The sequence below is a fragment of the Oncorhynchus mykiss genome, chromosome 1, assembly GCF_013265735.2.
Source record: "Oncorhynchus mykiss isolate Arlee chromosome 1, USDA_OmykA_1.1, whole genome shotgun sequence".
Classification (NCBI taxonomy): domain Eukaryota; kingdom Metazoa; phylum Chordata; class Actinopteri; order Salmoniformes; family Salmonidae; genus Oncorhynchus; species Oncorhynchus mykiss.
The window spans coordinates 27357755-27500694 of record NC_048565.1 but is presented as its reverse complement, the minus strand read 5'-3'; the positions used below and the strand labels follow the sequence as shown (position 1 = coordinate 27500694).

General features: G+C 42.7%; 6 protein-coding genes, 1 long non-coding RNA gene and 1 pseudogene across 20 annotated transcripts; 6 read left to right on the top strand and 2 right to left on the bottom strand.

The window, feature by feature from the left end:
• The first annotated feature begins 2639 nt into the window (after positions 1 to 2639).
• On the top strand, positions 2640 to 10151 carry LOC110520206 (homocysteine-responsive endoplasmic reticulum-resident ubiquitin-like domain member 1 protein). Its single transcript, XM_021597364.2, has 8 exons — positions 2640 to 3030; positions 3271 to 3348; positions 3944 to 4021; positions 5637 to 5806; positions 5983 to 6093; positions 7845 to 8183; positions 9087 to 9195; positions 9360 to 10151. The coding sequence occupies exons 1-8, from the start codon at positions 2875 to 2877 to the stop codon at positions 9534 to 9536; spliced, it is 1218 nt and encodes a 405-aa protein (XP_021453039.2). The 5' UTR covers positions 2640 to 2874; the 3' UTR covers positions 9537 to 10151.
• A 3662-nt stretch (positions 10152 to 13813) lies between these two features.
• LOC110520201 lies at positions 13814 to 15210 on the top strand. The gene is made up of 3 exons (XR_002472956.2): positions 13814 to 14138; positions 14298 to 14441; positions 14673 to 15210. It is a non-coding gene; the product is annotated as an uncharacterized LOC110520201 (long non-coding RNA).
• Positions 15211 to 33243: 18033 nt separating this feature from the next.
• On the top strand, positions 33244 to 53651 carry LOC110520192 (annotated as a pseudogene).
• A 1674-nt stretch (positions 53652 to 55325) lies between these two features.
• Positions 55326 to 95636, top strand: LOC110520152 (copine-2). 3 transcript variants are annotated; one of them, XM_021597260.2, is made up of 16 exons: positions 55326 to 55525; positions 58698 to 58900; positions 60608 to 60787; positions 60922 to 60996; positions 61214 to 61285; positions 61629 to 61712; positions 61905 to 61994; positions 62139 to 62237; positions 62716 to 62802; positions 63313 to 63372; positions 70967 to 71100; positions 71804 to 71858; positions 72482 to 72533; positions 72750 to 72883; positions 94429 to 94665; positions 95121 to 95636. In XM_021597260.2, the coding sequence occupies exons 2-16, from the start codon at positions 58727 to 58729 to the stop codon at positions 95226 to 95228; spliced, it is 1641 nt and encodes a 546-aa protein (XP_021452935.1). In that variant the 5' UTR covers positions 55326 to 55525; positions 58698 to 58726; the 3' UTR covers positions 95229 to 95636. The 3 variants fall into 3 exon arrangements, 2 of the variants coding, with proteins under 2 accessions (XP_021452935.1, XP_036830633.1); XR_005050752.1 differs by lacking the exons at positions 55326 to 55525; positions 94429 to 94665; positions 95121 to 95636 and adding exons at positions 57619 to 57706; positions 73123 to 73403; positions 73956 to 74943; XM_036974738.1 differs by lacking the exon at positions 55326 to 55525 and adding an exon at positions 57622 to 57706.
• Positions 95637 to 95949: 313 nt separating this feature from the next.
• On the bottom strand, positions 95950 to 108171 carry LOC110520156 (PSME3-interacting protein). 10 transcript variants are annotated; one of them, XM_021597317.2, is made up of 9 exons: positions 107672 to 107781; positions 106587 to 106638; positions 106279 to 106412; positions 106035 to 106133; positions 102877 to 102998; positions 100027 to 100160; positions 96979 to 97052; positions 96686 to 96841; positions 95950 to 96377 (listed from the first exon to the last, which is right to left on the bottom strand). In XM_021597317.2, the coding sequence occupies exons 3-9, from the start codon at positions 106403 to 106405 to the stop codon at positions 96373 to 96375; spliced, it is 717 nt and encodes a 238-aa protein (XP_021452992.1). In that variant the 5' UTR covers positions 106406 to 106412; positions 106587 to 106638; positions 107672 to 107781; the 3' UTR covers positions 95950 to 96372. The 10 variants fall into 10 exon arrangements, 8 of the variants coding, with proteins under 8 accessions (XP_021452992.1, XP_036830688.1, XP_021453000.1 ...); XM_036974793.1 differs by lacking the exon at positions 107672 to 107781 and adding an exon at positions 107056 to 107487; XM_021597325.2 differs by lacking the exon at positions 107672 to 107781 and adding an exon at positions 107052 to 107473.
• LOC110520144 (RING finger and SPRY domain-containing protein 1) lies at positions 108114 to 124855 on the top strand. Of its 2 annotated transcripts, none has more exons than XM_036974750.1 (15): positions 108114 to 108439; positions 109216 to 109664; positions 111559 to 111611; positions 112968 to 113080; positions 118094 to 118220; positions 119016 to 119074; positions 119207 to 119273; positions 119381 to 119476; positions 119711 to 119826; positions 122277 to 122420; positions 122503 to 122614; positions 122772 to 122874; positions 123034 to 123186; positions 123307 to 123411; positions 123516 to 124855. In XM_036974750.1, exons 2-15 carry the CDS (start codon positions 109303 to 109305, stop codon positions 123610 to 123612), a joined length of 1707 nt encoding a protein of 568 aa, XP_036830645.1. In that variant the 5' UTR covers positions 108114 to 108439; positions 109216 to 109302; the 3' UTR covers positions 123613 to 124855. The 2 variants fall into 2 exon arrangements, with proteins under 2 accessions (XP_036830645.1, XP_021452923.1); XM_021597248.2 differs by having other exon boundaries at positions 119345 to 119476.
• Positions 124856 to 125241: 386 nt separating this feature from the next.
• Positions 125242 to 127433, top strand: LOC110520135 (ADP-ribosylation factor-like protein 2-binding protein). 2 transcript variants are annotated; one of them, XM_021597226.2, is made up of 7 exons: positions 125242 to 125401; positions 125542 to 125611; positions 125746 to 125807; positions 125917 to 126023; positions 126149 to 126234; positions 126515 to 126611; positions 126739 to 127433. In XM_021597226.2, exons 1-7 carry the CDS (start codon positions 125383 to 125385, stop codon positions 126868 to 126870), a joined length of 573 nt encoding a protein of 190 aa, XP_021452901.2. In that variant the 5' UTR covers positions 125242 to 125382; the 3' UTR covers positions 126871 to 127433. The 2 variants fall into 2 exon arrangements, with proteins under 2 accessions (XP_021452901.2, XP_021452911.2); XM_021597236.2 differs by having other exon boundaries at positions 125323 to 125401; positions 126763 to 127433.
• A 1543-nt stretch (positions 127434 to 128976) lies between these two features.
• Positions 128977 to 138848, bottom strand: LOC110520128 (plasmolipin). Its single transcript, XM_021597215.2, has 4 exons — positions 138537 to 138848; positions 137258 to 137428; positions 132968 to 133084; positions 128977 to 130048 (listed from the first exon to the last, which is right to left on the bottom strand). The coding sequence occupies exons 1-4, from the start codon at positions 138678 to 138680 to the stop codon at positions 129941 to 129943; spliced, it is 540 nt and encodes a 179-aa protein (XP_021452890.2). The 5' UTR covers positions 138681 to 138848; the 3' UTR covers positions 128977 to 129940.
• Positions 138849 to 142940: the final 4092 nt, after the last annotated feature.

Below are 142940 nucleotides of genomic sequence, written 5' to 3'. Positions count from 1 at the left end.
GTGTTTCAGTCCAAGCACAGTATGAAAATCAAAATACCATTGATGTGTACTGGCTGTTCGATGATGGAGGTGTGTTTATTGTTGTGAATCGGATTATGCCCATGCACATAGGAGACATCCTAGCGAAGGGAGGAGCAAAGGAAAGAGTGAGTGTAGCATGTTTAGGGTCATACTGGGCGGTAGAGACATTATGTAATGTTGTCAGAAAAGCCCCTTGCCTTTCCCCTCCTTTGAATAGTTAAACTGAGCATGTCCTTTGTGTCCCATTTATAGTCATTGCCCTCATCGCCAAGTTCTGCCTTGGTTTCCATGACGTCAAAGTGCTGCCTGATATCAATGGACGACCACAACATGAACAGTATGTTCCCTGTCACTCACTCTATGATTGTGTCTTATTCAGCACTGTATTGTCTCGTTCTTATGTAAGGGTTCAGTTGAACATCTTGGCCATGTTCTGTTAATCTCCACCCAGCACAGCCGGAAGAGGACTGGCTACCCCTCATAGCCTGGTTCCTCTATAGGTTTCTTCCTAGGTTCTGGCCTTTCTAGGGAGTTTTTCCTAGCCATGTGCTTCTACACCTGCATTGCTTGCTGTTTGGGGTTTTAGGCTGGGTTTCTGTACAGCACTTTGAGATATCATCTGATGTAAGAAGGGCTTTATAAATACATTTGATTGAGTTGCACAGTGATTAAACCCTATGAATTTCATCTTCATCAATTTAAATTGTAAATCTACATCAATTTACAATTTATGATAATGGATAATAGGATAATGGAGTGATAACTGAGCTATGTTCTCTTATTGACAGAGCTATAAAAATAGAGTCGCACACTCCATATATAAACTCCCAGTAATTTATTGGGTAAAACACCAACGTTTCCGTGTGACTTCTTCAAGGTGCCTTCTTCAGGTAAAGTCATGAATGCTTGAACCAGGTTATGTAGACAAACAGTGCAATTAGTGCAACCAATGACAATAGTGAGTGGTGTGTCATAATGATTAAGTTAATAAGAATGAATTGAGTGAAACTGTTTTAAAAAATGTGTTTATAGCATGTTGAATATATTAGGCTATTGTTATCATATGGAAACATAATTAAATATTGTACATTATAATAGCATCAACATACATTATTGTTTAATTCAATTTCACATATATATTTAATTGTTTCCTATTTCATTAAAACATTTTGTTACATGTAATTTTTTGGTTCAACCATAATGCATAATAAGCGTCATCAACAGGGGGAACATATTAGGTGTATGCTGATAAACTGTAGAAAGAATATATACATTTATAAGACTGGTTCATTAAAGAGAAAATTGTTCATAAGAAGGAAATGAGATCAAAGTCAATATTCAGACCACAAGGGGACAATGTTTTTAGACAGGATATCCAGTAAGCCTCCCTTTGTAGTAGTAGGATCTCCATGTTACCTCTCCTTGATAGAGCAACATGCTCAATGCCTATTTATTTTAGGGAGGAGATAGGATGGTTAGCTTCAACAAAGTGAGTTGCTAATGGATAATCAATGTTCTTACATGTGATTGAGCCGTGGTGTTCAGCTATGCGTTGTTTTAATTATCTTATTGTTTGTCCTACATATACTTTCTCACATGAACAGGTGATGAGATTGATTACTCTCTTGGTCTTGCATGAGATGATACCCCTAACTGGGATTTTTCAACCTGTATGCAGGTGTCTGAAGAAGAATGTTTTTATAATGCTGTTGCACTCTGCGCATGAGCCACATTTGTAGTTCCCATTTGGAATGGGTGTCAAGAGTGGGCTTATTGACAGAACCATGCCCGTGGGAAGGAGAGGGCAATATCCCAGTGCTCTGTGCATGGCTTGGCTGGAAACTTGTGACTTGCCCCCCCCCTCCCACTTAATGGTGAGGGGAAACCAAGAGCATATGCTCACCTTCTAATGTCAGTGATCTCTGTTCTAACTATGTTTAATGAAATCACCCAATAACCAAGGAAAATAGTATTGTCATAGCCCTGGTGATAATAAATCAGATTTTCTCTGGTCATGACAATTCACTTATTTCATTATCATCAGCAGACTCCTCAGCCATCTGTGAAATATGTGATTACATTTAACGTCATCATCAGTAGCAGAATCATTGTTGTCATTATCATCACTATGCAGTAGAATATAACATTTTGTTGATGGTATGCTTGACGAAAGACTGTTTTGAAGTGTAACACAGGTGTGTATTTGTGATTGTCAGTAAAAAAAAATCCTGTGCTTTTATAAAAATGTTTGACTTGTAAACAAAGATTAAAGTGATAACTAGGCTTCTTGTATTGTGTAATCCCTTGAACACCAATATCATAATGCTCGTTTCAATGTTCATTCTAAGAAGCCTAACTTTCAAAATAAAGTTATTTTTGGTTCAACCGGAACCCACAAAATGTTTGTTTGATAAGTATAGTATAGAGCACAATTATCTATTGAAATGTTTATGTCTTTTGCATGTGGAAAATAATTTGGACAATCTTAAAATATGACTGATGTAACTTGGTGAACTGTAACTTCGAAGCTGGTATCATTATCTTTGCACAGCATGCGCAGTACAGCATGCTCCACGAGCCTCCACGTTTGATCACGAGCCTGGTTAGCCAATCACGTCAAGCCACAATGTGTTTCCAAACAACCCTCCTTTTCACTCGACAGGCTGCGTCAACCACTTCCTCATTTCAACTAAAAAGTTTTCAGGTGAAGAAATTGATTGCTACTTTGTATCTGACATTTCGGATGATCATATACTGTAGTTACTCACTCCGTTGATATTATTACTTGATAGCTAAGAGGCTACATTGTAGCTACTACTTAATCGCGTTGGGAGAGGTCACAAGAAAATAAACATGGACAATACTGGTTTTCCTAGACAAAAAACAATCAAGCTTGTGATAAAAACACCTAATCAAGCCCACGGGGATCAAACGATTGAAGGAGTTGACATGGACTGGTCAGTGAAAGAGTTGAAGACACATTTGTCGAGAATGTACCCAAACAACCCGGTGAGTGAATGTAATAGTTAACTTAGCTAGCTAACGTTACCAGAGCAAGCTAGCAAGTCCTTGCCAAGTTATATAGGTCAAGGAAGCTTGTCAGCGAATGTGACGCTAGCTACTGTCAATAACAATCATTCAAGCCAAACAGCTAAGTTAGCTAGCTAGGCTATGCATAGTTGTGTTTATTAATCGTGGTTGCTGTCAGTGTGTGTCTTGTGTTGACATCTGTCCCACTTTCCCCCACAGGCTGAAAGTGATCAGAGACTAATTTACTCTGGCAAGCTGCTCCCAGACCACCTGCATGTAAGAGATATTTTCAGAAAGGTAGGTGTGTGTGCTTGTTCACCTATCTAACAATTAGACATATTCTCAGAACGCTATCTATATACTGAGTTATGTTTCAAGCATCTGGTCAGATTGCAGGCATCATCTGTCAAAAATATAATGTTACTGATTCAACATAATGTGCCTAGATCAGGGATTCAGTCAGCCCACACAAATACCTTAACTCCGGTAATTGCGAAACATGTCTTAGTTGTTTTAGTATTACTGCCGTGACTTTAAACTGTGCAGAACAGTTTGTATATTTCATATTTTTGGTCAATTAATCACAATACTAGAATAATTATTGTTGAACAAAACCCAGACTGAAAGCTGGACTTTGACAACCCTGGAGTTCAAGCCTATTATAAGCCCCTCATAACCCCTTTTCTAAACTTCAGATCAGATGTTGATCACTCAGTTCACTACTTTTCTTACAGGATTTTTCAATAGCCATTTTTGGTTCATTTTGTTATTTAAAAGGTTAAATGGGTGTCCCTCTATGTCCAGTGCCAAGAAGCCAAGAATGGATGTCATGTATATTACTGTGGTTTATGTTGTCTGGTGTATCTTATCATGTATGTATATGTCTTCACAGACGGACCTAACACCCACTGTGCACCTGGTGTGTGCAGTAAGGACTCAGCCTATAGGTCCACTAGGAGCAAGACCAAAGGTAAAGTACCCCATATGGAACCCTATCTGAAACTGTGACACTGGATTCTATGTGAAGGTTATGATGTAGTCCTAGGTGAAGCTATTTTAAATCTACTCATTAAATAGCACCAGTCAACAATGTCTCAGTTGTTGCTCCCCAAGATATTGTGCCAAACCATGATGAAACTTTTTAGTTCTGCTGTGCCAGTGATTCCCTCATGTTCTGCTTTAGAAACCATGCACACCACATGAATATTAACTAGTAGCAATAATTGGGAGCTCCCAGAGCTGACAAAGGACAGTCAAAGCCAGAAATGCAGCTTAGGAAAAAGCCACCTCACACAGTTGATAGGGCGTTTTGGCTTATCAAATGACTCCTTATCAGCCAAAATCGTCTCAATTATACCCCCATTCAGTGGTTGAGAATGTGTCAGTGGAGTCTGTTCTGTTCTCTGGAAAGAGGAGTCCCAGCTCAGTGGGTAGCAGGAGACAGGTGCACAAATGCTCTCATTAGGATTCTCTGGAGACCATAACTTTGCATCTCTGAAACTTTACTGCAGCTTATAGCTATGCAGCTAGATCTAAAGATAGCTAGGTTGGGGGTTTCACATAACTTTAAAAAAAACATTGTGTGAGTATATTCCTGGATGTTAGTGCCAAATGGGTCTAGACATGTCTGTGAGGGATTGTAAAAAGCTTTTTTTTTCAGATTGGGAATGGTATGCAAATAATCATACAATACATATTCAAGTGCAGTTTAAGGAACCAGGACCAAGTACCTTTCACGTTAGAACAATTGAAAACAAAGGACAAGCAAGATACTGTCCAAAAATGTTATTTTGAATCCTCTAGTCTACTGTGATAGTTTCTGTTGTCACTTTGTCAGTATCGTTTAAGATGAGGGAAGACGGTATTTTTTTTAATGAGCATGGCCTTATTTCAGCATATTGGATGACTGTCATTCATTTTCTGTCATTCATATTCCATTCACCAAGCTTAATGTAATATCGATAGCTTTAGACTACTACATCATACTTAAATTTTCCCTACACCCATCATGAAGTTGCTACAACCTATCCTATGAATGAAGGTTAAGAATGTAGGTGCACACAGGTCAAGAGAAATGTTTGAGTAGTCAAGGTGACACTCAGTGACACATTTAATACCACCTTGCACACACTTGCCTGCATCTAGCTTTTCTAGGGTGTAATCATTAGTCCAACAGTTGCAAACAAGAGTTTATTTTGGACAAATTCAGATATGTTTATCACCGTTACGTTTGCTTCCGTTTAAGGTTTTCATCAGAATTGGTGTAAAGAAAACACCCCTGATCACACGCAAACACAGTTCACTTTCATAGTAGCCACATACCAACAGCATGATGACTTTGCTCGTTATATTCCTTCTCGCATCAACACACTCTCCTCCTCTCACCTTTTCCCTTCGCTTGTGGACTTAAGTGCACAACACATCAGCTGTCTGTGAACAGAGGAAAAAATCTTTCCTTGCCAACATTTTTTTTTTTAATTAATAGTTTTTATTTTTCAGAAATTCACTGAGGATGGTCCTCCTCTGAGGAGCATCCACTGATGTCCACACCTGTGGTGTAACACCATTTCTCACTTTTGAATCAGGTCAGGGAATCAGAGCAGCAAGAGGCACAAACATCGGCCATGCCTACCGGTCAGAACCCAGAGGGTGCCTCCCGAGCCCCATCTGTGCCCACTGATCTAGAACCGAGACTGCGCAGGCCCCCTGCCCCCTCTCACACCCCACCAGCAGCTGCATGGCCTGGCGCTACAGCGTGAGTTAACAAGACTGGTGCATTCTTTGCATAAGGCTGGTGGTATTAGTACTGTATCTATTACTTGTGTTGCTTTATGAAGAGTTATATTGCTTGGAGATTATTTGCAATACATTGGTCTATCCTTCAGTCTGACATGACATGTCATTCACATTGCTATTATCCTGTGTTTCTAGGCTAGTGGCAGCAGAGATGACAAACCCAACCTTCCCCACTTACTCCCTCTACAGCCCTCAACAGCTTCTCTGGCTGCAGCACATGTATGCTCGCCAGTACTACATGCAGTAGTAAGTATTCAATCACAAGCATTTTATCACATTTAGTTATGTTACTTCCTACTGTTCTGCCATAGCATATTATTAACCCTCTAGAGCAGGGTTCCCAAACTTGCGGGCCGAATTTGGCCCGTGGGTGGTTTTATTTGGTCCCACAAGTTTTCTGATCCAAAAATAAATAAATAATAAGCTAACATATGAAAGTGTTTTAAGATGGTCATACCAAGGATTATTTAGCTGTTTGATTTTGAATTTTAAGACCCATTAAGTTATTAAAACATATATACAAAAATGATTCGATGGAACATTGAATTTGGCATTACTGCTATTAGCCAATAGAAACGCATTGAAAAACAGATTCCTACATGGAATAACAGTCCCCCAAAAAATGTAAAAGGAAGTTTGTTTTGAACTGTCTGTCCTATATCTGAGAGATATAAGAAAGATGTATCCCCATATTTTAGGTACTAAACTATGTACAGTACCAGTTAAAAGTTTGGACACACCTACACATTCCAGGGTTTTTAATTATTATTAACAATTGTCTACATTGTAGAATAATAGTGAAGACATCAAAACTATGAAATAACATATATGGAATCATGTAGTAACCTAAAGTGTTAAACAAATCTAAATATATTTGAGATTCTTCAAAGTAGTTACCCTTTGCCTTGATTACGGCAGGTAGGTAGCCTACTGGTTAGAGTGTTGGACTAGTAACCGAAAGATCGAATCCCCGAGCACTCCCATCTGGTTTGCGCTTAGTGGGACAATAATTTGTTTTTCAACAGGACAATGACCCCACACACCTCCAGGCTGTGTAAGGGCTATTTGACCAAGAAGGAGAGTGATGGAGTGCTGCATCAGATGACCTGGCCTCCACAATCACCCAACCTCAACCCAATTGAGATGGTTTTGTATGAGTTAGACCACAGAGTGAAGGAAAAGCCAACAAGTGCTCAGCATATGTGGGAACTCCTTCAAGACTGTTGGTAAATCATTCATCATGAAGCTGGCTGAGAGAATGCCAAGCTGTCATCAAGGCAAAGGATGGCTGCTTTGAAGAATATATAAAATATATTTAGATTTGTTGAACATCTGATTCCATATGTGTTCATGGTTTTGATACCTTCACTATTATTCTACAATGTAGAAAATATAAAAAATCAAGAAAAACCCTTGAATGAGTAGGTGTGTCCAAACTTTTGACTGATACTTATATTAATTTTTCAAAACTGGTACCGGGGACCTTCAGGCAAGTCTTGTGATACTTGTGGGCGTCCTAGAGCAAAACGCAGAACACCATCGTGTTCGTAGGAGTCAGCTTTCCACTGAGATGTCATATTAGTGTGTAGCCCAAACCGTTTGGAGGCTACAGACAGAAGTTGGCAGAAGAGGCTGTACCAACTTCAGATGAGTCTTGTGAAGCTGTCTTTAGAACTGTCGTTTTCGTGAGAGTATCATCTTTCAATAGAATAGTTTGTAGGCCAAACTGTGCTGATGCTACGGACATTTTCTTGAGAAGAACGATTTTCAGGATGTGTCATGGTCTGACAAATACCAGTCTAGGGTGATATCGGCAGATGGAGTGGATTGAGAAGCAGCCCATGCAAAAAAAAACATCTCTAGCTTAGACACATTTTCTTGGGGATTTTTGCGTTAATTAGATTTTTGCGGGGGCACGGAAATTGTAGGCAAGGGTTAAGCAGGGAAAATACTTGAAGTGTGTTTTGCTTAGACTGTGTCTGTCTTTTGTCCCAAAGCCATGCAGCCTACGCAGCAGCAGCAGCCTCTGCCCCCTTTGCCCCAGCCGCCGGCCCATCCCTGCCTGTCGCACCCCACCAAGCCGCTATCCCAGCAGCCCTGCCAGCCAATCAGAATGCACAGGACGCCGCCTTCATCAACCCGGGAGCAGCCAATCAGAACCTGCGGATGAACGCCCAGGGCGGACCTGTGATGGAGGATGAGGAGGATATCAATCGGGATTGGCTTGACTGGGTGTACACGGCTGCACGTCTGGGTGTCTTCCTCAGCATCGTCTACTTCTACTCCAGCCTGAGCCGCTTCGTCCTGGTCATGAGCAGCCTCCTCCTTATGTACCTGTGAGTTTGCTGTTTTTGTGGCTGTTTGTTTGTTCTTACACTACCGTTTAAAAGTTTGGGGTCACTTAGAAATGTCCTTGTTTTTGAAAGAAAATATTATTTTTTTTGTACATTTAAAATAACATCAAATTGATCAGAAATACAGTGTAGACATTGTCAATGTTGTAAATTACTATTGTAGCTGGAAACGGCTGATTTTTATGGAAAATCTACATTGGCGTACAGAGGCCCATTATCAGCAACCATCACTCCTGTGTTCCAGCGGCAAGTTGTTAGCTAATCCAAGTTTATCATTTTAAAAGGCTAATTGATCATTAGAAAACCCTTTTGCAAATATGTTAGTACAGCTGAAAACTGTTGTTCTGATTTAAAGAAGCAATAAAACTGTCCTTCTTTAGACTAGTTGAGTATCTGGAGCATCCGCATTTGTGGGTTCGATTACAGGCTCAAAATGGCCAGAAACAAATAACTTTCTTCTGAAACTTGTCAGTCTATTCTTGTTCTGAGAAATTATGGCTATTCCATGCGACAAATTGCCAAGAAACTGAAGATCTTGTACAACGCTGTGTACTACTCCCTTCACAGATCAGCGCAAACTGGCCCTAACCAGAATAGAAAAAAGGATGAGAAGAAAATGTTCATTATCTGTTAGTTGTACTGGTCCTGGGAATGTAAACAGAGTTTCCATTATTATCATATCAGTGAGTTGGTACCGCCTCTTTTTTTGCACTTCCTGTTCTTAACCATTAATAACATGAAATTCACCACCACGTGAATAAGATCTACTCACAAATAACATGTATCCTGTGTACTTTGACTGTATGCTATGACTGTGTAATAAACACACAGTTTAAGAAAAATCATGCAGATCTACTTTATTAATCCCTGTTGTCTTCCTCTCAGGCACACAGCAGGCTGGTTCCCCTTCAGGAGAAGGCCCCTGGTCAGAGGTCCCAACAACCAGGTCCCCGAGGTCATCCAGAACCACCAGGACAGGAACCCAGTTCCACCTGTAAGTCACGTTTTCTCTGGCGGTGGAAAACAGAGATGGCTTTATAACAATGTAGTAACATTCCTCACACAGCATGTAGCGTTTCAGTAACAGTGTTGAATAAATACAGTCTGTTTATATCTTAACTCTGGCGGTGGGGCTAACAGTTTCTCCTCTTCTCTCAGATGGAGGACCCTGCAGGAGAAGAGGGGGCCGGGGCGGAGGCTGAGGTTGATGAACCACACCCCCTGACTGCAGTGCTGGTGCCTCCACACAGGGTGTCCATCGTTTGGACTGCCTGGATCTTTTTCAAAGCCTTCTTTGCCTCTCTCGTCCCAGAGGCCCTAGCAGTGGCTAACTGAATTATCAACTTTTCCAGCAGGGGGCACACTGGTGCTGAATTTACCCTGAGAATTAGACTTGCCTCTGTCACGGGAAGTCCTCCCTCTTTGGACCTCTGGATAGTAGATGCCTGGACTATTTGTGAGAAATCCTGAATGATTTAGGGATTCAATGCATACAAATCCCTGCCTGTAGTCTGTTGTGTGTGTTTAGGGATATGGTGGTTCATTCGGCACTTCCTGCCTTATGATAGTGACCAAATGGTTGTATATGCAGTATATTACATACACTTCTCGCTGCCAAATGGTTGTATATACTGTAAATGAGTATTGGAACTAAAAATGTAAATATTATTCTATTGTCTGTGTAACAGGGTTGGTTATGTTTCCACTTGACACTGCAGAAACCTGTATTTTGATTGTGTATTCCTATTGGTTGGTTAAATGTACATATCAGTAAGTTGTTATGCCATTGGTCATGCTTGCAGATAGGGAGAGATCGCAAACTTCAATTCTTTCCAGTCTGATATTGACATTCAGGTGGTAGGCCACGTTCTGAAATTACTGTATTCTATTTTCATATTTACAATGTGTAGGAGTTCACTATGTACAGTACCTGTCAAAAGGTGAGGCACACCTACTCATACAAGGGTTTTTTATTTTTGATATTTTCTACATTGTAGAATAATAGTGAAGACATCAAAATTATGAAATAACACATGGAAACATTTAGTGACCAAAAAAGTGTAAAACAAATCAAAACATATTTTATGTGAGATTCTTCAAAGTAGCCACCCTTTGCCTTGATGATAGCTTTGCATGCTCTTGGCATTCTTTCAACCAGCTTCATGAGGTAGTCACTGGGAATGCATTTCAATTCATTTGCCTTGTTAATTTCTAGAATTTCTTATTTTAATGCGTTTGAGCCAAGCAGTTGTGTTGTGACAAGGTAGGGGGGTTATACAGAAGATAGCCCTATTTGGTAAAAGAGCAAGTCCATATTAGGGCAAGAACAGCTCAAATAAGTGAAGAGAAATGACAGTCCATCATTACTTTAAGACATGAAGGTCAGTCAATCTGGAAAATTAAGAACTTTGAAAGTTTCTTCAAGTGCAGCTGCAAAAACCAGCAAGCACTATAATGAAACTAGCTCTCATGAGGACTGCCACAGGAAGAGAAGACCCAGAGTTACCTCTGCTGCAGAGTATAAGTTCATATAGAGTTAACAGCCTCAGAAATGGGCAATTAACTGCCCCTCAGATTGCACCTCACAGAGTCTACGTAACAGACATCTCAACATCGACTGTTGAGAGGAGACTGCGTGAATCAGGCCTTCACGGTCGAATTGCTGCAAAGAACCACTACTAAAGAACACCAATAATAAAAGACTTGCTTGGGCCAAGAAACATGAGCAATGGACATTAGACTGGTGGAAATCTGATGAGTCCAAATTTGAGTTTTTTGATTACAACTGCCGAGTCTTTGTGAGACATGGAGTAGGTGAACAGATGATCTCCGCATGTGTGGTTCCCACCGTGAAGCATGGAGGGGGATGTGTGATGTTGTGGTGGTGCTTTGCTGGTGACACTGTCAGTGATTTATTTAGAATTCAAGGCACGCTCAACCAGCATGGCTACCACAGCATTCTGCAGGAATACACCCTCTCATCTGGTTTGCGTTTAGTGGGGCTATCATTTGTTTTTCAAGAGGACAATGACCCTAAACACACCTCCAGGCTGTGTAAGGGCTATTTGACCAAGAAGGAGAGTAATGGAGTGCTGTATCAGAAGACCTGGCCTCCACAATCACCAGACCTCAACCCAATTGAGATGGTTTGGGATGAGTTGGACTGCAGAGTGCAGGAAAAGCAGCCACAAGTGCTCAGCATATGTGGGAACTCCTTCAAGACTGTTGGGAAAGCATTTCAGGTGAAGCTGGTTGATAGAAGGCCAAGAATGTGCAAAACTGTCAAAGGCAAAGGGTGGCTACTTCGAAGAATCTCAAATATAAAATAAATGTAGAATTGTTTTACACTTTTTTGGTTACATGATTCCATATGTGTTATTTCATAGTTTTGATGTCTTCACTATTATTCTACAATGTAGAACATAGTCAAAATAAAGGAATACCCAAACTTGACTGGTACTGTATGTGTACGCTACCTGTTAGATATTGGTCATGTTATTGCTGTAAGAGCGAGTTAGTTAGTTAGTTTCCACATGCTCTAATTTTAATGGTCGCTTTAGCTCCCTGCTATTTTCAGACGAGTCACGAATCTACAGCCATCAACATACATCTTACACATCTAACGTGCTTCCTTGTTTCTATCGTCAGGTACCGTCACATTTATTGTATTTTGTACTGTTTTTGTCATTGTAAAGATGTTTGATAAAAAAAATATACCCAGTCTGATATTAAAATGCAAGCGATCAATCACGAATCTGCAGCCATCAACCTATAGTGGTCCTGCACACCGCTGGCTGGCCATTCCTTTCTTTAAAAAAATATAACAATGCAAGAGTTACCAAGTACGATCACATCTGCACACTTTACAAAACATATCTTATTATGCAAGCTTGCTTTCATCTGGGTTTAATTCTGGGATGCCCATAGTGCTATATGACTAACAAGTTTGTATTGCTCTTGCTCAGAGATGGATGTGCTATACAGGGTTGTGTGTGAGTATTGCATGCTTTTCTGGTTGTCTCAGATGTGAAATAGAAAGCAATGTCAACATAGTGTGGTTTTGATTCATTAGAAAGGTGAAAGAACTGAAAGCTGAATTATGGTAAACACAGGAACATACAGTTGTCTGGGGCTTAGGCCAGGCTTAGGCTGTATCTGTCTAAAAACTAAATTGAATCATGCATAGCGAACTTGCTCCCTTGTTATACAGATGACAAAAATATGTATTCAGACCCTTTGACTTTTTCCACATTTTGTTACAGATTATTCTAAAATTGATTAAATTGTCACCCCCCCCCCCCCCCCCCCATCAATCTACACACAATACCAAATAATGACAAAGCAAAAACAGGTTTAGAAATGTTTGCTAATTTATTAAGAATAAAAACTGATTACAGTCACGTAAGTATTTAGACCCTTTACTCAGTACTTTGTTGCAGCACCTTTGGCAGTACAGCCTCGAGTCTTCTTGGGTATGACGCTACAAGCAGGGCACACCTGTATTTGGGGAGTTTCTCACATTCTGCTCTGCAGATCCTCTCAAGCTCTGTCAGGTTGGATGGGGAGCGTTGCTGCACAGCTATTTTCAGGAGTCTCCAGAGATGTTCGATCGGGTTCAAGTTGGGGCTCTGGCTGGGGCACTCAAAGACATTCAGAGACTTGTCCCGAAGCTGCTCCTGCGTTGTCTTGGCTGTGTGCTTAGGGTCTTCGTCCTGTTGGAAGGTGAACCTTCGCCCCAGTCTGAGGTCCTGAGTGCTCTGGAGCAGATTTTCATCAAGGAAATCTCTGTACTTTGCACCGTTCATCTTTCCCTCAATCTTGACTAGTCTCCCAGTTCCCAATAAGGCTGTAACATAGCAAAATGTGGAAAAAGGCAGGGGGTCTGAATACTTTACGAATGCACTGTATACACTAATTGTAATTTCCCTCTAGTAAGTTCCCAATTTGATTTGTCTTTTTGTTTTTATTTTGGTAAAACAGCTGTTTAGGGGATGCTACTGTATTGTAAATATTTTGTGGAGACTTGCATTAATAGATGCAATTAATGTACTTATTTAAAAGGATTGCCTCTTAAGAAACAATAATTTACTAGTAAACTAACAGAACAAATACTATATCACATCTACAGTACTCAATAACACAAGCTTGTTTCAGATAAATATGTTTTTCATTTTCATAGCATATCTCATGCAAATGTTTTAAGTTCACAGGGGTAACCCTCCTTTACTCCAACTCTACAGCTTTTGCAATCCAAAGTTAATTGACCTGTTGGAGAAATGTGGGGTTTGCAAACTGCATTCTGTGTTTACTGTGTGGGGTTGTAGTACATTTCACTCCTTTTCCCCATTGCTTCCTCTGAGTTGTCCAGGCAGGCTAGAGAATTCAGCTAGTACTTCTGGTCCATAGAGTCTTGCTCCCTCTGACCCAGTCCACTCTGGGGGTACATCTCTGTTATGTACTGTCCTATAATAACCCTACCTCACAGAAGTAGCTGCCTGGGGACAGAAAGACCACGCAACAAAAAACACCCCCAAATCCTCGGACTTCAACTCTGGCCTGGTTGAGGCCCAATTATAGCCTACTGGGGCAGTTTTGTGATGTTTAGTTTATCAAAGGTTAGCCTCAATCCATCCCCCATCTCCCTGGAGGTGTTTTCTGTTCCCTCCCTCTTCCTCCGCTTGTCTGTTCGGCTCAACACAGCCTGGATCAGTGGCAGGTTTCTGAGGAGACACTACACAGCTCTGGGATCCAGTTTGATCCAGTTTGAAGTCAGTATTAATTTAGCTTCTTGTGTGATGGATAAGTGTTTGATGACACTCCCAGTCCTGCTGCTGTTCCTGGGCCTGGTTGGGATATCCCGCTCCTGTCTGAATCCTGTCTCTGCACACAGATTCACTGGGGCTGTCTGTAGGCTGACCTACTCTGCAGCAGTGGTCTGTGAGTATGACTACTCTATTCCCGTCTCTCTCTCTCTCTCTCTCTATGGTGTTCTCTAGGATCTCTCTCAGCTGATGCTGAAAGTGCTTTATAGCTTCCTTATTGCATAGTTTTTTTTAAATAAAAACATTCGATTTTACTGACTTATTTTGTCTTCAGTAAATGAGAAGACCACCAAGGTGATCCAGGCTGCATTCCAGCATGAACAGCGAGAAGTCTATTCTCTTTGTTGGAAAGGTTAAATATGGGCTTACCATGTGAGTGGACCTCTCTCCTTCCACAGTCAGCACACCAGCACCACATGTACGTGCATTTCCTTTCATTCTCCTACATTTCCTCACTTGCAATCATTCAGTCCTACATTCGCTAATCATAGATAGGTGAACTATATCGCACATGTTTGGATGAATGCATAAGCACTTATTTTTAAATCACAAACAGATTGAACGTCAACTCTGTTGCCAGTGCTTTATTGATTGGCTCTTTTAAGGAGCAACCAATAATATTGTCCTCTCCTGATCTTTGCCCTCTCAGTCTGGAGATCCATAACCTGTCGATTGGGCAGAGTGAGTTTGAGCTGAAGCCAGGTAAAGGCACTGAGATTGCTATCTCCAAAGTGTCTGCTGTTTCCAAGGGAACCATCCAGTATGAAAATGGCAGCTGGCTGTGAGTCCTTCCATCAATCACTGTAACCGGGGAGGATGACACTGAGCGGGAAAAAGATGGAACTAGTGTTGATCAGTTTATGTTCAGATTTTTAATATACATTTCTGTGAGTTTTAATGTTATGTTGTATTTTAACCAAATATCCTGGTATGTAGGCTACTACTAAGGCTTGTATGTTGACCTTAGATAACTGTGTGCTGGTGACACTGCCATGTGTCACTGTTTGCAGTGTCAACGTGGGACATTCAGTAGATTTTGAAATTGAGTCACATATTGATCTCGGCATTAATCCCAAACTTTGTAAGTACATTTTTCTGTCCATTGTTTTTGTAGTTTTCAATGTTCACTCTCATTCTCATTCTCCTCAAGAGTTGAAAGGAATCTTATAAACAGAGTTTTATTGTGATATGTTGTAATGTATTTCTTGGCACTGACCAGTCTTTCTATGTCTCAGATTGTGGAAAAGAGAATGTTGCCGCAGACACCTCAGTCTGTGAAGTGCGCATGTGCAATAACTCAATTAACCTTTTCACTCCTTCTAAACAAAACAATTTTTTAAGACTTTGGCAAAGGATAAAGTCTACAAAACGTAGTCCACTCTGCTCACAACAGACTAGTTTTGGGAACATAAAACTGTATTGAGATCAAATGTTTAATCGATGAGAACATTTGCAGAATGTCTGTCAAAAATCCAACTCCTTCCATCTTCTCCCACTGCCGTCCACTGGGCTTCCTCTCACTATCATATTTGGTAGTGAGTGGAAACGCCAAGCGGATGCTTCACATTTATAAATCCAGTGAAATATCTGTGTCATTGTTCTATCTGTGGTATATGTCTCATTGGCCTTTACTCAATTAGATTTGCTCAACTCCTGCATCCTCTCTCCTCCGCCCTCTCTCACCTCCTATTGAAAAAGGTCAAAGGTAATCGAGGAGAGGCAGCGAGGAGAGTGAATGTGGGCAAAGATGTGCTTGTATGAAATTAAAAGGCTTAGGGATTCAAGCTTAGGTTGATTTTAAATGGAATTTTAATAATAAATATGTTGGATTCACATCTCCATCTCAACCAAAAATAAAAGTTAAAGAATAGGATTAAATCAAATCAAACTGTATTTAAAGTATATTTTAAGTTTAATTTGATTTAGTCCTTTTCTTTAACTTAGATTTTTGGTTGAAATTGAGATGTGAATACAACATATCAATTATTAATTTGTAGACAAACTGGAATTAAAGCCAGACTCAGTGGCACAGATGGAGTTATCCAAGCAGAAGATATATCTCCTTAAAAAGTTGATATTTGGATGACTTAACAACCAAACACAATTCTATATCACTTTTGCAAAACGATAAATAGCCTATTAACTTGTCGACAAGTTAATACAGTGCCTTGCGAAAGTATTCGGCCCCCTTGAACTTTGCGACCTTTTGCCACATTTCAGGCTTCAAACATAAAGATATAAAACTGTACTTGTGAAGAATCAACAACAAGTGGGACACAATCATGAAGTGGAACGACATTTATTGGATATTTCAAACTTTTTTAACAAATCAAAAACTGAAAAATTGGCCGTGCAAAATGATTCAGCCCCCTTAAGTTAATACTTTGTAGTGCCACCTTTTGCTGCGATTACAGCTGTAAGTCGCTTGGGGTATGTCTCTATCAGTTTTGCACATCGAGAGACTGACATTTTTTCCCATTCCCCCTTGCAAAACAGCTCGAGCTCAGTGAGGTTGGATGGAGAGCATTTGTGAACAGCAGTTTTCAGTTCTTTCCACAGATTCTCGATTGGATTCAGGTCTGGACTTTGACTTGGCCATTCTAACACCTGGATATGTTTATTTTTGAACCATTCCATTGTAGATTTTGCTTTATGTTTTGGATCATTGTCTTGTTGGAAGACAAATCTCCGTCCCAGTCTCAGGTCTTTTGCAGACTCCATCAGGTTTTCTTCCAGAATGGTCCTGTATTTGGTTCCATCCATCTTCCCATCAATTTTAACCACCTTCCCTGTCCCTGCTGAAGAAAAGCAGGCCCAAACCATGATGCTGCCACCACCATGTTTGACAGTGGGTATGGTGTGTTCAGGGTGATGAGCTGTGTTGCTTTTACGCCAAACATAACGTTTTGCATTGTTGCCAAAAAGTTCCATTTTGGTTTCATCTGACCAGAGCACCTTCTTCCACATGTTTGGTGTGTCTCCCAGGTGGCTTGTGGCAAACTTTAAATGACACTTTTTATGGATATCTTTAAGAAATGGCTTTCTTCTTGCCACTCTTCCATAAAGGCCAGATTTGTGCAATATATGACTGATTGTTGTCCTATGGACAGAGTCTCCCACCTCAGCTGTAGATCTCTGCAGTTCATCCAGAGTGATCATGGGCCTCTTGGCTGCATCTCTGATCAGTCTTCTCCTTGTATGAGCTGAAAGTTTAGAGGGACGGCCAGGTCTTGGTAGATTTGCAGTGGTCTGATACTCCTTCCATTTCAATATTATCGCTTGCACAGTGCTCCTTGGGATTTTTAAAGCTTGGGAAATCTTTTTGTATCCAAATCCGGCTTTAAACTTCTTCACAACAGTATCTTGGACCTGCCTGGTGTGTTCCTTGTTCTTCATGATGCTCTCTGCGCTTTTAACGGACCTCTGAGACTATCACAGTGCAGGTGCATTTATACGGAGACTTGATTACACACAGGTGGATTGTATTTATCATCATTAGTCATTTAGGTCAACATTGGATCATTCAGACATCCTCACTGAACTTCTGGAGAGAGTTTGCGGCACTGAAAGTAAAGGGGCTGAATAATTTTGCACGCCCAATTTTTCAGTTTTTGATTTGTTAAAAAAGTTTGAAATATCCAATAAATGTCGTTCCACTTCATGATTGTGTCCCACTTGTTGTTGATTCTTCACAAAAAAATACAGTTTTATATCTTTATGTTTGAAGCCTGAAATGTGGCAAAAGGTCGCAAAGTTCAAGGGGGCCGAATACTTTCGGAAGGCACTGTAAATTATATGTTGGATTCTCATCTACTTCTCAACCAAAATAAAAGTTAAAGAATAGGATTAAGCCAGTGGCTCAGATGGAACTATACAAGCAGTAGATACATCTCCTTTAAATGTTAATGTAGTTGTCAACCAAACATAATTCAATATTTATTTTGTAAGACAGTAAGTAACCTAATAGTAAGGCTATCTTACAAACTAATGTAACAGTATTTATTCAACATTAAAATGAGTAACTCATCCATGGACACATTTAAGGTTACTGTAACAATAAATGTCTTATGTAATCATAGAAAGTGTGCATGTTCAGGGTCCCAGGTGTGTGGAAGTCTTCACAATTGCTATAATAATCTGCACAGAATCTCAAACAGTATTGATCACTTGCACCATGTGCTTTAATGTAATCTCTACAAGTTGCAACCCAGGTAATTTAGTTGTGATATTAGATCAAGCAAATTGATGACTCATTAAATTGTTGTATAAATAAACAAAATATCTGACATTGTATTCCCATTTGAACTTTGGTGTGCTTTGAAATGGTTGAAAGTGCACTGATAACATATTTAGGTGACAACTAAACGAAAAATCAGACATTGATTTATCTTTGGAATTTGGTTGAGCTTTTAGATGGTTGAAGCAGTGATAACACATTCGGAATTCAACAAACTTTTGGCTGTATTTTTGAGTGGGTGAAAATAAGTTGGAATCTCATTGATCAACATAGGCTATGTACCAAATATTAACCAATTCTACATGTTACCCAGTTGGACAACCTGGTCTCAGAGCATTTTGTGTTATTCTGAATTTACATTTGACGAATTACAGTTCCTATTATATATTCAGAATTTGCAAAACGTACAATATGTTATGAATTTGCAAAATGTACAATATGTTACGAATTTGCAAAACGTATATGATATGTTACGAATTCTAGCTAGTTGGCTAATGTTAGCTAGCTCGCTAATGTTAGCTAAGCTAGGGGTTAAGTAGTCCGTCCGTATGCTTCCCAGCCGAAACAGTTCAGAAGAGTTTTTATGACAACATTTTATGACAACATTTGGTGACCTTTTGGTTCATTTTGGACTTCAGTGAGGGTTTTTTTGGCTTTTCGGGAGCACAATTTTTTAAACCCCTTCGTCGGTGATTGCTCAACAGTAGGCATTCTTCAACAGTAGGCATTCTTCAAAACTCGTTTTCATGCTATTTTTTTATTGAGAAATACTGCACCAAACATCTTAGTTAAATGTAAAATTGCGCAACTAAGATCTCCTCTGTAAAAACTTCAAAATTAATGACAGATTTCTTGAGTATCTTAGATTAATTCAGACTATTTTGAGGAAGTGTATACTGGCTACGGCGTCTCAAGATGGACAAGCAGTACTATTGCTGACATTTTCTCGTTTTTCAAGTAAAGGTCTTTTAAGGGAGTATGCGAGCAGCCGAACTGAAGCATGCTGATGCCTTTAGAGTTAGGGATTAGGGTTAAGGTTAGGGTTAAGTTTAGGAGTTAGGTTAAAGGGTTAAGGTTAGGGAAAGGTTAGCTAAAAGGGTTAAGGTTAGTGTTAGTGTTAGGGAAGGGTTAGCTAACATGCTTAGTAGTTTCAAAGTAGCTAAAAAGTAGCAAGGAGTTGAAAAGTTGCTAATTAGCTAAAGTTGTCCATGATGAGATTCGAAATCACAACATTTAGGTTGCTAGACATTCACGTTACCTGACCAACCACCCCACTTAAGTGACCATAAAAGAGTGTGTTGGACTTACGTACCGAATAATACAAAATACTCTGAGACCACATTGTTATATGTGATCCAGTACTGAAATGCATCCCAAAAGGTTTTAGTAGCTTATTCCTTCCTTCCTTCTTATTCCTTCCTTCTTATTCCTTCAGAGTGGGAAGTTTATTGTGTAAGACATTTTATAGATAAAGGATAAGTAGCATATTTTTTTAAATGTGTGTATGATTTTCTCCTCCGACAATACAACAGCTGATACCAAAACTCTTCTGGAGGTGAAATGAAAGTGAAGGAGAGCGAGTTAAGTGAGATGGAAGGTGTAGTGCATCAATGGACATGATGAAGAGGAATCTGGTCCAGTGGGGGTGACATTTTTGAAGAAAATGGATCCTTGCCTTTTGGCAGATCCATTTGTGGTTTCAGAGTTGGTGAGAAAGGAGTTGGGTACAGTTGAATTAGTGAAGGTAACCTGTAGTGATATTTGTGTGTGTTTCTTCTGATCAAAGGGAGCGGGAGCTTCGTGTCACGCAACTTGGGTTGAGATCTGTTTCTTGCTTTGCTCTTCGGAACAGGGCACAATTGAAAGGAGCGATTTCTGGGTAAGCATTAAGTGTGGAGGTGGAGCAATTGAAGTTAAAGATTCCTGGTATTTGTGATGCCTGCTGTTTGGTGAGATGCAGACGCGGTGGTGAGCGTGGTGAAACAGAGCAGTCACTGTCAGTCCTTTTGAGTTTTGAGTCTTTACCTGACAAAGTCATGTTAGGATATATCAGTTATGCTGTTAAGGCTTTTGTGCCGAACCCACTGTGGTGTTTCAGGTGTTATGTTTATGATCATGTTGCAGCAGTTTGTAGGAGGGAGATTCCAAGATGTGGGAAGTGTGCAGGAGGGCATGGGATAGAGGATTGTGTAGTTTGAAAAGTTGTGTGTGTCAACTGTAGGGGTGTTGACACACACAACTGTAGGGGTGCCCATGTTGCTGGGGATCGGAAGTGTCCGATGCGAGAGAGGCAGGTTGAGGTGGCTAGAGTCAGAGTAGTGCAGAAGGTGTTGTATGCTGAGGCAGTGAAGAAAGTAGAAGAGGATGGGTCAGGATTCCTGTGAGTAGTACATCTGTGCCAGCACAGAGGGATAGGCCAACGAGTGATCAATCAATCAATCAATCAAATGTATTTATAAAGCCCTTCTTACATCAGCTGGGGCACAAAGTGCTGTACAGAAACCCAGCCTAAAACCCCAAATAGCAAGCAAGTGATTTAAGCTTCAGTAATGTTTACTTCTTAGCGTTCATAGCAATGGTTATCAACTGTACCGCAGAAATGAAACGTAAATCACAGAAAATAGATGTTGTGGTGGCAGCTACAGAGAAGTATGTGGGTATACGAGATTTGAAGAGAGAAGAGTTACAGGGTGTGTTGAGTGGTGGTGTCCCAGGCCATTGGCATGGTGCAAGAGTAGATAGGATCAAGTAGTGGAATGGGGGTAATGATTTTAATGAGTACAGGGTTAGTTTTAAGGGTGTTTTTTTTGTATATATATATATATATATATTATTATTATTATTTGAATTGTATTTCGTATTACAAAGAATATTGGATTTATATGATAGTCCAGTTGCGGGCGGTAAAGCAACATTTTGGATGCCAACCGCTGTTAAACTCCGAAGAAGAAGAAGGAGAAGGATACACCAAAAGGAGGCTATCGAGGAGGGGAGAACCAAAGATTTTTATAACTAAACCAAGATAGACCACAGCCCGTTGTTTCAAACATGAACAAATTAGTCAGTGGTCAGAAGAAGCAAGGAAGTGGGCAGAGCCAAGTACGAGCTAGCATTGCCGCGTTCTAGCTAAGCATATTTCCGTTAGAGAAGGCCTACTCTGTGAAGTGCGAGTGTGCAATAACTAAATTCGCTTTTGCACTCCTTCTAAACAACCCCATTATTTTTTACTTTGGCAAAGGGTAAATTCTACAAAACTTAGTCCACTATGTTCGTAACATATTCTACTTTTGGGAACAGAAAATGTATATTGAGATCAAATGTTTAATCGATGAGAAAATTAGCAGAATGTCGGCCAAAATCGATCTCGCTTTATCTTCTCTCACTGCCGGCCAGTGGTCTTCCATATTTGGTAGTGAGTTGAAACGCCAAGCGGATGCTTCACATTTACATATTCGGTGAAATATCTGTCTCATCTGACCGTCTCCGTTTGCCTATTGACAGATTATCCTTTGCTTAGCTAGCCAACGTCGCCATGGTATGGTCACGTAATAGTCAGTGACAAACATCAAAGCTAAGCAGGGCTGGGTTTGGTTAAAACCCTGGATGGGAGACCAAAATGGATACCTGTAGATAGATCAACTCTCCAGTAGGAGGTGCTGCCCATATTTTTTTTTGTAGTGGATATTGCATTGAAGACCTGATGTTTTTTTCAAAGATACAAATTCAACCCCTTTTATATCAAGGTTTGTCTTGTTGAAAATGGATTACCATGACATAATCCTGTGGTTGAAATGTTACCCTCAACAACAGTTGATTACTTTTTTAAAAATCGAATGAATTTTCCACGTCACAATACATTGACAAATGACATTGAAACAATGTTCAGTTAACCAGTTTGTGATCTGGGGGATGTGTGTGTGTTGCTTTGAACAATATGTTTTTCTTCTCGTCTTGTTATCTTAGAACTAGAACCAGGTTTAACTGCACTCATGGACAAACAGGGAGCAAATCTGTTTGATATCATCAAGCCCCAGGTTGTTTCTCAGGATGTGAGTACTCATACATGTACTTCACTCTTACTTATCATCAACTCCAAATATAATGTATACACAAACTATAGGACTAAATAAATTAATTATTTTCTGTCTGTAGGGTTATGTGATAATCCAGACAGATTTTGGCTTCCCCCATCATCTGTTTGTGGAATTCCTCAGGAAGACTGGAGTGACTCAGATATTGAGCTGGTGGGAGTGGTCAAAGCTCCTCCCTCTTTTGAGACACATAAAGTTATAATGTGTTCCGATGTGCAATGTTTTGAATGACTCTATTAGCGGAAATGTTGATAAACTTTAGACTTGGGAGTACAATTACTAATTGTAATTGCACCTGGACCAGGAACAGGTGCAAGCACATAGCAAATCAGGCACTGGGTATAAGGTATGTGTGTTGTTTGTAAAAATGTAACTTATTTTTCACCAAATTTGAAATGGCATTGTCTTTGTACACTCATTATGAACTTTTATATTGACATGGTTGATTCTGTCTCTTAAACTAGTCCCTAAAGCTGAAATAGACATTGGACTTGGTTCAATTATAACATGATGTATTTGCATACTGTAACCAAAGGGACCATGGCAGTAGGGTATTTCCGCTTATGATTGGATTGGTTAAACTGGCACCAGTGGTGGCAAAAGTATCCAATTGTCATACTTGAGTAAAAGTAAAGATAACTTAATAAAAAAATTACTCAAGTAAAAGTCACCCAGTAAAATACTCCTTGAATAAAAGTATTTGCTTTTAAATAGATAAGTATTAAAAGTAAATGCAATTTCTAAAATGTACTCAAGTGTCAAAAGTAAAAGTATAAATCATTAGGAATTCCTTATTAAGCAAACCAGATGGCACAATTAGCTTTTTTTAATACATTTTTGGGGATAGCCAGGAGAACACTCCAACACAACACATAATTTACAACAAAGCATGTGTTTAGTGAGTCCGCCAGGTCAGAAGCAGTAGGGATGACCAGGGATGTTCTCAATCGTGGACCCTTTTCCTGTCCTGCTAAGCATTCAAAATGTAACAAGTGCTTCTGGGTGTCAGGGAAATTGTATGGAGTAAAAAGTACATTTTCTTTCTTTAGGAATGTAAAAGTTGTAAAAAATATAAATAGTAAAGTACCGATACTAGTACTTCAACATATTTTTACTTGGTTACTTTACACAACTGACTGGCACAGAGCAAGTAGAACTGGTTCCTCTGCCAACTTCCCTGGTCTACCAGGTGTCCCTCTGTCCTCTGGGAAGACAGCCATTTGGCGATAGAAGATGGCTTCAGAATGGAAACATTACCAACTTGTTTTGCCTCTGTAATGTCCCAGTGAATTTAGCATTTTTGGAAATAAAGTAATAAACGGTTGATGGTTAGTCTCCTAGTTATGTGTAGGTGGTGCTAAGGATTTATATAATGAGAGGAGGATGTTGATATCCTCCTAAGCAGGCACGTGCACAGATAGGGCTCTACCTTTGCAGAGCACATGCCCCTTTGCCCTTCCAGTCCCCAAAGTGGCCTTTTGGGTGGTGGTATAATTTCCCCCAAAATGTTTTTTCTTGTATATATTTTTTTAGTTGTTGTTTGGCTCCAAAGACATTAAAACCAGTGATAGCATTGACGTCATCCACGTATTCCTATGGAAAATGAAGCAGGACATATTTGAATCTGAAGTACGCCATATTGATGAATAGGGCTGAATGCAAGGGGCCAGTGTTCTGGGCTGCATTTAGTATGTTTTTATGTTCTAGAACATTCAATTGAACAGAAACGGTGCTGTACTGAATGACCAGTTGTAAAATGAGGAGGTTGTGGGTTGGGGGACGCTATCAGCATGGTCACGTCACTCATTGCCTCAAGCCGCACCCACCAAATGGGAGCAAACATAACTCAAAGTCTGTGCAAGAACTTACAAGAATGTTTTGGAGAAACGCGTCATTCAGTACAAACCATTCCGCAACGTAGCAAACTTCCTAATAAGACACTTTAGTCATCAAATCAAGCTTTATTTATACAGCACATTTCAGACATGGAATGCAACACAATGTGCTTCACAGGATAAAACAAACAATGAAAATAAAAACATATGTACTACACAACAAACATAAGTGTATAAAAAAAACAATAACAAAAACTGAAGGACTAAAAAGCACCATAAGGAAAAGCAAAGCTAAAAAGGTGTGTTATAAGATCTCTTTTAAAAATGTCCACAGGTTTTGCCCACCTCAAGTTCTCTGGCAGGCTATTCCAGAGGCTGGGGGCATAGTAGGTAAAGGCTGTCTCTCCATACTTCTTGGTCCTAAGCTTTAGGATAGTTAAAAGGCCAGTGCCAGAGGACCTGAGGGACATAGTGGGTAAATAACTTAGAAGCATGTCTGACATGTATTGGGGTGCACAATCCTGTATTTAAAAACCAATAGAAACTTTAAAACAGGTTTAATGTGGGCTCTCCATCTGGTCTTGGTCAGTTCCTGTGCTGCACCATTCTGTATATTTTGCAGTTGACCAATGGCTTTCTTGGGTGGACCAGACATGAAAGCATTACAGTAGTCAAGCCTGCTTGTAATAAAATCATGGATGAGTCTCTCTGTATCAGCCTGAGAGAGAAACGGCCACACCTTGGTAATGTTCCTCATGTGGGAAAAAGCTATTTTGGTCACATTCCTAATGTGTGATTTGAAATTGAGTTCAGAATCTAAAATAACACCTTGTTTTTTACCTGGTGTTTTATCTTTATTGCCTGTGAACTAAAATGTCCGGCCAGATTCTCTCTCTGTGCTTTGGCTCCAACAATAGTACCTCGGTCTTGCCTTGATTTAGCTGGAGGAAGTTGTGAGTAATCCAAGTATTTAAATCACTAATACAGTCTAATAATTTATCCAGAAATGTAAAGTTGTGTGTCGTCTGTGTAGCAGTGAAAATCAATGTTTTGCTTTCTGATAACACTGCCATGACATCAGTGTTTGACATGACATCAAATAAAAATGCCAGGGAGGATTTATTGTGACAGGGTAGGAACCAAAATGTTGACTAGGGGACCCTATAATCTTTAGCTACATTTAATATTTTATCTTAGCTACTTCATAGTTAACATGTTCTTGCTTCACGTATTCCTCTTTGATTTAGAATATACTGTATTGTTGCACAAAAAATGCAGATGTAGATCTACACCATCACTGGTATAATCAGGCTATATAGCTAGTTATGTTTGCTCTGACTCAGTACATTTATTAGCTAGCGATTAGCATTGGCAGCTAACAAGTTAAGCCCGACTTACTAAGAAAATACAAACTAGCTGTTTGCAGATGTAAGAAACACAAACATGAAGTGTAATTATAGAAGGCTAGTGGATTTATATTATGAAACAAAGGTAAAATAGCATTGTTGTCATCAACATTGTTGCAGGTGGTGCATTGACCATGCAGAGACTGAACGCAAGTGTCTCGTGGTCAGAGGACAATAAATGCGCTCCTTGAATGACAGGGGCGAGGCTAGGTATGTGGGGAAAGCGGCATGGAGAGAGAGCGATGACTCAAGTAGTGAAGTAAACGATAAAAACGGACGTTACACACGGCGTATCACATTTAACAAATACCATTATTCAAATACCATTATAGAAGGTAAAGTAAAAACCCAAACCTGTCCATGCATCAATACTGGTATATCGTAAAATACGGTATACCAACCACCCAGCCCTATAGGTCAACAGTGTCGAAGGCAGCACTTAAATCCAATAGCACAAGGACAGAGAGCTGTTTGGCATCTGTGTTGGCTCTAAGACCATTTACACCTTTAACTTAGGCTGTCTCTGTGATGTGGTGGTCCCAAAAACAAGATTGGAATTTTTCAAAAATACAGATGGCACTTAAAAAATCAGTTAGCTGTTTGAAAACCAATTTCTCCAGAATTTTGCCTAAGAATGGAAGGTTGGAGATTGACTGAACATTTCTAAAAGCTGAAGAATCTAGATTACTTTTCTTCAGAAGGGGTTTCACCATAGCAGTTTGTAGTTCGGTGGGGAAAGTGCCTGGGAGTGATTAACAATAACTTTCACTTCTTCAGATTTGCAATTAAAAACTGTTTTGAAGAAGATGGTGGGGATAGGAGCGAGGAGGAGATTCAGGAGATACAAACAAAATGTAATTTTTTGAATTGCCTTGTTATATACAGTGGGGCAAAAAAGTATTTAGTCAGCCACCAATTGTGCAAGTTCTCCCACTTAAAAAGATGAGAGGCCTGTAATTTCCATCATAGGGACACTTCAACTATGACAGACAAAATGAGAAAAAAATTTAAATGTGATTTTCTGGAATGAGTGATCCAATAGCTCACATAACCGTGGTTACGTACGTAACCTTTGTTATGTAGCACTATATTGGATCACTCCAATATGGTATCACAATACCAGATTAATCGGTGATCTAGGCATGGCCAGATGAGCAAAGGGCAGTCATGCTTGCCCTTCCATCCCCTTCCAGGGAAGTGGAGACAGCACCCAACACGGCCATCCCGACCTGGATGGCGGCAGCAACATTGACTCGATAGTGTCAAAAGTGCAAAAGTACTCAACGATGCCCAACTCCCAGAGGTGCAAATTTCATCAAGGGGAACTCCTCGGAGCAGGGCCCACGATGTAGCTACTCCTCTAGTAGAATGTGCCACCACAGCACATGGCAAAGGCCGGCCGACCAGCTGAAATGCTGTAGTAATAGTGTCCACAATCCAATGTAAGAGTCTCTGTTTCGATAGGCTCTTTTCCAGAACTCTCTGACCATAACACACAAACAGCTGATCCGATTGTCATATTCTCTTAATCTGTCAAATGTAACTTGGGGAAAAACCCATCCCACTCGCAGCCATGGGAGGTGCGTAAGCGGACAAATGTATGGGCCAGTTCACATGTTTGTCAGACAGAACCTTCGGCAAGAAAGAGGGATTAGGCCAGAGGATAACGCTTCCCTTGTCTGCACCCATTCGGAAACATTCAGCCACTCCTTCGAAGGCAAATCGGAGGTACTTCCAGTGATCTCAATGAAGAGGAACGTGGAAGTATGCATCCTTCAGGTCGAGCGTGGTGAACCATTGGTCACTCGAGACTGCCTGAAACACCCCCGAGGGCGAGAGCATCTTGAACTTGAGCTCCGTCCTTTTTTGAAACTATGAAATACGTGGAGTAGAACCCCCTTAGCCGGTCTAGCGGCTCTACCTTCCTGATTGCGTCCTTGCTCAGGAGCAAGGCTATCTCCAACCGGAGCACTTCCTTCATCACATCTGCCCCCGAGGTGACCCAGATACCCCTGTAGAACTGCGGTCGGTATCAGAACTGGAGTTTGGTCTCCAGCGTAGAGAGATAAGGCGTCGTCGCCGTCATCATCCCCCCGTACAGCATCCACTTCCTCCCACAGGCTTTCTGCCTGACATTCGAGGTGGATCAACTCCTCAGCCATACTGAGTTTGGGGGGATGCCCAAAGCGGACGAATGGGTGCTGCCGCGACGACGCATCCCCCCAGTGGGGGGGATATGGTCATCAGATAGGGAGGACTGTACTGTGGCCCTCATCCCCTCCAGGCGTGCTAAGCGCATGCGTTCTCTAAAGACAGCGCAGGCCAAACAACTATTGAGTTCTCTAACCACTCTCTGTCCGTGATCTATCTCAAGACAGGTCATGCAGGCATAGTGTGCATCCCCCGTAGTCAGGAGTATGCCACATCTCTCACAATGAAACACCATAATAATGTAGTTTCTCTGTGAAAGTGAAGCCAACACTGTGATATTAATATGTGTCTATAGTCAGCTACTACAGACCTACAGTAACCACATTAGTCTCATACACTACACTATCTGATGGAGAGCAGACGTGAACTGGGTGTGAACTGCCTGATCGTGGGGGAAGGGGCAGAGCACACAAACTCACACATGTTAGCTCAATCTTAGTTTATACGTGTGGGTTGGCTGTAACTCACGCCACGTTATAGTTTATTCTACTATACGTGAGGGTGTTGGCAGGATGTAAGGAGTGTGCTTAGTCCTGCAGTGGTCTGCTCTCGTTAAGATAGCTACTGCATAGCTCGCTCACCGTGGAACACACAAGAGTCTAGGCAAGATGGCTGCACCCTGCAAGAGATAAGTGTGGTGTGTCTAGCGACATGTGACTCACTCTCCAGGGAGAACCGATAGCCCGCCTGAGCGAAACATACACAGATTTCCGATCTTGAGGGGTTAGACGCGGTCCCTGAGCCCGAAGACTATCCGCGAAGACTGGTCCGGACCAAAAACCAATGTCCGTGGAAATCAAGGCCAGTCTGCACCAAAAAAAGACCTTCAGACAGGACCACAAAAAGGTGACAGCGTCGGTCTGTGCAGTACAGGTTGTCAAACTCATTCCAAAGAGGGCAGGATGTCTGCGGGTTTTCACTTCTCCCTTGTACTGGATTGATGAATGAAGGTCACTAATTAGTAAGGAACTCCCAACACCTGGTTGTCTAGGGCTTAATTGAAAAGAAAGACCTGCAGACACTAGGCTCTTCATGAAATTAGTTTGACACCCCTGGTGTAATCTAAAATTATTACATTAAATTAACTGATAGTTATAACGCTCCTGGTCCCGGAATGTCATGTTAGATTGTGATAAAGCTATCTGCTCCTGCTAGCTAGCAACATATCTACTTGTTGTAACTAGCTAGCTAACTAGCAAGCTAGCTACATTACTAATGTTTGCTGTGCTCAATGTTGGGAGTCATATTACAGCTTGCATTGAGGGTATCATGTTTTTACAACTAAATAGTTAGATTACAAATAAATAATAAAGACTCCCCGTTAGCAGTTTGTCAGAAGGATATCTCTCTCAAGATGTCACCACCTTAGATACGGATAATGCGTTTGGCAGACGTGATCAGCAAAGATAGTACTATCCATGGTACTCAAGTTTTGATTGGTTTACAGTTTAGTGCTCAGTGGCGTTTGCCTGACCAGCCAGCAAAATAAATGGCAAGAATTGACATTGATAACAAACAGAAATGTGTTCAGAATAAATAAATATACGTAAAATGTAAAAACCAGCTCCTCCCTCAACAGAGATCGATCATCTCAAAACTAAAGCAGATAGGTGGAGGCCCGTAGCAAGCTATGTGTAAAGGTTTGAACCGGAACCTTTCTGTGATGGGAGGGGTTCAATTTTGAACCTTTTTAATCATGAAGAGCTGGCAGCCTATCCGATTGGAGGCGTAGCTTTCAGATAGTTATGTTTGTAATTCCTGTTCATAATAGATTTTAACATTTTATTTAACCAGGTAAGTTGACTGAGAACACATTCTCATTTACAGCAACGACCTGGAGAATAGTTACAGTGGCTTGCGAAAGTATTCACCCCCCTTGGCATTTTTCCTATTTTGTTGCCTTACAACCTGGAGGTGGGGGGGGGGTATTTGAAGATGCAAAATATTTTTTATTGTGAGACAAACAAGAAATAAGACAAAAAGACAGAAAACTTGAGCGTGCATAACTATTCACTCCCCCACAGTTAATACTTTGTAGAGCCACCTTTTGCAGCAATTACAACTGCAAGTCTCTTGGTGTATGTCTCTATAAGTTTGGCACATTTAGCCACTGGGATTTTTGCCCATTCTTCAAGGCAAATCTGCTACAGCTCCTTCAAGTTGGATGGGTTCTGCTGGTGTACAGCAATCTTTGTCATACCACAGATTCTCAATTGGATTGAGGTCTGGGCTTTGACTAGGGCATTCCAATACATTTCAATGTTTCCCCTTAAACCACTCAAGTGTTGCTTTAGCAGTATTGTTAGGGTCATTGTCCTGCTGGAAGGTGAACCTCCGTCCCAGTCTCAAATCTCTGGAAGACTGAAACGGGTTTCCCTCAAGAATTTCCCCGTATTTAGCACCATCCATCATTCCTTTAATTCGGACCAGTTTCCCAGTCCCTGCCGATGAAAAACATCCCCACAGCATGATGCGGGATGAAGTTTTCGGGGTGATGAGAGGTGTTGGGTTTGCGCCAGACATAGCGTTTTCCTTCATGGTCAAAAAGCTGACCAGAGTACCTTCTTCCATATGTTTGGGGAGTCTCCCACATGCCTTTTGGCAAACACCAATCGTGTTTGCTTATTTTTTTCTTTAAGCAATGGCTTTTGTCTAGCCACTCTTCCATAAAGCCCAGCTCTGTGGAGTGTACGGGCTTAAAGTGGTCCTATGGACAGATACTCTCTTATTAATTCCCTCATTGCCTTTGGTGGGCGGCCCTCTCTTGGCAGGTTTGTTGTGGTGCCATATTCTTTCCATTTTATATAATGGACTTAATGGTGCTCCGTGGGATGTTCAAAGTTTGGGATATTTCTTTATAACCCAAACCTGATCTGTACTTCTCCACAACTTTGTCCCTGACCTGTTTGGAGAGCTCCTTGGTCTTCATGGTGCCGCATGCTTGGTGGTGCCCCTTGCTTTGTGGTGTTGCAGACTCTGGAGCCTTTCAGAACAGGTGGATATATACTGAGATCATGTGACAGATCATGTGACACAGATTGCACACAGGTGGACTTTATTTAACTAATTATGTAACTTCTGAAGCTAATTGGTTGGACAAAATCTTATTTAGGGGCTTCATAGCAATGGGGGGAATACATATGCACGCACCACTTTTCTGTTGTTTATTTATTTTTAATTCTTTGAAACAAGTAATTTTTTTCATTTCATTTCACCAATTTGGACTATTTTGTGTATGTCCATTACATTAAATCCAAATATATATCCATTTAAATTACAGGTTTTAAAGCAACAAAATAGGAAAAACACCAAGGGGTATGAATACTTTTGCAAGGCACTGTACAGGGGGATGAATGAGCCAATTGTAAACTGGGGATGATTAGGTGGCCATGACAGTATAAAGGCCAGATTGGGTATGTAGCCAGGACACCAGGGTTAACACCCCTACTCTTACGATAAGTGCCATGGGATCTTTAGTGACCACAGAGAGTCAGGACACCCATTTCAAGTCCCATCTGAAAAACAGCAAGGCAATATCCACAATCACTGCCCTGGGGCATTGGGATATTTTTTTAGACCAGAGGAAAGGGTGCCTCCTACTAGCCCTCCATCAACAAATCCAGCAGCATCTGGTCTCCCATCCAGGGACTGATCAGGGCCAACCCTACTTAGCTTCAGAAGCAAGCCAGCAGTGGGATGCAGGGTGGTATGCTGCTGGCAAATCATGTTAAGTTTCTACACTGCAAATTCAAATGTATGCATATTACATATAATATTAATCATATGAACATTTCTGATAACATACAGTAATAAAGTGTTAACAATTCCTACTTTCGGATTTGCATAGGCTCTTGAGGAACACATACGCCTCTGTTAGCCTCACAAAAGCTCCAAAACTGTCAGTGTTCAACCTTAACATGTGATGACAATACAACAGAACAGATGAACAGGAATGACATTTACGGCTGGCTAAAAAATATCTTAAAGCAATGCCTCTACTAAGCCACGCGTCCACTCCAGGGTTCCTCCACGAACCCATTGTTGCATTGAACCATTAAAGGTTCCTCCAATAACCATTGAACAGGAATGGTTCCTTGAGGAACTCCTGGGTTTCTTGAGTCACCACTAATTGTAAGAGTGTAGGTGAAACGTAATCAAATTGAAGTTTCATTCATTCATCAGGGTAGCCTAGTGGTTAGAGCGTTGGACTAGTAACCGAAAGGTTGCAAGTTCATATCCCCGAGCTGACAAGGTACAAATCTGTCATTCTGCCCCTGAGCAGGCAGTTTACCCACTGTTCCTAGGCCGTCATTGAAAATAAGAATTTGCTCTTAACTGACTTGCCTAGTTAAATAAAGGTAAAATACATTTAAAAATTGCCTACGTTTGTACAGATGATGGCAATGGAAGATGTAGAAGCAGAGGAAGATGTCCAGACTGTATTGACACAGGAGACACATGAGCTAGCAGACATTCTGAGCTATCAAGATGATGGCTTTCTCACCATGTTCTATGAAATGATGGACATCAGTTCGCGCGGGAGAGGCTAGTGCAACTTGCGAGCCACAGAGAGCGCATCCTGGGGTTGTTGAATTACTTCAGGACTGCAGAACCTGCTATTTGTCTGCAATTTCTTCAAATGGTTTGCATGCTCTGCGAGAACATGCCAATGCTTCTGGAATCACGGCGAATGTCTGTAGCCGGGTCTGTGATTGCATGTGCCTGCCAATATTGACTATCTAACTAGGCTATACCCACATTATAGCCTAGCCTATATGGGGAAGATATCAATATGAGCCAGGACAGGGTTTCCTTTCCATTTCCATGCCTCAAATGTTAGACTGATTGGACACCCAATCAATAAGCATAAAAAACCCTGCATTATAATAGTTAGATATATACTGTGTATGGAAGTGAAATAGTTGTTTTGTCTCAGACGTCACTTATTTATCTACAAGAAGGATGTCTTATTCAATGCCGTTTAATGGAGGTGCTTTGTCTTTTCTTGGGTTTCTCCTATATTTCCATTATTGGATTCTCTCCCTTTTGCTAGTCTTCTCAGAAGAAGTTGTTGAAAACAATAGTCATACCCTGGTTGATGAGTATATGCCATCTCAAGAGTGCTGTCTGAAACGCCCATGAATAGGTAAACACCAGTCTTTTCATGTCTCAGTAATATTTGTCATGGGGTTTGAATTTGAAAAGACTTGCATACTGTGTGAGCTAGCTCTGTTACTTGAAATTAGTCATTCTCTCTATAGTATGAGTTGTTTCTAAATTAGTACACAGTCACTAATATATTTTTTAAACAAAGTAATGAACATCTAAAAAATATATTGCCATGTTGTTGTGTTCAGGTCAGGAATATGTTTAGTGTTCATTTATAAGATGTTTTTTTGTATCCAGACCACATAGAAAGTTACAAGGCTGCTGTGAGCAGATGTCTACTGCAGAGGTGGAAGATGGTGATGCAGGGTGTGGTGAAGGTTTCTCTGGAAGAGACCTGGGTAAGTCTGCGCCACAAATCCCTGGTTAGACCAAGAGACAGGGCTGATTGACGGCTGGGCCCGCCAGAGCTCCAGGAGGGGGCTGTGGAAGACAGGGTAGGGTGACCGTTGAAGCTGGATCTTTGATGGCTACAATGAGTTTCAAACTAAAATCACCCACTCAGGGAGTCTGAGTAGCCCGTTCGACCCACAGTGCCCTCTACCCATGGCAGAGCTGATATCAGGGTTGTGCAGTCGCAGGATCCTCCCAGGATGCACCCTATTGATTACCTGGGATGTGACAGATTTGGAGAGCTCTGTTGACTGCGTTGGGGAGCTGCTAGGCTTCAATTGGCGCAGTGTGAAAGAATATGCTGAACAGTACTTCCAGGACAAGGATCTGGATCTAAAGGAGAAGGTAGTCAGTCACCTACTGGCCAACCATCACCTCCTCACCATGTGTTACCTGCCAGCTCTCTGCCATATTTGCTGTGTGTGCTTGGATCACATATTCTCCAGAGGTGGGTCTCAGTCCCAGGCTTTGCCCCAACTGCCAACCACCCTCACCCAGGTCTACCTCCAGATCCTCTGTGCCTTTCTGAGCCAATGCCCAGGGAGGGTCATGCCCTTGTTGCAGAGTCACAGGGCAGAGGTCACACAGCTGAGCTGCATGGCCATGAAGGGTCTGGAGGACAGCAGGATCGTGTTTCTCTCTGAGCAGGTTCCACCAGACCTGTTGGACTTCGTCACCAAGGCAGGTCTCCTCTCACAGGTGGACCTGACACATGTGGATGGATCTAAAGGCCAGGGTTACACGTTCATGCACCTCACCATGCAAGAGTTTATGGGTGCGCTACACATCATGACCAGCGAGGACATCACAGAGGCCCAGCTTAGGAAGAAGTTGAACCTCAAGACCCACTGGACCATGAAATCAGACCCCAAGACGGTCTTCACTGATTCCCTCCACCTCTATGTGTAGGGCTTGCGGCCCCAGCCTGCTCTCCTTACCTGTTCCAGCTGGTTGAGGGAGCAGGGGCTGTGAGGTGGGTAAAGAAACGCCAGGCACTGGTTCTCAAATTGCTCCGGAGTCTGGCAGTGAGCACCAACCTGACTGGGCTCAAGGTAGTGGAGCTGTGCCACTGTATCCAGGAGACCCAGGATGCACACCTGGCCAGGGAGGTGGTGAGATCACATTCATGCTTTGAGGTAAGGAATATCACGTTGAACCCTGTAGATCTGGATTCCCTGGCCTTTGTTGTATTGTCTGCTGGAGTGGGAATGGGTCTGGACTTTGGAGCTTGTTCTATGGAACTAGAGTGTCTAGATATTCTACCCAGCTGCCAGCACATCGACTACCTAATGTGAGTTCATGACTCATTTATACACTGTGTACTAAACAATAATAATCCTGCATGAAACTACATTTAATTTTTCCTCTCTTTTTTTTCAATCCCTCAGTTTTCGAAGTCGCAAGTATGATGATAGATTTGCAGATAAACTGTCTAGCATCCTCCCCAGACTACCAACCCTGAAAAGATTTGAGTGAGTCCTTCTTAACTGAGTAACTCAGTTTTGAAAGGACCAACTTTCAAAGTTGTTTGTTTGTGTGTGAATGTCTAAGTGTGATGTGAATAATTATGCTTCTCTTCCCCAGGGGTAACCTGTGGTAACCTCACTGATGTGGGAGCTGCCAAACTTGCCAGAGCCCTGGAGAGCTGTCCATAGATCACGGAGCTCAAGTAGATGATTATTCAATTACCATAACAACCAAAGATTATTACCATGACTCTAAGATTTTGTAGACCCTTTTATCAAGAACTAACCAAACTTGGTTAAAGATACAGTACCACTTGTGCCATGGTATAGTTGGTCTGATACTGTACTGAACAGTTGTCTGTTTGACAGCTTCAGTGACAACAGCCTGACCGACAGAGAAGTCGGGGAGATCGCTGACCTCATTCAGAAGCTGCCCAGTCTAGCCTCTATCTTGTGAGTGTGTTGTTTCCTTGACTGGATCATATGTGTTGATCCTAGCCCTTCATGTTTATTAAGTGTAGCTTATTTCTATATTTGAGCAAGCTTGCATTTCTGTTAAGAAGCCTGTGTGTGTGTTGTATGTTTCCAGGCTGGGGAAGAATGGCTGCTCTCTGGAGATTATCTACACCCTTCTAGAGAAGATGATTTCCTGCCCCTCCATCCAGGAAGTCTATACTGAGTATGTTTTTAGACTTGACAATACCCACAGGGCACAGACGTCAATTCAACGTTCATTCCACATTGGTTAAACGTGAGATCATTGAAATGACGTGGAAACAACATTGATTCAACAAGTGTATGCCCAGTGGGTAGAGACTTCATGTGTTCACAAATAGAACCTCCAGTTAACTGACTGCAGTACTGAGAAGAAATGTGCATACTTTATCAGAAATGAAATGAAATGTTTTTCCCAAGCTCAGACATATAAGGATGAGTTTTGTGTTTTAATGAAGGGAAATAAAAGAATGTGCAACTTTCATTTATTTTTTTCAGTGTTTGGCGTACCAACAGGCCCATGCAAATCAAGCTAATGTTTCATGTTCTTGTTGAGAGAATGTTGCTTTTGTTTCATTGTTTTATCTATACCACATAGGGAAATCTACTGTACTGTATCAATCAGCCTCTCTCTTATCCATTTTTCTCCCTTTCTATTTGTCTCAAGTTCTAAGAAAAACATTGGACTGACTGTCAGGTATGATATTCTCTGTTTGGTTCTTATAAAGATCTTTTGAATACCAGGAGTAACATTGCTGTTGTTTCTTCCCTCTCTTTATGTGTCATACAGCCCATTAAACTGCAGTTTGAGTACCGATCAGATGACTAGACTGTCAGTTGCTAGCGAGAAGTCCTGGCCTCACTCTCCTAGAGTAAGTACAAATGTACCCAGTGTTCTTGAGCAAGTCACATCACACTGTGGGTAAGGACACTAAATACCATAGTACCCTCCAAGCTCGTCATCAAGCTTGAGACCCTGGGTCTCGACCCCGCCCTGTGCAACTGGGTACTGGACTTCCTGACGGGCCGCCCCCAGGTGATGAGGGTAGGCAACAACATCTCCCCCCGCTGATCCTCAACACTGGGGCCCCACAAGGGTGCGTTCTGAGCCCTCTCCTGTACTCCCTGTTCACCCTCGACTGCGTGGCCACGCACGCCTCCAACTCAATCATCAAGTTTGCGGACGACACAACAGTGGTAGGCTTGATTACCAACAACGACGAGACGGCCTACAGGGAGGAGGTGAGGGCCCTCGGAGTGTGGTGTCAGGAAAATAACCTCACACTCAACGTCAACAAAACTAAGGAGATGATTGTGGACTTCAGGAAACAGCAGAGGGAACACCCCCCTATCCACATCGATGGAACAGTAGTGGAGAGGGTAGCAAGTTTTAAGTTCCTCGGCATACACATCACAGACAAACTGAATTGGTCCACTCACACAGACAGCATTGTGAAGAAGGCGCAGCAGCGCCTCTTCAACCTCAGGAGGCTGAAGAAATTCGGCTTGTCACCAAAAGCACTCACAAACTTCTACAGATGCACAATCGAGAGCATCCTGTTGGGCTGTATCACCGCCTGGTACGGCAACTGCTCCGCCCTCAACCGTAAGGCTCTCCAGAGGGTAGTGAGGTCTGCACAACGCATCACGGGGGGCAAACTACCTGCCCTCCAGGACACCTACACCACCCGATGTTACAGGAAGGCCATAAAGATCATCAAGGACATCAACCACCCGAGCCACTGCCTGTTCACCCCGCTATCATCCAGAAGGCGCGGTCAGTACGGGTGCATCAAAGCTGGGACCGAGAGACTGAAAAACAGCTTCTATCTCAAGGCCATCAGACTGTTAAACAGCTACCACTAACATTGAGTGGCTGCTGCCAACACACTGACACTGACTCAACTCCAGCCACTTTAATAATGGGAATTGATGGGAAATGATGTAAATATATCACTAGCCACTTTAAACAATGCTACCTTATATAATGTTACTTACCCTACATTATTCATCTCATATGCATACGTATATACTGTACTCTATATCATCGACTGTATTCTTATGTAATACATGTATCACTAGCCACTTGAACTATGCCACTTTGTTTACATACTCATCTCATATGTATATACTGTACTCGATACCATCTACTGTATCTTGCCTATGCTGCTCTGTACCATCACTCATTCATATATCCTTATGTACATATTCTTTATCCCCTTACACTGTGTACAAGAGAGTAGTTTTGGAATTGTTAGTTAGATTACTTGTTATTACTGCATTGTCGGAACTAGAAGCACAAGCATTTTGCTACACTCGCATTAACATCTGCTAACCATGTGTATGTGACAAATAAAATTTGATTTGATTTGATTTAAATATGTCAAGAGAATCTGACTTTCTGTTTGGTGTTATGTTGTGTCCCCTGCAGTCTGTCAGAAGACGACATCAAGGCTGGTACTCTCAAGGCCCTGACTGACTCTCTACAGAAGCTGAACGTCTCCAAACAAATTGTGTAAGACTGATCTTTTATTTGAAGTGTTAGACTTTTGATAAAGTCATGATCTTGTGCCTGTCCCGTATTATGTTTGAAACTAGTTATGCTGCCTAATACGGTTATTGTCTGTGTCTTGACAGTCTGAATGACAGCCACATATCTGTTGATGGGCTGATGATTCTGACCTGTTTCCTGTCTGTATGTCCTGATGTGGTTCAAGTGGACATCAGGTATGTTGTGCATAACACCCTTTATTTTCTTAGATAAAGCCAATATAGACAGCACCCTTGTTGTGTGCGTAAACTGCAACCAGACTAAAACCACTACACTACCCCATCACTTCCTGGTGGCTTCACTATTCAGAGGGTGTCTCCTCTGTCAAGGGGTTTGCTGTAGGCCCAAACCAGACGTTTTAATCATGTAAGAAATTATGATACTACTGTGGTCCCTATTACACAACTTTTTTTTAGAATGTCCTGTAAATTCCTCTCAGACCCTTCCCACTGGGCTCAAACGTCAATTCAATGTCTATTACGTTGGTTCAACGTAATTTCATTGAAATGACATAGAAACAACATTGATTCAACCAGTGTGTGCCCCGTGGGTTACCACTCACTGTTGTGCATTTTCCCCATACATCCCCATGACAGGCTGCAAGACCCTGTTCTTGTGTCCATGCTTTTTTCTAGGGGATAGAGAAACACCAGATTTCTAAGAGACGTTGGTGTGTACAATATTGTGGATAATGATAATGATGTGGATAATGCTTTCTACTGTAGGTGGTATGACATTGTCTCTGCTTTCCATCCTCTTTTCCCATGGTCCCTGTGTGCAGTCTGACGGGCTGTGCTCTTCGCCCCCCTCACTTGGACCGTCTGTGTGAGAATCTGAGGGACTGCTCTGCTCTGACTATGCTGGAGTAAGTGTTCTCAGGGAGAGGCTTTGGAGTGTGAAATAGCAATAAGGATAATTGTTGGTATGCACATATACAAGGACCTGTTTGTTTTTGTTTATACCCCCCTACCCCCCACCGTTGTCAGTATTTCCAACAATGCTTTGGAAAACAAAGGTCTGAAGAAGTTGTTGGACCTCTTGCCTCAGCTTAGCAACATACAGGAAATCAAGTAAGAATTTCTATAGCAACTCAAATGTATTTTCCTTTTATTCCTTTTTTGTCAGTTTTTTTTTCTTAAAAGCTTTTTTTCTGACCAGGGAGTTTCTGTATACCCTCATTTTGTTTTAGTGTCAGTGAGAATGCAGTCAGCATGGAAGGAGTTGTGCAGCCTAGCTGGAACCCTGTGCTCACACAGGAACACGAGTGAAGTCAATATCAGGTATTCACATCCCATTACTGTCTTATACAGACCAACACTTTTGTAAACAAACAGACATGCTTGAAACCGGCATGGTAGAAAGTGTTTGAATTCATGTCTAGTAATATGTTTGCATTTGTGATGATAATTAACTATAAAACTGTTATATTTATCAGTCATGGGGGGAATAAGAAGCTGTTTCTGAAATTCCTCTCCAGTAAAATGTAATAGAGCAACAGAGTAATAGCAATATACTGTATAATAACTCCTCTTTCTGATGATGTTGCTTTCAAAATACCAATTCTATGACTCAGTAAGATGTTGTAGTCCTAATAACCGTTCACTGAATCTCTGTCATTTCAGAATACAATCAACAGGATTGGAACAGTGTACGAAACTCAGGTAGGACACAGAACGATATGTAACTTTTTGGGCGACCCGACCAAATTCACATAGAAATGTGAGTTATAGATCTGTCATTCTCAATTAGAGCTTTTGGTGGCGCGAATGCATAGTGCAAAAAGCCACAACATTTACTACTAGAGTTCTGCGTGGTTAAGATGAAATCATGCATCAAATTATCTTGAGTACCTGTAGCGGTCCTGTGGGTGGGTGGTTGGGTGGATGCAACTGTTCTGTGGGGGAGGGGTGGGTGGGTGTAGTGGTCCTGTGGGGGGGGCTATTCTACTTTACACTTTTTCTCTTGTAGTTGTTCTGCATCTTATTGAATGTGTGAGTGGGCGGGGCTCGGGCTGAGGGAAATTGGGATGAGGGAGGGGACGGGGTGAGGGTGAGGGTAAAGGTCTAGCATCCTGCTCTTTTCTTTTTTATTTAAGTTCCTCTGTCAATATAAATAAAATAAAACAAATTGTTTCACAAAAATGGTATCTATCATTCTCATTGAAAGCAAGTCTAAGAAGCGGTAGATCTGTTCTATGTGCTCTATTTCTATGCATCCCGTGTTTAAGATTTGTTTTTGTGCCTTTTACTTTTGGTTTTGTACACCAACTTCAAACAGCTGAAAATACAATATTTTTGGTTTATGGAAAATATATTTCACAGTGGTTTAGATGGAACAATTATTCTCTACACTATACTTGCTTGTTTTGTCACATAAACTGAAATTAGAGTTTTAGCAACCAGGAACCATAGAGCATCTTTAACTGAATTTATGTCCCATTCACTTAACCCTGAAATATAATCCCAAACAAATTTTTGTTTTAGTCTAACTCACAGTGATATCCATCCCACTGACATGAACAAGCTATGTAGAAGACTGGTACAGTGTCCCAGCCTACTGGAGCTAGAGTGAGTTCTACTCTTACCTCTATCGCTGTCAGTGTTCTGTCCCTGTCTTTCAGTGTTTACTACAGTATCTGGGGCTGTGTTCTCTTCTCTCTTTATTCCTTACCAGGTTATACGTTTTCCTCCTTCCCAATTCTCTGAAAATATTCTGCCTGTTGTCTGTTGTAGTTCTTTTCTCAGCAGTCTTCAAACATACTATTGTGATATTATCAGTTTCTCCCATGGATCCCTGAAAGACGAAGCTATTGAAAATCTATTGAAGATCCTGCCTAAGATGAAATCTCTTCAGCTGCTTAAGTAAGAGCACTTCACCCTGCTCAGTAATGATAATCTCAGGGTCACAACACCGGTAAAGTTAGAAAGTGAATGATATTAATTTCTCATCATTCTCCTTCGCCTCCCCCCTGCCTCCCACAGTATGAGCCATGTCCAGATGTCTACGGATGGAGCATTGTTATTGGTCAGATCTCTGATAGACTGCCATCGTGTCAGAGCTGTGGAACTCCAGTATGTATGGCTCAGGATGCTCAGGTCACAGCTCATTCACGTGGTTCATAAATTTGGTTTTATATAATATATATATATATTAACTGTGTTTACATGAATACCTTAAATATTGATGTGCTTTTAAGGGCACAAGGAGAAGCCTTCATCAAGTTTGTCAACATGAATGCAGAACAAGCAACTTGCAGGTGAATGTGTTTTATCTACTTATGCTGTTCCCACATATAGAAATACCATATTACATTACAGAAATGAGGTTGTAGGTTAATTGACAGTTTTTTTTAAAAATCGGTCACATCTTATATTGAGTTCTTTCAAAACTCATGTATGTATGTATGCATGCATGCCTGCCTGCCTGCCTGCCTGCCTGCCTGCCTGCCTGCCTGCCTGCCTGCCTGCCTGCCTGCCTGTCTGCCTGTCTGCCTGTCTCCTCTGCAGACTCTCTGAGTACACACTGAGCAGTGGGGATGTGGAGATACTCTCTGGGATCCTGGAGCAGTGTCCTCATCTGTCTGACCTGGAGTGAGTGCCTGTGTCCTCTCTCCTCAGACACATCCCTGTACCTGGGTCACACTGCCCACATTTTAGCAAAAAGAACAGTGTTTATAAATGATGATGTACTCACAACTACTGCACTGTATTCACAGAAATAGTTTACACTACTAGTGTATATGCCTTCCTCAATGACCGAACTGTGTTTTCCCTCGCTGAAAATTAGGGTTACAGTATCTTGGCAGTTTTTCTACCAACTTTTCTCGTTATGGATATTAACCCATTCTTTTAAACGGTGAAGTTTATCCAGTAACCTTCTGAGAGACGAGGGAGTGAAGAGATTTGTGGATTCTCTGCCAAGGCTGCGGATTGCTAGCTCAGTGAAGTAAGACTCATTACAATGGCCTATCTTCCTTCAGTCCGTACAGTGAACTCCATTACGGCTAGCGCTGTCTTGTTTCACCAAGATAAACGTCCGTCAATTTACCTCCTCTGGTTAGCCCCTAAACAAACCTTATACAATACTGTTTTATCAGTGGAAGCAGATGCATCTGTTCTATCTTTGTGGGGGTTAGTTGTGCTTTCTTGTACAGCTGTGTTCTGTTTTTATCTGCAGTCTTGATGATAACAGACTCACTCAGATGGGGGCTCTCTACATTCTGAACACAGTGACGACCTGTGAAAAAGTGGTTGAAGTGGATGTAAGGTAAAATCTGTTGAACAATGCCATATTGACAAAGTTAACATTTACTTGTCTAGAACCCCCATATAGCAGTGTTCCCCAATAGGAGGTCCGCGGGCCAAATTCGGCCCACAGGTGATTTTATTTGTCTGAAGTTTTTTGAGCACATATTATTTTAAAATAGTTTTTGCTGTAGTACATAAAAGATTGTAAAATCACCAGGAAATCAGCTCAAAGTGATTTTAATTTAGGAAATCTGTTCCAAATTATTCCGACACATAAATAGGGAGGCATTTGTGATTGTATCCCAATGTAATCAAGGTTTGAAATGATTCCGTTTTTGTCAAATACTATATCTGTTTGGGATGCTGGTACTAAGACTGCACTCAACGAGCTGTATACAGCCATAAGCAAACAGGAAAACACTCATCCAGAGGGGGCGCTCCTAGTGGCCGGGGACTTTAATGCAGGGAAACTTAAATCCGTTTGACCTAATTTCTACCAGCATGTTAAATGTGCAACCAGAGGGAAAAAAAACTCCAGACCACCATTACTCCACACACAGAGACGCGTACAAAGCTCTCCCTCGCCTTCCATTTGGCAAATCTGACCATAACTCTATCCTCCTGATTCCTGCTTACAATAAAAAACTAAAGCAGGAAGCACCAGTGACTCGCTCAATAAGGAAGTGGTCAGATGAAGCAGGTGCTAAGCTACAGGACTGTTTTGCTAGAACAGACTGGAATATGTTCTGTTATTCTTCCGATGGCATTAAGGAGTACACCACATCAGTCACTGGCTTCATCAATAAGTGCATTGATGATGTCATCCTCACAGTGACCGTACATACATACCCCATCCAGAAGCCATGGATTACAGGTAACATCCGCACTGAGCTAAAGGGTAGAGCTGCCGCTTTCAAGAAGCGGGACTTTAACCCGGAGGCTTATAAGAAATCCCGCTATGCCCTCAGACAAACCATCAAACAGGCAAAGCGTCAATACAGGACTAAGATTGAATTGTACTACACCGGCTCCGACGCTCATCAGATGTGGCAGGGCTTGCAAACTATTATGGACTACAAAAGGAAGCAAAGCCGTGAGCTGCCCAGTGACACGAGCCTACCTGGATAAAAGGAACACCGACGTGAGAATACTATTCATCGACTACAGCTCAGAGATCAACACCATAGTGCCCTCAAAGCTCACCACTATGCTAAGGACCCTGGGACTAAACACCTCCCTCTGCAACTGAATCGTGGACTGCCTGACTGGCCACCCCCAGGGGGTAAGGGTAGGTAACAACACATCTGCCACTCTGATCCTCAACACGGGGGCCCCTCAGGGGTGCATGCTCAGTCCCCTCCTGTAGTCCCTGTTCACCCATGACTGCATGGCCAAGCACAACTCCAACACCATCATTAAGTTTGCAGACGACACAACAGTGGTAGTAGGCCTGATCACCGACAATGATGAGACAGCCTATAGGGAGGAGGTCAGAGACCTGATATTGTGGTGCCAGGATAACAACCTCTCCCTCAATGTGATCAAGACAAAGGTGATGATTGTGGACTACGGGGCTGTAGTGGATCAGGTTGAGAGCTTCAAGTTCCTTGGTGTCCACATCACCAGCAAACTATTGTGGTCCAAACACACCAAGACAGTTGTGAAGAGGATACAACAACTCCTATTCCCCCTCAGGAGACTGAAATGATTTGGCATGGGTCCTCAGATCCTCAAAAAGTTCTACAGCTGCATCATCGAGAGCAACCTGACTGGTTGCATCACCGCCTGGTATGGCAACTGCTCGGCCTTCGACCGCAAGGCACTACAGAGGGTAGTGTGAACAGCCCAGTACATCACTGGGGCCAAGCTTCCTGCCATCCAGGACCTCTATACCAGGCGGTGAGGAAGGCCCATCAAATTGTTAGAGACACCAGTCACCCTAGTCATAGACTGTTCTCTCTGCTACCGCACGGCAAGCGGTACTGGAGTGCCAAGTATAGGTCAAAACGGACGTAAGAGGTCCACAAGACTCCTGAACCGCTAATCAAATGGCTACCTGGACTATTTGTATTGTCCGCCCCCCCACCCCCATTTTTACACTGCAGCTACTCTGTTTATTATCCATGCATAGTCACTTTACCTCTACCTACATGTACATATTACCTACATTACCTCGACTAACCGGTGCCCCCGCACATTGACTCTGTACCGGTACCCCCTGTATGTAGCCTCCACATTGACTCTGTACCGGTACCCCCTGTATGTAGCCTCCACATTGACTCTGTACCGGTACCCCCTGTATGTAGCCTCCACATTGACTCTGTACCGGTACCCCCTGTATGTAGCCTCCACATTGACTCTGTACCGGTACCCCCTGTATGTAGCCTCCACATTGACTCTGTACCGGTACCCCCTGTATGTAGCCTCCACATTGACTCTGTACCGGTACCCCCTGTATGTAGCCTCCACATTGACTCTGTACCGGTACCCCCTGTATGTAGCCTCCACATTGACTCTGTACCGGTACCCCCTGTATGTAGCCTCGCTACTGTTATTTTATTGTTGCTCCTTATTTATTTGTTATTTGATTTGTTTAATTTTTACTTCAGTTTATTTAAGTAAATACTTTTTTTTCTTAAAACTGCAATGTTGGTTAAGGGCTTAAGTAAGCATTTCACTGTAAGGTGAAATCTGAACATCTGTTGCGTTCGGCGCATGTGACAAATGCAATTTGATTTGATTTGATTTGGATTCTTGCCGTCAATTTGTAGAAAGTATTTATTACTATGTTCCGGCTCCCCGACCATCCGCTCAAGGAAAAATCGTCCAACAGCTGAATGTAACTGGGGACCCCTGCCATATAGTTTGTGCTGTAAGTCTGTGTATTGTTTTGTCTGTCTGTAGTTTGGGAACTGAGAAGAGGACGCTCATCCGCTTTGAACTGGACAGTGACTGTGGCAAAACTCTGAGGTAAGACAACAAAAAGGCTACTTTCTGCTCATCAATTGAAGTAACAACACAAATACCATACTGTGAACTCATTTAGCTAGGCAAACAGGAAGCATTGTTTATTTTGTTCTCGGAAAAATAACATATCGAAACTGGAAGGATTGCCAGTATAAATGATATCAGACCTCTCCCATATAACTCATAGACATGACATCTATCTCCCCACAGCTTCAGTCTCTCACCTTCTTTTTCTGCTTCATGTTCCCTGGATCCTTCAGTCTGAGAGAGTGTCATTTTGGGGCTGACCATCTGCAGAAACTAGCAGAGATTCTGAAGAGCTGTGCTGCTCAGTTGGTCAAACTGAGGTGAGAATGGGACTGGGAAAACTGCCTGACCTTTGAGATAATGAACCTGAAACTCATCAAATTTGAAAAAGTGAAAATAACCCCACTGAATTTGAAAGAATCGCAGAAGTACAGCATGACTGGCAGTAGAAGGATGATAATACACTGAACAAAGATATAAATGCAACATGCAACAATTTCAACTATTTTATTGAGTTACAGTTTATAAGGAAATCAGTCAATTGAAATCAATGAATTTAGGCCATAATCTATGGATTTGACATGTCTGGGCAAGGGTGTAGCCATGGGTGGGCCTGGGAGGGTATAGGCCCACCAACTGGGGAGCTAGGCCCAGTCAATCAGAATTACTGTTTTCATACAAAAGGGCTATATTACAGACATAAATATTCCTCAGCCCCCCCTCCCCTCAGATGATCCCGCAGGTGAAGAAGCCGGATGTGGAGGTCCTGGGCCGGTGTGGTTACACCTGGTCTGCGGTTGTGAGGCCAAATTCTCTAAAACTAAGTTGGAAGCGGCTTATGGTAGAGAAATGGACATTCAATTCTCTGGTAGGCATTCCTGTAGTCAGCATGCCCATTGCATGCTCCCTCAAAACTTCAGACATCTGTGGCATTGTGTTGTGTGACAAAACTGCACATTTTAGAATGGCTTTTTATTGTCCCCAGCACAAGGTGCACCTGTGTAGTGATCATGCTGTTTAATCTGCTTCTTGATATGTCACATCTGTTAGGTGGATGGATTATCTTGACAAAGGAGAAATGCTCACTAACAGGGATGTAAAAAAAAATGTGCAAAGAATATGAGAGAAATAAGCTTTTTGTGTGTATGGAACATTTCTGGTATCTTTTATTTCAGCTCATGAAACATGGGACCAACACTTTATAGTATTTTTTCCTCTATGATTCTGGGGAACACTGTTTTCTCTTGTGTATGTAGGTTATCCTGTAACACCATGCAGAGAGAAGGCCTTTTGGCTCTACAGAACAGCCTGACTGCCCTGTCCTCATTACACACCCTGGAGTGAGCCCGCACGCACGCACGCACGCAAGCACATACACACACATATACACACACACACTGGTGATTGACTCTGCAAGTTATTGGAAGTGAAACTACTGACTTTCTCCCTTCAGTATAAGAAACAACGGCCTGAGTGTTCAGGTGATTGAAGACTTGGTGAAGCAGCTGAGGTGTGTTCATGTCCAACGCTATATCAGGTGAGGAGGATATGGGAATAGCATTTGTGTGTGGGATCTCTTGTGTGAGTGTGTATGATTCAGGTTGTCTGTATTTCCCATCAGTATTGAGGAGACGTGGATCACAGCAGAAGCAGCTGTTAACCTGGTCTCCTGCTGCTTGAACCTGAACCACAACATACACACCATCAGGTGAGAATTCATGTTGGCATTGGGGTAATATTTAGAAGTATAGTAAAATAGAACATGATATTCATAATTTATGTGTGAACTTATTTTGCAGGGTAAACCACACCACTGTACACATTACTTTGGAAAAACACACAAATCACACTCCTACCAGGTAAAGCTGAAATACATTTTCGTTGTCTATTTGCAAAATATTTTTAGATGTGAAGATAAAGATAACAGCTCTTTCTGTTTTAACTGAGCTGGCTTCATTTGTGTTTCAGTGGTGATTCTGCAGACATGGCTAGCTCTCTGTCTACCGTGACCATCAGGTGAAAGCAGCCTCCTCTGTTATTCCTACATCAACAGGAATGTGTGTAAGATGGCTCACAATTGGTTACTGCATATTCTCCCTGTTGTATGTTCCTGCCTCTTGTGTTTCAGCCTAGTAGACTGTGCAGTACAAGGGCACCACCTAGTGTCTCTGAAGACTGTGCTCCAGAGATCAAATAAAATGTTATTTGTCACATACACATGGTTAGGAGATGTTAATGCGAGTGTAGCGAAATGCTTGTGCTTCTAGTTCCGACAATGCAGTAATAACCAACAAGTAATCTAGCTAACAATTCCAAAACTACTACCTTATAGACACAAGTGTAAGGGGATAAAGAATATGTACATAAAGATATATGAATGAGTGATGGTACAGAGCGGCATAGGCAAGATACAGTAGATGGTATTGAGTACAGTATATACATATGAGATGAGTAATGTAGGGTATGTAAACAAAGTGGCATAGTTTAAAGTGGCTAGTGATACATGTATTATATAAAGATGCAGTAGATGATATAGGGTACAGTATATACGTATACATATGAGATGAATAATGTAGGGTATGTAAACATTATATTAGGTAGCTTTGTTTAAAGTGGCTAGTGAAATATTTTACATCATTTCCCATCAATTCCCATTATTAAAGTGGCTGGAGTTGAGTCAGTGTGTTGGCAGCAGCCACTCAATGTTAGTGGTGGCTGTTTAACAGTCTGATGGCCTTGAGATAGAAGCTGTTTTTCAGTCTCTCGGTCCCAGCTTTGATGCACCTGTACTGACCTCGCCTTCTGGATGATAGCGGGGTGAACAGGCAGTGGCTCGGGTGGTTGTTGTCCTTGATGATCTTTATGGCCTTCCTGTGACATCGGGTGGTGTAGGTGTCCTGGAGGGCAGGTAGTTTTCCCCCGGTGATGCGTTGTGCAGACCTCACTGTGGGCGGAGCAGTTGCCGTACCAGGCGGTGATACAGCCCGACAGGATGCTCTCGATTGTGCATCTGTAGAAGTTTGTGAGTGCTTTTGGTGACAAGCCGAATTTCTTCAGCCTCCTGAGGTTGAAGAGGCGCTGCTGCGCCTTCTTCACGATGCTGTCTGTGTGGGTGGACCAATTCAGTTTGTCTGTGATGTGTACGCCGAGGAACTTAAAACTTACTACCCTCTCCACTACTGTTCCATCGATGTGGATAGGGGGGTGTTCCCTCTGCTGTTTCCTGAAGTCCACAATCATCTCCTTAGTTTTGTTGACGTTGAGTGTGAGGTTATTTTCCTGACACCACACTCCGAGGGCCCTCACCTCCTCCCTGTAGGCCAAACTTGATGATTGAGTTGGAGGCGTGCGTGGCCACGCAGATGTGGGTGAACAGGGAGTACAGGAGAGGGCTCAGAACGCACCCATGTGGGGCCCCAGTGTTGAGGATCAGCGGGGTGGAGATGTTGTTGCCTACCCTCACCACCTGGGGGAGGCCCGTCAGGAAGTCCAGTACCCAGTTGCACAGGGCGTGGTCGAGACCCAGGGTCTCGAGCTTGATGACGAGCTTGGAGGGCACTATGGTGTTAAATGCCGAGCTGTAGTCGATGAACAGCATTCTCACATAGGTATTCCTCTTGTCCAGATGGGTTAGGGCAGTGTGCAGTGTGGTTGAGATTGCATCGTCTGTGGACCTATTGGGGCGGTAAGCAAATTGGAGTGGGTCTAGGGTGTCAGGTAGGGTGGAGGTGACATGGTCCTTGACTAGTCTCTCAAAGCACTTCATGATGACGGAAGTGAGTGCTACGGGGCGGTAGTCGTTTAGCTCAGTTACCTTAGCTTTCTTGGGAGCAGGAACAATGGTGGCCCTCTTGAAGCATGTGGGAACAACAGACTGGGATAGGGATTGATTGAATATGTCCTTAAACACACCAGCCAGCTGGTCTGCGCATGCTCTGAGGGCGCGGCTGGGGATTCCGTCTGGGCCTGCAGCCTTGCGAGGGTTAACACGTTTAAATGTTTTCCTCACGTCGGCTGCAGTGAAGGAGAGTCTGCATGTTTTGGTTGCGGGCCATGTCAGTGGCACTGTATTGTCCTCAAAGCGGGCAAAAAAGTTATTTAGTCTGCCTGGGAGCAAGACATCCTGGTCCGTGACGGGGCTGGTTTTCTTTTTGTAATCCGTGATTGACTGTAGACCCTGCCACATACCTCTTGTGTCTGAGCCGTTGAATTGAGATTCTACTTTGTCTCTATACTGCCGCTTAGCTTGTTTGATTGCCTTGCGGAGGGAATAGCTACACTGTTTGTAGATGCCCTCTGCTGCAGGACCTAGAGTAAGTATCTGCGAGAAGGGACCTAGGAATACTTTAGTAGTTAAAGTGTTTGTAATGTCTAATTTAATTTAGTTGTATTAAGTTATACCTATTTCTTATTTTCCTCTAGTTTGCCACACAACAGCATCGGTAGAGTGGGAGCAGAGTTGCTCTGCTCTGTCCTACCATCCTTAGTTAGTCTGAGGAAACTCTGGTGAGGCTTATGTTGTTGTTCATTTGGGGGTTGGAAGAGCTTTACATGGGTTTTGTAGGCCAAAGATGAATATCTTAGGCTGTACATGAAAATTATAAACATGTTTATATTTTTCTGTAGTCTTGAGTCAAAAGAAACATCTGAAGATGTGGTATTGCTCCTTGCCGAGGGGTTGTTGCAGGCTAAAAGCATTGAGAGCTTGAAGTAAGTGATTGTCAATTCTCTCTATTCCTACTTATGTTTCAATTCTGGCCCTGACTCTGACCTTTCACCACTCTCTCCCCCTTAGTTCTTCTGGTCATGTGATCAGTGACAGAGGAGCTGTAGTTCTGACCAGAACACTCCAGAACCTACCAAATATCAGAACAATCAAGTAATAACTGACACGCTTTGTTTCTCTACATATCACCCCTACCTGTATTCCCCCACCTGGCCAGTGACACAACAATACTTATGCTGATCCCTCTGTCCCCCAGTCTGTCCCTGTGCTCTGGTTGGACAGCTGAAGGAGCATTGGACCTGGTCAAAGGGCTTGGACAGTGTCTCTCTCTGGAGGGGATCAGGTAAAAAACCTTCGCTCTTGAGATTCCCTCACCAACTCTGACCTCCCACTGCAGCACAGCATGACCACCATGACTGACAGCTATTCCTATGATATACTGTGTGTCCTGGGGTAAGGGTATGAGCTAAATACCTGTATCCTGTCCACAGCCTTGACTCTGCACAGCTGGATCAAGAGAGCCCAGTCTCCTTGGCACAGGGACTATGACTTTCTTGAAGAGGCTAAAGTGAGTAGAGCTTCCTGATAGAGAACGTAGTGGGCTTTTCCATGCCTGAGACAAATGTGGTGTAGAGTGTTATCTTTGCCAATGATTTGTGATCTGTCCGTAGTCTGAATAAGAAAGTAACCATGGTGACTGGATCCCCAGGGGAGGGGACCACACTGGTCCTACTGGCCTCTCTGGAGGGGCTCAGAGCAATGGAGGAGATTGAGTGAGTAGAATAATGATAACACGCATGTCAAGTAGTATCTGACTTCTGCATGAACTAGCCATCACTTCTGATGTGTTATTGTCAATGTGTGTCTGGCCTGCAGGTTGGAGGGGATGAGGATGTCAGATAAAGGAGTGGAGGAGCTTATCAAACACCTACCCACCTGGACAGGCCTGAGGAAGATCAGGTAGGCTCCAGGGATTATTGAACTGGAGGAATGGCTAGGGAACAGACTTGGACAAAAAATAGTCAACATAATTGAATGTGTCAAATTAAGCTAAGACATGCATCAGCAATCTGTCAAATGATCCAATGTTAGAACCTGTCAAAGTACCAGGTAATATTCCAATGGGCTTCATGGGTACAACTTTGGTGTGTTTAGGATTAAGGCAGACATTTTAGATTTGTCATCATGAAAGAGGTACAGTGCAGTCGGAAAGTATTCAGACCCCTTGACTTTTTTCACATTTTGTTACGTTACAGCCTTATTCTAATATGAATTCATTTTTGCCCCCCTCATCAATCTACACAAAATACCCCATAATGACAAAGCAACAACACATTTACATAAGTATTCAGACCCTTTACTCAGTATTTTGTTGAAGCACCTTTGGAGCTATTACAGCCTTGAGTCTTCTTGGGTATGATGCTACAAGCTTGGAACACCTGTATTTGGAGTGTTTCTCCCATTCTACTCTGCAGATCCCCTCAACCTTTGTCAGATTTGATAGGGAGCGTCTACATTTGCACACACTATACATAGATTTTTATGTTGTGTTATTGACTTGACGTTTGTTTATGTGTAACTCTGTGTTATTGTTTTTGTTGCACTGCCTTGCTTTATCTTGGCCAGGTTGCAGTTGTAAATGAAAACTTGTTCTCAACTGGCTGACCTGGTTGGTGAAATAAATGTAATTTTTTTTTTAAATGTTCAGATCTCTCCAGAGATGTTCGATCCAGTTCAAGTCCAAGCTCTGTCTGGGCCACTCAAGGACATTCAGAGACTTGTCCTGAAGCCACTCCTGCATTGTCTTGGCTGTGTGCTTAGGGTCATTGTCCTGTTGAAAGGTGAACCTTCACCCCAGTCTGAGGTCCTGAGCGCTCTGGAGCAGGTTTTCATCAAGGATCTCTCTGTACTTTGCTCCATTCATCTTTCCCTCGATCCTGACTAGTCCCCACAGCTTGATGCTGCCACCACCATGCTTCACCAGGTTTCTCCAGACGTGACCCTTGGCATTCAGGCCAGAGAATCTTGTTTCTTATGGTGAGAGTCCTTTAGGTGCCTTTTGGCGTACTCTAAGCGGGCTGTCATGTGCCTTTTACTGAGGAGTGGCTTCCGTCTGGCCACTCTACCATAAAGGCCTGCTTGGTGGAGTGCTGCAGAGATGATTGTCCTTCTGGAAGGTTCTCCCATCTCCACAGAGGAACTCTGGAGCTCTGTCAGAGTGACCATCGGGTTCTTGGTCACCTCCCTGACCAAGGCCCTTCTCCACCGATTGCTCAGTTTGGCCAAGGGCGGCCAGCTCTAGGAAGAGTTTTGGTGGTTCCAAACTTCTTCCATTTAAGAATGATGGAGGCCACTGTGTTCTTGGTGACCTTCAATGCTGCAGAAATGTTTTGGTATACTTCCCCAGATCTGTGCCTCGACACAAGCTCCTGTCTCAGAGCTTTACGGACAATTCTTTCGAACTCATGGTTTTTGCTCTGACATGCACTGTCAACTGCGGGACCTTATACAGACATGTGTGGTCCTTTCTAAATCATGTCCAATCAATTGAATTGACCACAGATGGACTCTAATCAAGTTGTAGAAACATCTCATGGATGATCAATGGAAACAGGATGCACCTGAGCTCAAGTTCAAGTCGCATAGAAAATAGTCTGAATACTTGTGTAAATAAGGTATTTCTGTTCTTTATTTATATTAAATTTGCTAAAATGTATAAAAAAAACTATTTTTGATTTGTCATTATGGGGTATTGTGTGTGGATTGATGAGAAAAAAAACAATTTAATACATTTTAGAATAAGGCTGTAACGTAACAAATGTAACAATAAGTCAAGGGGTCTGAATACTTTCCGAAAGCACTGTATAGAGAGGGTTCAAAGTGCTGATTGGTTTGTAAAGACACACCTTTATTATATTGTCCTCACAAAGTTCAGCTTATTCTACTTCCTGAACTGGTGCAGAGGAAACATACTGATGAAACATACTGATATTATGAGCTATGATATAAAGTGAACCTGTTTCTCTCTCAATCCTTAGAAGAGGAGAGTGTTGACCCAGATTTCTGTGTAAAACACAGACTGGGACATCATTTAACTTCTTTATCTTTGTGTGTCAGCCTGTCAGATAACTATATTGGTGACCAAGCAGGAGAGAGGCTGATCCAGACCCTGGCTAACTGCACAGAACTGGAGGTACTCCAGTAAGGCCATGTTCCAAATATCTATCCATAGTTCCCTATTTCTAATGGGCTTTCAAAACGGACAAAAATAAAAGGTTAGAATTTTGACTGCAAACTATGCACCGCCTGACCCATTACATTATATCTCAGTCTGTCCAGAAATAAACTCAGCCTAGCCTGTGCTGCCAAGATGGGACAAGTTCTGCCCACACTCACTCACATCAGGGTTCTAGAGTAAATCTATTCCCATCTGTTTTTTTGTTTGGCTTGGATTGTGTTAAGTTTATTTATTGATTTTATGCATCTATTGCAATGTAACTGCAACCCTAACCCTTGTTTATGTTCACCGTTGTGTTTTTCAGAGAACCTGATTGGTAGAGAAGGATCTGTCAGTATCTCCAATGCTCTGATCTTCATGAAGTATTTTAAAAAGATACAGTAAGATATACCTAATGTAATCTGCTACATACAGACTGTGTATTCTCTGCTCAATCTTGGGGAATGCAGAGGAGTTAGCTGCAGTTAGCTGTTAATGTACTTGTTGTCTTTCAGCTTGACCTCCATAGGGACTTCAGAGCTCTCTGGTCTAGCTGCTAGCTTGGCTTGCTGTGTCTGTGCAGAGGATGTCAGGTAAGGGCATGGCCACAGTGTCAGGAGGACCGTATACAGGCAGCAAAGAGCTTTATTCTTCTGGTTCTCATGTTCATGACCAAATTGGGGGGGGGGGGGGGGGGGGGGGGGTAAGACTGAGATGTCTTATTTGAGATAATATTTGATGAGGTAGGGTTTCAGACATTTTCGGAAGACGGGCAAGGATTCTCTTGTAGGGGTGGAACGGTCAAGAGACCAGAGGTGGCTTGGAAATGTAGCTGGAAAATGTTTAGTTGAATTCTGTCAATCGTATTAATGTACTTATGCTGACTATCAATCAGCTATTGGGTACTATCTTTGTTGTGTACAATGCCAGTAATACTCCTTTCCTCTCCCTGTTTGACCAGACTGTGGAGGAATAGTATCTCTGCGAGTGATGCCCAGAGACTGAGACAGAGGGAGAAGAGGTTCAACTTCTTCTCCACGTAGCCTATGATCTACTCATTCAGCAGAACAGTCAACTTGCACTTTTATTTTTATAATATTTTATGCACTTAGAGACCACATTTCCTTAAAATTACAGCAGGTCATCAAATCAAACAATACAATGATCCTTGTAGGGGGGGGGCAGTGAACCTTTATTCCAACCCTGGGAACTGGTCTCTATCTCTCTTTCTTCCTCTTCCTGGAAAGGTCTGTGTGTTGTCTCTATCCACTCTCATATGTATTTCTACATTGATTTTTAATCTGGGATTCATTGATTGCTTAAGGTTTGCAGAAGTATTTATTTTTCACATCTGACTAAAAGGGTCGGTGAGACCAAGTCAATTTGTTCTCTTGAACTGCTGGATTCTAATTCTGTCATTGCTCATGTTTCAAATCAAATCAAAGTTTATTTGTCACGTGCGCCGAATAAAACAGGTGTAAACCTTACAGTGAAATGCTGACTTACAGGCTCTAACCAATGGTGTATTTTATCTGCAAATGTATTCCTTACACTTGTTGTGTTTTGTGTGGCCTATTTCTTGTTTACTTGTTTTTGTAATGTCCATTTTGATGTTTTATTCTGACATGCACTGGTCTAATAAAGTGTGAGACAAGTCTTCTTCTTCATATTCTATGCTATGTAAATAGTGATTTTCTTTATCTGAATTTACCTCTAGATGGCAATACAATTTCACAATATAAGGTTCTATTCTGAATCAAGAAAAAATAACCTCCAGTCATCTCCATCTGAAATGTTTACACAATTAATATTTTTTTGTCTTCTTTATTTGACAAAATAATCAATACTCACTGATGTAAAGGATGAGCTGTTGACTATATTGTACCTTGTAAATTGAGACTGACAGAGTGTTTTGGCAAATGAGACAGCAGTGCACCAGATTCAATCAAGCACTGGGGTATATTCTCCCACCACCCCAACAAAAAGTTGAGTGACCTTCAACTATGTCATGTGATGTAATATACTGCACTTCTGTGTCAAACATATTGGCACTGAGATGTACAGAATGTGTCCCTATTTGAGTGATACCTTATTACACAAAAAGCCTATATGTTAAGAAAATATGTAGTAGCTTAGTCTATGTATTACCAAACCAGAGCATTTATATTTTCATTTTGCTGAAGGCAATTATCCCAGAATAGAGCGCGTGTGATTCGGGCGGAGTTCAGAGCAATGCGCGACTACTAGTATCGCTCCTCTACACCACTCGGCTAGAGACTGTCACAGCGCAGAATGACCTGCCCCCGTGGCGAACTACAACAATTTGTTTTCCCCTGATGATATTTTTTGACATCATGAAAATAACTTCAATTTGTGCATAGGGAGAAAAGTGTTTGAGCTATCAAGAAATAAGGAATCTTCAGAGAAGAGAAGTGGGTAGAGTAGTACTTAAATCACGTTTACTAAGGTAAGTGAATATTGGGGCTCTTGGGCAGTGTATTTTTGTCATATGCTATTAACGGTATGCATATAACGGTATGCATATTATGTCTGGAAATATGTACATTAAGTAAATTCATGACTCTGAAATTAAAATGCAAGGTGTTCAAAGGTGTGCTGCAAATTCAAATATTACCAGTGAATTTGGGATATTGATATATTGTAATTCTCAATGTACTACTTCTGAAACTGTAAACTGATGTAAATATTTAGGGCTGCACACAGGATATGTCAGAGGTTATTGTGAACATAATGTTTGTGTCACATACAGATCTACAGAAAACCCTCACAAAGCTCAAGCTGTCAAGCACAAGAGTAAACAGAGACAGTTGTCACTAGTTCTAAAGCAGAAATGTCACAGTCTTCTCAGAGACCCATGTCTTTACTTCTCTGGTTCACTCCTGTCTGTCTATTAAAATGGGGACGTAGCTTATCTCTATTGGTCTCTTGCTCTCTGCATTGCTCCATCTCTCTCTGGACTTTTTGGTTGTTAAAATATATTCTGAAATCTATACAATTTCTATTGTACGCCACCATCAAAGGTGGAGAAACTCTGTTCCCTTCTCACCCACCCTCACAAGTATTCTCCAGTGACATTTGCGCTCTCACAGTAGAGCAGATGATGCAGTCAGCCTGGTCCTTAAGCACTGAGATTAGTGAAGATGGGAATTCAATTTACATCATGGGTTGAAAATGGTCTTGATAGATAATAATCTTGATAAATCGCAATCTATGTATATTTCTCACAGTTTATGTGTTGATTTAGCCTGGACCATTTGCACATGTAGCATTATTACTGGCACAAGAGCCAATTGAATATTTTTACCATCTGAATGAATGGTCTGAGAAAAGGTAGCCCAAGGGGCATCTGGGGGGGACTTTAGGTTTGCAGACAACCAGCCCTGTATTTACCTGTGGGGAGGCCACTTCCTCTGCCACACAGACAGGAAGACAACATGACACTGAGGGTGGTGACCTGGGTCTGTAACTCACAGATCGCCAGTCTTTAAGGTTGCCTACTGTATTCAACTCAGTTTTCGGTATGTGATTATATAATTGCGTGTTCAGCGACGGACATTAAAATAATTCTAACTAAGAGGGTAAAGTATCAAAGTTCCTATTTGAACTTCAATACACAAACAGTATGTGGCATTGTCTTTTGACATTCCAATCACTGACAGTTCTAGGCTTCCTTAAAATTGCAGTGTCTGCCTCTCCTCTGTAGCCACTTACTTATATCCCATGGCGATGTTTCCCCTATATTTTCCCCCTACATGTTTCCCCAGCATCCATTTAAAAGCGAGATGCGCTTTGGCTCAATAACTGGAAGTCTACGGGAACAGCTAGCATGTCATTGTACTAATGCTAGTAGCAATGCAGTCCCCCCCCCCCCCCCCCCAACCCGTTACCGTTACCACCACTATTGAAAAAAATCCTAGGGAAAACACTGCATAGTATTGCCCCATTCCCCTATTCCCCACAAATATGCTTATTGTACCCTGGGAAAATTCCTAGGGAAAACACTGCATAGTATTGCCCCATTCCCCTATTCCCCACAAATATGCTTATTGTACCCTGGGAAAGAAAATGCTCAATTTCTGCCACTTGTCAGCATACACCAGGGCAGACAGGTAATTAGAGTGTTAGAGTAAATGACCATGTACGTTGTGTTTACTGTGCTATTAAGGTGAGTGAGGCACAGTTTCCAGTTTGAGCGATAAGGGGTTGTTGGTGTGTGTGTGTGTGTGTGTGTGTGTGTGTGTGTGTGTGTGTGTGTGTGTGTGTGTGTGTGTGTGTGTGTGTGTGTGTGTGTGTGTGTGTGTGTGTGAGTGTGTGTGTGTGTGTGTGTGTGTGTGTGAGAGTGTGTGTGTGTGTGTGTGTGTGAGAGTGTGTGTTTGGATTGTCGATCTCTCTGTTTGTATAAGGATAAGGATGATTATGCTGTTGATTTGGTAACAATACAAGTTTTCCATGACATCATCAGCCATCAGAAGTGAACAAATAGAATGTGGCTATTATGCTAAAAATGGCCCTTATGGTCAGGGTATATATGGCCAAAGCTTTGCCTTAGGTGTGAAGAGTGTTTTAGTCACTCCAGTGACTGTAATGTTGGATGGACTGAACCTGAGGGGCTGTTTAGGGATATGGGGTGAGTTATCCCCCTTTTTACTTTAGGTATGTGAGCAATACTATGCTGATGTCTTCAGTATAATATTTTTACGGATACCAAAACAACATTTAACCGTTTACATTATACTTGCGAATGAGAATATGATACTTTACTTTTGCGCACTTGCTTGCGCATACGTACATCCATGAAGATTGATTATGATTTGGTTGGCAGTGTGTGATGTGTGTGTTTATGTGACGGAACACGTCCGTATGCTCCCTTTGTACACTTTTTCCATTTGCTTTGGTTGAAGCTAATTATTGGTAACGGAAGACCTTCATATGGTAAGAGCTTCATAGAGAGCCTCATCTATAGTGCTTATATAAAAAAGTCCATTAACCATATCAGAAAATGACAATGTAGGTAAATAATCATTTTGGTTTTAGTTGTATTTACAGTGGTTTTATTACAACCTTATATTGAATTACTTAAGTTAACAAATGATGCTATAACATATGCAGTTGCACATCTGTGGTCTCTAGGGAATATAACCAATTTCCTGGTTCCACTAGCAGTGGAAGGAGGGTCTTCCACAATGGCACATCAGTATCTTAGCAACAAGAGCTCTCACCATACTCATCATGTCCTTACAAATTACTTTACCTGTGCATGAATGTTTGACAGAGTACAGATCTCATTAGTTATTCTCTCATATGACACATGATGGACCACTGTACTAGATACATTATTCTGTGCGTGGCCCTGACCTTTGTTTTTCTTGCAGCTGAATTGATTTAGGCAACTCTCTGGATACTGCACAAGGATAAAATGACATTTTTATGTTCTATTGAATATGGAATATGAGGTCTCTGTAGGTCTCAAATGTTCTGTCATTAACCACCCTGCATTAAGGATCCCCATATTTTTGTCAGTCTCTCTACCTTATTTTGAATCTATGAGTCTACAGAACGCTCAGTGCTACAGTAATGTCATTCATAGTGCTGTTTCTCTTTGCTGTGTATGTTCCCAGGCTGTGGGAGGGCTGACAATCCTGCCGGCATGGCCTACACGCTAGGCACGGGGCCCGACTCTGGGCCAACCGTGAGTCCCCAGCACTGCATCACCAGGGTGGAGCTGTCTGTGTGCTGCGGCAACCTGCTGGACAGAGATGTGACCTCCAAGTCAGACCCCTTCTGTGTGCTATTCAATGAGGTGGACAGCAGCTGGGTTGAGGTGATGAGGGGAGGGGTGGACATGGGTGGACATGGGTGGATGAATAATGATTCATGGCGAGATGAGGGAAATGGTTGCTGGAAAAGTAGAAGGAATGGGTGACTGACTGGAGGGTAGTATAAAGGTAAAAAAAATGAAGAATTTGTGGTTATGATGAAAGTTGGAACAAAGATGATACTGAGAGATGCTAAAAGAGAGGGTTAAAAATGAAAAGCAAACTATTTGAGAGGGTGAAATAAACATTACGAAGAAATTTCCTCTCACTGTTGAATGCTCTCAATGTTTTATCACTTACTAGTCAAGTTTGCAATAACACTGAGTGTTCTGTAAAACCAAGGAAATGGTGGATTTATTTATTTTACCTTTATTTAACTAGGCAAGTCAGTTAAGAGCAAATTCTCATTTTCAATGATGGCCTAGGAACAGTGGGTTAACTGCCTGTTTAGGAGCAGAACAACAGATTTGTACCTTGGGAATTTTTACTTGCAACCTTTCAGTTACTAGCCCAATGCTCTAACCACTAGGCTACCCTGCCATCCACCTTTCTGCACCTATCAATATACTATGGAGAAACATTAATCCACAGCTGTCTGAAGCCGTGTTGCCTAACACAGTTACAAAGTCAAAATTGGCTATATTGTAAAAATGCATGAAAAAAAAGAAGCTTTTTGGCCTTAATTTAAGGTTAGGGTTAGCAGTGTGGTTAGGGTTAGGTTTAAAATCACATTATAAGAAGAGAAATTGTAGAACTAGGCAGGGCTCATGACTGTGTGTGTGTGTGTGTGTGTATGTGTGTATGTGTTTGTTTGTGTGTGTGCGCTCGGGGTACCCTCTCAGTGCCAGGGAAAAACATGCCTGCCTGCCTGGGTAGTGTTCTGTTGAGGCAGGCTGAGTGTGTTCCTGCAGGCCTGAGCTGTCGGTCAACAGGGCAGGCTCCAACATGAAACCAGCATAGCGGTTGCTGCAGTAACCATGGAAACGTGGATGGAAACAAAGGAATCATGATGTTCTTAATGTGTGGAAAGAGAAATGTGGAATGGAACTAACAGGCAAACAGGGAAGGGACATGGAATATACACAGTGGGTTTTGAAAACGGGTAGCCTATGTATAAAAAGTACGTGTGTGTTATCCCAGAGGTGTAAAATAGTAATCCTCACAATGGTTTCTCTTTGGATCATGATGAAAGCTACAGCATATGAAACACAAAACAATACACACACAGCCAGAAAACATACGGCAGAGCAGGCATTGAGAAGGGAAGGGTTTTTCTCCCTGTCCGTCTAGGCGTGAGAGAGGGGTTCACTCTGGGTGGAGTGGCCATCTGTTCTGTGGGGGTAAAGAGGGACGTGTGATAACACAGAAAGGGGAGGGGGTAACAATCAGAAGGTGCGGGGGGAGACACAGAGACTCGGGGTTCCAGTCAAACAGATAAAGCAGAGAAGAAACATATACAGTCTGCTCCGCTCTAGGCTCAGCGATGGGAGAACAAGAGGGGGTGATGAGTATGTGTACATCTTCTATCAGTCTGAGTCAGACATACACTGTGTTAGTCACCACCACCTGGTTTTATCTTTCACATGAACAAGACCTTATCAACCTTCAACACCCCCACATGTCCACCCTCCACCTCCGCTGTGTGTGCGCGGTGGTTGTGTGTGAGTACAGTACTTGTTTGAGAAAAACATATTCCTGTGTATTATTTTCAGATTGGCCGAACAGAGACTGCAGTGAATAACCTGAATCCAGTGTTTGGGGTGAAGTTTAAGGTGGACTACCATTTTGAGGAGGTCCAGAAGCTCAAGTTTGCCCTGTTTGATGAGGACAAGTGCAGCAGCCAGCTGTATGAGCATGACTTCCTGGGAGAGTACATCTGTACACTGGGGGTGGTATGCTACATGTCACACTGTTCTTGGAGTCTGTCTGTGACCCGTTTCTGCATCTGTTTATCACTTGCTTATGTTTATCTGCAGTAGGGCATTTCACCCCTCACTCACTTCTCTCTCTGGTCTGTGACCTTTAGATTGTGTCCAATAAGAAACTTCACCGACCACTAACCTTGGCCAATAGCAAGCCAGCTGGGAAGGGAACCATCACAGTGAGAACATCATGCTTATATACCTCATTCCCACAAAGAAATCCAAGAACCATAAACATGTCCACACACACAAACACACACACACACACACACACACACACACAAACACACACACACACACACACACACACACACACACACACACACACACACACACACACACACACACACACACACACACACACACACACACAGTAACAGTTTGTCTTGTATGCAGATAACTGCGCTGGAACTGTCAGACAATAGAATAATCACATTGACATTGTGTGGGAGAAAACTTGACAAGAAGGTAAGAGTTACTGCTACTATATTATCATCTCTGTTAAACGGTTCTTAATATTTGGAACAACAATAATATTTTGTCCATTTATATTTTACATTTGAGTCATTTAGCAGATGCTCTTATCCAGAGCTACTTTAATTAGTGCATTCATCTTAAGCTAGCTAGGAGGGACAACCACGTATCACAATCATAGTATGTACATCTTCCCTCAAAGTTGCAAAGTCAGAGATAGTAAGAGGGAAAAACAGTCAAGTGCAAGAGTTAGTTCACACAATTGTATTTGTATTTGTATAGTGGTATGCTGGCAGCTTTGTGGGCCATAGTCAAAACAGATTGTTTTGTTTTGTAGGATTTCTTTGGTAAATCAGACCCCTACCTAGAGTTCCATAAGCAAGGAGATGATGGGAAATGGATGTTAGTCCACAGGACAGAGGTGAGTTGGTCGGGGGTGGCTGTTTAAACTATTTAAATGTCAATACTGCAGAACTGAGTGTGTTATATCACTAAACAATGTGTCATACCACCTGCTGACAACAGTAACTGGATAGGTTGGATTTGCTTCTGAGTTCTGTATTCCAAGTAACATGGAAGAAGTGTTCTCACTGTACCTGTTTTTGTGCTGCAGGTGATAAAGAACACTCTGGACCCGGTGTGGAAGCCCTTCACAGTACCACTCATCTCCCTCTGTAACGGGGACGTGGACAGGAGCATCAAGGTGAGTAAGGTTTATCAACATGTGCATTCATCTGAGGGCGATGGTATGAAAATGGAATCCCCTTTAGATACAGTATGTAGATAGCCAAATACATTTTAAGAAGTTATTTATTGTGGTATTACTGTATGTTGTCTCGTATTTTAGGTACTGTGCTATGATTACGACAACGATGGAGGCCATGACTTCATTGGAGAGTTTCAGACCACTGTCAACAAGATGAGTGAAGCCCAAAATTCACTGGAGGTGAGGGATGGATTTGAGAGCTACTCCAGTTTATCTATGGGGGTTTGTTTTGTATGCTTTAGTCATGCTGTGATGTGGATCAAACACAATTTTTACATTGTCTCAACTCTCAGTGTTCTCCAAACTGTGAGTGGATGACTCACTTAAGACACTGCAGTTAACACAGGTCACCATTTCTGAATGGAAGACACCTGTTCATTTGGATATTCACAAGAGCTTATTTACGCCTTGTTTTGAACCTCGTTAATACATGTTGGGTTATGCTTTATTTTACAGCCCGACCACACCTGGAGAGAGAAGTATAGGAACAGCTCTGTATTTGACTTACGTTTTTCACTCCTGACTTCCTGTTGAAAACCTTGTGTCATTAGCTAATGGCAGAAATGCAAATACAGCCGATGTGAGAAAGAGTGTACATTTCGTGGATGTGCAGAGGGGTCCCAGTGGTCATTTCTTACTCTGTGTTCTTCTGCTCCAGATCGAATTTGAATGCATTAATCCCAAGAAACAGAAGAAGAAAAAGAGCTACAGAAACTCTGGAATCATCATTCTGAAGTCATGCAAGGTGAACCAAAACACATAGAGTCTAATAGATATAGTGTACACTATCCCTCTTAATGACTAATTTGTCAACCCACTATGGCAACTGCAAAATGCATATTAAGTCTAAAAGGAGACTGCCTTTTAATTCAATTATGAATGCACATTAAAGCCTTATGCACACAGCTAATGACTTTCCTTCATAATATTTTTTTTATTACAAACAAAATGCCTGTAATTTTGGTTTTGCTGCAGACAGGGATTAGAGTAATGGCTCATATCGCTATTAAATGTATTTATTAATATCAGCACAAAACACCTGTCAGTCTCACACAGTCAACCAGGGGCTGCCTGCAGTAATCACCTTTGTTCAGGCAGCCAATTAATGAGTATGGAGACTACTCAATCCTATCAAAGTGCCACTTCCGTGCCTTCTCCAATTATTTATCTATAGGAAAAATCATTTGAACTTGCTACAGTATGGATGGAATGGTATGAGCAGAGTTAGAATAATCTTTAAATACTGTCTCCTCAGGTTGAAAGGGACTATACCTTCCTGGACTATATTTTAGGTGGATGCCAAATCATGTTCACTGTGAGTATGTCATCACTTACCTCAATGTGTCTCCCACGTTCTACCTGAAAACTCTGACCCTGTACTCCCACTTTCTACCTGTAAACTCTGACCCTGTACTCTAACGCTCTACCTATAAACTCTGACCCTGTACTCCCACTCTCTACCTGTAAACACTGACCCTGTACTCTCACTTTCTACCTGTAAACTCTGACCCTGTACTCTAACGCTCTACCTATAAACTCTGACCCTGTACTCCCACTCTCTACCTGTAAACTCTGACCCTTTACTCCCACTCTCTACCTGTAAACTCTGACCCTGTACTCTAATGCTCTACCTGTAAACTGTGACCCTGTACTCCCACTTTCTACCTGTAGACTCTGACCCTTTACTCCCACTCGCTACCTGTAAACTCTGACCCTGTACTCTCACTCTCCTAGTGGCCGGTTATTTAATGCAGGAAAACTGAAATCCGTTTTATCTAATTTCTACCAGCATGTCACCTGTGCAACTAGAGGCTAAAAACTCTAGATCACCTTTACTCCACAAACAGAGATGCATACAAAGCTCTCCCTCACCTTCCATTTGGAAAATCTATCCTCCTGATTCCTGCTTACAAGCAAAATCTCAAACAGGAAGTATCAGTGACTCGCTCAATATGGAAGTGGTCCAATGCTAATCTACAGGACTTTCGCTAGCACTGCCTGGAATATGTTCCGGAACTCATCCAATGGCATTGAGGAGTTTACCACATCAGTCACCGGCTTTATTAATATGTGCATTGATGACGTCGTCCCCACAGTGACTGTACGTACATATCCAAACCAGAAGCCATGGCTGAAGGCTAGAGCTGCTACTTCAAAGGAGCTGGAAACCCGGACTCTTATAAGATATCTCGCTATGCCCTCTGACAAACCATCAAACAGGCAAAGTGTCAATACAGGACTAAGATGGAATCCTACTACACCGGCTCTGATGCTCGTCGGATGTGGCAGGGCTTCAAAAATATCACGGATTACAAAAGGAAACCCAGTCATGAGCTGCCGAGTGACGCGAGTCTACCAGTCGAGCTAAAAATGCCTTCTATGCTCGCTTCGAGGCAAGCAACACTAGCTATTCCAGATGAGTGCACCAGCTATTCCAGATGACTTTGTGATCACGCTCTCCATAGCCGTGTGAGCAAGACCTTTAAACAGGTTAACATTTACAAGGCCGCAGGGCATGTCGAATTACCAGTACGCGCACTCAGAGCATGTGCTGACCAGCTGGCAAGTGTCGTCACTGACATTTTCAACATCTCCCTGACCAGTCTGTAATACCTACATCTTTGAAGTGGACCACCATCCCTGTGCCCAAGAACGTCAAGGTAACCTGTCTAAATAATTATCGCCCTATAACATTCACATCTGTAGCCATTAAGTGCTTTGAAAGGCTGCTCATGACTCACATCAACACCATCATCCCAGACACCCTGGACCCACTACAATTCACATACTGCCCCAACAGATCCACAGATAACACAATCTCTACTGCTCTCCACACTGCCCTTTCCCAACTGGACAAAAGGAACACCTACAGTACGTGAGGATGCTGTTCATTGACTACAGCTCAGTGTTCAACACCATAGTACCCTCCATGCTCATCACTATGCTAAGGACCCTGAGACTGAACACCTCCCTCTGCAACTACTCCAACTAGATCCTGGACTTCCTGACGCCCCCAGGTGGTGAGGTTAGGCATCAACAAGTCAGCCACGCTGACCCTCAACATGGGGGCCCCTCAGGAGTGGGTGCTTAGTCCCCTCCTGTCACTAGTGTAACGCAGTTTCTCTGGGCCTCCGCAAGGTTGAAGTATAGACTACCGATCTCTGTCCATGGTGCTGAAATTTAGACATGTCTATGCGGCTTCATGCCTATCGAATCGATGATATGCTTTCTGTGGTGCCAGGGCTTAGCTTAGCTTTAACTAAAGGATACATGCTTATTGGTAGGCCTATTTGATCATAATTTTCTCATGTTATGCCTAACATTTCACGAAGCTATACACGGTGTTGCAATGCTGCCATTTTTAGACTGCTGGCTGACTTGTTCAGTAATTAATGTTGGATATTCGAACATTGCAGATTGTAAAATAAATGTTAGATGCAACAGCATTCATTTTTTTTAATATAATCAACTGTCCTCTATAGGCTACCTGAATCTGCATGACATGAGCCGTCCTCGTGCTCTCTCCCAGCTTGGATAGAAAGTTGTGCGTAAAACCAGTCTATTAATGCCAAATAATACAATCAGTCCACGCTCAAAACACGAGCTTACTAGTGATTGTTTCATTATGCAGTGTACTGTCTATAGCTATGTACCGTATTTAGCTGCTACTTATAAACGTTTTATAAAAATGTACACATTAAATAGCCAAACAATGAGGAAAAAAGTAGTCGACTTGAGGATAAATTCAGACACTATTTATCGTTGAACGGGTTTTGTCTAGCTGATAGCCTACACAAATGGGCTGCAATATTGAAGGTAAATTAAATTCCATTTGAGAGTCTCCCCTGGTGTTTTGTGTGCAAATGCTTAAATCTCCCTAAGAAGCGTTAGGCTCTCGGTCTGATATGCACTTTTGAACACCTGAGTAAGCTCCACTCACTATACTGGCTCCGTCATAGCCTTGACTATGGCATTTGTCCACTGATTTGTCCAGGCTGTATCACATCCGGCCATGATTGTGAGTCCCATGGGGTGGCCCAGCATCGTCCGGATTTGGCCGGGGTAGGCCGTCGTCGTAAATAAGAATTTGTTCTTAATTGACTTGCCTAATTAAATAAAGGTAAATAAAATAAAGAAATAAAAGCATCCCCGCATACTTTATTTTTTATATATCACTTTTTTTAGTCACATTCCTGAAGAAACAAACACTTACTTATGGAAATGTGTATGAATTACTTTTTGGAGGGTTACTGTCAAAATGATTTATTAAATGAATAAAAAATAGACATCTGTGAAAGGCACATTGACCCCCAGAACTCGTGAGCCCCTCCGCCTTCCGCGGGCTGTCGGGTACGCCAGTGCCTCCTGTACTCCCTGCTCACCCACGACTGCACCCAGGCCTAATCACTGTTGACGATTAGACAGTGATGAGACAGCCTAAAGGGAGGAGTTCAGAGACCTGGCAGTGAGGTGCCAGTACAACAACCTCTCCCTCAACATCAGCAAGACAAAGAAGCTGATCGTGGACTAAAGGAAATGGAGGGCCCAGCACATCCCCATTAACATCGGCGGGGCTGCAGTGGAGCACGTTGAGAGCTTCAGTTTCCTCAGAGTGCTTGGCATCAACTGTAAGGCGCTACAGAGGGGAGTGCGTACGACCCAGGACATCACTGGGGCCGAGCTCCCTGCCAACCAGGACCTCTATACCAGGCGGTGTCAGAAAAGTACCTTAAAAACTGTCAGACTCCAGCTACCCAAGTCAGACTGTTCTCTCTACTACCGCATGGCAAGCTTCTACCCCCAAGCTACAAACCTGCTTAATAGTTAGTCCAGGTAGCTATTTCTTAACTATCTGCATTGACCCTTTTTGCACTAACTTGTATATAGCCAAGTTATTGTTACTCATTGTGAGTCTATTATTACTTTTATTATGACATGTTTTATTGTTCTATTATTTCTCTATGTCTTTGTCTCTGCATTGTCAGGAAAGGCTCGTGAGTAACCATTCCACTGTTAGTCCACACCTGTTGCTTACGAAGCATGAGCGCCATGTGACGAATACAATTTGAGTTTATTTTTTGACATATACCAACAAAAAAACAAACACACTTGCATATGTTACTTCATTCATTGAATGCACACTATAGTACTGTAAATCTTTGGAAACATGGTACAGGTGTAGGATCTTCAAGGTTTAAAAAGGCTTCCAAAGTTTATAATTTCCACTTTAAAATGTCAGACTTGATTTGCCCTAACTATAAATGTATAATCCACACAACATTTCAAATGTCCTGTTGCTGAAGGATTATTTTCCTGCTGTGAGAAACTGGTCAAATTAAGATCTTGTAGGTTCAGATTTCTCCATAGTAGTGTAACGTTCGTCTTCGTCCTCCTCTGACGAGGAGTAAGAAATGTCAGACCAATGCATAGCGTGGTAAGTGTTCATCCTTTTAATAAACTGAACTGAACACTAAATACAAAGTAACAATAGAGAACAAACGAAACAGCTCCGTCAGGTGCAACACACAGAAAATCACCCACGAAACACAATAGAAAACAGGCTACCTAAATATGGTTCTCAATCAGGGACAACGATTGAGAGCTGCCTCTGATTGAGAACCATACCAGGACAAACACAGAAATAGCAAATCATAGAAAAACTAACATAGACAACCCACCCAACTCATGCCCTGACCATACTAAAACAAAGACATAATAAAATAACTAAGGTCTGAACGTGACAGTACCCCCCCCCCCCCCCTAAAGGTGCGGACTCTGGACGCAAAACCTAAACCTATAGGGGAGGGTCTGGGTGGGTGTCTGTCCGCGGTGGCGGCTCTGGCGCGGGACGTGGACCCCACTCCACCATAGTCCTTCTGTGCCTCTTTACCCGCCTCTATGGCCTCTTTAACGCGGCGACCCTCGCCGGCGACCTCGGACTGGGGACCCAAGCCAGCGGTCCCGAATGGACGGGAGATTCCGGCAGCACCGGACCGACGGGGGACTCCGGCCGCTCCGGACAGACGGGGGACTCCGGCCGCTCCGGACAGACGGGGGACTCCGGCCGCTCCGGACAGACGGGGGACTCCGGCCGCTCCGGACAGACGGGGGACTCCGGCCGCTCCGGACAGACGGGGGACTCCGGCCGCTCCGGACAGACGGGGGACTCCGGCCGCTCCGGACAGACGGGGGACTCCGGCCGCTCCGGACAGACGGGGGACTCCGGCCGCTCCGGACAGACGGGGGACTCCGGCCGCTCAGGACAGACGGGAGACTCCGGCAGCTCAGGACAGATGGGAGACTCTGGCAGCGCTGGGCATGAGGAAGACTCTGGCAGCACTGGACAGGCAGGAGCACCTGTAGGGAGGAGATGGATAGACAGCCTGGTGCGGGGGGCTGCCACCGGAGGGCTGGTGCTTGGAGTTGGCACCGGATAGACCGGACCGTGAAGGCGCACTGGAGCGCTCGAGCACCGAGCCTGCCCAACCTTACCTGGTTGAAGCTGCTGCTGCTGCCCATTACCACGCTGCTTGGTCCTTTGGTGGTGGGTGATTCTGTAACGTTCGTCTTCGTCCTCTTCTGACGAGGAGTAAGAAATGTCAGACCAATGCACAGCATGGTAAGTGTTCATCCTTTTAATAAACTGAACTGAACACTAAATACAAAGTAACAATAGAGAACAAACGAAACAGCTCCGTCAGGTGCAACACACACTAAACAGAAAATAATCACCCACGAAACACAATAGAAAACAGGCTACCTAAATATGGTTCTCAATCAGGGACAACGATTGACAGCTGCCTCTGATTGAGAACCATACCAGGACAAACACAGAAATAGCAAATCATAGAAAAACTAACATAGACGACCCACCCAACTCACGCCCTGACCATACTAAAACAAAGACATAATAAAAGAACTAAGGTCAGAATGTGACCAGTAGGAGAAAATCGTCATTGGTCTATTTTTGGCTCAGGCTGATGAGAGAAACATTGTGCGTCCCTGGTGATGTCACACCTTTGTGTCAGAGCTCTATTATTGGCCAGCCAGTGTATTTATCTCCAGTTGTGCTGAAACATTGTCTACCACCATTTACGTATCCATGCTACCGTGAAATACTCGGAGGATCTGTTCCCTTTGTGGTGCCAAAATATGTGCATGATCTATTTTCCTATTTTCTCAGCAAAATAGCTCCACCTGTATTTTATTATTTCCTGAATGGCAACATTAACTTTCCATTAATGTTTTATTCTGCCACACCTCTTTAGTTACTTGTATGTGACCAGATGTGTTTATTTATGTGGTTGTGGACCACAGACATTGTTCTGATTAGCAGGCTCCATGTGTGGTCCTGTTCAAGAAATTATTTTCTCCCCGTGTTATTGTCAGAAAAATGTTTAAAGCAAATGGAACATTTGTGTTGCCATAGTTACTGTGATTTGTGCCGAAGCCAGACTATGTCTTTGCAGGAATAAAAGAGGGATAGACTGAAAACAATAATAGGAACATGACTGGAGACTATCTCCATGGTTTGGCTTTTGTGTTTGTAATGTATCCATAATGTTTTTGTCCTTTTAGTTGACATTTTCTAAAAACCTAGCTGCTAGGCAGGACATTTGAAATGAATCCTGACAGTTTTACAAAATGTTTCCCATTTTAAAAGAGGAGGTACTACAATTTATACTGGGACAATTATATTTGTGTGAAAAAAACATATTCAAAACACCAGTAGTAACACCTTAATCATCTACCTTAATCCAATATGATAATTAAAATTATTTAAAGAGTTCACACCTGCATTTTATAATTCAGTCAAGATCGGTGTCTGAGAAAGAATGTGAATCTAAATCCTCAAAGGTGCATCCTGCAGTTCTCTTAACCTGCTCTCTTTTGTCAGAGTCCTTTGATTTGTATCACAGAGAAAGATGTTCTCTCTCTCTGTTCCACCTCATTCAATCAGATTTAGCATGCAGCTAATCCTAATCTGTTAGAGGGGAAATCTTCTCTACAGAGATGCAGATGAGAACCCTGCTCATATATAGACTGGAACTAGAGACTACAATGTTTGCAGTAGTTGCATGGGAAAACATATTAACTATATAACACAGTAGCATAGCATTGTATTAAAAGCAGCTTTAGAGTATTTGTCAAACTAGCCTAGAGGTCAGACCTGCGGTGTGGAGTGGTGCTTTGTAGACCAGTGTTAAGACTTCCAGTCATTCATGAGGTCATCTGATTGTACATTAGGTTGTTATCACAGCACCGGCCAGCCCTTTCAGAACCCTGTACCCAGAGTTAAAGGTATGGTTAAGAAACATGGTCATTCATCTGGACTAAATTGAGATAAAGCTAAAGATTTGAGTCAGTTCCCTGCTCATGCAGAGTAGCAGCACACTCATCACATTGCCTAGGGCTTGATTGAGATGCAGGGGATTGGGCATATGAAGTGGCACCCTGATTCTGTCAGATCGCATCTCTCTCTCCCTTTCCCTCTCTTTCTGTCTTTGTCACCCTCTCTTTCTCTCTCTCTTTCTCTCTCTCTCTCTTTCTCTCTCCTCACCTTGTCCATCTATTGTCTAATAGAGGCTGTCCAGTTATCAGCCACAACTTTGGTAGGAACTGGAGGAGATCTGAGTAGAAGCCATGCTCTTTGATAGGGTTGTTGGTTAAAGGCATTAGCATGGACTGAATGAAGATGTGGGCTTGGGAGGGCTTGTTGAAATCTTTGAGTTAATTACCATGTTGATATTGTAACCATCTTTGCCCGAGGACAGGATCCTGAAATAAGGCTCTGTAGGATTCACTGGATTATTTTGATATGCTCCACACCTTTGTTCATATTTAAGCTGATTTCTAGGCTTTGTTTGTGTTTGTGAGCATGTCTGTCTCCTGTCTTGCTATTCCTGTAGGTTGGCATTGATTTCACAGCGTCTAATGGGAACCCTCGGGAGGCCTCCTCTCTTCACTTCATCAACCCTCTGGGCAGCAATGAGTACTTGTCCGCCATCCTGGCTGTGGGCCAGATCATCCAGGACTATGACACGTGAGTCCCATTAGTGTAAACAGTAATAACAGGACTCAATATGATCAAATCACAGATAAATAAAGTATAAATAAATAAATGCTACCTAATATAATGTTTACATACCCTACATTATTCATCTCATATGTATACGTATATACTGTACTCTATATCATCTACTGCATCTTTATGTAATACATGTATCACTAGCCACTTTAACTATGCCACTTTGTTTACATACTCATCTCATATGTATATACTGCAATCAATACCATCTACTGTATCTTGCCTATGCCGCTCTGTACCATCACTCATTCATATATCTTTATGTACATATTCTTTATCCCCTTACACTTGTGTCTATAAGGTAGTAGTTTTGGAATTGTTAGCTAGATTACTTGTTGGTTATTACTTATTGTCGGAACTAGAAGCACAAGCATTTCGCTACACTCGCATTAACATCTCCTAACCATGTGTATGTGACAAATAAAATTCGATTTGATTTGATTTGATTTATATTTTATACATCACAGTCATAAGTCACTGAAAGGTCCCTTCAACTCTTCTAATTCTGTCTACTCAGTCATATTCTTTGTCACTCATTGTTTCTGATAAAGTACCAATCCGAGTTTATTGAGAAATTCCATAATGCAAAATTGCATGTTGAATTCTGATGAAGTTGCTTTTTACTCATCCCTGTCAATCTGTTGCCCTCCTTCCTCAGTGACAAAATGTTTCCTGCTCTGGGATTTGGGGCTCAACTCCCTCCAGACTGGAAAGTAAGTGTATAAACTGTCTACGTGTGAGGGTGTGTCTTCACGGCACACTACATATGATAGACGTAGAGCCAAAAATAATGCTAAAGAGAAGAGGGAGACTGGAAGACAGCGGCATCCCAGAGTATGTATAAAACAGGCATATTCCAATAATTATGCAACTGTAATCCCATCTGCGTTGCCATGGCACTGCACTGATGTAAAGGACAACTGAATAAGGAGGCTGAGCAACAGAAATGGACAGAATATTTAGCTTTGCGTTCAGATACTTTATGGGAAGTGTTTAGGGAGGTTAAATCCATCAGTGGTCGGAGAGGACTAGAGGAAGAAGAGAGGGAGAGGTTGAAACAATTGGAATGAAAGGGCAGTGCAGGGATGGGAATGTATGTGATGGATTTGGAGAGGAGGAAAGCAAGAAAGAACAGATCATGTGAAGCAGGGGGAATGGAGGAAGAGAAAATGCTTGTCACACAATTCACTGCTTCTCCCACCTGCTACAATCATACAATGGAAACGCATATTTCTAGTGCTCCCACATTCCTCTACAGTCTCTTACAGCCATTGGAAATTCTCAATGTACAATTTCTGCACCTGAGGAGACCTATTTTTGTCTCCTGTACCTGCAGGTGTCTCATGAATTTGCCATCAACTTTGACCCCACCAATCCCTTCTGCCAAGGTGAGCAACTATTATGTTTTCTGTAACCCCCGTTAAAAACCTTATTACAATGTACTCACTGCAGGCTGCACTTATTAGAGTTTGTTTCTTGCTTTATCCATGGAGTGGGTGTTATTTCTCATTTATTTGAGAACTACCATACTTAGCCCTCTGTCTGCTGGTGAGGGTGCTGGTTTGTGCTGGTTTCCATGTGTGATTCCTGTTTCCTATGGTCAGGCGTGGAGGGGATTGCCCAGGCCTACTCTGTCTGCCTGCCTCACATCCGTTTCTACGGCCCCACCAACTTCTCCCCCATCATCACCCATGTGGCCCGCTTTGCCACCCAGGCCCTTCAACAGGAGACTGCTGCGGTGAGGATTGCTTGTTATCAACATTAGGATTTCTAGTTTCATTCTTTTATTGCTTATCCATTTTCATTTGATTGAATCTGTCCTTTTCCTGTTAAAGATGTCCATCCGACTCATGTTATTAGTATGGGTCAACATTACCAGTTCCAAATGATATGTAAATCCCCCCACATGACCAATGCTTATTAACTTTAAAGGAGGGTGCACTTTGTAGTAAACACAAGCTCTGTTCCACTGCCCAGGGCCAGATGTGGTAGCACATGCTGATCATGTGATGATGGTTTGCCAACAGTAACCCAGAGCTCCTGAAGTCACAGAACCTTTAAACATTCACAAGGTTGAAGAGGTATATAGGGTACTAGGGGGTAACTGCCCCCAGCCCCTATAATTCACATTAAGACCACAAGATGTCACCAAATATTTTTTTCAACACTTTCCTTGGCTGCCACTGCTCTTGCTCAACAACCAAAAATCTTCTGTGTCATCACAACTTTTGGAGATATTTCAACAAAACGATTTTGTGGTAAGTTGATACAATTTTCTTACATTTTGAAAAAGTTGTAGATATATTCCAATGAAGTTAGATCTATAATTGTTTTAAATATACAAGTAGGAAAGCCTTAAGATAAATAATCCACTTGTTTAGAGAGACATTTTTTTTCTTCGAAAAGTAGTAATATGTTGGATGAGTGTGTTGGGGGCAACAAGCCCCCCATTTATGGTTATGAATGTGTTTCTACTAGTCATTTAGACAATGACTAGCCTAGTTAGTGCTAGTTTATGCTAACTTTCTAGCTAGAAACTTCCCTAGCAGTAAATGCTAGCCAGCTAGCAAGTTAGCATAAGCTGCTAGAAGTGCTAGCTAGCAACCTTACTACCAGATAGTTTGACGTAACATACATAAAACATCTAACGTAACTTAATTGCAGTTGTCAATGTGTCCACAAGTGACTGATAGCTTTACAGTTAATGTTACTTTATAGCCTTTTGCATTTTATGTCATATAGCTAGATACGTAGCTAGCTATGTTTTTAAGAGAGAGCTTTTCAATTGGCATCTCTCCCCTTGTTTTCAGTCACAGGTGGGGACATGGATTAGGTGTGAGCGGTGCAGGAGATGGACTCATGAGTTGGGCTCCAATTTGACTGGGGATAGCTTGTTTTGTGACCTATGTACAAATTAGAATTGTGCAATGGCAGAGTATAAGAGAGTTGCCTCCAATGTTACGCTGAACTAATTAGTTAAGTTATTATTATGAATTATTCAATTCCAATGTTATTTAATGTCATTAGTTATATTCCATTCCAATATTATATTCTAATTCATATTTTTTGAATGAATTAAAAACAACTAGTGAAACCCTTTTGCTCCTGAATGTCATTTTAAAGACGGCTGGGATTGAACAGGTTACCCAGGTACTTTTTTCAAAAAGCCCCTTTTCTAAAACAACATTTCATGAAATTACAAAAAAAGTGTAAACTGTAGCCATTTATTTCCCTTTATAGTTTATTTGCCTAAGTATGACCTTCATCCACATACCAATTTCTTTCCCAAATGTTGCTTTTTTTGTGTCAGCAATTAGACATTGCTGGTTACTCCCAAGTACCCTACCACTGAGCCATTACATGACGTCTTCTTGTTCCAGGTAGAGGTTTTTATAGAAAGATTCCGTATCCATGGAAACTTACCCTCACCCTTGCTGAAGCAACTCAAAAAACATATTTAACAATATTGGAAATAGCTGGAGTGATGTCTACATCATCAACTCTATACGCAACCTATTCAAACACTTTGTACTCATGCCTGGTTTTACAACAATAGTTCTCTGTATTCTGCCTCTCATGCATAATGAGACATAACAGGCTCTGGCTTATTGGTAAAGTCATAACAGTTACAGAGTAAAGAGTCCATCTCATTGGACAGCCTTCCCTGTACGAATAATTGTTTTCTGTGTCCATCAGACAGGCTTGTTTCCCTCAGAGCTGCTCAGCATGCTGTAATTAGAAAATAATGAGTCCCCTTACTGCTGTTCACACGGGCCTATCAGCAAGCTGTGTGTTTTCTCTGTGTGTGTGTGTGTGTGTGTGTGTGTGTGTGTGTGTGTGTGTGTGTGTGTGTGTGTGTGTGTGTGTGTGTGTGTGTGTGTGTGTGTGTGTGTGTGTGTGTGTGTGCGTGCATGCGTGTGTGCGTGCATTTTGGACTCAGGGTATGTAAGACTGGGAGTTGGATCCAGCACTAACAGATCCTAATTGCTGTGTGGAAAAACCTCAAAACTCTCATTCTGGTTGTCAGTTCAAAGTCAGCAGAGGCTTTTTGAAAATCGCTCTTATTACCAGCCCAGAGGAGAAGAGAGCAGCTATTAAAACCCCCCTTTCAATTCTAGTTATTTATAGAAGGTGATTCAGTGAACAAATGTTCCCTCTTTTCCTTTTGTTGTTCATGGGTTTTAATGACTAATGAGGCGAAGGCCCAGAGTTCTGCTCCATTCTGTTGCCGTCTGTCTGTCTCTGCTACAGGAGAGGTTCTGACTCTAGACAGAGATGTGACAGTGGCCACGTTCGAGGAGATCACTTTTGTTAAGTCGGGTACCATCGTTGTTCACCGTCTTTCAAAGTGTGTCGCATTATGGGGATAGAAATGGTGCGACTTGTGCCTGCATTTGATCAAAAATCATGTGATCAAAAATCAGGTGATCAAAGGTCATAAAGTTTCGGCTGCAGTCGTCTGCGCATTTCTACAGTTGCTCTTCACCAATTCATCCTGGAGCATCACCTGCATTGTGGGAGGCTCTATTGTCAACCAATCATTAGGGTGTTTTTGTTTGACACACACGAACGTGACACTCATATTCATGAGTGTGTGAAATGGGGATTGGAGACATGTTTATTTCAACATTTTAAAGAGCAACTTTTATAAACAATGGCAACGCTGGCATGTTGCACCGAGCCTTGCTGTTGGAAAACCACCTCGGCTTTTATCTACAGTCGGTTGCTTTCTCCTTACCACTCAAACAAGCCCAGTGACTCTTACATTTTGTCATTTAACAGATGCTCTGGATTTACAGTAGTAAGTGCATAAATGTTACTACTTTTCCCCCTTGGGAATCAAACCCACAATCCTGACATTACAAGTGCCATGCTCTACCAACTGAGACACAAGAGACTCTAACAGACTAGAATGAGACTGTTAAAGAGTATTTTCCTCCAGGGAAGGAAGACTGACCAGGACATAATGTGCAAAGTTAAGGATATACAGTAGCTAACATTCTTATACCTAAAAATAGTGAAAATACAGCCCAGACCCCTCATTGGACCTTCTGTTTCCTGGCTTCACATTCAGATGTACACAGCATGTGGGTTTGACAAGTAATAGCTTGTTATTATGAAGCATTCTTCAGAGGCTCCTGGGAGCTTTATGTCCCTAATTGCACCCTGTCACCCCAGAGAAATAGGAGAGAAATAGAGAAAGACCAAGGAGAATTTTACTGCAATTTGCTGGTATATTAACTGTAAAAACAAGATGAATTAGCTATTGTGTTCACTTCACAAGGTTTTAGAAATGGAAGAGATAAATACCTTGGTGTGTGCATGTGTGCACTCGCAAATCACCTGCTAGGCACTGTAAATGTCTGTCCCTGTCCCTGCCTTTGATAATGATTTTGGCTGTGTGTGAGTGTGTGCAAAACGTCTGCGCTTCAGCGTGGTAGCTGTGTCTGTCTCGGTCTCTTAGATAATGATTCACTAATGAGCGTGCCTGTAAGTACATTAAAGGAGCAGACTTCACAGTGTCCACAGGAGCGGGGGCTTCTATCAAACATAGGCCAGCTCTGGTGGCCCTTCTGACGGGAAGCAGGCAGGAGCAAGGGGGCGCAACAGCAAGTATATCTGTGGGACTGTGTTTGTGTGGGAGGAAACTACTGACAAGACTACAGAGATGACTAGAGAGCAGTCAGTACAGACAATAGCCAAGCCGTGTGTGTTTCTGTGTTTGTGAACTTGTCAAGGTATATCTGTCTGTGTGTATTTGAGTAAAATCATGTATATTTGTGCACAGTGTTGGGTTTGTTACCTTCTAATGTAATCCATTACAGTTAGAGTTACTTGTCCAAATTGTTTATCAATAATGTAACTTTTGGATTACCCGAACTCAGTAACATAATCTGATTACTTTCAGTTACTGTTAGATTGCTTTCCCATTCAGAGGCATTAAACGAAGACAAAAATGAATATTACCAATTGAACAACATCTATTGCAAGATAAAGCAATGACAGTTTACATAGTGTGAGCTCCAAAATATTGGGACAGCGATCATTTTCTGTTGTTGTTTTGGCTCTGTACTCTAGCACTTTGGATTTGAAGTGATACAATGACTATGTAGCCGAAACATCAGCTGCTAAACTGGACCTTGATAAGCTCAGGTGTGTTTCATGCCTGGATGAAAAGCCAGCACACCCAGTAGCTCTCCACATTTATGCTGACCTTTTGTATGTAGGCTACATAGAGACCACACCAATTATTGGTCATGGAAATGTGGTTGTCATGGAGAAGTCATGAAATTCCATCTGTCAAAATGTGTTAACCCTTTATTTAGTGAATAACCAGAGGTCTCTATAGAATACTCTATTCTGGTATTTCTAGCATTCTAATGGACCTACTTGAAAAAAGACATTGTCATGGCAATTCAAGCACTGGGTAGCATCCACATTGATGTAGAAGTGTTTACAAACATATTCTATTCTTATTTACAATAAAAGTTACTCCAAAATGACACCATTCATTTCTGTTGGGCTGATAAATGATAAACACAAACAAAACAAACAGAAAGTGCACCCAACAAGTTTGTACTGTCTTAATGTAGTCATTGCGATGCTATGAAAATGGGACCAAATACTTAACCTTTTACTACTTTAATACACATAAGTGAATTTGTCCCAATACTTTTGTATTGTACAAAACGTGCAGTAATTTCTAAATGGTTCACCCGATATGGATGAAAATACCCTCAAATTAAAGCTGACAGTACAGAGCCAAAACAACAACAAAATATGTCACTGTCAAAATACTTTTGGAGCTCACTGTAGCTGGCCGTAAACAAATTTAGCATTTTACTTTAGGGATTATGTAGGCTTCTAACACATTGCTTCCTACTTCATAATAAAGACATAATAAAAACATAATAAAATTATTAGGCTATATATTTACATTAAAAACCAAAGTATGTCAGATTTCCAGTCATTCCAATGAATTAAATACTCCTTGATCTTCAAGAATAGGACTTGGAAATAAACGTCCCTTTTTCAGGACCCTGTCTTTCAAAGATAATTCGTAAAAATCCAAATAACTTCACAGATCTTCATTGTAAAGGGTTAACACTGTTTCCCATGCTTGTTCAATGAACCATTAACAATTAATGAACATGCACCTGTGGATCGGTTGTTAAGACACTAACAGCTTACTGTCACGCCCTGGCCATAGAGAGGCTTTTTATTCTCTATTTTGGTTAGGCCAGGGTGTGACTAGGGTGGGCATTCTATGTCCTTTTTTCTATGTTTTGTATTTCTATGTCTTGGCCTGGTATGGTTCTCAATTAGGGACAGCTGTCTATCGTTGTCTCTGATTGAGAACCATACTTAGGTACCCTTTTCCCCCACCTGTTTTGTGGGAAGTTAACTTTGACTTTGTTCAGGGCACTTAGCCCAAAGCTTCACGGTTTGGTTTTGTCCTTTGTTTTGTTGGCGTCATTTTTAATAAAAATAAAATGTACGCTTACCATGCTGCACCTTGGTCCAGTCCTTCAGCCAGCCGTGACACTTACAGACGGTAGGCAACTAAGGTCACAGTTATGAAAACTTAGGACACTAAAGAGGCCTTTCTACTGACTCTGAAAAACACCAAAAAGAAAGATGGGGGTCCCTGCTCAGACCCAGGGTCCCTGCTCATCTGCGTGAACGTGCCTTAGGCATGCTGCAAGGAGGCATGAGGACTGCAGATGTGGCCAGGGCAATAAATTGCAATGTCCGTACTGTGAGACGCCTAAGACAGCACTACAGGGAGACAGGATAGACAGCTGATCATCCTCGCAGTGGCAGACCACGTGTAACAACACCTGCACATGATCGGTACATCCAAACATCACACCTGCGGGACAGCTACAGGATGACAATAACAACTGCCAGAGTTACAACAATCCATCCATCAGTGATCAGACTGTCCGCAATAGGCTGAGAGAGGCTGAACTGAGGGCTTGGACAGGACTGGCAAAAAGTGCTCTTCACTGACGAGTCGCGGTTTTGTCTCACCAGGGGTGATGGTCGGATTCTTGTTTATCATCGAAGGAATGAGTGTTATACCGAGACCTGTACTCTGGAGCGGGATCGATTTGGAGGTGGAGGGTCCGTCATGGTCTGCGGTGGTGTGTCACAGCATCGTCAGACTGAGCTTGTTGTCATTGCAGGCAATCTCAACGCTGTGCGTTATAGGGAAGACATCCTCCTCCCTCATGTGGTACCCTTCCTGCAAGCTCGTCCTGACATGACCCTCCAGCATGACAATGCCACCAGCCATACTGCTCATTCTATGCGTGATTTCCTGCAAGACAGGAATGTCAGTGTTCTGCCATATCCAGCAAAGAGCCTGGATCTCAATCCTATTGAGCACGTCTGGGACCTGTTAGATCAGAGGTTGAGGGCTTGGGCCATTCCCCCCAGAAATGTCCGGAAACTTGCAGGTGCCTTGGTGGAAGAGTGTGGTAACATCTCACAGCAAGAACTGGCAAATCTGGTGCAGTCCATGAGGAGGAGATGCAATACAGTACTTAATGCAGCTGGTGGCCACACCAGATACTGACTGTTACTTTTGATTTTGACCGCCCCTTTGTTCAGGGACACATTATTTAGTACTTTGAGCACTACCGATAAGTGCTATTTGCACAGTGGTGGAAAAAGTACCCAATTGTCATACTTGTCATACGATATATACCTTAATCGTCAGCCAGTAAAATACTACTTGAGTAAAAGTCTAAAAGTATTTGGTTTTAAATATACTTAAGTATCAAATGTAAATGTAATTGCTCAAATATACTTAAGTATTAAAAGTCAGAGTACTTTTGGTTGTCATGAAAAATGTATGAACTAAAAAGTACAATATTTTCTTTAGGAATGTGATGAAGTAAAAGTAAAAGTGGTCAAAAATATAAATAGTAAAATAAAGTACAGATACCTCCAAAAACTAGTACTTTAAAGTATTTTTACTTAAGTACTAAAAGTAAAAGACGCAAAAACTAACCTTAAGAACGGGAAGAATAGAAATAGCGCACATAGAATAGATCTGCCGCTTCTTAGACTTGCTTTCAATGAGAATGATAGATAACTCACATTTCTATGTGAATTTGGTCAGTCACCAAAAAATGTATGTATTGCAGCTTTAACATTCATTCTGAAATAACTTCATATTTAAGTTAGTCAGATATTAGTTTAGAAAAACTTGAGATTGGAGCTGGGAGCTAACTAGCTAGCTAGCTGCTTCTCAAATTTAGATCATAGTTAATTTGACCCAGAAAATGTGCCAAACTATTTTTCAATGTTTCTCAATTCATTTGATCATGCTTTGTGATACACCTGGTTTTATGGTGTTTTAGTCCACACCACATTGCCTCATCACCTACAATAGATCCTGATGAACAACATGGGGGGAAACAATTGGCCATTTTTGTCCTACCAGATCTGCATTGAGACGGTTCCAGCTAGTGAATCCCTCTGTCCTTCGACTGTTGTTGGGTGTAGTTGTCCGGTTTATCAGGTCCCAGGCTCCCATGACTGTTATGATTATTTATTTACATGTTAATTACAATTAGCTTCTTGCTTTAGCGCCATCGGTACCTGATAGAGCAGATTTAGTCTCACATGAGGTAAGCTGTCTGGCGCCAGCAGTGGGGATTTTAGCATGTAAATCTTGGGGGGGAACCTCAACCGATTTTTTTAGATGCATGCCAGCAAAGCCACTACACTACACAACACTAAACAATACATTAATTGCACTATAACAGTGACAAACGGTGCCCACAAACTGTTAGGGTCTACACAAAGCTGTTCTGACAGCAGAGCTTTCCTTCAGCACCATGGAGAAAATCCTTATCACTGCTACACCTGGTTATCAACGGAGCCTCATTTGCAGCAAAAAAAGTTAATTCAGCCTCATTTACTGAGAGAGAGAGAGAGAGAGAGAGAGAGAGTGGTTAGCTTACCATTTGGAGTATTTTATTAGGCCTATGTGGTCTAAAAGACAAAACAACCCTCGCAATATAATCTGGAATTCTATGGGTCAATAACTGGACTTTCACTGGGAAACATGGTTACGGACCCAACAACATTATAGTGTCCCCTTGTTGTGGAGAAAAGCAATGAGCTAATTATAATACACAAAGTAAGCAAAACAAAGAAATGCATCATTCCAACATTGTCTAAAATTATTAATAAGTTACTAATGAGATATACTGTACCTATATAAGCAATATAACAATTGAGATGTACAAACTATAGTATAATGGAATGGTGAGTGGATAAGAGGCAAGCCGTAATTTTGAATTAAGACATGAACTAGCAAGCTTTTGTTCAGCACTTTTGAAATGGACAGCGACATAATACAGAACATGGGCCGTTGTTACAGTATTCTCCCTGTACAGTTATGGCCAAAGCTTTTGAGAATGACACAAATATTAATTTCCACAAAGTTTGCTGCTTCAGTGTCTTTAGATATTTTTGCCAGATGTTACTATGGAACACTGAAGTATAATTACAAGCATTTCATAAATGTCAAAGGCTTCTATTGACAATTACATGAAGATGCAGAGTCAATATTTGCAGTGTTGACCCTTCTTTTTCAAGACCTCTGGAATCCGCCCTGGCATGCTGTCAATTAACTTATGGGCCACATCCTGACTGATGGCAGCCCATTCTTACATAATCAATGCTTGGAGTTTGTTAGAATTTGTGGGTTTATATTTGTCCACCCGCCTCCTGAGGATTGACCACAAGTTCTCAATGGGATTAAGGTCTGGGGAGTTTCCTGGCCATGGACCCAAAATATCTATGTTTTGTTCCACTTAGTTATCACTTTTGCCTTATGGCAAGGTGCTCCATCATGCTGGAAAGACATAATTCGTCACCAAACTGTTCCTTGATGGTTGGGAGAAGTTGCTCTCGGAGGATGTGTTGGTACCATTCTTTATTCATGGCTGTGTTCTTAGGCAAAATTGTGAGTGAGCCCACTCCTTTGGCTGAGAAGCAACCCCACACATGAATGGCCTCAGGATGCTTTACTGTTGGCATGACACAGGACTGATGGTAGCGCTCACCTTGTCTTCTCCGGACAAGCTTTTTTCCGGATGCCCCAAACAATCGGAAAGGGGATTCATCAGAGAAAATTACTTTACCCCAGTCCTCAGCAATCCAATCCCTGTACCTTTTGCAGAATATCAGTCTGTCCCTGATGTTTTTCCTGGAGAGAAGTTGCTTCTTTGCTGCCCTTCTTGACACCAGGCCATCCTCAAAGTCTTTGCCTCACTGTGCGTGCAGATGCACTCACACCTGCCTGCGACCATTCCTGAGCAAGCTCTGTACTGGTGGTGCCCCGATCCCGCAGCTGAATCAACTTTAGGAGACAGTCCTAGCGCTTGCTGGACTTTCTTGGGTGCCCTGAAGCCTTCTTCACAACAATTTAACCGCTCTCCTTGATGTTCTTGATGATACGATAAATGGTTGATTTAGGTGCAATCTTACTGGCAGCATTATCCTTGCCTGTGAAGCCCTTTTTGTGCAAAGCAATGAAGATCGCACGTGTTTCCTTGCAGGTAACCATGGTTGACAGAGGAAGAACAATGATTCCAAGCACCACACTCTTTTTGAAGCTTCCAGTCTGTTATTCAAACTCAATCAGCATGACAGAGTGATCTCCAGCCTTGTCCTCGTCAACACTCACACCTGTGTTTACGAGAGAATCACTGACATGTCAGCGGTTCCTTTGTGGCAGGGCTGAAATGCAGTGGAAATGTTTTTGGGGGATTCAGTTCATTTGAATGGCAAAGAGGGACTTTGCAATTAATTGCAATTCATCTGATCACTCTTCATAACATTCTGGAGTATATGCAAATTGTCATCATACAAACTAAGGCAGCAGACTTTGTGAAAATTAAAATTTGTGTCATTCTCAAAACTTTTGGCCATGACTGTACACCAAGTCAGAAACGTAGGATAAATAACGGGGCCGTATAAGCAGACAATGAAAACTTTTACAATATTCTATGATTATATTTCTCTAAAACTGGCTATAGGCTACATGTTCTGAGGGGGAGAGAGACCAAATGAGTCACATGGGCTACTTACAGCTCCAATAAGTCAGTTCGTCAAATTTCTGCCCTGCTAGAGCTGCCCCAGTCAACTGTAGGTGCTGTTATTGTGAAGTGGAAACGTGTAAGAGCAACAACGGCTCAGCCGCGAAGTGGTAAGCCACTCAAGCTCACAGAACGGGACCACTGAGTGCTGAAGCGCCTAGTGCGTAAAAATTGTCTATCCTTGGTTGCAACACTCACTACCGAGTTCCAAACTGCAACGTCAGCACAACTGTTTGTGAGGAGCTTCATGAAATTGGTTTCCATGGCCAAGCAGCCACACACAAGCCTAAGATCACCATGTACAACACCAAGCATCAGCTGGAGTGGTGTAAAGCTCACCATCATTGGACTCTGGAGCAGTGGAAACGCGTTATCTGGAGGGATGAATCACGCTTCACCATCTGGCAGTCCTACAGACAAATCTGGGTTTGACGGATGCCAGGAGAACACTACCTGCCCCAATGCATGGTCTGGAATAATGGTCTGGGGCTGTTTTTCATCGTTTGGGCTAGGCCCCTTAGTTCCAGTGAAGGGAAACATTAACACTACAGCATGCAATGACATTCTAGACTATTCTGTGCTTCCAACTTTGGGGAAATAGTTTGGGGAATGCCCTTTCCTGTTTCAGCGTGACAATACCCCTGTGCACAAAGCGAGGTCCATACAGACATGGTTTGTCGAGATCAGTGTGCCTAATCGCCCAACATCAGTGCCCAACCTCACTAGTGCTCTTGTGGCTGAATGGAAGCAAGTCCCCACAGAAATGGTCCAACATCTAGTGGATAGCCTTCCCAGAAGAGTGGATGCTGTTATAGCAGCAAAGAGGGGACCAACTCCATATTTAATCCCATGATTTTGGAATGAGATGTTCAACGAGCAGGTGTCCACATACTTGTGGTCATGTAGTGTAGTGTATTTTTAGACTCCTCGTTGTTGTGCTTCGCTCACTCGAACAGAAAGGTGGTGCAGTGGTCCTTCTTGTGGGCAAACTTTGACATCAAACTGTGTCATCAAAATCTGGCATTCTCTGGATTTATGGTGATTTCAAGACAACTGGGAACAGGTTGAATCATGATGTCAGGGATCCTCAGGTCGGAAAGTCGGAGCTCTAGAAGAGACCCGAGTTCCTGACTTGGAATTCCGAGTTGGATGACCATTCAAAACGTATTTTCCCAGTTGTCTTGAACGCACTAAAGTCGGAAATGTCTAATTTCCGAGTTTCCAGTTGTTTTGAACTCAGCATGTGTCATGCTGGATTAACAGCATAGCCACTGTATTCAACCTTTTCTGGCCCATGGTGTTGCGTGAGGATGTTTATCCATTTAAGCTTGGAAAAGTGACCCTTTCACAGAGACGTTTTAAATCCTTAAACCCAGACTTGGATTCCCGACTTGTTGTATAATGTTTATGTCCAATAGCCAATGAGCACCGATACGTTTTATCTATAGTTTCTCTTCATATGACAAGGACTGAAAAGGATTTGCCAGTAGATTGTCAACATGATTCATGGTGATGACTGCTTGTCTAGCTAGCTAGCTAAGATTTTGAAAGTATGATGTTGACATTATCAGTCCAATCAAATCTATGGTAGATATAGAATGATTTGATGTCATTTTATCTGTGGCCAATGACCTTGAGCCTTCTTGGATGGGCGCTTCTAATGTAAATCTGTGGCTGCACCCAAGGAGGCTTGAACTGCCTAGCTCTACTTGAAGAGTCTGTGGCGACGTAGTGTCCCCATGAGTGACAGAACACTGAGACAATCACAGCGCAACTAGAGAAAATTACCAACGTCTAAGCGCTGTGCTTTTGCTGGGTGCCCCTCCACTACTGAAAGCACTGTTCTAGGCTGAAACAGCTGCATTTTACTCAAGAGACCATGTATGCAGCTTTATTAACTCAAGGATGATAAAAATAGTTTTACATTGTTTGAAAACTGGTATGTAACACAAATGAATACCAAAATAAAATGCAAAATAGGCCAATTATTAAAAAATAAATAAATGCTAAACAGGTAGGGCTCGAAACCTGAATGACAGGTCACCACTGGGCAGGAGAGACTCATTTGGAGGAGGGGACTAAAGAATACCCAGAAGTTCTGACTGAATGCACATTTGAGCGCCCCAGGACTGTCCATTTACTTTGTATAGCAATCCAAGCAATGTTTGCATTGCCTATTCGTCCATGGAGCTGCCAGTGACTGAGGGACAGTATTAAGTAACTGAACGGCTTGTTTTGAACAATATATTTTTTTTACAGGAAAATGTACACTTTTACTGCACTTTTATGAGCATTTAAAACATAATCCATGAATTATATAATCTATACATATTTTGATTTTTTTAAATACAAAAAATACCAAAAATTGGGAACAATCACAAGTGGGGTACCACCCCTAACGCCCTAACGGGTGGGGTACCACTCCTAACGCCCTAACTAGTGGGGTACCACTCCTAACGCCCTAACGGGTGGGGTACCACCCCTAACGCCCTAACGGGTGGGGTACCACTCCTAACGCCCTAACGGGTGGGGTACCACTCCTAACGCCCTAACGGGTGGGGTACCACCCCTAACGCCCTAACGGGTGGGGTACCACCCCTAACGCCCTAACGGGTGGGGTACCACCCCTTACGCCCTAACGGGTGGGGTACCAACGCCCTAACGGGTGGGGTACCACCCCTAACGCCCTAACGGGTGGGGTACCACCCCTAACACCCTAACGGGTGGGGTACCACTCCTAACGCCCTAACGGGTGGGGTACCACCCCTAACGCCCTAACGGGTGGGGTACCACCCCTAACGCCCTAACGGGTGGGGTACCACCCCTAACGCCCTAACGGGTGGGGTACCACTCCTAACGCCCTAACGGGTGGGGTACCACCCCTAACGCCCTAACGGGTGGGGTACCACTCCTAACGCCCTAACGGGTGGGGTACCACCCCTAACGCCCTAACGGGTGGGGTACCACTCCTAACGCCCTAACGGGTGGGGTACCACCCCTAACGCCCTAACGGGTGGGGTACCACCCCTAACGCCCTAACGGGTGGGGTACCACTCCTAACGCCCTAACGGGTGGGGTACCACCCCTAACGCCCTAACGGGTGGGGTACCACCCCTAACGCCCTAACGGGTGGGGTACCACCCCTAACGCCCTAACGGGTGGGGTACCACTCCTAACGCCCTAACGGGTGGGGTACCACCCCTAACGCCCTAACGGGTGGGGTACCACCCCTAACGCCCTAACGGGTGGGGTACCACCCCTAACGCCCTAACGGGTGGGGTACCACCCCTAACGCCCTAACGGGTGGGGTACCACCCCTAACGCCCTAACGGGTGGGGTACCACCCCTAACGCCCTAACGGGTGGGGTACCACTCCTAACGCCCTAACGGGTGGGGTACCACCCCTAACGCCCTAACTAGTGGGGTACCACTCCTAACGCCCTAACGGGTGGGGTACCACCCCTAACGCCCTAACGGGTGGGGTACCACTCCTAACGCCCTAACGGGTGGGGTACCACCCCTAACGCCCTAACGGGTGGGGTACCACCCCTAACGCCCTAACGGGTGGGGTACCACCCCTTACGCCCTAACGGGTGGGGTACCAACGCCCTAACGGGTGGGGTACCACCCCTAACGCCCTAACGGGTGGGGTACCACCCCTAACGCCCTAACGGGTGGGGTACCACTCCTAACGCCCTAACGGGTGGGGTACCACCCCTAACGCCCTAACGGGTGGGGTACCACCCCTAACGCCCTAACGGGTGGGGTACCACCCCTAACGCCCTAACGGGTGGGGTACCACTCCTAACGCCCTAACGGGTGGGGTACCACCCCTAACGCCCTAACGGGTGGGGTACCACTCCTAACGCCCTAACGGGTGGGGTACCACCCCTAACGCCCTAACGGGTGGGGTACCACTCCTAACGCCCTAACGGGTGGGGTACCACCCCTAACGCCCTAACGGGTGGGGTACCACCCCTAACGCCCTAACGGGTGGGGTACCACTCCTAACGCCCTAACGGGTGGGGTACCACCCCTAACGCCCTAACGGGTGGGGTACCACCCCTAACGCCCTAACGGGTGGGGTACCACCCCTAACGCCCTAACGGGTGGGGTACCACCCCTAACGCCCTAACGGGTGGGGTACCACTCCTAACGCCCTAACGGGTGGGGTACCACTCCTAACGCCCTAACGGGTGGGGTACCACCCCTAACGCCCTAACGGGTGGGGTACCACTCCTAACGCCCTAACGGGTGGGGTACCACCCCTAACGCCCTAACGGGTGGGGTACCACCCCTAACGCCCTAACGGGTGGGGTACCACCCCTAACGCCCTAACGGGTGGGGTACCACCCCTAACGCCCTAACGGGTGGGGTACCACCCCTAACGCCCTAACGGGTGGGGTACCACCCCTAACGCCCTAACGGGTGGGGTACCACTCCTAACGCCCTAACGGGTGGGGTACCACCCCTAACGCCCTAACGGGTGGGGTACCACTCCTAACGCCCTAACGGGTGGGGTACCACTCCTAACGCCCTAACGGGTGGGGTACCACCCCTAACGCCCTAACGGGTGGGGAACCACTCCTAACGCCCTAACGGGTGGGGTACCACCCCTAACGCCCTAACGGGTGGGGTACCACTCCTAACGCCCTAACGGGTGGGGTACCACCCCTAACGCCCTAACGGGTGGGGTACCACTCCTAACGCCCTAACGGGTGGGGTACCACCCCTAACGCCCTAACGGGTGGGGTACCACTCCTAACGCCCTAACGGGTGGGGTACCACTCCTAACGCCCTAACGGGTGGGGTACCACCCCTAACGCCCTAACGGGTGGGGTACCACTCCTAACGCCCTAACGGGTGGGGTACCACCCCTAACGCCCTAACGGGTGGGGTACCACCCCTAACGCCCTAACGGGTGGGGTACCACTCCTAACGCCCTAACGGGTGGGGTACCACCCCTAACGCCCTAACGGGTGGGGTACCACTCCTAACGCCCTAACGGGTGGGGTACCACTCCTAACGCCCTAACGGGTGGGGTACCACCCCTAACGCCCTAACGGGTGGGGTACCACTCCTAACGCCCTAACGGGTGGGGTACCACTCCTAACGCCCTAACGGGTGGGGTACCACCCCTAACGCCCTAACGGGTGGGGTACCACTCCTAACGCCCTAACGGGTGGGGTACCACTCCTAACGCCCTAACGGGTGGGGTACCACCCCTAACGCCCTAACGGGTGGGGTACCACTCCTAACGCCCTAACGGGTGGGGTACCACTCCTAACGCCCTAACGGGTGGGGTACCACTCCTAACGCCCTAACGGGTGGGGTACCACTCCTAACGCCCTAACGGGTGGGGTACCACTCCTAACGCCCTAACGGGTGGGGTACCACTCCTAACGCCCTAACGGGTGGGGTACCACTCCTAACGCCCTAACGGGTGGGGTACCACTCCTAACGCCCTAACGATTTAGGCCTTTGAATTATTTTTTAAATCAGCATGAAATAGATTGAGCAATAAAAGCTCTACTCATGGGTCTTCTTAAATTAAACTTGTTTTTGACAGTATGTGTGGAGCACAATACCACAGAGGAGTTTACAAGGGAGGAACTCCCTCAAACTGTTATTCCATTGTCTGGCATCAGCACACAGCTGTTGCAAGAGCGCATTTTTCACTGGCTGCCCAAAATCTAATTAAAGTTTATTGGTCGCGTACACAAATTTGCAGATGTTATCGCAGGTTCAGTGAAATACTTGTGTTTCTAGCTCCAACAGTTCATTTTTACCTAGCAATACAAATAAATACACACATACAAAATGTTAAAAGAAAGATATTAAGAAATATCAGAAGAAGCAATATCAGACTTGAGTTTAAAAGTATTCCGAAAGTATCTGTAATCTGATTGCAATATTTTAGTTTATAACATAATGGATTACATCAAATCAAATCAAATGTATTTGTCACATCCACATGGTTAGCAGATGTTAATGCGAGTGTAGCGAAATGCTTGTGCTTCTAGTTCCGACCATGCAGTAATATCTAACAAGTAATATAACCTAACAATTTCACAACAACTACCTTATACACACAAGTGTAAAGGAATGAATATGAATATGTACATAAAAATATATGAATGCGTGATGGCAAGGCAAGATACAGTAGATAGTATAGAGTACAATATATACATATGAGAAGAGTAATGTAGGGTACGAAAACATTATATAAAGTGGCATTGTTAAAAGTGGCTAGTGATACATTACATCAAGATGGCAAGATGCAGTAGATGGTTTAGCATACAGTATATACATATGAGATTATGCAATGTAGGGTATATAAGCATTATATAAAGTGGCTAGAGATAAATTGATTACATCAATTTTTCCATTATTAAAGTGGCTAGAGTTGAGTCAGTATGTCGGCAGCAGCCACTCAATGTTAGGGATGGCTGTTTAACAGTCTGATGGCCTTGAGATAGAAGCTGTTTTTCAGTCTCTCAGTCCCAGCTTTGATGCACCTGTACTGACCTCGCCTTCTGGATGATAGCAGGGTGAACAGGCAGTGTTGTCCTTGATGATCTTTTTGGCCTTCCTGTGACATCGGGTGGTGTAGGTGTCCGGGAGGGCAGGTAGTTTGCACCCGGTGATGCGTTGTGCAGAACTCACTACCCTCTGGAGAGCCTTCCGGTAATGGGCGGAGCAGCTGCTGTACCAGGTGGTGATACAGCCCGACAGGATGGTCTCTCGATTGTGCATCTGTGTTTTTGGTGACAAGCCAAATTTCTTCAGCCTCCTGAGGTTGAAGAGGTGCTGCTGCGCCTTCTTCACCACGCTGTCTGTGTGGGTTGACAATTTCAATTTGTCCGTGAGGTGTACGCCGAGGAACTTAAAACTTTCCACCCTCTCCACTACTGTCACATCAATGTAGATAGGGGGCTGCTCCCTCTGCTGTTTCCTGAAGTCCACGATCATCTCCTTTGTTTTGTTGACATTGAGTGTAAGGTTATTTTCCTGACACCACACTCCGAGGGCCCTCACCTCCTCCCTGTAGGCCGTCTCGTCGTTGTTGGTAATCAAGCCTACCACTGTAGTGTCGTCTGCAAACTTGGTGATTGAGTTGGAGGCGTGCATTGCAACGCAGCCGTGGGTGAACAGGGAGTACAGGAGAGGGCTGAGAACGCACCCTTGTGAGGACAAAGTGTTGAGGATCAGCGGGGTGGAGATGTTGTTACCTACCCACATCACCTGGGGGCGGCCCGTCAGGAAGTCCAGGACCCAGTTGCACAGGGCTTGGTCGAGACCCAGGGTCTCGAGGTTAATGACGAGTTTGGAGGGTACTATGGTGTTAAATGCTGAGCTGTAATCGATGAACAGCATTCTTACATAGGTATTCCTCTTGTCCAGATGGGTTAGGGCAGTGTGCAGTGTGATGGCGATTGCGTCATCTGTGGACCTATTGGGGCGGTAAGCAAATTGGAGTGGGTCTAGGGTGTCAGGTAGGGTGGAGGTGATATGGTCCTTGACTAGTCTCTCAAAGCACTTCAGGATGACGGAAGTGAGTGCTACAGGGCGTTAGTCATTTAGCTCAGTGACCTTAGCTTTCTTGGGAACAGGAACAATGGTGGCCCTCTTGAAGCATGTGGGAACAGCTGACTGGGATAAGGATTGATTGAATATGTCTGTAAACACACCAGTCAGCTGGTCTGTGCATGCTCTGAGGACGCGGCCGGGGATTCCGTCTGGGCCTGCAGCCTTGCGAGGGTTAACACGTTTAAATCTTTTACTCTAATATGCTACAATGAAGGATAGCCCGCAGGTTTTGGTAGCGGGCCGTGTCAGTGGCACTGTATTGTCCTCAAAGCGAGCAAACAAGTTGTTTAGTCTGTCTGGGAGCAAGGTATTGTGGTCCGCGACGGGGCTAGATTTTCTTTTGTAGTCCGTGATTGACTGTAGACCCTGCCACATACCTCTCATGTCTGAGCCGTTGAATAGCGACTCTACTTTGTCTCTATACTGACGCGTAGCTTGTTTGATTGCCTTGTGGAGGGAATAGCTACACTGTTTGTATTCGGTCGTGTTTCTGGTCACCTTGTCCTGATTAAAAAAAGTGGTTTGTGCTTTCAGTTTTGTGCGAATGCTGCCATCAATCAATGGTTTCTGGTTGGGGAATGTTTTAATATACGCTGTGGGTACAACATCACCGATGCACTTGCTAATATGCACTTGCTAGTAAACTCGCTCACCGAATCAGCGTATTCGTCAATGTTATTGTTCAACGTTATGCGGAACATATCCCAGTCCACGTGATCGAAGCAATCTTGAAGCATGGAATCCGATTGGTCGGACCAGCATTGAACAGACCTGAGCGCGGGTGCTTCCTGTTTTAGTTTCTGTCTATAGGCTGGAAGCAACAAAATGGAGTCGTGGTCAGCTTTTCCCGAAGGGATGGAGGGGGAGGGCCTTATATGCGTCGCGGAAGTTAGAATAACAATGATCTAGGGTTTTGCCAGCCCTGGTAGCACAATCAATATGCTGATAGAATTTGGGGAGCCTTGTTTTCAGAGTAGCCTTGTTAAAATCCCCAGCTACAATAAATGCAGCCCCAGGATATGTGATTTCCAGTTTACATAGAGTCCAATTACGTTATTTCAAGTCCGTCGATGTGTCTGCTTGGGGGTGAATATACAAGACTGTGATTATGATTGAAGAGTATTCTCTTGGTAGATAATGCGGTCGGCATTTAATTGTGAGGAATTCTAAGTCAGGTGAACAAAAGGACTTGAGTTCCTGTATGTTGTTATGATCACACCACGTCTCGTTAATCATAAGGCATACACCACCGCCCTTCTTCTTACCAGAGAGATGCTTGTTTCTATCGGCGCGATGCGTGAAGAAACCAGGTGGCTGTACCGACTCAGATAGCGTGTCTCGAGTGAGCCATGTTTCCATGAAACAAAGAACGTTACAGTCTCGGCTGTCTCTCTGGAAGGGAACTCTTTCTCGGATTTCATCTACCTTGTTGTCAAGAGACTGGACATTGGCGAGTAGTATGCCCGGGAGCGGTGAGCGATGTGCCCGTCTACGGAGCCTGACCAGAAGGCCGCTCCGTCTGCCCCTTCTACAGCGTCGTTGTTTTGGGTCGGCAGCTGGGATCCGATCCATTGTCCTGGGTGGTAGACCAAACAGAGGATCCGCTTCGGGAAAGTCGTATTCCTGGCCGTAATGTTGGTGAGTTGACGTTGCTCTTATATCCAATAGTTCCTCCCGACTGTATGTAATAAAACCTAAGATTTTCTGGGGTAGCATTGTAAGAAATAACACATAAAAAAAACAAAATACTGCATAGTTTCCTAGGAACGCGAAGCGAGGCGGCCATCTATGTCGGCGCCGGAGGTGTTCCACATGTAATGGATTACATGCAATCCGTTCCTCCCCAACCCTGTTTGTGCATGTTTAGTGCGATTGAGAGTGAATGTGTGCATTTGCATTTGTGAGCACACATGCATGTGCTTCTGTATGAACTTAGTGTGTGTGTGCTTCTGTGTGTATTTTATGTGTGTGTGTTTGCAATGTGAAAATAAGTCAGCCCCCCTCTTCTTTGCCCAGTGCCCTTGATAAGTGTGAGGATGGTGGGGAGCTGTGACACATTGGCCCGCAGGGCTTGACGTCACAGCATCACATCAACCATGCCAGAAGGCCAGGAGAGTTAATCATGATCTACGAATGTGTGTATTCCACACTTTATGTCTCAATGTCTGTATTCCACACTTAAAGCACTTATTACCAAGCGGTAATAGAGCTTTTTTTCACAGAGAGGGACATGTTTGTGTGGTCTGTTACACTGACAAATGAATTTGCATGGCCAGAGATGGACAAAAAAACAGGGTATTTTATTAACATAGGTCTAGCCCTCCCATTTGGATGATTACCAGGACTGGAAGGGAGGGTATTTGATGTGTCAGATTGCTATGTTTCCTTTCGAGAACAGAAAGAAGCAGTGGGTTGGAAGAAAGAGAGAGACACCATTTAGGGAGGGGGGGGGGGGGAATTGTGTTTATTTTAGTCTTTGTTATGCAAGGCATGTTTGAAGTACTCTACATAGATACAAGATCTCTGTGTGAGTATGGAACGTGGGAACTGCTGAGGGTCTGTGTGTCAGTGGCTGTGTTCAGAGAGTCAGCTCGAGACCCTCTCATCCTGTACAAGTGCTGCTCTCTCCGACCCTCATGGTTTGAACCTGGCCATAATAAACCCACAGGACTGAATGAAGCTCAACAGACCATAGCTTTACACTGACTCACACCGTTGACCATCACACACAGACATGATTTTACTGCTTGTGTTCTGCGTACCAGAGTATGATTAAGAAATCTGTGGATTCCTTAAGACCAGTACAGCCTTTGACATTTGTGCATATGGGACTGGGTCTTTCTTGGGCTCCAGTCAGTTAATTCTCCTGGTCATGTGTGAGATCGTTCAGTGTGAATATGCTGCTGTCTGATCTCTAACCAGCCTTACAGCTGGAGGAAGATTTCATAATGATGCAACACTGAGCAAATGTAAATCTCCATTCTACATATGACAATCAGCAAACTGCAGCAGAAAGAACAGGAGACAGGGATTGTGTGACTATATAAATCCTTCTTCCCCCACCCTCCTCTTTTGCAGGAGTGGATTGGAATAGTATCCTTCTTTCTCCTTCTCATCTTCACATGTACAACAATATCTCCGCAATGTAATGCAATCATCACTAATCTGACTGTGCTGTTCTAGGGTGTTTGGAGTTAATGTGCATAAAAAGCAATTAAAGAAATGCGTGTCTACTGAGCACTGTGCAAGTTCACAGTGAGGACACAGCTTGGACATTAGTTGCATTAATTTGAATTCATTCCAGTGACACCTCCGAGGTGTGGTGGTAGACATCATACCTACACAGTAATCCATGTGTCTAAACCGAACAGTTGAATACATTGTGGCTAAACGTAATTTTGGTTTGAACAATTTGTCCAGTTTTTTCTGCTCTGTCCCAACATGATTATATTCCCTTCAAGTCTCCTTCACATCATCCCCAAAGCTTAATCCCCGTTCTCTCTCCCCTTCCACCCCCCCCCCCCCCCCACTCTCTCTCTTCTTCTCTCTCTTTTTCTTTCTCCCCCTGCAGCAATACTTCACTCTGCTGATCATCACAGATGGGGTGATCAGTGACATGGATGAGACCCGCCACGCCATTGTTCAGGCAGCCAAGCTCCCCATGTCAATCATCATTATTGGAGTGGGCAATGCAGACTTTGCTGCCATGGAGTTCCTGGATGGGGACAGCAGCGTGTTACGCTCCTACACAGGAGAGGAAGCAGTCAGAGACATCGTGCAGTTTGTTCCCTTCAGGGACTTCCGAAATGTGAGTATCTCATGTTTAATACACTTAGGGGAAACAAAAGTGGTGTATAAATGAGTCTTGTTTTTGTTCCCCTGTAGTCTAAAACACATTGTGGTTGACTGTTTAACGTTATGATGTCAACCTGTTGCACTATACTCAGATTTAACAACAGGTTGTTGTTGCAGGACATATTAGAGATGACACATCCTGATATGGATTGACTTTGTGAGTGTAAACAGCCTTGGGAGTGGGTGATCTGTAGGCCATGTGACTTCCTCAACAGTAGGAGAGCACATCCTAGCTTCAGTCCATCTGCTGAAAATGAGAAAAAATGTCCATACACAGAGTATGGAGAGCCATATCTTACTTCTAAACCATTAACTGGATGAAAGTTGATTCTAATGCATTCTTATTGTAAAAACACTGATATTTAGAGATCTCAATGTGACTTTTACTTTTCTGTCTTGTTCTCACAGGCTCCAAAGGAAACTTTAGCCAAATCAGTATTGGCTGAGCTGCCGCAACAGGTCACACAGTACTTCAAACAGAGGAACCTGTCGCCTAGCAACACAGCATCGGAGTGAAATCCCAAGGCCTTGGTTCATCATCATGCATGTTGCAAATGTCTATTCACTGTTTACAAGAAAAACACAATGAAAAAGTGCATGAAAAGGTTTTTTAATATGTATTCATCTGATTTTTTAACCTTATCTGAAAGCAAGACTTTGTGGAAGAAAAATACAGTATGTGTCAAAGAATACTACTTTGCAGTCCCCTGAAGAGAACATTTGAAATGCATACTCTACCCTGAATGTAAATTTATACAATGTTCTGTTTTCAAAAGAAAATGTTTATGAAAAGTTTTTCCTGTACCTTTTATGCAGTGAATTGTAATTTGTTGTACTTGTACTGTACCTTGAAGACGTTATTGATTTTATAATGTTCACCATGTATTCGTTACCACTCAGGTCAATAAACATACAGAAATGTCACTGTGCTGTGTGCTTGACTGAAACATAAGGTCGAGGCAACACAATGAATTCATTCTGCTTGAACATTTTAAAAAGTTACAGTTTGAAACAATCCGTACAACCGTATCCTGGATATGCCTGGTTAAATCAACTTTTCACTTTATCCAATTGAGAGGATTTTCTTAAGATGTGTATGCGATACCAACAAGGCTTCCTACAAAGAGCACCCTGAGAAACGTATTCCTACATTCTATTCTTATTGGTTAAGGACTGCACGTGAATGAGTAGAAACGTATTCCTACATTCTATTCTTATTGGTTAAGGACTGCACGTGAATGAGTAGAAACAGAAATCACTTCCATTTTATTCAAACTGTATTTCATTCCATTTATCATTCATTCATTATTCAACTCGTCACACCAAATACACAAAGAAAACGCTTTACTTTCTTCTCCCCAAGCCTCGACCTTCCAATGATCAAACACACATTTCAATGGAGAGAAGTCCATTCAAATCCAGAATTATTTGCACTGACGCATCAAAAATAAACAAAAATAAAAGGAAAAATATTTCCACATACATTGCATCTGAGACTGCCCACAAAGCTCAGGCTTGCTTTCTTGATGTTTTCTAAGGTTTGGTATGAATGTGATGTGGCAGTCCTGTCCTTGATCCCAAGCTGTCAGTCACTGTTCCCTTGGCCAATAGCACAGCTTGCAGCCGCAGGGGGATGTCGTCAGGTTAGGCTGCCAGGGATTTAAACTGTGTGAGATGTCATATTGGGAGGAAGGGAGGGGGTCATATTTGGATGCACAACATCAAAACCACAATGACATTGAAGTTAATTTAAGGGGTTTTAATTATTTAGTGATTATGAAGAAAGTAAATCACAACTAACTATGCAACTTTGGGCTGGAAAACACTTGATAGAAACGCTGCAAAATGACAGAGCAACAGTAACTCATACAGCTGTGAAAGCAATGGGAGTAGAAGTGTTGGCAGACTGTGTGAATGTGTGTGTCTATCTGCAGACTCTCTCTTTATAGGTCAGATGCTCCTGTCCACGCTACCTTCGCTGTCGCTACTGGACTCAGAGTCACTGCTGCCGGAGTAGGCTCCCAGGCCCGGCAGGATGCCCACACACACGGCGGCCGATGGCAGGTGGAGGATGCCTGTCGTCTTTACTGTGGAGGTCTGCTTACCCGCATCTCCGCCCGCCTCCTGCTCTGAGAGCACAACACACTGTCAGTCACACTTACTGACACCAGTGAACACATAATGTGTGAGGCATAGGACTTTGTGTTATTACTGCATTAAGTTGTGACATTATGAGTAGCCGTGATACGAGATGCTTCCAGCCCACCTGTCTGGCCCCCATTCCATGCTGCAGACTCCTCAACCTTCTGTTTCTTGCTATTGTCTGAGGACTGTGAGGAGCTGCAGGAGAGAGAAAGGTAAGACAAGGCACAGAAACCTACTGATCAATTCACTGTTTTCCATAATGAAAGTCATCATGAAACTCCACCACTCCCCCACAATTGTGACCTCCTCTAACACAGGTATTCCCAACCTGGGGTACACGCAATTCTGTCTGGGGTACACAAAAATGTAAAAAGAAAATCTATTTATATTTTCTAACGGGGCTACACATTTGGGTGAGTTTTTTCCCCCCTTCCCCCTCGCCTCATTTCTCTGCCAAAAATAAAAATTAAACCATCCAGTGTTCAGCGAAATATCAATGTCAATTACAGGTGGCCTAGTCAAATAATTAACCGTTACTCTCGTGGGAATTCCACGACCGGCCCGTGTGTAGCCAAACGTAGCTGCTGTTCATTCCGTTTGCTCAAAAAATGTATAAATGGTTAAAAAAAGTAAGGCCCGCGTCCATAGAGACACATAGCAACTCTACTGGGGCGGCAGGTAGCCTAGTGGTTACAGCGTTGGACTTGTAACTGAAAGGTTGCACGATCAAATCCCCGAGCTGACAAGGTAAAAATCTGTCATTCTGCCCCTGAACAAGGCAGTTAACCCACTGTTCCTAGGTCGTCATTGAAAATAAGAATGCGTTCTTAACTGGACTTGCCTAGTTAAATAAAGGTTAAAGAAATATTTAAAAATTAAATACTGGTAGTCCTTTCACTACCAGCAGTACTACACCTGCACCTGTCGACGACACAAGTTGTTCTGCTTCCACGAACACATCCAATGTTAGCATCAGGAATTCTACATTTGTTGTTAGCCCAGCTAGCATGGACACTGACAGATATGAATCTGATGCAGCCGAAGAGCTACTGCCTCCGTACCCAGGAAAGCACCGAACAAAAGACAGGGACGTTGAACCATCGAAGAGGAGAAATACATTGATATGGGGTTCAATTATATTGGGAGTAGTGCCTTTCCTCAGCCACGGTGTGTTATATGTGCAAAAGTACTATCTCACAACTCAATGAAACCTTCACTCTTGCCAATTTTAAAAATAAGACGTTTTTGAGTAGTAAGACATGAATAAAAGCAACAGATACCATTAATAAGAAGGGGCTAGAAGCGTCTTGTATGGTGAGCTACCGAGTGGCTAGGACAGGCAAGCCCCATACTATTGTGGAGGACTTAATTCTTCCTGCTGTCGCAGATATGGCTGGGACAATGTTGGGGGAAAAGGCCAAAAAAAACTATACAGACAATTGCTCCACCGAAAAAAAACGTTTCACGATGCATCAGTGACATGGCAGGAGATGTTTTGAAACAATTACTGTTTTGCATACAAGCCAGTGAATTCTATTCATTACAGCTGGATGAGTCAACAAACGTAACGGGCCTGGCATAGCTCCTGGTATATGTCCTTTACATTTATGGGGGGTATATTAAGTAAAACATCCTCTTCTGCAAACCACTGGAAACCTGGACAACAGGAGAGGATATTTTTTAAGTACTGGACAGCTTTGTGACATCAAATGGACTTTGGTGGTCAAGATGTGTTGGTATCTGTACCGATGGCGCAAAAGCCATGACAGGGAGACATAGTGGAGTGGTAATGCGCGTGCAAGCAGTTGCTCCCGATGCCACTTGGGTACACTGCAGCATCCACCATGAGGCTCTTGCTGCCAAAGGAATGCCTGACAGCTTGAAAGATGTTTTGGACACTACAGTGAAAATGGTTAACTGTTAAAGCGAGGCCACTGAACTCTCTTGTATTTTCTGCACTATGCAATAATATGGGCAGCGACCATGTAACACTTTTACAACATACAGAAGTGCGATGGTTATCAAAGGGTAAAGTATTGACATTTTTTTTTTTTAAATTGAGAGACGAGCTTAAAAGTTCTTTACTGACCATTATTTTCTGACCATGATGATGAGTTTTTCACCTGACTGGCCTATCTGGGTGATGTTTTTTCTCACCTGAATGATCTGAATCTAGAATTACAGGGACTCTCCGCAACTATAGTCAGTGTTAGGTACAAAATTGAGGCTATGATTAAGAAGTTGGAGCTCTTCTCTGTCTGCATTAACAAGGAAAACACACAGGTCTTTCCATCATTGTATGATTTTTTTGTGTGCAAATGAACTCAAGCTTACGGACAATGTCAAATGTGATATAGCAAAGCACAGAGTGAGCTGGGTGCACAATTACTTTCCCAAAACAGATGGCACAAACAACTGGATTCATTATCCCTTTCATGCCCTGTCTCCAGTCCACTTACCGATATCTGAACAAGAGAGCCTCATCGAAATTGCAACAAGCGGTTCTGTGAAAATTTTATTTAAATCAGATGCCACTGCCAGATTTCTGGATAGGGCTGCTCTCAGGGTATCCTGCCTTGGCAAATCGTGCTGTTAAGACACTAATACCGTTTGCAACCATGTACCTACTTAAGAGTGGATTCTCGGCCCTCACTAGCATGAAAACTAAATACAGGCTGTGTGTGGAAAATGATTGAAGACAGACTCCAATACAACCCAATACTGCAGAGTTATGTGCATCCTTTCAAGCACACCCTTCTCATTAACCTGTGGTGAGTTATTCACAATTTTCGATGAACAAAAAGTTTTATATGCAAGATGGATAAATAAAGAGCAAAATTATTGATTATTATTTGTGCCCTGGTCCTATAAGAGCTCTTTGTCACTTCCTGCAAGACAGGTTGTGACAAAAACTCACACTCATTCTTATGTTTAATAAATGTACCGTATAGTGTGTGTGTGTGTGTGTGTGGCAGGCTTATAATGATGGCAAAAAACAACATTTGAGAGTGTGCTGACCCTGGTGCTAGAGGGGGTACACAGCTGGAGGTTTAATGTTTGAACTGCTATGGGACTATAAAAAGTTTGGGAACCACTGCTCTAATAGTATATTCAGATGCAGTAAAAACTGTGACCTAGGTCTAAAAGGTATTGTGGCCCCTGGCCTCACCTGCGTCGCTTGACTGCCCCGGCCAACAGATGGGCCTGGGACAGGTGACTGGTCTTGACCTCAGCTGGTCTAGGTCCCACTCTCCTCTCTGGCTCCTTCCGACTCTCACTGGATGCCAGCTTTTTCAGAGCACTGTGAGATCCTGGAGTTAAGGAGGAAATAGAGAACACACAGACATGCAGATCCTAGATGTGACAAACTGCTGATAGGAGTGATGGGGACACCAGCTGACTCACAATTAATTCACATCTCACTTGACTCAAGCAGGATACTGCCCACTGGGCTGGCACTGACTGTCAGAATGGAATTTCCAATAGGTTTGGGTGAGTGAGTACAGGAAAACAAAATGGTACACAGAGCTCTAGCCACAGTCCAGGTGTGTCCTCATAAACCCAGCCTGTTCCTTCCACTTACTAGTCTATGGGCCTCAATCACTGCCCTAGAAAAGTGACACACTTTGGAGCTAAGAAAAACCTGTGACACTGGTGGGAAAACTATCTTAGGACAAATGACTATATTACGAAAGAGGGCTTGATGGAGGTTCTCAGCGGTAGGCGCTTCAACTGTCTCCCATCAGCGTACAAGCCAGCCCTCTGTAGGATTTGGTTGCCACGACAACACATCCTCCTCCATCTGCAGACAAACCTGATTGTCAGTGGAAAGAGAGAGGCAACATGTATCTTCTTGCTTACATGATAGCATCATGTTCTGAACATGCCCCCTGCATCATGTTACATGGCAGCCTAACCGAGACAAAGGAAGGCTATCAAGTCATTGACGTTATTAGCTATGGCTGAATTTAGAATGAATCAACACAGGACCACAGCTCAGAGCAGTGCTGAGATATCTGACATGAGAGTGGCTTTGCATACATTAACATACATTCATATCAGTTAAGTGGACACGCAAAGCATACAGCACACTTTAGAATAGATGCATTAAAATCACTACAGGTCTAGAGAAAAGACCATACTTTGCTTAACAAAATGACATGCTACCAGTGTCCTTCCTGAAGAACAAACCAACAAAAATCAAGTTGCAAAGCTACTTCAACAAGAAACAGTGTAAACTTAGTGACTAATCATCTCCTCGCTGTGAGGAGATCATGATCATATGCCAAATCAAGTTCTCACTAGTCACTACCTGTCTGCCACTGTCTATGCAGGCATCTTTGAACTATAATCTTACCCATACTGTATATTGTTTGATCTAATGGTTTCTCATCATGTAGAATGTGGTTCTCTGTGTTTCAGTGTTTGAGGTGTGCTGTAAGTCATGTTTGAGAACATGAGCACTAACCCATTCTGACCTGAAGTCTGCAGACTGACACAACTCCTGGCTATCAACTTAACTAAGGTGAAAGTGGGAGTAGAGGAGTAGGACAAGCCTACATCTACTGCTAGAGAGCAAAAAGCTCAACACCAAAAAACTGTGACAGAGAAAGAAACACATGGAGAGTATGAGAGTAGCTGGATCACACATACAGTGCATTTGGACAGTATTCAGACCCCCTTGACTTTTTCCACATTTTGTTAAGTTACAGCCTTATTCTAAAATTGATTAAATACAAAATGTTGCACATCAATCTACACACAAAACCCCATAATTACAAAGCCAATACAAGTTCTCAAATTGAGTAAAAAAAACTTTAAAAAACAAACACCTTGACATAAGTATTCAGACCCTTTGCTATGAGACTCAAAATTGAGCTCAAGTGCATCCTGTTTCCATTGATCATCCTTGAGATGTTCCTATAACCACCGGTGGTAAATTCAACTGATTGGACATCTTTTGGAAAGGCCCACACCTCTCTATATAAGGTCCCACAGTTGACAGTGCATGTCAGAGCAAAAATCAAGCCGTGAGGTCGAAGGAATTGTCTGTAGAGCTCCGGGACAGGATTGTGTCGAGGCACAGTTCTGGGGAAGGGTACAAAAAAAAAAAATGTCTGCAGCATTGAAGGTCCCCAAGAACACGGTGGCCTCCATTATTCTTTTTTATTTCATTTTTATTTAACCAGGTAGGCTAGTTGAGAACAAGTTCTCATTTGCAACTGCGACCTGGCCAAGATAAAGCAAAGCAGTTCGACACATACAACAACACAGAGTTACACATGGAATAAACAAACATACAATCAAAAATACAGTAGAAAAATCTATATACAGCATGTGCAAATGAGGTAGGATAAGAGAGGTAAGGCAATAAATAGGCCATGGTGGCGAAGTAATTACAATATAGCAATTAAACACTGGAATGGTAGGATGTACAGAAGATGAATGTGCAAGTAGAGATATTGGGGTGCAAAGGAGCAAGATAAATAAATAAATACAGTATGGGGATGAGGTAGATTGGATGGGCTAATTACAGATGAGCTATGTACAGGTGCAGTGATCTTTGAGCTGCTCTGACAGCTGGTGCTTAATTAAAGCTAGTGAGGGGGGTAAGAGTCTCCAGCTTCAGAGATATTTGCAGTTCGTTACAATCATTGGCAGCAGAGAACTGGAAGGAGAGGTGGCCAAAATGAGGAATTGGCTTTGGGGGTGACCAGTGAGATATACCTGCTGGAGCTCGTGCTACAGGTGGGTGCTGCTATGGTGACCAATGAGCTGAGATAAGGCGGGGCTTTTACCTATCAGAGACTTGTAGATGACCTGGAACCAGTGGGTTTGGCTTCCATACGAAGCCTCCGACTACATTTTCGGATCAAGCATGAATTGGCTTGTAATGTTGCCATATTTACAGAAATGTTCTTCCAATAAATGACATGAAAATGGATACTCTGTTTTTGCTCTGTGTGTGTGATAAAGAATTAGTGATGGAATGAGTATACAGCTGAAACTGAAAGGATATTCTGTACTCTTTTAGCTCATGCTGCTCCTCATCTCTGCGTTGTTTCTCCACCAGGCTCTGTTGCCTGGAGACCTCATCCAAGAAGTGAGACTCATCCTCATCCAGGCCTTTGACCATGTTCTCTGTGGTGAAAAGACATTTCTATGGAAAAAATATCTAAGCACTATAGTACCAATACAACAATACTCTCTGATCATTTCAACTTAAGTCAAGCGGAGTTGGGGAAGGGTTATGCCATATGAAAATACAAAACAAAGCTCTTTCTAGTTTCCTGAAATGGCCTTACTTAAAGAGCATACAACTTTACAAGACACATTCGGCCACAGGGGTAACTACTAATAGTAGGCTGGTCACCAGGGAAACTGAAAAGCAGGGAAGCTGCTATGCCAGGAAGCAGGTTTGAGTCATTTCCAAGACTAGATCATATTTTCCTCTTCTGATGTATTACATAGTTCCATCTGTTCACATAAACAGGTTCATAATATAAACATGTGCACATATACACACAACCAGAACATGAAATACTTTGTCCTCAACGGGTCCAGACTCTGACCCGTGTTCAAAATTCCTCAAATATGAATTTAATTAATTAAACAGTTTCCACCACTCCAATAAATGTTTATTATACATAGAGTACCAGTCAAAAGTTGACACACCTACTCATTCAATTGTTTTTCTTTAGCAGCAGACTGGGGTGTCTGGAGTCTTTGACAATGTATGGGCTTTCCTCTGACACTGAATGGTACAGAGGTCCTGGATGGCAGGATTCTTGGCCCCAGTGATGTACTGGGCCATTCGCTCTACCCTCTGTAGTGCCTTGCGGTCAGAGGCCGAGCAGTTGCCATACCAGGCAGCGATGCTCTCGATGGTGCAGCTGTAGAACGTTTTAAGGATCTGAGGACCCATGCCAAATATTTTCAGTCTCCTGAGGGGGAATAGGTTTTGTCGTGCTCTCTTCACGACTGTCTCAGTGTGCTTGGACCATGTTAGTTTGTTGGTGATGTGGACACCAAGGAACTTGAAGCTCTCAACCTGCTCCACTGCAGCGCATGCTCGGAGTATACGTCCTGGTAATCCGTCTGGCCCTGCGGCCTTCTGAATGTTGATCTGTTTAAGGGTCTTACTCACATCGGCTACGGAGAGCGTGATCACACAGTCATTCGGAACAGCTGATGCTCTCATGCATGTTTCAGTGTTACTTGCCTCGAAGCGAGCATGGAAGTAATTTAACTCGTCTGGTAGGCTTGTGTCAATGGGCAGCTCGTGGCTGTGCTTCCCTTTGTAGTCTAATAGTTTGCAAGCCCTGCCATATCCGACGAGCGTCGGAGCTGGTGCGTTACGATTCAATCTTAGTCATGTTTGATGGTTTGTTGGAAGGCATAGCGGGATTTCTTATAAGCTTCCGAGTCCTGCTCCTTGAAAGCGGCAGCTCTACCCTTTAGCTCTGTGCGGAAGTTGCCTGTAATCCATGGCTTCTGGTTGGGGTATGTACTGTTGGATTCTGGATTAAACTTGGAACATTGTTATACTCAGAAGTATAGGAACATTCCTTACAAAAGAGACATGAGGGGTGCCATAATGAAGCTTGGGAGGGGCTGAGTGCAGGGAACACGATCGCATGTGGCAGTACTGGTAAGGGGAGAAACCGTTTAAGGCACATATCACTTAGCTCCCTGCCTAGCAATAATGATGCAATGTTTACCGATAAGGAGGAGACTCCACCCAAAGTGGGGTATGAATACTACCACGGTGGAAGCCATGTCTGTGTCTGAATTACAGCTGTATCGACCCTTTGGGAAGAATTAAACTTGGTTAAGCTTCTCTAGTGTCCGTGAGTTATTTACTCTGAAAATTAGAACCTAACAGTACGTACAGTCACTGTGAGGACAACGTCATTGAGGCACTTATTGAGGAAGCCAGTGACTGATGTGGTGTACTCCTCAATGCCATCGGAAGAATCCCGGAACATATTCCAATCTGTGCTAGAAAAACAGTCCTGTAGCTTAGCATCTGCTTCATCTGACCACTTTCTTATTGACCGAGTCACTGCTTTAATTTTTGCTTGTAAGCAGAAATCAGGAGGATAGAATTATGGTAAGATTTGCATTAACATGCTGGTAGAAATGAGCTAAAACTGAATTAAGTTTCCCTCCATTAAAGTCCCCGGCCACTAGGAGTGCCACCTCTGGATGAGCGTTTTCCTGTTTTTTTATGGCCAGATACAGCTCATTGATTGCGGTCTTAGTGCCAGCATATAAACTCTCTTGGTAAATAGTGTGGTCTACAGCTTATCATGAGATACTCTACCTCAGGTGAGCAAAACTTTGAGAATTCCTTAGATTTCGTAAACCAGCTGTTGTTTACAAATATACATAGATCTTCACCCCTTGTCTTATCAGAGGCCGCTGTTCTATCTTGTCGAAAAAGCATAAAACCCGCCAGCTGCATGTTATTCATGTCGTCGTTCAGCCACTGAGATATTACAGTTTGTAGTGTCCCATTGGTAGGATATACTTGATCGTAGTTTGTCTATTTTATTTCCATTGATTGTACGTTGGCTAATAGGACCGATGGTAGAGGCAGATTACACTCTCAACATCGGATCCTTACAAGGCACCCAGACCTTCGTCCCCGATATCGCCATCTCTTTCTTCTGTGAATGATGGGCATTATTGGGCGACTGAAGTAAATCCTTCCCGTTCGACTCGTAAAAAAAAAAGTATTCCTCCAGTACGGGGTGAGTAAACGCTGTCCTGATATCTAGAAGCTCTTTTCAGTCATAAGACACGGTGGCAGAAACATTATGTACAAAATAAGTTACAAATAAATGCGAAAAAACACACAATAGCACAATTGGCTAGGGGATTGTAAAAATGGCAGCCATCTCCTCCGGCGCCATTAAGACATCAAAACTATGAAATAACACGTAGTATCATGTAGTAACCAAAAAAAGTGTTAAACAAATCAAATATAGTTTATATTTGAGATTCTTCAAAGTAGCCACCCTTGCCCTTACGACAGCTGTGCACACTCTTGGCATTCACTCAATCCCCCCATTCCCTAGATGCAAGTTTAATTTGAGAAAGCCAATGTGACATCCCAGAATGTGATAGGGACAAAAGTGGAGAAGGACAAAGAAACGAGAGAGGAACCCTTACTGAATTTAAACTGCTCATCATACTCCTCCTGCTTCTTGTCCTTCTGCTCCTGTAGCCGCTCAAAGAGTGAACGCCCATCATACTCTTCCTCAGGAGCCTCTGTATCAGGGAGACATCACAAACACACAGAAACAAGAGGCATGCAGATGTTTAGAAGAGACAAGTGCACAGGCATCATGTAAGATATTGCTAGTGTCTGTGTACATTTTTTGCAGAAGAGAGGAGTTAATGGCAGATTGCTTACCCTCTGGGTCCTCTGGCTGCCTAACTTTTTCCCATTCCTCCTGTCTTTGCTTCCTCTTCTCCTCGATCACAGTCTCTGACACAAATTTCCGACTGAGGTCTACGCCCCCGGCCGCTGGCACTGCCATCTCCCTCCTTGAAAAGTAAAGGTGCATGCACAAATCTGAGCTTTAACAGCAGCAAGTAGCATCCACAATAGACTAACTGAAAAAAATGTTACGAATCTATACTAAGAAAGAGTTATCATTGAACAAAGTGGGGTTTTTTATCCATCAAAATAGAGGTATACAGTGGAGATTGAGAACTTACTTTATTTGTCTCAACTCAACCAAGTAGACAAGACACCAAGTCAAGAAATCATCTGTTGAATAGAAATAACTAAGAGTAAAATGTAAAGCATATGAATGCAAAGGAAAAGGGTGACATGTAGGAAGTCAGTTAAGAGTATAATTAGAGTATAAGAGTCTAAAAAAATGCTACACACAACACTCTACATGGTTGGTTAGAGTATAAACCTTGTAAAAAATTAAGTAAAAACATTACAGCCTGTTGACAATGGATAAGGCTATGCCTCCCTCTAGTGGTCGATTCAGTAAATGTGTTTGTAGCAAGTGTAGTTAAATAGCGGTCTACTATCAAATTATATTTTAGCTAGCTTCTACCAATCATACATCAAACAAATTACTGAAGTATGGGTTGTTTTTTTATTATGGTTGATACTCATTCTATTTTTGTAACTTGCGTTTCCAAATAAGTATCTCGGTATAACATTACCTACTAAACAAGTCGTTCCCTCGGTTACTTGGCCTATCCATAGCGGTGGTACTGGAGAATACTTATGTCATGAGACCATAGGTTTACTGGTAAAATACACGGGGGGAGGGGTACTTCGGGCAGATCAAAATTCTGTGGGTGGTAGAGTAACCGTTAGGCTTAAATTGATACCTAATGGCTAGGTTTTCTATATCCTAACTGGTCACTCAATAATTATTACTGGCTCAAATCAAGATAATGGATTAGCTAACCAATTAGAAACGAAACACGAAGACATTACACGTTAATGTTAGCTAACATATGGGACACATTGACAGACACTGATAACAAAAAAACATCGAGAAAAAAACATTGTGTAGCTACAGAGAGCTTTCTAGTAGCCAACACCAAACATACTAGCTACATTTTAAAACGCTGTACCAACACCATTAGCTAAACTAGCCAGCACGAAACACGGTGATAAATCGAGCAATACCGCTTCGATCATGTCCAAACAAAACCGAATCGAAAATGATTTAAATAGTTCAACTTAACCAATGATATTACATTGTGTCATTTCTTTTTTACGTAACAGTTGGTACAAAAACAACAACATAGCTAGCTGGCTATGTTATTTTTACCTAATCCACGGAGCCTCGTCGTGTCACAGTAAATATGCTCCGCGCATACTATAGTTTGTGAAGGACCAAGGGCGATAGTTTAATCCGATCTTCGATGGGCTGAATAATTGTAGCAATCTATGATAATACATACTTATATAGTGTCCAAAATAGTGTAACTCCAACGAACCATTATTTTAACTGCAGTATACATTTTCAGAGTAAAATAACTACCGGTATGCTGATAAAACAACTGAAGGCTGTGATTGAATGCACGCACATACTTTATTTTCATTTAGGCTACCTGTAAAACACATACATATTACACATTCTAAATTATAAGACCATCATTTACTGGTTGTAGAAGAATGCTGGATGTCGTGTTGAATGTTGAGAACTTCCATTGGCATTGACATCAGCACCACCCATTACATTTGAAGACAGCTGATCGTGGGGGGGTGGGGGGGTAGCTGACGCTACGGAACTAGGCTAGTTAGTTATCAGTACAGCCGTACACAAAATTAAATAAATGGGTTTGAGGGCGTTATACCCGATTGAATCAATAAAGAGCAGATTAAATGGGATTGTTAACCATCTAACGTTACACTAACTAGTTTGTGCTTGCAAGCTCCCCTTTTTGTTTAGTTAGCTACCTAGCTAGCTTGGCTAACGGGTAGACAGCTAGTTTAAAGTAAAAGCGTTTCTCGTAAAGCTTTTCAGGGGCCTATTCATCTTCATGATTGTCGTAACTCGTTAACTATCAGAGGACATTACCAGCTATTTTGCAAGGTAAGTAGCTAGCTCACGCCCATATAGAACCAACAAGCATCTCATGAGAGCAAACATTAGCTAGTTTAGCCACATTTAATGTTGTCATGTAACATGGGGGTGTGAAAAATGGCTAATGTTAGCTATTAAGTTAGCTAGCTATCTGACTAACAGTCAGCAGGTTAGCTTACTCATTTGGTAACGTTAAAATAATTGTAGTTAGCTACAGTTCAATAAAACGTCTCTCATTATATACAATAAATAGCTTCAAGTGGGGTCACCACATACAAAAGGGTTAGCTATATACCAGTATCTTTGGTGTAACGTAAACGTTAGCTGCTAACCAGACAACTAACTCGCATTAGCAGTTTCAACATGGCTGTTGTTTTAGCTATTTACCATTATTTTGTGTAACGTTAGCACTAGCTAACTCGCATTATCATTTTCAACATGGATGTTGTTACAGCCAGTCAATTTAGCCTTGGCATAAATTAGTCATAACAAGCTTATCTAACTAACGTTAGCTAGCCAGGTAAATTTGACTGAAATCTAACAACTAAACTGTACCAAATAGCCGGATATAATGTTAGCTAACTAGTATATTCTGTAATGTTAATCAACAACACTAGCTAGCTACATATTTTAATTTCTCAGTGCATTTGGTTTATCTTGAAAATGTATTATTTTCATCAATGTTATTTTACACGGGTCAGAGTTTGGAAAGTGCACGTGGACTTCCTTCCTGTATGACGATTATTGTTCACTGTAACACTGCTGATCTGTGCCACTCCTCCTAGTTGCCATCCATCTGCAGAGTAGTAGCACCATGATTGACGTCCCCACCCGGATCGTCATGAGACGCCTCCACGAGTGCTCCAAATGATATGATAGTAGCTTCTTGGATTGCATTCTGTGCTAGCAGGAGCCTTGAACAGGTTCTACTGCTCTCTTTGGAGCAGCAACATTCACTACGGGTTTGGAAAAGCCTCGGGACAACCAGAACCATGGGAAACAGCTGTGTTTGTAGAGAAGACAGTGATGTGGATGATGGATCGGCAACTCGCGGGCAGCTCAGGCGAGTTGATCACACCGCTGCTGATCACCCGGAGGCACGAAGCAGTCGGCCCCGGGACCCAGTCAGACCGCCGCGCCGTGGACGGGGACCCCATGAACCTCGCCGGAAGAAACAAAATGTGGACGGGCTGGTGCTGGACACACTTGCTGTCATCAGGACTCTAGTTGACAAGTAAGTGTTTGCAATATAATTTCCAACTAAGCAAGTGGCCGTGGCATGCATAATAAACATTGCTTCCCTTCACAAGTGTAGTTGAATATTATGTGTCAGGACTGTAGTACAGTTTGTTCAGATTATGCATTCCCTTTTGTTGGCACTTCAGGCACTAACATGGTCATTAACATGGTCTTGAGGTTTCTATTTTTGTTCAGTGAGTGTTTATGTATGTATGCATACATACACACTACTAGTCAAACGTTTTAGAACACCCCCATTTTTCCAGTTTTTATTGAAATTGAAGCAGATCAAGTCCAGGTAATAACCTGAAATGGTACAAAGGTAAGCGGTAAACTGCCAGAGGAGATATATATACACACACACATGGGTACAGCATACAGGAAAGGAAGACCCACAGTTACCTCTGCTGCAGAGGATAAGTTCAGTCAAGTTACCAGCCTCAGAAATTGCAGCATTGCAGAGTTCAAGTAACAGACACATCTCACCATCAACTGTTCAGATGAGAATTAGGCCTTCATGGTCGAATTGCTGCAAAGAAACCACTACTAAGGGAAATAATAATAAGAAGAAACTTGCTTGGGCCAAGAAACATGAGCAATGCTCACCTTTGAGCAATGGACATTAGACCGGTGGAAATCTGTCCTTTGGTCTGATGAGTCCAAATTTGAAATTTTTGGTTCCAACCGACGAGTCTGTGAGACTCAGTAGGTGAGCGGGCGATCTCCGCATGTGTGGTTCCCACCGTGAAGCATGTAGGAGGAGGTGTGATGGTGTGGGGGTGCTTTGTGACACTGTCTGTGATTTATTTAGAATTCAAGGCACACTTATCCGGCATGGCTACCACAGCATTCTACAGCGATACGCCATCTCATCTGGTTTGTGCTTAGTCCCATTATCATTTGTTTTTCAAGAGGACAATGACCCAACACACCTCCAGATTGTGAAAGGGCTATTTGATCAAGAAGGAGAGTGATGCAGTGCTGCATCAGATAACCTGGCCTCCACAATCACCCAACTTCAACCCAATTGAGATGGTTTGGGATGAGTTGGACCGCAGAGTGAAGGAAAAACAGCCAACAAGTGCATATGTGGGAACTACTTCAAGACTGTTGGAAAAGTATTCCTCATAAAGCTGGATGAATGCCAAGAGTGCAAAGCTGTCATCAAGGCAAAGGGTGGCTACTTTGAAGAATCTCAAATATATTTTGATTTGTTTAACCCTTTTTTTTGTTTGTTTCCACATGCACTGCATTGTCGGAACTAGAAGCACAAGCATTTCGCTACACTCGCATTAACATCTGCTAACCATGTGTATGTGACAAATAAAATTTGATTTGATTTTGATTTGATTTTGATTCCATATGTGTTATTTCATAGTTTTGATGTCTTCACTATTATTCTACAATGTAGAAAATAGTCAAAGAAAAACCCTTGAATGAGTAGGTGTGTGAACCTTTGAATAGTACTGTATATTCCGGACTAATTATTTGTGTGGATTGTCTATTACTGCACTGTTGGAGCTAGAAACATAAGGATTGCACCTGTGATGACAGCAGAAAAATATGTATGCAACCAATAAGATTAGATTTGAAGACAGATTCTCCTCTTGGGTTATCCAGGAGGGGTTCCCCAGGGATCAGTATGACTGCTGTTAGTGGTCAGATTTACGGGAAGGGTGAGGGAGGCCGGTGGGCTAGTTTCGCTCGCAGACAAAACGACAACAGTCGCACGCCCATCCATCACACTGCTCTCCCTGCCTCCGACTTGTCATCTGAATTTCGTTACTGCTTAGACCAGACGTAACCAATGATTGAACTTCATTGTCACAAGATTCTCTATTCACCATCTTTTTTTTTTTCTTTTTTTTTTCTTGTCTTTTTTTTTTCAGTGACCAAGAGCCTCCCTACTCCATGATCACGCTGCATGAGATGGCAGAAACGGGTAAGACGGATGTACTTATGATTGCTCATATACAGTACCATGATGTAATACATGGATTTCAGGCCAGATTTCTTAAGAAAGATACTGTAATTTTCTTCAGTAAGAGGAACTCTGTCCTCTGATGCTTTATCTCCTCTGTGTTAAATTAAATAATTAGTGAGTCCTCTTGTCAGCTGTAACCTACGGATATCGATGACTAGTGGATCTTAAGGTTGTTCAAGGCTCTTCTAGCCGACATAATGATGCTAATGCTGGCTGCCCAGTCAGTCCCTGTCCTCAGGCCATAATGTGCCTTTCTGCCTGCCTATTAGTCAATCTCATCTGGTCCTTCAGCTAGAATGTGTTCATTCTACATTAATGAGCCTTTTATTTTTGATTTAACCTTTATTTAACTAGGCAAGACAGTTAAGAACAAATTCTTATTTATAATGACCGCCTACCAAAAGGCTAAAGGCCAGCTGTGGGGACGGGGGCTGGGATTAAAAATAAATCTAATAAATAAGTGAAATAAAACGCACATCACGACAAGAGACAACACTACATAAAGTGAGACCGAAGAGCCTTGTTTGTAACCTTTTACTATTCCCTGTTAAGGCTATTCATTTTGAGAACAAGACCCATGCTTCCAGAGCATTATGCTAGTGAGTGGCAGGTCTGAGCCTTTCTTTGGCTGGTATCTAAGAGGTGGATTTAGCATGGCCTAACTGGGTCTTAACTACTGTATCCTGCCCGCCAGCATGTCTCGTCCCCTCTCATTGCCACAACTGTGTGCTGTTTACTTTATAATTGCATCTCTTCCTTTGATGGTTGACAGAGTTGTAGGTTTGGGGCAGGGCAGTCAGGTGTTGACTCTCCGCTATGGAAAGTGAAGAATGGAGTTATTCCTGGACCTTGTATCAGGGATAGGAGTGGGGTAGCTGGTGGTGGCATATAAAGGGTCACTAGTATTTTATTCACTGCATTTCAGATTTTCTTATGTTCACCAATGATGTTGTGGGATATCTGTAAAAGACATCAATCTGCCTTAAGAGGGAAATACACAGTAGGTTGCATCATCTGATTACAGGGAAAGGTTAGAAATGAGTCAATTATTTTGAATTGAGGATGGCCAGGAGGAAGAGAAACCCCAAACAATTCCTCCCTTTCAACAGAATTCAACCGTAAATGAGTTTCGGTTTCTGACCAGTTGAGTGATGATGCACAAGAAAGCCCCCAAGCAGACATACTTAAACAACCTCAAAGACCGCATATCTGCATCAAGTGTGACAACTAACTACAAAGAGCAATGGGGCTGTTAATTACCAGTTTTTCTTTCCCCTGCTAACCTCCACTCCCTCCCCTGCCCCATCCCCTAAGATGACGGCTGGTTGGAGGTGGTCCAGTCTCTGATTCGGGTGATACCACTGGACGACCCATTGGGACCAGCTGTGATCACCCTGCTGCTTGACGAGTGCCCACTGCCCACAAAAGTAAGTTCTGGGTCTGTAGTTCCCTCTAGGGCATGTGGACAAAATCCAGACATTTTAAAAAGGAATTCAACAATGTTCAAAAATGTGTTGAAATGTAGGAAATCAACTAAATGTATTCAAGTTATTAGAAAATGTGTTCATTTGCCCACGATTTTCACAAGACAAATACATCAGTCACTTGTTTTTTCCCTAAAACGTTCCTTGTATTTTTTACCCCCTTTTTCTCCCCAATTTTGTGATATCCAATTACAATCTTGTTTCATCACTGCAACTCCCCAACGGGATCGGGAGAGGCGACGGTCGAGTCATGCTTCCTCCGAAACATGACTCGCCAAACCGCACTTTTTAACACCTGCTCGCTTAAATCAGAAGCCAGCCACACCAATGTCTTGGAGGAAACACTTGTGGTGGGCCTGCAGGCGCCCAGCCCGCCACAAGGAGCCGCTAGAGCGTAATGAGCCAGGTAGAGCCCCCTCCCCCGGTCTAACCCAGACGACAGTGGGCCAATTGTGCTCCGGCCTATGGGACTCCCAGTCACGGACGGTTGTGACACAGCCTGGGATCAAACCCGGGTCTGTAGTGCTTTAGACCGCTGCACCACTCGGGAGACATCCCTAAAACTTTCTGAAGAGGCAACGGCACAGGAATGCCCCTCTGTGTGTGTTTGTCTACCATTTTGTGTAGCTGTTAGCTATGATGCTAATGTAATGACAACCGTACTGGAGGACTTATCATTAGGCAGACAAGGCAATTGCCTTAGGCCTCACATCATCAAGGGGCCTCATGAGCTGGGCATAAAAATGTTTTATCTGCTTGATGCCCACCAAGCTCTGCTCGAGGTATAATAAATGCTAAAAAAATCCCCATGTTAAGCTAGAGATGTTTTTTGTTGTTGCATGGGCTGCGTCTCTATCCACCGCATCAGCCGATGCCGGTCTTCCGGAATCTGTGGTGGAAGGTGGCAGTGCTACAGCACTGTTTGTCAGACCTGGAGATGTCTCAAAAATCAATATGTCTTCTCACGGAAATGTCTGTAGCGTCCAAACGGTTTGGCCTACAAATTAGTATTACTATTGAAAGATGAGACTCCCACGAACACTATGATGTACTCCGTTTTGTTCTACACACACACACACACACACACACACACACACAAGTGTCACGGGGACTCTGAAGGTAACCCGGTACCTAGACGAAAAATGTATGGAATTTATAGCCAAAGGTATACAGGTAATTCCACAGTTAAAAGATTTAGGCTAATAGCAGTAAGACCAAACTCAATGTTTCTTCATGTTTCCTTTATACAGGGGTCCTAAAATTCCAAATCAAATACCTAAATTATCCTTGGTATGACCACCTTAAAAAATGGCATATGTTAGTTTAGTAGTAGTCTCGTGTCGGCAATGACATACCTAGATGTCACGCCTCTCTTGGAGGTCTGGAGGATTTTGTATTGTAAAAATGGTTTGAATTGTTCGCTGGCTGCAAGCGGCAAGATTTTGATTGGATGTTACATTTCAAGAACCCTCCCCCCACATGCCTGTTGTTGCTACATGTTATGTTCATCGCTGTTTTCAGATCGGGAAGGACACATTTTGCAGAGTGGTTCCGTATGCTAGTTTGCAACATTGCATTCTGTTATGTGGTGTCCTCTTTACACAATCGACATACATCAACCTATTCTGATTGGGTTTTAATCAGCGATTTCCTGACCATCCTTACCATAGACTGTAAAAAATAATCATCACACACTGTTGCACCTAAGACACTAATCTAGTGAGCACTATTGGAGCACCACCTGCTTTCTGGCCAAAAAGAGTATGGCAATGAATCCGATACATGTTCTACATATACTTAGTGTACAAAACATTAGGAACACCTTCTTAATAATGCTTTGCACCCCCTTTTTCCCTCATAACAGCCTTAATTCATTGGGTCATGGACTCTACAAGTTGTCAAGTGTTCCACAGTGATGCTGGCTCATGTTGACTCCAATGCTTCCCACAGTTGTCTGATTTTGGCTGGATGTCCTTTGGGTGGTGGACTATTATTGATAAACACGGGAAACTGTTGAGTGTGAAAAACCCTGCACTGTTTCAGTTCTTCACACACTCAAACCGGTGTGCCTGGCAGGTACTACCATACCCCGTTCTACAGTGTCTTGCAAAAGTATTCATCCCCCTTGGCATTTTACCTATTTTGTTGCATTACAACCTGGCATTTAAATTTATATATATTTGGATTTCATGTAATTGACGTACACAAAATAGTCCAAATTGGTGAAATGAAATGGGGGGAAAAAACCTTGTTTAAAAAAAATAATAATAATAGAAAAGTGGTGTGTGCATATGTATTCACCCCCTTTGCTATGAGCTCCCCTAAATAAGATCTGGTGCAACCAATTACCTTCAGAAGTCACATAATTAGTAAGATTGCACACAGGTGGACTTTTTTTTAAGGGTCACATGATCTCAGTATACATACACCTGTTCTGAAAGGCCCTAGAGTCTGCAACACCACTAAGCAAGGGACACCACCAAGCAAGCAGCACCATGAAGACCAGGGAGCTCTCTAAACAGGTCAGGGACAAAGTTGTGGAGAAGTACCGATCAGAGTTGGGTTATAAAAAAAATATCTGAAACTTTGAACATCCCACGGAGCACTATTAAATCCATTATTTAAAAACTCGAAAGAATATGGCACCACAACAAACCTGCCAAGAGAGGGCCGCCCACCAAAACTCACGGACCAGGCAAGGAGGGCATTAATCAGAGAGGCAACAAAGAGACCAAAGATACCTTTGAAGGAGCTGCATAGCTCCACAGCGGAGATTGGATTATCTGTCCATAGGACCACTTTAAGCCGTACACTCCACAGAGCTGGGCTTTGCAGAAGAGTGGCCAGACAAAAGCCATTGCTTAAAGAAAAAAATAAGCAAACACGTTTGGTGTTCGCCAAAGGCATGTGGGAGACTCCCCAAACATATGGAAGATGGTACTCTGGTCAGATGAAACTAAAATTGAGCTTTTTGGCCATCAAGGAAAACGCTATGTCTGGTGCAAACCCAACACTGACTCCTAACCCCCCTGAGAACACCATCCCCACAGTGAAGCGTGGTGGCAGCATCATGCTGTGGGGATCTTTTTCATCGGCAGGGACTGGGAAACTGATCAGAATTGAAGGAATGCTGGATGGTGCTAAATACAGGGAAATTCTTGAGGGCAACCTGTTTGTCCCAGTCTCAAATCTCTGAAAGGCAGAGGTTCACCTTCCAGCAGGACAATGACCCTAAGCATACTTCTAAAGCAACACTCGAGTGGTTTAAGGGGAAACATTTAAATATCTTGGAATGGCCTAGTCAAACCCAGACATCAGTCCAATTGAGAATCTGTGGTATGATTGCAGTACACCAGTGGAACCCATCCAACTTGAAGGAGCTGGAGCAGTTTTGCTTTGAAGAATGGGCAACAATCCCAGTGGCTAGATGTGCCAAGCTTATAGAAACATACTCCAAGAGACTTGCAGCTGTAATTGCTGCAAAAGGTGAAAAAATATTGACTTTTTTTTTGGGGGGGGGGGGGGGGGGGTGAATAGTTATGCTCGCTCAAGTTTTCATTTTTTTCCTTGTTTGTGTCACAATAACAAATATTTAGCATCTTCAAAGTGGTAGGCATGTTGTGTTAATCAAATGATACAAACCCCCCCAAGAAAATATATTTTAATTCCAGGTTGTTAGACAACGAAATAGGAAAAATGCCAAGGGAGGTGAATACTTTCACAAGCCACTGTAAGTTAAATTTTCTGTCTTGCCCATTCACCTTCTGAATGGCTGACATCCACAATCCATGTCTCAAGGCTTAAAAATCCTTCTTTAACCTTTCTCCCCTTCATCTACACTGACTTGAAGTGAATTTAACAGGTGACATCAATAAGGGATCATAGACTGACCAGTTGAAAGCTATGTCATGGAAAGAGCAGTGTTTTGTACTCCTTGTATAATAAGACAGAGGGGCGCTGTTTCGCTCGCTTGGGTACTTTCTCCAGTGAGAGTTTTTGCTAGAAAGTTAGTGAGTGCGCTGTTCAGATGCTGAAATAATTTTGGATAAATGTGCAAACGTAACCTACTTTTTGAAGGGATTTGTTTTGACAATCCGATGAAAACATGACTGGTTGTGTTCATGGCACATTAAAAGGGTTTTTACAGTTAAAATACGTCTTTACTATTAAACTTAGGGGGAGGCACTGCATTCACATGAACGCTACAGAAACATTGCTAACAAACAATGGTCTCTGGCTGGTGCGCATTTGGATTAAAGGGTAAATACTTCTATTTTTTCCAGACCTCTAAAGAGGTCTCCGGATGTGGTATAATCATTGTTGTGGACTTAGAACATCCAATTTAGTTTTTCTATAAACTAAGTGTGATTTTGAGCGAAAACCTGAAAAAATGGGAAAAACCGATACCTGGAAAACCAGAAAGGAGATAACGGAATTTGGAGGAAAACTAAATGGAATTCTGTTTTTTGTTTTTTTTTAACAGATTTTATAGGGCCCTACCTGTAATGTCGCTACGATCCATCTTCCTTGCCTAATGCCGTCACAGTACTCTTAATTCAAAGAGCAAATTCCCAAAGCATGATTGTCCACTCCTACGCACTCCTTGAGAGCAGCTGATCACAACAAGCCAATCTTATTGTCAAGTACAGGGTTTTTCTGCTGGAGGCCACCTTTTTTAGTTTATTTATCTGCTTTGAGTCAGCACTGTACTTTTGTCTCTTAAAGATTCTTCTTTTGAAAAAGAAAAACCCACAGTCTTGGCTCAGAATTTTTACTCTGTATTGAGAGGGATTCAGTGTTTTTGTTAATCTAGTCAGTGTAGCCTGTTGCTTTACCCATTTTATTCCATATAGGCTTACAGAGAAAGTGGGTATTAAGTAGATTTGAACATTGCCGATCTAAAGGTTTTTCTGTGTTGTGCTTTCATAACAGTGCTTGTTTCCCTTACTTTGTTAGGACGCTCTACAGAAGCTGTCCGGGATGCTGAGCCTGAGTTCCACTGTGGCCCGCCAGGATGCTGTCATCCCTTCCAAGCACCGCAACACTACAGCTGTACTAGGCTGCCTGGCTGAGAAACTGGCTGGTGAGTGTGGATGCAACCTGATCTCCCTCATTCTCTTACACACACACCAACTCACAGAATATACAGTGTGAATATGTATGAAAATGCTCCAGGTTATTTGACCCTAGCTGCTCAACCAGTTTTTAGCATATCAAGTGGTCAGTGTGAACTGAAAGCGCTGATCCTGCAAGTTTGAGTTGGTCTGTCATGACATGGCCAAAGTGCTCTGCCTTTGCTCTGACAGCTCTGCTGAGCCTGCAGCACTGGACTGTGGAGGGTGGTCAAGGTGAAACGATTTAGTCTGTCTGACATACCCAACAGGGGTTGCCTCTACTAATTAATGTAGGGGCGGCAAGTAGCCTCGTGGTTAGAGCGTTGGGCCAGTAACCGAAAGGTTGCTAGATCGAATCCCTGAGCTGAAAAGGTAAAAATCTGTCGTTCTGTCCCTGAACAAGGCAGTTTTAAAAATGTATTTATTTATTTATTTCACCTTTATTTAACCAGGTAGGCCAGTTGAGAGCAACTTCTCATTTTCAACTGTGACCTGGCCAAAAAAAAAGCAAAGCAGTGCGACAAAAACAAGAGTTATTAACCCACAACACAGTTAACCCACTGTTCCTAGGCCATCATTGTAAATAAGAATTTGTTCTTGACTGACTTGCCTAGTTAAATAAAAAAATGTCTGTTTACAACCCAAACTGTGAACTACACCTTTTCTTTCTCTGGAAGATCTGAAGTAGCTTTGGTGCAATCCTGTGCTTTTACTGTGGCCCTGAGCATTGCTTCCCCTCCTAACGCCCACTCCACATGTCTCAGGTCCAGCGAGCATTGGACTCCTGAGCCCTGGAACCCTGGAGTACCTGCTGGAGAGCCTGGTGAGAGAACACACAGATCTAGAAGATCATAAATTCTGTTACAAGCTGTCAATAGTCATGTACTTGTGTTGCATGTTTTTCTGTAGAATGAGGATGATACCTTGTCTAATTTATGTCAATCTCTGTTCCCAGAGTTCTGAGGCACATCCTACTGTTATGCTCTTTGCCCTCATAGCCTTGGAGAAGTTCTCACAGACCAGTAAGTTTGTCCCCATCTCCTGTACAATGGCCATGAAACGGACAACTAACTGTCATATTTCACTGTTGCAGGTGAGAACAAGCTAACGGTGTCCGAGTCATGTATAGGTGACCGGCTGGGGATTCTGGAATCGTGGGCTGACCACACAGACTACCTGAAGCGCCAAGTCGGCTTCTGTTCACAATGGAGCCTGGATAACCTCTGTGAGTAGTAGACTACATCATGTTAGTGAGGACAGTTCTCATCCACATTTCCCAACACAACAGCTTTCCCCACAGTGCTCTTGGCTTTAGCAGCAGTCCATTGTTCCTTGTGTGAAGAGGCTTTAAGCTCCTTGCAGGATGTGATGTGCCTTCAGAATATGCACTTAGCAGCACAGTTGAGGAGACTTTTCACGTGTGTGTGTGAGACTGACTTATACCATTCCCTCTCCTCAGTCCTGAAAGATGGTCGTCAGTTCACCTATGAGAAGGTGAACCTGAGCAACATCAATGCCATGCTGAACAGCAATGACGTCAGCGAGTATCTTAAGATCTCTCCTAGTGGACTCGAGGTGAGGGGTCTATTTAGAAGGGCCGGGACAATACCAGTATCTCGATACTCATTAGTATCGTGGCAAGAAAACAAAACACGAAGCGGATGTAACTTCTTTAGGAAAACAGCCCCGATGTTGGAAACAAACATTATGTTGTCATCCAGCGTCACATATATTTATTTTCAAAGCTATAGCACAATATTTTACATACAGCAGGTTTTTAAAGGACCAAAGAGTCTGTTCTGCTTCGTGTTTTCATTTTTGCCATGGAAAGAATATTGTGATCCTGGTATTGTCCCAGCCTTACTATCTAACAAGCCTAACAGAGGAGTGGTCTTGTGACTAGAATGATCCAAACTCAACTTTCTGTAGGGGCACTGTGTTGCACACACAATGAATGATTATATTTTATGTTCCAGTCATGGGAAAGGCCAGCATTACACTGTAGCCAGTTTATTAGGTACACCCATCTAGTACCAGGTCAGACACCCCTTTGCCTCCAGAACAGCCTAAATTCTTTGGGGCATGGGTTCTTCAAGGTGTCGCTTTCTAGCATTGCTCGATTGGCATCAAGGGAACTAATGTGTGCCAGGAAAACATTACCCACACCATCGCCACCAGCCTGTACCTTTGACACCAGGCAGGATGGGGCCATGGACTCATGCTGCTTACTCCAAATCCTAGCTCTGCTATCAGCATGATGCAACAGGAACCGGGATTCATCGCAATGTTTTTCACTCCTCAATTGTCCAGTGTTGGTGATCATGTGTCCACTGGAGCCGCTTCTTACTTTTAGCTGATAGGAGTGGAACCTGGGGGGGGTGTACCTAATAAACTGTGTTCAGTCGTGGCCAAAAGTTTTGAGAATGAATACTAATTGAACAAATATTAATTTCCACAAAGTTAATTTCCACAAAGTTTTCTGCTTCAGTGGCTAGATATTTTTGTCGGATGTTACTATGGAATACTGAAATATAATTACAAGCATTTCATAAGGGTCAAAGGCTTCTATTCACAATTACATGAAGTTGATGCAAAGAGTCAATATTTGCAGTGTTGACCCTTCTTTTTCAAGACCTCTGCAATCTGCCCTGGCATGCTGTCAATTAACTTCTGGGCCACATCCTGACTGATGGCAGCCCATTCTTGTATAATCAATGCTTGGAGTTTGTCAGAATTTGTGGGTTTTTGTTTGTCCACCCGCCTCCTGAGGATTGACCACAAGTTCTCAATGGGATTAAGGTCTGGGGAGTTTCCTGGCCATGGACCCAAAATATCTATGTTTTATTCCCCGAACCACTTAGTTATCCCTTTTTCCTAATGGCAAGGTGCTCTATCATGCTGGAAAATACATTGTTCGTCACCAAACTGTTCCTGGATGGTTGGGAGAAGTTGCTCTCAGAGGATGTGTTGGTACCATTCTTTATTCATGGCTGTGTTCTTAGGCAAAATTGTGAGTGAGCCCACTCCCTTGGCTGAGAAGCAACCCCACACATGAATGGTCTCAGGATGCTTTACTGTTGGCATGACACAGGACTGATGGTAGCGCTCACCTTGTCTTCTCCGGACAAGCTTTTTTCTGAATGCCCCAAACAATCGGAATGGGGATTGATCAGAAAAAATTACTTTACCCCAGTCCTCAGCAGTCCAATCCCTGTACCTTTTGCAGAATATCAGTCTGTCCCTGATGTTTTTCATGGAGAGAAGTGCCTTCTTTGCTGCCTTTCTTGACACCAGGCCATCCTCAAAGTCTTCACCTCACTGTGCGTGCAGATGCACTCACACCTGCCTGCTACCATTCCTGAGCAAGCTCTGTACTGGTGGTGCCCCGATCCTGCAGCTGAATCAACTTTAGGAGATGGTGCTGGCGCTTGCTGGACTTTCTTGGGCGCCTAGAAGCCTTCTTCACAACAATTGAACCGCTCTCCTTGAAAATCTTGATGATCCGATAAATGGTTGATTTAGATGCAATCTTACTGGCAGCAATATCCTTGCCTGTGAAGCCCTTTTTTGTGCAAAGCAATGATGACGGCACGTGTTTCCTTCCAGGTAACCATGGTTGACAGAGGAAGAACAATGATTCCAAGCACCACCCTCCTTTTTAAGCTTCCAGTCTGTTATTCAAACTCAATCAGTATGACAGAGTGATCTCCAGCCTTGTCTTCGTCAACACTCACACCTGTGTTAACGAGAGAATCACTGACATGATGTCAGCTGGTCCTTTTGTGACAGGGCTGAAATTCAGTGGACATGTTTTGGGGAGATTCAGTTAATTTGTATGGCAAATAGGGATTTTGTAATGAATTTCAATTAATCTGATCACTCTTCATAACATTCTGGAGTATATGCAAATTGCCATCATACAAACTAAGGCAGCATTTTCAACTTTTGGCCGTGACTGTACACTGCCGGGTATAATACTTGTGTTCTATAGAGATAATGGATCTGCCCTTTTCTCCCCTCCCAAGGCGCGCTGCGACGCGTCCTCCTTCGAGAGTGTCCGCTGTACCTTCTGTGTGGACTCAGGTGTGTGGTACTATGAGGTCACTGTGGTCACCTCAGGGGTCATGCAGATTGGCTGGGCCACCAAGGATAGCAAGTTCCTCAACCATGTAAGTGTTCATTCTTTACTGATACACACAGCAAGCAGTGTTTATTCATGCTAGACTGAATGCCATAATGTGTGTGTTTCAGGAGGGCTATGGGATAGGAGATGATGAATATTCATGTGCATATGATGGCTGCAGGCAGCTAATCTGGTACAATGCTCGCAGTAAGCCACACTCCCACCCTTGCTGGAAAGAGGGTAAGTTCTACCCGAACTTTGTACAGGATTCATGTAGCTCAGAGAGGCAGGCTGTAATGGGAGATGACTGTCGGGGCCTCAGCTTACACACATTTGTTACTGAGCTAATGGCCCTTACAAGCCTATCCTTAAGCTTTACACTCATGTTGATCTGTAGGAGATGTCATCGGTTTCCTACTGGACCTCGGTAAGAAGCAGATGCTTTTCTTCCTGAATGGACATGAACTCCCCCCAGAGAAGCAGGTGTTCTCCTCCGCAACGTGAGTATACACACCCTACTCCTGCTCGCTCCCTTCTATGGACATAATCCACCCCACACAAGTATTCACATGCTGTACATTTCACTAACTCACTGCCACATCCAATGTCCTCCCTATTCTTCCACTTACCTTAGTCTCTCTACTTCATCTCTTTCTCAGGTCTGGCTTCTTTGCAGCAGCAAGTTTCATGTCCTACCAACAATGTGAGTTTAACTTTGGGGCGAAGCCCTTCCGCCACCCCCCATCTGTTAAATTCAGCACCTTCAATGACTTTGCCTCGCTGGCGTCTGATGAGAAGATTATCCTTCCCAGGTAAGTCTGAGGTAATGGAGGGAAATGGTTAGGCTCTAAATGATCACTCTGGTTGAACAACTGCACATTATGTGAACTCCTATGTAGCTTTTCATGACTGTGCTTGTGTGTTTCCCTCAGACACCGGCGCCTGGCTCTGCTGAAGCAGGTGAGCATCAGAGACAACTGCTGCACCCTCTGTTGTGACCAGATGGCCGATACGGAGCTGAGACCCTGTGGACACAGGTACAACAACTTCCCTCTTTTTCACCACTTGTACCTATGTAGCCATTTGCCAATGTGTTACAGCTCCTTACTTGGCCTCTGTGTGTTTGTGTCTGTCTCCTTAGTGGGATGTGTATGGAGTGTGCCTTACAGTTGGAGACATGCCCACTGTGTCGCCAGGACATTCAGACACGTGTCAGACTCATCTCACACGTGTCCTGACACTTCGCCTCCAAACCAGGACATGAACACTCCTCCCCAACCCTCCCCTCCTCCAATCCCAACCAATAGGACAATGGGGCTGTGCTAGGATTTGTGATCGGACACTGGGCCTAATTTGAGGAGGGAGTGGTGGGACCTGACGAAGACCCCCAGGAGAGCGACTGTAGGGAGAATAGAACAAGGAGGGGGAACCTTTCTTTTATCTGCACTCCATGGAGCGTTCTCTCTGTGAGGAGATGGGCCCCTCACCAGTCTGAGAGCAAGAAAGTGCTGAGAGAGTGAGAGGGCAGGAAGGCAATTTTGAGATATTAGCAGGCAGCAGCATTTCCAGAATTGCCTCATCAATCTTAATGTCATAAACTCACACAGTATCTGCACATGGATCTGCCTAATGTTACCTCAGGCTCTGGTCAATGTGTCCTGTGTATCTCTGCTCAAACGTTTTAAATGTATCTGTGATTCTCTTGTTTTCTGACTAAACGTAAAGGCACAACAACAAAAAGACTATGTTAACTCCCTGCTCAAACATACAATACCAACTGAGCACAGATTTGTCTATTACTCTCCATCTCTCGCTCTCTCCTTTACTTGAAGCATTTCTGAGTTGATTGAATAATCATTCTGTTATAAATGAGATTGCAAAATTAACAGAGGAACTCTGATTCAAAAAGTATCATATTTGTGTACGTACAATTAAAACTAAATTGAGTTGATTGAAATTAAGTTATTGAAATCACAGTTAACTGGGATAGTTTTGATTCCCAGGATAGCCTGAAGTGGTTGTGGAAAATCATTCAGAATCAGAGGATGTTGTCAGAAGATATCACACATCTCTGTTAGTATGAATGACTACATTTGGTCACAGTGCAAATTTGGAGGGCCAATTGTCTCCATTCCAGAAAATTAGTCATTGAAGAAAAAGTGAAATTGTATCTTAACGTCTTAATGGAGTAGCCCCAGGGGTCCCAAAGATGTGATTTACTGATTGATCATTGTTTTCTGAATTGTGATATTTGTAATAATAAATATTCAAGTAACTGTCCAGTGTTTCCAGATTTCTATGAAATATGACCTATAATTAAAAACAATGAGTGAAATAGTTTGCCTTCCAAAAAATGTTAAGTAATGATCTTAAAAAGCAGCTTTTTTTTGTGTTGGAATGTTGTGGAAGTGCCCCAACAACAGAATGGTGTGGGTGTAAACCGGTCATTAAAACTATTCATGGGAGCTCATCCCACAGAAAGCGTTTCTGAAAGTCTTTTTTTCTCCAATGTATGCTTTGACTACAAATACGATTATAGGACGAGTCAACATTATTTGGAAATATAAACTTTTAAAAGTGAGATGTTGTTGTTTGTCAAAGATGCCATTATTATTGACATGATTTAGCCATGGCCTACATTCACAACTAAACCCATCAGTCAGAATGAATTACATGATATGTACTCTGCATTATCATGGGACAGAAAAGGGAAAATTAATGTACAGTCCATGATTGCAATAAAGGACTTAAACGCACTTAACATTAATTTCAGTTTACACGATGTTGAGTGCCTGACCCATAGAGGTGCTATCAAATTACTATAATTCTCAATTCTATGGCCTGACCGTACTGTACTCTACTGTACTTCCGGAACTAATCAGCTGGGATCTGTTTCTTTACCGGACTGAATTTACTGAAGGGAGGTTTTTTTTTTGTTGCCTTGGTAGCGATTACAAAAAATCAATTAGCTAGACAGCTACGTAGTTTGCTAACTAAATAGATTAAGAATGGACGTTAAAGAGCGAAGTGAGTTCTTGACTAATTTTAAATAATACGAAAATAGCCAGAGAAATATAGCAATGGTTGCTCAGCTAGGCTAGCTAGCATCAAATGTTGAAATGATATCGTTATCTAATGTATTATGCAATGTCTTGTCTTTTTGAAAGATCCGCTGGGTGGTGGCGAGAACATCGTTGAAATGGTGGATTTGGATGAGGAGAATTTTGCTGTTTCAAAGTATGTATGTATGTATGTGTGTGTGCATACGTGTCAGTATGTCTATGAGGAAGTGAGTGAGTGAAGTAACGTTAATTTAGAAGAGAATGATTAATGTTGATATGTTTGGTTGCTGACTGATTTACCCTCCCCAGCTCATCAGATTCAGATGCAGCCTTTGATGCTGTCATTGGGAGTATTGAAGACATCATCATGGGTAAATTGGACAAAAAAAACTTTTATTGTGTTTTATTGTTCACTTCACATGTTTTAGTGTATCAACGTTAAATGGATAGCTCGCTAATGCTTCTCAATTTTCTCCTCAGAGGACGACTTCCAGCACATGCAACAGAGCTTCATGGAGAAACACTACCTGGAGTTTGATGACTCCGAGGAGAACAAACTCACCTATACACCCATCTTCAACGAATATGTAAGGCACTATACTCTGTTCATCTGCCTGCCTCATCATCAACTGTCAAGTAAGGTAGAAGGTCTGAAAAAACGATCTATGTGAACGTGTCATACATATTCTGATGTTTACTTCTACCTCTTCAGATTGAGCTGCTTGAGAAACAACTTGAGCAGCAGCTGATGGAGAGAATTCCCGGTTTCAACATGAGCACATTTACTCAGCTACTCAAGTATGTAAACCATTTCCACTCAGGAGTAACCTTTTTCGGTTACAGTACCACCAGCTCTTTTGTTCTTCCAGTAAGCCTATGGTCTCATGAGTCTTCACGAATACCCCCAGGGGTCCTAGCACCCCTCGTTGGGAACCACTGCACTCTGACACATTAGGCCAGTAGGTGGCACACCAGGCGGCACGTTGCCCCATGTAAACCAAATACATCTAACTGCAGAGTGCAAAGTTTTTGTTTCTCATTTCACAAAAATACATTTTCACTCTTTTCTATGTTTCAGGCAGCACAAAGACGAAGTGTCAGGAGACATCTTCGACATGTTGCTTACTTTTACAGACTTTATGACCTTCAAAGAAATGTTCATTGATTACAGAGCAGTGAGTAAAAACTCAATGTTTGGAATTGGATGTACATTATATTTTAGGATACGTATGTACTAGTGATTTGTTGAGAGAAATTTGTGTTGAGGATTCTGTCTCTTTGTGGTTGTGTGACGTGTCACAGCACCCATACCTCCTCTGTCTGCAGGAGAAGGAGGGCCGAGGGCTTGACCTCAGTGATGGCCTAGTGGTGAGGTCTCTCAGCTCTACATCCTCCAAATCCATCACCTCCAGAACAACAACAAAACTGAAGTAACTAATGAAGAGTCATCCCCAAACACATGACCAATAGTGCACTGTGCTGCTGACAACAGAACATAATTGTTTGTCTTGCCCATGCCCTCCAGTCACAGGGGACCACAGGGAACATCTGTCTTTCCCACAGCTTTTGTATTTGAACTGTTGTAGGTTTGCAATGGGAATGGTATCAGTCAGGTTGGTCTTTGTTTTACAAATAGCCTTTCTCTGGTTAAGATAGACACCTTTGTCCTCAGGGTGGGGTACATTGTTTTTTATAAAATTTGTGCTCAATGACTTGAGTTTTGTGCCCGTTACATTATTAACACGAATGCCAGAAGGTGTTTGTAGGTCAAGCATTTTAGACAGACTAAACAGTAGCCTAGTTGCTCAGCCCTTGGCATTGGTGGTTAGGAGAACTATATGCACCAGCAATGGGAAAACACTTCAATGTTTTTTTTTTTTTATTGTACTCATAGCCCTCCACAACAAACAGTATATGAAGCCTGAAAGACGAAACCTGGTACATTCAGTCCTAGGCTGTTTGGTCGATGGTGCTTTCTCAGATCCTTCTTTCTCATTTGAACCAATGGGATCCCTTTCTGTAAAATAATTTCAATAATATTAGTACAACATTTGTCCTACAGTGGGGAGAACAAATATTCGATACGCTGCCGATTTTGCAGGTTTTCCTACTTACAAAGCATGTAGAGGTCTAATTTTTATCATAGGTACACTTCAACTGTGAGAGATGGAATCTAAAACAAAATTTAAGAAAATCACGTATGATTTTTAAGTAATTAATTTGCATTTTATTGCATGACATAAGTATTTGATACATCAGAAAAGCATAACTTAATATTTGGTACAGAAACCTTTGTTTGCAATTACAGAGATCATACATTTCCTGTAGTTCTTGACCAGGTTTGCACACTCTGCAGCAGGGATTTTGGCCCACTCCTCCATACAGACCTTCTCCAGATCCTTCAGGTTTCGGGGCTGTCGCTGGGCAATACGGACTTTCAGCTCCCTCCAAAGATTTTCTATTGGGTTCAGGTCTGGAGACTGGCTAGGCCACTTCAGGACCTTGAGATGCTTCTTACGGAGCCACTCCTTAGTTGCCCTGGTTGTGTGTTTCGGGTCGTTGTCATGCTGGAAGACCCAGCCACGACCCATCTTCAATGCTCTTACTGAGGGAAGGAGGTTGTTGGCCAAGATCTCACGATACATGGCCCCATCCATCCTCCCCTCAATACGGTGCAGTCGTCCTGTCCCCTTTGCAGAAAAGCATCCCCAAAGAATGATGTTTCCACCTCCATGCTTCATGGTTGGGATGGTGTTCTTGGTTGTACTCATCCTTCTTCCTCCAAACACAGCGAGTGGAGTTTAGACCAAAAAGCTCTATTTTTGTCTCATCAGACCACATGACCTTCTCCCATTCCTCCTCTGGATCATCCAGATGGTCATTAGCAAACTTCAGACAGGCCTGGACATGCGCTGGCTTGAGCAGGGGGACCTTGCGTGCGCTGCAGGATTTTAATCCATGACGGCGTAGTGTGTTAATGGTTTTCTTTGAGACTGTGGTCCCAGCTCTCTTCAGGTCATTGACCAGGTCCTGCCGTGTAGTTCTGGGCTGATCCCTCACCTTCCTCATGATCATTGATGCCCCACTAGGTGAGATCTTGCATGGAGCCACAGACCGAGGGTGATTGACCGTCATCTTGAACTTCTTCTATTTTCTATTAATTGCGCCAACAGTTGTTGCCTTCTCACCAAGCTGCTTGCCTATTGTTCTGTAGCCCATCCCAGCCTTGTTCAGGTCTATAATTTTATCCCTGATGTCCTTACACAGCTCTCTGGTCTTGGCCATTGTGGAAAGGTTGGAGTCTGTTTGATTGAGTGTGTGGACAGGTGCAGTTAATACAGGTAATGAGTGGAGAACAGGAGGGCTTCTTAAAGAAAAACTAACAGGTCTGTGAGAGCCGGAATTCTTACTGGTTGTTAGGTGATCAAATACTTATGTCATGCAATAAAATGCAAATTAATTACTTAAAAATCATACAATGTGATTTTCTGGATTTTTGTTTTAGATTCCGTCTCTCACAGTTGAAGTGTACCTATGATAAAAATGACAGAACTCTACATGCTTTGTAAGTAGGAAAACCTTCAAAATTGTCAGTGTATCAAATACTTGTTCTCCCCACTGTATGTAGCAGTCTTTACTGAGAATAATATTTTAAGTGTTTTAATTAAATGTATTTGTTTCACTGGTTTGTACATAGTCTTGTGTCCCATTGCCTGTAAATAAGTGTTTCAAATAAAGACATGAAATAATTTTGTAAAATCACAATCTACTTTATTTGAAAAGGTGTACTGATATGGATAAACAGTACACATGATTCTCTTGGTCTTCACAATGGTGAAAAAATAATATATAAAAATATGTTTCTGAACGTGTGTTGCACACAGACCGTGTAACCCATTGGGATTCCTGTGTATCTACAAGTATTATAATAATTAGGTGGGTGCTTACATTTGTCCTATTTCACACATACACAAATGTGTATTATACACATGTGAATTAGAAATTTGTTTTTTGCATATCACCACCCCCACGTCAGCTGATTTTTCACCTAGTTGGATCAGGGATTCGAAACAGCGACCTTTCGGTTACTGGCCCAACACACTTAACTGCTAGGCTACCTACCCCCTTTATTACAGTATAAATAGATGTATCATTCATTACACTTTCCTACAGTATGTGATCATAGTGGTTATGTATGGGAGCATGTATGTGAGTGAGTCATGATGAGTGAGTGTACTGATGGATGTGCAGTGGTAGGGTTACCATAGCAACACACTTTGAAAGGGTCTGCAAAATGCTTCCAGTCTTCACTCCAGTCACCATTTTGACATTAAAAAAAGGCTATTGATGTCCTGCTTCTTTTTTAAAAAGTATACCGTATATAAAAACACTCGTCCTTTGATGAACAGGTTTGGAATCTCCTCTACTTGTCACACTGTTCGGTTCACACTGTCCAAGTCTCTCTGTATGGAGAGGGTTTATCAGGACAGATAGTAGAGTAGTCCTATGCAGGACCAGAGTGGCTGGCTGCATTACCTCCATCCCCCTTCCATGCCAAATAGGAAAAGAAGGTGCTGGCTCCATATAACAAAGTCACCACAATGCCAAAAAACTGAACAAGAGACAAACACATAGTAAGAGACAATCAGATGAGAGAAGAATGTTATTATCATAAGATACAGTACATGCCTGCGTTAACTATTCTTCCTCGAATGTCAGTTCATTGAGATTGTTGAATCTTTGACTAGCAATGTTAATGATATGCAGGCAGGCTGCCAGTACTAGGTGCCAGATCTCTTTGGGCTGTAGCCAACTCCTCTGTCATCATTTGTTGTCATGCCATATGCGTTGCAACAAAAATGACACAAACATACAGTACCAGTCAAAAGTTTGGACACACCTACTCATTCAAGGATTTTTCTTTATTTTTTCTACATTGTAGAATAATAGTGAAAACATCAGAACAAATAACACATATGAATTGATTCACATACAAATCCAAATATATTTTATATCTGAGATTCTTCAAAGTAGCCACCCTTTGCCTTGATGACAGCTTCACACACTCTTGACATTCTCTCAACCAGCTTGACCTGGAATGCTTTTCTAACAGTCTTAAAGGAGTTTCCACATATGCTGAGCACTTGTTGGCTGCTTTTCCTTCACTCTGTGGTCCAATTAATCCCAAACCATCTCAATTGGGTTGAGGCCGGGTGATTGTGGAGGCAAGGTCATGTGATGCAGCACTCCATCACTCTCCTTCTTGGTCAAATAGCCCTTACACAGCCTGGAGGTGTGTTGGGTCATAGTCCTGTTGAAAACCAAATGATAGTCCCACGAAGTGCGAACCAGATGGGAGTGCGTATCGCTGCAGAATGCTGTGGTAGCCATGCCTGTTAAGTGTGCCTTAAATTCTAAATAAATCACTGACAATGTCACCCGCAAAGCACCCCCACACCTCCTCTTCCATGCTTCATGGTGGGAACCAATCATGCGGAGGACATCCGTTCACCTACTCTGTCTCACAAAGACACGTCGGTTGGAACAAAAAATCTCAAATTTGGACTCATTAGACCAAAGGACAAATTTCCACTGGTCTAATGTCCATTGCTCGTGTTTCTTGGCCCAAGCAAGTCTTTTCTTATTGTTGGTGTCCTTTAGTAGTGGTTTCTTTGCAACAATTTGACCACGAAGACCTGATTCACGCAGTCTCCTTTGAACAGTTGATGTTGAAATGTGTCTGTTACTTGAACTATGTGAAGCATTTATTTGGGCTGAAACTTCTGAGGCTGGTAACTCTAATGAACTTATCCTCTACAGCAGAAGTAACTCTGGGTCTTTCTTTCCTGTGGCGGTCCTCATGAGAGCCAGTTTCATCATTGTGCTTGATGGTTTTTGTGACTGCACTTGAAGAAACTTTCAAAGTTCTTGACATTTTCCGGATTGACTGACCTGCATGTCTTAAAGTAAAGATGGACTGTCGTTTCTCTTTGCTTATTTGAGCTGTTCTTGCCATAATTTGTAGTCTTTTACCAAATAGGGCTATCTTCTGTATACCACCCCTACCTAGTCTCAAAACAATTGATTGGCTCAAATGCATTAAGAAGGAAAGAAATTACACAAATTAACTTTTAACAAACCACACCTGTTAATTTAAACGCATTCCAGGCAACCACCCCATGAAGCTGGTTGAAAGAATGCAGTGTGCGCAAAGCTGTCATCACGGCAAAGGGTGGCTACTTTGAAGAATCTTAAATAAAACATTTAACACTTTTTTCATTACTACATATGTGTTATTTCATAGTTTTGATGTCTTCACTATTATTCCACAATGTAGAAAATAGTAAAAATAAAGAAAAACCCTTGAATGAGTAGATGTGTCCAAACTATTGACTGGTACTGTATATTGTAGCTACATTCTCCCCAAAGCAAAAATAAAATATTTGATCTACATACACATAAATACTGACCCCTGACCTACATCAAACTGTGATGTTTGTGAAAATAGGAGGAGAATCTTTATTGGCTAGAGTCACCTGGCTACTGTTTTCCTGGGTTGTGAAAGGAAGGAGATACAAGTCTTTGAACACACTATGATGTAGGATCTTAATTTGATCACCTTGTTGTAGGAGAACTGTAGTGTATTTGAGGTTTAAAAAGGCTTGTGAAGTTTTTAATATCCATTTAGATTTTGTTTTTCTTGCGAAAAATGTATCAACCCCAGAAAAAAATGTCAATTCTTATAATAATAATAATAATAATTCACATTTCCTGTTGCAGTAGGGTTATTTTCTTGCTGTAGCAAACTGGCTCAAATTAAGATCCTACATATGTATGCATGGTGAAACATTAACATGTTAGTAATTTAGCAGACACTCTTATCCAGAGCGACTTACAGGAGCAATTACTGTTGACAAACCCTGTTAGATATACTCTAATAGCCCTGGGTCTTGTGCAACAGGGCCAACGTTATGGTGACTGGCTTGTTCCTCCCAGGAAGATCAACGGGCTTGGTCATGTGCCTCATTGTAAATAGCAAATGGACTCTGGCCAGGATTGCCATGGAGAGAGACCACACCATAAAAGCACATCTACCTTACATTTTTTCTAGCTCCATCTCTCTTTATCTTTGAACCTGTCACAGTCAGGTGTGCACATGACGCATCAGTCCTGCCTCTTTAGTCAAACATTTAGGAGTGCCAGAAAGTGGAAGGGCCAGAAACACACTTTTGTGTTTTCTATTCATCCTAGCCAGAACATAGATATCAGCACATCCTGTTGAAGGTTATCTTGTGACTATACACAAATGTGCAAGTATTGAACGTAATGTACTCAGTCTCAATCTATGTGGCCCTATGTAAGGGAGCGCTTGTTTAAACAAGGGCTTCTCATGTGTTTCTGTCGCTCATCAACTGATCAGAACTCTTCAACCAATTAACAAGTAAGCCAGCCTACATGTGCCTATGTTTCAGTCTAGTGTCTGCATGTCTTTGTATATCTGTAGATATTAAGTTGTCTGTTCTAGACTTACCGCAGCAGCTGCCATATGGCCGTAGAAGTATGTTGAAATGTAAGGAGCGACTGATGCAGCATTGGCCAGAAATGCTGTGAGGTACAAAACGGTTGCCATAGCATTATACACCATAACCTACAAGATAGAAAACAGATGTTGATGAATACAGCCTACATTTTATTTCAAAGTTACTTTACATTGAATAACTATTACAAAATAACTTTGAAATAAATGTATAGCAAAAATGCAGCATAGCAGAGACTACACGGGTCATTCTACGACAATGGTGACTTTCCTGTCCCCCGCCTTAACCACCAGGAAAAACAATTTTAAAAGTCAGATATTTGTTTAAGTTTTAATTGAAGTGTTTTATTGTTAATGAAACATATGTCAGACAGTTATGTTGCAAAAATCTAATCAAATCAAATATATTTCAAGTCAAATCAAATGTTTGTGCCGAATACAATAGGCGTGTAGACCTTAGAGTGAAATGCTTACTCAGAAGCCCTAACCAACACTGCTTTAAGAAGTTTTAAGAAAACAAATGAAAACAAGTGGAAGGAATCTTATGGCTTAAGGGTAGAAGCTGTTAAGAAGCCTTTTGGTACCAACACTTGGCGCTCCGGTACCGCTTGCCGTGCGGTAGCAGAGAGAAGAGTCTATGTCTAGGGTGGCTGGAGTCTTTGACAATTTTTAGGGCCTTACTCTGACACCACCTGGTATAGAGGTCCTGGATGGCAGGAAGCTTGGCCCCAGTGATGTACTGAGCTGTACGCACTACCCTCTGTAGTGCCTTGCGGTCGGAGGCCGAGCAGTTACCATACCAGGCAGTGATGCAACCAGTCAGGTTGCTCTCGATGATGCAGCTGTAGAATCGTTTGAGAATCTGAGGACCCATGCCAAATATTTTCAGTCTCCTGATGGGGAATAGGCTTTGTCGTGCCCTCTTCACGACTGTCTTAGTGTGTTTGGACCATGATAGTTTTTTGATGATGTGGACACCAAGGAACTTCAAGCTCTCAACCTGTTCCACTACAGCCCTGTCGATGAGAATGGGGGCACAATCATCTCCTTTGTCTTGATCACATTGAGGGAGAGGTTGTTGTCCTGGCACCACACTGCCAGGTCGCTGACCTCCTCCCGGTGATCAGGCCTACCCCTGTGTCATCGGCAAACTTGATGATAGTGTTGGAGTCGTGCCTGGCCATGCAGTCATGAGTGAACAGGGGTACAGGAGGGGACTGAGCACTCACCACAGACAGGCCCCCGTGTTTAGGATAAGCGTGGTGGATGTGTTGTTACCACCTGGGGGCGGCACATCAGGAAGTCCAGGATCCAGTTGCAGAGGGAGGTGTTTAGTCCCAGGGTTCTTAGCTTAGTGATGAGTTTTGAGAGCACTATGGTGTTGAACGCTGAGCTGTAATCAATGAATAGCATTCTCACATAGGTGTTCCTTTTGTCCAGGTGGGAAAGGGAAGTGTTGAGTGCAATAGAGATTGCATCATCTGTGGATCTGTTGAGGCGGTATGCAAATTGGAGTGGGTCTAGGGTTTCTGGGATAATGGTGTTGATGTGAGCCATGACCAGCCTTTCAAAGCACTTCATGGCCACAGACGTGAGTGCTACGGGTCGGTAGTCATTTAGGCAGGTTGCCTAAGTGTTCTTGGGCACATGGACTATGGTGGTCTGCTTGAAACATGTTGGTATTACAGACTCAGTCAAGGACAGGTTGAAAATGTCAGTGAAGACAGTTGCCAGAGTACACGTCCTGGCAATCCGTCTGGCCCTGCGGCCTTGTGAATGTTACTTGCCTCGAAGCGAACATAGAAGTAATTTAGCTTGTCTGGTAGGTTCGTGTCACTGGTCAGTTCGCAGATGTGCTTCCCTTTGTAGTCTGTAATAGTTTGCAAGCCCTGCTACATCCAACGAGCGTTGAAACCGGTGTAGTACGATTCAATCTTAGTCCTGTATTGACGCTTTGCCTGTTTGATGGTTTGTCGGAGGGCATAGCGGGATTTCTTATAAGCCTCCGGGTTAGAGTCCCGCTCCTTGAAAGCAGCAGCTCTACCCTTTAGCTCAGTGCGGATGTTGCCTGTAATCCATGGTTTCTGGTGTGGGTGTGTACGTGCAGTCACTGTGGGGACGACGCCATCGATGCACTCATTGATGAAGCCAGTGACTGATGTGGTGTACTCCTCCATGCCATCGGAAGAATCCCGGAACATATTCCAGTATGTGCTAGCAAAAACAGTCATCTGCTTCATCTGACTACTTTCTTATTGACCGAGTAACTGGTGCTTCCTGCTTTAGTTTTTGTTTGTAAGCAGGAATTAGGAGGATATAGTTATAGTCAGATTTTCCAAATTGAGAACGAGGGAGCGCTTTGTATACGTCTCTGTGTGTGGAGTAAAGTTGGTCTAGAGTTTTTTCCCTCTGGTTGCACATTTAACACACTGTTATAAATGAGGTAAAACGGATTTGAGTTTCCCTGCATTAAAGTACCCGGCCACTAGGAGTGCCCCCTCTGGATGAGCATTTTCCTATTTGCTTATGGCTGTATACAGCGCATTGAGTGTGGTCTTAGTGCCAGCATCAGTCTGTGGTGGTATATAGACAGCTACGAAAAATATAGATGTAAATAGTGTGGTCTACAGCTTATCATGAGATACTCTACCTCAGACGAGCAAAACCTAGAGAACAACACCAGATGTTGTTTACAAATATACGTAGGCCGCCGCCCCTTGTCTTACCAGAGGTCGCTGTTCTATCCTGCCGAAAAAGCTTAAAACCTGCCAGCTGTATGTTAATCATGTCGTCGTTCAGCCACGACTCTGTGAATCATAAGATATGACAGATTTTAATGTCCCGTTAGTAGGATATACGTGCTCGTAGTTTGTCTATTTTATTATCGATTGATTGTACGTTGACTAATAGAACCGATGGTAAAGGTAAATTACCCTCTCGGTGACAAGGCACTCGGACTTTCGTCCCCGATATCTCCATCTTTTCCTCCTGCGAATGATGGGGATGAGGGCCCTGTCAGGCGTCCAAAGGAAATCCTTCCAGTCTGACTCCATGAAGAAGAAGAATTCCTCCAGTACGGGGTGAATAATTACTGCCCTGATATCAATCAAGAAGCTCTTTTCGGTCATAAGACACGGTGGCAGAAACCTTATATACAAAATAAGTTACAAATAACACAAAAAATATATACACAATAGCACAATTTCTTTTGCTATAACATGGGTCCTGAGATCCTCAAAAGGTTCAACAGCTGCCACATCGAGAGCACTGGTTGCATCACTGCCTGGTACGGCAACAGAGGGTAGTGCGTACGGCCCAGTACATCACTGGAGCTAAGCTGCCTGCCATCCAGGACCTCTACACCAGGCGGTGTCAGAGGAAGGCCCTAAAAATGGTCAAAGACCCCAGCCACCACTACCTCAATTGGGCCGACCAACCAGTGCCCTCGCACAGTGGCTAACCGGGCTATCTGCATTGTGTCCCACCTACCACCTGCCAACCCCTCTTTTACACTACTGCTACTCTCTGTTCATCATATATGCATAGTCACTTTAACCATATCTACATGTACATACTACCTCAATCAGCCTGACTAACCGGTGTCTGTATATAACCTCGCTACTTTTATAGCCTCGCTACTGTATATAGCCTGTCTTTTTACTGTTGTTTTATTTCTTTACCTACCTATTGTTCACCTAATACCTTTTTTGCACTTTTGGTTAGAGCCTGTAAGTAAGCATTTCCCTGTACGGTCTACACCTGTTGTATTCAGCGCACGTGACAAATAAACTTTGAGTTGATTTGATTTGGAATTGATTACGGGATCGTAAAACGGCAGCCATCTACTTCAGCGCCATTATATACACAGATTTGTCACTGGTGTTGCCGTCACTGGTGTTGCAGTCACTGGTGTTACGGTCACTGGTGTTACCGTCACAGGTGTTATTATAGAAAAAAGTGTTTTCCTTAATGTCAATTATTTCTAATCAAAAACATTTCTTAATATTATTATTAACGCTTTATGTCTTTGATTATATATGCAAATGAAATAGTCAAATGACATATTGTAAAGCCTGAATCGTCATTAAGATATAGGTAACGCTAGTGACAAAAAAGCAACACAAGCATTTTTATTTTATTTAATGTAGTAAAAATACCAAAATGCATCAAGCTGTTAAAACAGCCACAATTTTCATAGAACAACCCACTTCGACTACCCACTTCGACATAAGCCTGAGGTCAGGTCAGCAATCACACCAGAGGTTAGTGGATTAGGACACTCACCAACATTGGCCAAGGCACAGAGCTGAGTTTGTGATAGGCGCCAAAGAAGAGCATGAAGAAGAGGATAATGGTGAGCAGCCACAGTGTAACGGCTACAAACATCACCCAGCCATAGGCAGGAATAAGGGAGGAGGCACTGGCAATTAGAGCCCATTGCAGCAGGCCAAGACCCTGAGGAGAGTGAGACAGAACAAGATACATGTTCAGAAACATTTAGCTGACATTTGAACAGGTGAACCTTCTATTGAGTCTCTAATCCAAGTCTTCACGCCAGATCAAATCTGAGGCCTAAGGCAGGTTTGTTTAAGTTGTGTCAATTTAAGGTGTGTGTGTTTGAGTGTGCCTGCCTGGTTTTGTGTAGGGTGTGTGGGCGTATATCCGTGAACTGTTAACAATCAACTGCAGTAAACCTATAATGAATATAGAAGATCCAAGATATGGGCTCACAAAATCATCAGGGTTCAAAATATCTGGCTGAGTTGACATGATTGAACAATACCATCACAGGGTCCAGCAATTCATATTAATGTTATTGTTAATGCTCAATTATAGTAGGAATGTGATGTCTTGTGTTATGAGATGTCTATAATCATGGGTGATGGCTGTTGACACACACATTTAACAAGTATGTACCACTATACTCAAGTGGAACAGTGTGAGTCCTGATATTTCTTTCTCATGTAATTATTGAGATGGCTATCAAGGGTGTGATATAAAGCCTAGTGCAGTGACCCACCTAGCCGGGTCAGTCACATGTACTACAGGTTCAAAGGGAGTGGCATCATATTGAAATATGTGCTTTATATATGACTCTCTGAATGTACTGTTAATTATCAATACATTATGTAAATATGTAAACATAAAACATATTCAAGACACAGGACGTTTTGCATAAAACAATTCTTAATTTATGTTATGTTAAAATAAAACAAGCTGTCACCTGATTAATGTCCCAGTGTGTGTCCATTACTACAACTCTTAGCAACCACTAGGTATAACTCAAGCCCATACAAAACAATAAGATAGAGGAAAACAGGGATTCTGAAAAGATACATAGATATAGATTGGCCTAGAAGATGAGGAGTAGGACAGAGAAAGAAGGAAACATGAACTGGGTACAGGAGACAAAAACATTTATTGCTAGGTTTACTGCACTGTTGGAACTAGAAACACAAGCTGCACCTGCGATAACAACTGCAAATCTGTGTACGTGACCGATAAACTTGATTTGATGATGGATAAAGTAAATACACAGGTGAAACTGGTATTTGTCACTCACTATCTCAGCCAACATCAGGATTCCAGGAATGCTCTTGATCAAGCCCAGGTCCATGGAAATACTGGCAAGCTGAAAGCTGGACCCTCCCTGTTGTGACTGGGTTGAGCTGGTCTCAGTGGCCACATTATCTGGAAAGTCTGACATCACTCCTTCAAATCCACACAATAATGGTCAACAATAACAAACAAACTTTCCTTTTGTCCCTAGTCAGAGAATAGAACCCTTCCAGAGCAAATATACAGATCTGGGGAATGCAGCCGTTGTTACCACCTGGGTTGCTTTTCTAGACTGGCAGGTGTCTTGTGTTTTTTTCTCTCTCTCTCTCTCTCTCTCTCTCTCTCTCTCTCTCTCTCTCTCTCTCTCTCTCTCTCTCTCTCTCTATCTCTCTCTCTCTCTCTCTCTCTCTCTCTCAGTGACACATTAACACCAGCCACCAGTTTGAGTACAGGTAGGTAGGTATATACAGTTGAAGTCGGAAGTTTACGTACACCTTAGCCAAATACATTTAAACTCAGTTTTTCACAATTCCTGACATTCAATCCCAGTAAAAATTCCATGTTTTTGGTCAGTTAGGATCACCAATTTATTTTAAGAATATGAAATGTCAGAATAATAGTAGAGAGAATGATTTAGGCTGGGTTTCTGTACAGCACTTTGAGATATCAGCTGATGTACGAAGGGCTATATAAATTAATTTGATTTAATTTGATTTGATTTAGTCTGGCTTTTTTGTGGCGGATTTGGAGCAGTGGCTTCTTCCTTTCTGAGCAGCCTTTCAGGTTATGTTGATATAGGACTTGTTTTACTGTGGATATAGATACTTTTGTACCTGTTTCCTCCAGCATCTTCACAAGGTCCTTTGCTGTTGTTCTGGGATTGATTTGCACTTTTCGCACCAAAGTACGTTCATCTCTAGGAGACAGAACGTGTCTCCTTCCTGAGCTGTATGACGGCTGCGTGGTCCCATGGTGTTTCTACTTGCGTACTATTGTTTGTACAGATGAATGTGGTACCTTCAGGCATTTGGAAATTGCTCCCAAGGATGAACCAGACTTGTGGAGGTCTGCAATTTTTTTCTGAGGTCTTGGCTGATTTCCATTCATTTTCCCACGATGTCAAGCAAAGAGGCACTGAGTTTGAAGGTAGGCCTTGAAATACAGTGGGGCAAAAAAGTATTTAGTCAGCCACCAATTGTGCAAGTTCTCCCACTTAAAAAGATGAGAGAGGCCTGTAATTTTCATCATAGGTACACTTCAACTATGACAGACAAAATGAGAAAAAAAATCCAGAAAATCACATTGTAGGATTTTTAATGAATTTATTTGCAAATTATGGTGGAAAATAAGTATTTGGTCAATAACAAAAGTTTATCTCAATACTTTGTTATATACCCTTTGTTGGCAATGACAGAGGTCAAACGTTTTCAAGTCCAGAAACTGAGATGACCATTGCATTTCATAGCCAGGTTCTGTAGTTAACGCACTAGCCAAGTGTCTCTCTTTTCCTTTGAGAAAACGTCTTGATTTTAGCCATTACCGTGCAAAGATATTACCTATACTACCGGCACTATGTCTTTTTCTTTCTATCATGCATTGGCAGGCTACATTTTACATGAATAAAGCTGTTCTAATACAAGTCTAATTGCGGACGGACCCTTAACCATTTGTTAAGGCTACACCTTGTTCAGTCAACAACGTGTCGCGTTCAGCGGGATGCAGTATTTTGGAACATTCAGATAGAAATATGCTATGTAGAACATACTGAATAAGGAATAACGTGAGAAGGGTGCAATTGTGGCCTGTAATTCCGGGCGTTCCTGCATGTTGGCATTCCTGCATCTGCAGGAACCCCTCTTAATACTTCTATTGGTCAATTTATAAACTAAATCCAACAGAAGAAGGGGAGGGGGTGACAATGGTAGCTAGTTAGCCTTACACCGGTAGACATTGTCCTTTGTCCCCGGCTGTAAGACACTGTTTTCCCGCAGTTCTGTTAATGTCTGCGAGGGCAAGTGTTTGGCAGGCGGTAGAAAAGGAGACTGTGTGCTAGTTTAGCCAGCTAGTCCAGTACACAGCAGGCGGGAGAGGGTGGCGACGCATGGTGTCCCTAACAAGCAAGCTAGCTAGTTAACTAACACACGTGTTGCCCCAGCCTCCCTCCCTCCTGCTGTGCTAGCTGGAGGCGGGGGCAACTGGTAGACCGTGTCCTTCGCCTCCACCTGTCGGGCACGGTTTTCTCGGTTCATGCAAAAACCAATGGGATACAGGAATGTCCACATGCAGGAACGCCCTGAATTGCACACTATTGAATGTCAGCTCTATTCATGGAAGTTCTATCTGCAATGTTTGAGAACGTTTTTGGTGGCACAGAAAGAAAGGATAAGGGATAGCAAACAATTTGTTGACTAAATCCCTCTTGCCACAACATTATCTCTGACTGGATAAATAACTTTATTTTGAGTTAATGTGGACCCAGTGACTCAGACTTGAGTATTTGAACCAAGACTCAAGCACTTGGATATTGGACTAGTCATAGGGACTTGTGACTCAACCATTGGTGACTCGGACTTGGACTCGAGCACAGGGGACTTGGGACTTGGGATCTGGGCTAAACAGTCATTAGCTCACGTTATAAGTCATTAGCCCTATTCTATGCTGACTGGCTGCAACCTTGACAAAGGGGTAGACGTAACATAGTAAATGTAAATTATAGTATGATATGTTACATTCGTATGGTACTGCCACATTCAAAACAACTTGTCTGAATTATCTGACTTCAGTGCTTTCAAGACAACTGGGAACAAGCTCCTTATGGGAAAAATAATTTAGAACATTCATCCAACTCGGATACTCGGGCATCTTTCTAGAGCTTTGACTTTGACCTAGTATTTGACCTGTTTTTTCCCCAGTTGTCTTGAATTCACTTCAAGTATTAATTTGTGGATGTCCGTCATCCATTTAAAATTATCTGTTACGAATTACAATTTGTACAATATGTTACAAATTTGCTAAACGTGTATGTTACGAATTACAATTTGTTGTGGCTAACATTAGCTAGGTGGCTAATGCTAAAATTAGCTTGTTTTTTTTATTACCTTTATTTAACTAGGCAAATCAGTTACAATGACAACCTACTCCAGTGAAACCCAGATGACACTGGGCCAATTGTGAGCCGTCCTATTGGACTCCCAATCACGGTGTGATACAGCCAGGATTCAAACCCGGTACTATAGCAATCACCTCTTGCACTGAGATGCAGTGCCTTAGACCTCTGAGCCACTCAGGAGCCAAGGCTTAGTTAGGAGTTAGGTTAACGGATTAAGGTTTGGGGAAGTGTTAGCTAACATACTAAGTAGTTGCAATGTAGCAAACAAATAGTAAGTTGTTGCAAAGTTGCTAATTAGCTAAAATGCTAAAGTGGTCAGTGATGAGATTCAAACACGCAACCTTTGGGTTACTAGACGTTCATGTTATAGGTTGTGTTATAGCCTATATTTGGTCAGTACTTAAAAAGTAGTGTGTGGAGATACACATCTACCCCCAAATACATTTTTACATTGGTGTTTGATTACTATCATAATTAACTCTCTTGAAAATCCATTATATGTGCATAAACATCTTTCATATCCAACTGTGACAACGTTGATCTATGTCTACTTTGGTTAACCTGATGTCAGCTTTACTTTTGTTGCTCGACATGCCTTTTTGCTGCTGTGCTTTCAGGTGGACCTTTCACCTGAGAGCAGTGTTGCCAACTAATTGTCAGGGGAAGTTGCTAGAGGCAGGTCGATCTGTTGCTAAAAGTTGCAAAATGACGTTGTGATGTCATTGCGTGATGACGTCATTACGTAATAACGTAAAACTGCGTCATTACGTAGAATACACAATAACGTTACTCAAATTGACTGGCCATCTCTGCAAACAATATGATTTGACATTTGTTAGTTTAGATTTGTTTGTTTATTATCATATATCTTTATTTATAAAAGTAATATAAACACAACACATTTTTATATGATCATTTTTATTTTTAAACAACACATTGAATTATTGAACACTTACACATTATTGCACAATTACATTTTGTTATTTTATTTTTAACCAGTAAACCTACACATTCTGAACATGATAGTTTTAAGCAGTGTATTGGTAGTTAGTTAACATGCTACCTAACTGATCAACAATTACAGGTACAGGCTAATAACAAGGTATATATGCTATCTTATTGAATAAGCAACTTAACTCAAATAATGATGTATGCGCTAGGCATCTCTCTCCAGCTCTCTCCAGGTTGTTGCGCTGCTTGGCTGGCTAGCTGCTCAATGGTTCCCTCCAGATATTGCCAATGTTTTCGCACACACTGCAGTACACACTGCCACCATCAGCTGTGTGTCTCCGCCAGTTT

What these genes read in the sequence shown, in the direction of transcription:
- LOC110520206 (XM_021597364.2), top strand. Translation starts at nt 2,875, where the DNA reads ATGGACAATACTGGTTTTCCTAGACAAAAAACAATCAAGCTTGTGATA. An exon ending in GCATGGCCTGGCGCTACAGC is followed by an intron (nt 5,807 to 5,982) that starts GTGAGTTAACAA and finishes CTGTGTTTCTAG; the next exon opens with GCTAGTGGCAGCAGAGATGA. An exon ending in CGCCAGTACTACATGCAGTA is followed by an intron (nt 6,094 to 7,844) that starts GTAAGTATTCAA and finishes TTTGTCCCAAAG; the next exon opens with CCATGCAGCCTACGCAGCAG.
- LOC110520152 (XM_036974738.1), top strand. Translation starts at nt 57,664, where the DNA reads ATGTTGGATGGACTGAACCTGAGGGGCTGTTTAGGGATATGGG. An exon ending in AAGCCCAAAATTCACTGGAG is followed by an intron (nt 62,238 to 62,715) that starts GTGAGGGATGGA and finishes CTTCTGCTCCAG; the next exon opens with ATCGAATTTGAATGCATTAA. An exon ending in GATGCCAAATCATGTTCACT is followed by an intron (nt 63,373 to 70,966) that starts GTGAGTATGTCA and finishes CTATTCCTGTAG; the next exon opens with GTTGGCATTGATTTCACAGC.
- LOC110520156 (XM_021597296.2), bottom strand. Translation starts at nt 108,066, where the DNA reads ATGTCAATGCCAATGGAAGTTCTCAACATTCAACACGACATCCAGCAT. An exon ending in GTTGAGTTGAGACAAATAAA is followed by an intron (nt 106,413 to 106,586) that starts GTAAGTTCTCAA and finishes TTACTTTTCAAG; the next exon opens with GAGGGAGATGGCAGTGCCAG. An exon ending in GGGGCAGTCAAGCGACGCAG is followed by an intron (nt 97,053 to 100,026) that starts GTGAGGCCAGGG and finishes TCTCTCCTGCAG; the next exon opens with CTCCTCACAGTCCTCAGACA.
- LOC110520144 (XM_021597248.2), top strand. Translation starts at nt 109,303, where the DNA reads ATGATAGTAGCTTCTTGGATTGCATTCTGTGCTAGCAGGAGCCTTGAA. An exon ending in ATGGAGCCTGGATAACCTCT is followed by an intron (nt 119,477 to 119,710) that starts GTGAGTAGTAGA and finishes CCCTCTCCTCAG; the next exon opens with TCCTGAAAGATGGTCGTCAG. An exon ending in CAGGTGTTCTCCTCCGCAAC is followed by an intron (nt 122,875 to 123,033) that starts GTGAGTATACAC and finishes TCTCTTTCTCAG; the next exon opens with GTCTGGCTTCTTTGCAGCAG.
- LOC110520135 (XM_021597226.2), top strand. An exon ending in GAGAATTTTGCTGTTTCAAA is followed by an intron (nt 125,612 to 125,745) that starts GTATGTATGTAT and finishes TACCCTCCCCAG; the next exon opens with CTCATCAGATTCAGATGCAG. An exon ending in TGTTCATTGATTACAGAGCA is followed by an intron (nt 126,612 to 126,738) that starts GTGAGTAAAAAC and finishes GACGTGTCACAG; the next exon opens with CACCCATACCTCCTCTGTCT.
- LOC110520128 (XM_021597215.2), bottom strand. Translation starts at nt 138,680, where the DNA reads ATGTCAGACTTTCCAGATAATGTGGCCACTGAGACCAGCTCAACCCAG. An exon ending in TCCTGATGTTGGCTGAGATA is followed by an intron (nt 137,429 to 138,536) that starts GTGAGTGACAAA and finishes CACTCTCCTCAG; the next exon opens with GGTCTTGGCCTGCTGCAATG. An exon ending in GCCATATGGCAGCTGCTGCG is followed by an intron (nt 130,049 to 132,967) that starts GTAAGTCTAGAA and finishes TCTCTTGTTCAG; the next exon opens with TTTTTTGGCATTGTGGTGAC.